At 40.3% G+C, this 121,250-nt stretch overlaps 5 protein-coding genes and 1 non-coding gene across 12 annotated transcripts; 5 read left to right on the forward strand and 1 right to left on the reverse strand.

Moving 5' to 3' along the window:
* Positions 1-23,627: 23,627 nt before the first annotated feature.
* abcc12 (ATP-binding cassette, sub-family C (CFTR/MRP), member 12) lies at positions 23,628-63,964 on the reverse strand. 4 transcript variants are annotated; one of them, XM_077228946.1, is made up of 33 exons: positions 63,763-63,964; positions 62,348-62,436; positions 44,923-45,134; positions 44,711-44,784; positions 44,354-44,520; positions 43,995-44,141; positions 43,609-43,756; positions 42,729-42,965; positions 42,374-42,547; positions 42,115-42,262; positions 41,859-42,007; positions 41,138-41,245; positions 40,586-40,792; positions 40,402-40,473; positions 40,194-40,318; positions 38,971-39,043; positions 37,820-38,023; positions 34,494-34,628; positions 34,255-34,351; positions 31,061-31,126; positions 30,859-30,948; positions 30,622-30,725; positions 30,245-30,433; positions 29,112-29,338; positions 28,873-29,010; positions 27,990-28,179; positions 27,822-27,911; positions 27,502-27,691; positions 25,952-26,111; positions 25,548-25,626; positions 24,835-24,948; positions 24,601-24,765; positions 23,628-24,234 (listed from the first exon to the last, which is right to left on the reverse strand). In XM_077228946.1, the coding sequence occupies exons 4-33, from the start codon at positions 44,762-44,764 to the stop codon at positions 24,142-24,144; spliced, it is 4,140 nt and encodes a 1,379-aa protein (XP_077085061.1). In that variant the 5' UTR covers positions 44,765-44,784; positions 44,923-45,134; positions 62,348-62,436; positions 63,763-63,964; the 3' UTR covers positions 23,628-24,141. The 4 variants fall into 4 exon arrangements, with proteins under 4 accessions (XP_077085061.1, XP_077085062.1, XP_077085063.1 ...); XM_077228947.1 differs by lacking the exon at positions 63,763-63,964 and adding an exon at positions 62,724-63,101; XM_077228948.1 differs by lacking the exons at positions 62,348-62,436; positions 63,763-63,964 and having other exon boundaries at positions 44,711-44,778; positions 44,923-44,985.
* Positions 63,965-65,101: 1,137 nt separating this feature from the next.
* cnep1r1 (CTD nuclear envelope phosphatase 1 regulatory subunit 1) lies at positions 65,102-79,953 on the forward strand. 2 transcript variants are annotated; one of them, XM_077228951.1, is made up of 7 exons: positions 65,102-65,215; positions 77,352-77,478; positions 78,460-78,531; positions 78,730-78,803; positions 78,890-78,999; positions 79,127-79,181; positions 79,285-79,953. In XM_077228951.1, the coding sequence occupies exons 2-7, from the start codon at positions 77,454-77,456 to the stop codon at positions 79,324-79,326; spliced, it is 378 nt and encodes a 125-aa protein (XP_077085066.1). In that variant the 5' UTR covers positions 65,102-65,215; positions 77,352-77,453; the 3' UTR covers positions 79,327-79,953. The 2 variants fall into 2 exon arrangements, with proteins under 2 accessions (XP_077085066.1, XP_077085067.1); XM_077228952.1 differs by lacking the exon at positions 65,102-65,215 and adding an exon at positions 65,667-65,782.
* On the forward strand, positions 65,667-67,519 carry LOC143737457 (arylamine N-acetyltransferase, pineal gland isozyme NAT-10-like). The gene is made up of 2 exons (XM_077228950.1): positions 65,667-65,782; positions 66,397-67,519. The coding sequence occupies exon 2, from the start codon at positions 66,404-66,406 to the stop codon at positions 67,268-67,270; it is 867 nt and encodes a 288-aa protein (XP_077085065.1). The 5' UTR covers positions 65,667-65,782; positions 66,397-66,403; the 3' UTR covers positions 67,271-67,519.
* Positions 79,954-80,531: 578 nt separating the features above from the next.
* Positions 80,532-89,024, forward strand: gpatch1 (G patch domain containing 1). Of its 2 annotated transcripts, none has more exons than XM_077228957.1 (19): positions 80,532-80,676; positions 80,839-80,973; positions 81,060-81,145; positions 81,263-81,426; positions 81,509-81,606; positions 81,749-81,804; positions 82,684-82,932; positions 83,041-83,191; positions 83,378-83,457; positions 83,548-83,752; positions 85,261-85,644; positions 85,736-85,914; positions 86,057-86,184; positions 86,540-86,849; positions 86,971-87,250; positions 87,347-87,478; positions 87,973-88,067; positions 88,147-88,283; positions 88,409-89,024. In XM_077228957.1, the coding sequence occupies exons 1-19, from the start codon at positions 80,607-80,609 to the stop codon at positions 88,434-88,436; spliced, it is 2,967 nt and encodes a 988-aa protein (XP_077085072.1). In that variant the 5' UTR covers positions 80,532-80,606; the 3' UTR covers positions 88,437-89,024. The 2 variants fall into 2 exon arrangements, with proteins under 2 accessions (XP_077085072.1, XP_077085073.1); XM_077228958.1 differs by having other exon boundaries at positions 88,150-88,283.
* Positions 89,025-97,961: 8,937 nt separating this feature from the next.
* On the forward strand, positions 97,962-98,035 carry trnat-agu (transfer RNA threonine (anticodon AGU)). Its single transcript has one exon. It is a non-coding gene; the product is annotated as a tRNA-Thr (tRNA).
* Positions 98,036-98,365: 330 nt separating this feature from the next.
* On the forward strand, positions 98,366-118,399 carry lrp3 (low density lipoprotein receptor-related protein 3). Of its 2 annotated transcripts, none has more exons than XM_077228971.1 (8): positions 98,366-99,152; positions 102,268-102,406; positions 105,034-105,239; positions 106,389-106,783; positions 107,293-107,514; positions 114,261-114,733; positions 116,076-116,208; positions 117,005-118,399. In XM_077228971.1, the coding sequence occupies exons 1-8, from the start codon at positions 99,068-99,070 to the stop codon at positions 117,842-117,844; spliced, it is 2,493 nt and encodes an 830-aa protein (XP_077085086.1). In that variant the 5' UTR covers positions 98,366-99,067; the 3' UTR covers positions 117,845-118,399. The 2 variants fall into 2 exon arrangements, with proteins under 2 accessions (XP_077085086.1, XP_077085087.1); XM_077228972.1 differs by having other exon boundaries at positions 98,369-99,152; positions 105,043-105,239.
* Positions 118,400-121,250: the final 2,851 nt, after the last annotated feature.

The raw sequence follows: 121,250 nt of genomic DNA on the forward strand, positions 1-121,250 counted from the left end.
AGTTACATCTATAATTACACTGTTGACCCTTCCCACACCCTTAACTCACCCTTAAACCTACCCACCAAACCTGTCCCTAACGTTACCTGTATCCCACCACAATAGCAGCACAAGTGTTTTGCAATAAAATATGAACACAATAAGTACATTGTACCTATTTTTTGATGTAAGTACATAGTAGTTAAGGGCAGGAGTTGAGAACGCCTCGGTTACGACTGTAACCTCGGTTCCCTTTGAGATTGACACTATGGGGACGCAATCATGTTCCCATATAGCGTCAATCTCGACGCAGCGCGAGTTACCCTGAAATGGAAACACTGTTCTAGAGGACAGTGACTAGCATGGATAAGGGGAATAATAGATGCAGCGCAGATCCCTAAGGGAAGTATGCAAGGCATTGCACAGTAGAGAGTAAGTGCGCCCAGGATTTACAGTGTCTGGCACTCAATCTGTAGCCTTTACAGCTGCCTTATCTGTTTCCAGCACTGAGAGGCTGCTGGGGTTAGTTCAGGACAGACACAAGCACTTGTGCACGCATATGACAGAACACACTTTCACGTCCGTACGTACGTATACGCACTTGGTATGATGACATGCTCTAACACATTCATTCAAAAAGTCTGGAACTTCTAATAATGACAATGCATCTGTTTTTCTTTTTTCTCATTTAATATATTTATTTTTATACCTACATGAACTTCAGAATGTCTTAGTGTTTGGTATTTCTCTTTAATGAGAGCAGCACACAAGCTGCATAAACCTAATGATCATGTGATTTGGAATGATCTGAGATCAGCGAAAGTGCAACTTGTGTCCTTCAGTGAAGGCAACTGACCTTTTGTACAAACAGTTAACACGGTCAATGACACAGATTTGCTTATTTGATTACTGTTCTAAAAATAGCATATTTTACGTCAAAAACGTTTCTGTTTTAAAAATGTCAAATCCTAAAATATTGGTATAATCATTTTTCTTGTTTATACTGTGAAAAGTATAGGCACTTGTGTAAAAATGCTGTAAAGTGAGGATGCTTTCAAAAATAATGTCATAACTAGATTTTATTTATCAATTAACTTCTATTAACTAAATCAAATCAATATTTGGTGTGACCACCCTTTGTGTTTAAAACAGCCTTTTTCCTGGTATACTTGCACATAGTTTTACAGGTAGCTTTGCAGGAAGGTTTCTTCAAGCGTCTTGGTGTCATGGCGGGGAACAGAACACAGGAAGCAATAGCAAGTAACTCAATTTATTAATGACCAAAACAATGACACGGGCGTGGAATGGTAGCGCAGGGACTTCGATGGCCAGAAGTGATGACAGGAACCGTGAAGTGGTGAAACACAGAAGACGGAATCCACACAACCCAAACGATAATCCACAACGAAACGACAATCCACGAAGAACACGAACACCGGACGAGCGGGATGACAGGACTGGAACACCGACACAGGAGACATCAAACAACGATCTGACAAAGAGGACAAAAACCGGTGAGTATAAATAGGGTGAGGAAATGGACTGCAGCTGGTGGTGATATGATGATCAGCTGGAGCGGATCAGGTAATGACATCACACTCACGCCCACAACGCACGTGCATTCATACCACAACATAAACACGAGACGAGAAGGAACCAGAGAATAGTATACCGTGACAGTACCCCTCCTCCTAAGAACGCCTCCTGGCGTTCTCAGACTCCCTTACCTGTCGATTGTAATCATCGATAAGGGAGTGATCCAGGATGTCTCTAGCAGGTACCCAACTTCTCTCCTCCGGACCGTAACCTTCCCAGTCCACCAAGTACTGGAATCCGCGTCCCCTCCGCCTAGAGTCCAGAATACGGTTGACCGAATAAGTGGTTTCCCCATCTACGAGTCGCGGCGGGGGGGGAACCGGGACTGGCGGATTAATGTGCGAATGAAACACGGGCTTAATTTTGGATACGTGGAAGACGGGATGAATCCTCCTGTACGCCGGAGGTAAATTGAGGCGGACTGCCACCGGACTAATGATCTTGGTGACAGTGAACGGGCCAATGAATTTGGGAGCAAGCTTATTGGAGACGGAGCGGAGAGGAATGTTTCTGGTAGAAAGCCACACTTTTTGACCGACGATGTATACGGGAGGCCTTGACCGGTGGCGATCGGCCTTGGCCTTGGTGCGCGCCCCCACCTGGAGTAGAGTCTCACGGGCTCTAGTCCAGGTACGGTGACACCTCTGGACGAAGGCGTGAGCAGAGGGGACCGCGACCTCGGATTCCAGACTGGGAAAAATAGGTGGCTGGTAACCTAAACTACACTCAAACGGAGAAAGGCCCGTGGACGACACCGGTAACGTGTTGTGGGCGTACTCCACCATGGATAGTTGTTGGCTCCATGAGGAAGGATTCTTGGAGACCAAGCACCGCAACATCCTTTCCAGATCTTGGTTGGCTCTCTCAGTTTGGCCATTGCTCTGGGGATGGAACCCTGAGGACAGACTAACCGTCGCACCCAGTAATCTACAAAATTCTCGCCAAAATTTGGACACAAACTGGGGTCCCCTGTCGGAGACCACGTCCATCGGGAGGCCATGTAAACGAAAGACGTGATCTACGACAGTCAACGCTGTCTCCTTAGCTGAGGGTAATTTGGGTAAGGGGATAAAGTGAGCCGCCTTCGAGAACCGGTCCACCACGGTCAAAACGACTGTGTTACCCTGGGAGGGCGGGAGGGCGGTAATAAAATCTAGCGCGATGTGGGACCAGGGTCTCGAAGGGACTGGCAGCGGTTGGAGTAACCCATCTGGAGGTCGATTAGAAGTCTTACCAGTGGCACAAACTGAGCAAGCCAAGACAAAACTGTGAATGTCACGAGCCATAAGTGGCCACCAAAATCGTTGCTTAACCAAGAAACTGGTTCGGTTGACTCCTGGATGACAAGCCACGTTGGAGCAATGACCCCACTGAATGACGTCGGACCGTAATTCCTCCGGCACAAATAAACGATTCGGTGGGCAACCGGGCGGAGGCGTTACCCCTTCTAAGGCCGACTTGACCTTCGATTCGACCTCCCATGTGAGTGTGGAAACAAATAGGGTTTCGGGTAAAATGCACTCGGGAGTAGACGGGCGTTCGGAAGGCTCAAAAATACGAGATAATGAATCGGGTTTGATGTTTTTAGAACCCGGGCGGTACGAGAGAGTAAAATCAAAACGGCCGAAAAAAAGTGCCCACCGAGCCTGCCTGGAGTTCAATCTTTTAGCCGTTCTAATGTATTCTAGATTCTTATGATCAGTCCAGACGATAAAAGGTACCCCTGACCCTTCTAACCAGTGACGCCACTCCTCCAACGCTACTTTGACTGCCAACAACTCCCTGTTACCGATGTCGTAATTACGTTCGGCTGGGGACAAGCGATGAGATAAAAACGCGCAGGGATGCATCTTGTCGTCTGTAGAAGAGCGTTGGGATAGCACTGCACCTACCCCCACCTCTGACGCATCAACCTCCACCACGAACTGACGTGAAGAATCAGGGGCAATAAGGATGGGGGCTGAAACAAAGCGGCCTTTCAGTTTGGCAAACACAGCTTCCGCTGTGTCTGTCCACCTGAACGCCGTTCTGGGGGAGGTCAAGGCAGTCAGAGGTGCGGCTAGTTGGCTGAAGTTGCGAATAAAACGCCGGTAGAAATTGGCGAAGCCCAGAAACCTCTGTAGGGCCTTACGGGAATCTGGGCTTGGCCACTCGACCACAGCCTTAACCTTTTCAGGATCCATACGCACTCCTTCAGACGAAATGATGTGCCCTAGGAAAGGAACAGACTGTGCATGAAATTCGCATTTCTCCGCCTTGACAAAAAGCCCATTCTCTAGCAACCTCTGAAGCACTCGTCGGACGTGCTGCACATGTTCCTGGAGAGAAGATGAAAAAATCAATATGTCATCCAGGTAGACATAAATGAACTGATCTATCATATCTCGCAGCACATCATTGACGAGTGCCTGGAAGACCGCAGGGGAGTTGGACAGCCCGAACGGCATGACCAAGTATTCAAAGTGCCCCCTGGGGGTGTTAAACGCAGTCTTCCACTCATCCCCCTTCCTAATGCGAACCAAATGATATGCGTTACGTAAGTCCAATTTCGTGAAGACGGAAGCTCCCTGTAACCTCTCGAAAGCTGAAGACATCAACGGCAAAGGATAAGTATTCTTTACCGTGATGTTGTTCAACCCCCGGTAATCGATACAAGGTCGCAGAGAACCATCCTTCTTCCCCACAAAAAAGAACCCCGCCCCCGCTGGAGAAGAGGAAGGGCGAATGAACTTGGTTGCTAGAGAATCAGAAATATATTTCTCCATGGCCTCCCTCTCAGGAACAGACAGTGAGTATAACTTGCCCTTGGGCGGAGACTTACCTGGCAGTAAATCTATGGCACAGTCATAGGGACGATGCGGAGGGAGAGAAGCAGCACGAGACTTACTAAACACTTCCTTCAGGTCCAGGTACTCCCTGGGCACGCTAGACAAATCCCCTGCTTCCTCCTGAAACATAAAAACAGGCACAGACGAACAAGCAGACACAAGACAGGACTTATGACATTCCTTGCTCCACTCCAGCACAGTTCTTTGCTGCCAGTCTATACGGGGGTTGTGGTGGATGAGCCAGGGGTGTCCAAGAACGATGGGTGCGAGGGGTGAATCCAGTATGTAAAAAAAAATAGTCTCAGTGTGGTTGCCAGATGTGATGAGGGTAATATCTTCAGTCGTGAGTGAAATAGTGGGAAGTTCTTGACCATTAAGTGCGTGTACTGCAATCCTGTGAGTGAGGGGCTTGAGGGGAATCTGAAACTTGAGTGCAAATGATTTGTCCATAAAATTACCTTCAGCCCCGGAGTCCAAAAGTGCTCTACAGTCGTGCTGGTGGACTGACCATCTTAGTCTTACCGGGAGGAGGGTAGATGTGGATGAGGTCTTCTTGGCGGAGATCCCACCCGATAGTAGCCTCATACTTACTATCGGGCTTGACCTTTTACCGGGCAGTTGTATGCGAAATGTCCCGTACCCCCGCAGTAGAGGCAAAGGCCCTGGGACCTCCGCCTTTCCCTCTCCTCCCGGGAAAGCCGAGCTCGCCCCACCTGCATGGGTTCGTGATCGTAGACGGGACTGACCGCGTCCCTGCCGCTGGACCTAGGACCCTCGGCTCCTTCCGGTGTGCGGGTGAACGACCCTCTTCGCTCGACTCGTGAGAGTCGAGCGTCCACCCGCAGTGCCAGCTCGATTAGTCCATTTAAAGATGTGGGGAGGTCCAGGGCGTAGATCTCCCTCTGGACGCGGTCAGCCAACCCATGCAGGAACATGTCCCACTGCGCCTCCTCGTTCCATCGACATTCGGCCGCCAGGGTCCGGAACTCGATGGAAAAGTCCGCAACCGACCTCTCTCCCTGATGCAGGTCGGCCAACACCCTGGCGGCCTCTCTCCCCGCGACGGCGCGGTCGAAAACTCGTCTGATTTCGGAGGAGAGTGTCTGGAACGAGGCGCAGCATGGGTCTTGGTTCTCCCACACCGCCGTTCCCCATAGCGCCGCCTTTCCCGTCAGAAGGGTCAGGACGAACGCTACCTTGGCCTGTTCAGTCTGAAAAGTTCTTGGTTGTAGCGCAAAATGCATCGAGCATCGTGTCAGAAAGGCTCTACAGTACCTGGACTCCCCGGAATAAGCCTCCGGAACCGGTAGGCGGGGCTCAGACTGGTGGTGGAACTCTGGTGGTGTGGGGGGAACGGCTGGTGCGGGTGGCGCAGTGGGAGCTCGCATTTGTTGGATCTGCTGGGTAAGCTCGGACACCTGCGCCACCAAAGATTGTACCGCACGACCCGTGTCATTCAAATTTCTCTCTTGGGAATCCATCCTACGTATGCTGTGCCGAATGAAGTCCTCCAACGAAGACGATGGTGCACTCGCTGCTTCCATGGTTTGGTCAGATCGTTCTGTCATGGCGGGGAACAGAACACAGGAAGCAATAGCAAGTAACTCAATTTATTAATGACCAAAACAATGACACGGGCGTGGAATGGTAGCGCAGGGACTTCGATGGCCAGAAGTGATGACAGGAACCGTGAAGTGGTGAAACACAGAAGACGGAATCCACACAACCCAAACGATAATCCACAACGAAACGACAATCCACGAAGAACACGAACACCGGACGAGCGGGATGACAGGACTGGAACACCGACACAGGAGACATCAAACAACGATCTGACAAAGAGGACAAAAACCGGTGAGTATAAATAGGGTGAGGAAATGGACTGCAGCTGGTGGTGATATGATGATCAGCTGGAGCGGATCAGGTAATGACATCACACTCACGCCCACAACGCACGTGCATTCATACCACAACATAAACACGAGACGAGAAGGAACCAGAGAATAGTATACCGTGACACTTGGAGACGTTGCCACAGTTCTTCTGAATTTAGTCTCAGGTTTTTCTGTTTCTTCATGCATCACAGACAGACTCGATGGTGGTGAGATCAGATCTCCATGTGGATTAAAATCTCACTGGATTATTGCAATTATTGGCAAAAGAGATGTTTGGAAATGTAAACTGATCTTTCCTATTGACACATACGGGGGGGACACTAACATAAGACTTTTGCACAATACTATATATATATATATATATATATATATATATATATATATATATATATATATGTCACATTCACCACCTAATGGTCATCGTCACTGTCACTGTCATTGTCTCTGTCACTGTCATGTGTTAGTCCCCGTCTGCATCCTCCTTGGCCCACACCTTCACCTCCTTCACCATTACGCGCACCTGCCAGCAATCATAATCACCACTCACTGTCTTCAACGGTTCTCCTCTTTATTCCTCTGTGTATTTAAGTTCCTCTCATGTCTGTGTTCAGTGTCGGTTATTGTTATTGTTTAAGTGAAGTTATTAAATGTAATTTCGGGAGGAGTATGCCCATCTAATCTTCTAATTAATATAAAAAGAGCCTTTACCACTTTTTTGCGGGTCTTCAGTGTGGTTACTGAGGTTTAACAGCTATGCCACATTTTTCAGCATAAGTAAAGGACAGAATCGCTTTACTAATCAACAAAAAATATATATTTCATTGTCTTTCACCTGTCACAGTGATCTACTGGTTTGAGTTTCCCTTGGTTTCATCTGCAGCCTCATGCTGCCCGCCCAACCATTGACAAATTGATGTTTTGATTAATTTTAGAGACGGGGGTCTTCAGTGAACCTTGTTGCAAAAAAGTGAAAGGCTATTACCTTTGGTCCAATTTGGTGTCAGTTTGTGAGTTTTTGCTTGTGCATGTACTGTGGTCATCATCAACAATGCAGACTGCATTAATAATTTCAACAAACATCATATGGAGGAATATTGTTAAATGTATTTTGAAACTGGAAACGTCTCGGTTACGTATGTAACCCTCCTTCCCTGAGTAGGGAACGGAGACGTTACGTCGGATGACGACGAATGGGGTTTCGCTTAGAACACCTATCGACTTCGAGTATTACAAAACGAGCCAATGGCAAAGAAATGCCATGGGTCTGCGGAATTTGCATAGCGTATCTCCGCCTAGCCTCGTGGGTATAAAAGGAGGACGCCGGCAACATGCAGATATGTTTCTTCGCTGAGGAGCCAAGACTGAGCTCAGGCGATCCCCGCGGTACAGCGGAAAGTGGCAGGAAGACGTAACGTCTCCGTTCCCTACTCAGGGAACGGGGGGTACATACGTAACCGAGACGTTCCCTTTCGTTGTCACTCCGAGTTACGTCGGATGACGACAAATGGGGTTACCAGTCTAATCACGCCACCTTCTCGGCTGCTTCCAGTGCCCAGCGTAAATCTGAGATCCCTGTCGTGAGACTGGCATGGACGAAGGACTCCTATTTAACACAGGAATACCAAGGTACACTGGGGGGCATATCCCAGGTTTAGGGAAAATGCAATTATTGCCAGCCCAGAGGGGGGGGGGGGGACTTAAAGAATACACATATGACCCGAAGGATGCATATGGAGAACACTGGGGTGTCCAGCCGCAGGTGGAATATTTCAACCCCAGGGGTGGCAAGGTGGCTTGCCAAGGGAAAGACACATGCTCAGAGAGGCTTACAGTGGAAATACACATGTGGGGGTCGCTCAGGGGAGGGACCATGCACACGGGAGGCACCTAGCCGACGCACAGGCAATAGACACTGGCGCCGACGTCAGGAGTGCTGGAGGAACTCAGGGCTTTCGGGGAAGCTCACCTGAGGCGAATATCGCACGTATCCAGTCCGTGGAGTGGAATGGCGAGCAAGCGAAGACACCTGAATGGGTCCAGTACTAGCTGGTTGAAGCGAGTAAATGAGAGGACACAGGCTCCACTCGGAGATTGTAGAATCTGGCGAATGTGTTCGGTGTCGCCCAGCCTGCAGCTCTGCAGATGTCTGTCAGCGAGGCACCATGCGCTAGAGCCCAAGAGGACGCCACACTCCGGGTGGAGTGGGCAGTCACACCAAGGGGGCACGGTCGACCTTGCTGCTGGTAAGCCAAAGCAATGGCGTCCACTATCCAGTGAGACAACCTCTGCTTTGAGAGAGCCTTTCCCTTCAGCTTCCCACCATAACAGACAAAGAGCTGGTCTGAGGTCCTGAACACTGTGTCCTGCTACATAGGCGCGGAGAGCGCATACTGGACAGAGCAGTGCCAAGGCTGGGTCTGCCTCCTCCAGGGGCAGCGCTTGCAGGTTCACCACCTGGCCCGGAAGGGAGTGGTAGGAACCTTGGGCACATATCCAGGCCGGGGTCTCAGGATCACGTGAGAGTAAGCCGGCCCGAATTCCAGGCACGCTTCGTCAACGGAGAATGCGTGCAGGTCCCCTATCCTCTTGATGGAGGCCAGTGCAACCAGGAGTGCTGTCTTCATTGACAGGAACTTAAGCTCTACTGATTGCAGAGGCTCAAATGGAGCACTCTGCAGGGCAGTTAACACAAATGAGAGGTCCCAAGAGGGAACGAGAGGAGGGCGAGGAGGATTCAGTCTCCTTGCCCCTCTCAGGAACCTGACGATCAGGTCGTGCCCTCCCAAAGACTTACCTTCAACAAAGTCATGCTGTGCGGCAATGGTGGCAACATAGACTTTTAGGGTGGAGGGAGACAGCCTTCGCTCCAACCCATCTTGTAGGAAGGAAAGCACAACGCTGATCGAACATCTCCGGGGGTCTTCTTGGCGAGAAGAGCACCAGTTGACAAAGAGGTTCCACTTCAACGCATAGAGATGTCTCGTGGAGGAAGCTCTAGCGGAAGTGATGGTAGCCACCACCGTAGGTGGTAGGGTACTCAAACCTGCCTCGTCCCATCCAGGAGCCACACGTGGAGGTTCCAAAGATCGGGACGAGGGTGCCATGGGGTATCCCGTCTCTGAGAAAGGTGGTCCTTCCTCGGAGGGATCGGCCAGAGAGGTGCTGTCGCGAGGAGTACTAGTTCGGAGAACCAGGTCCGGTTTGGCCAGTAAGGCGGAACCAGAATGGGGGGACAGTCTCGATTGCACCCTTCGCCAGCAGGGTGGCAATCTCTGCTCTCATGATGGGGGCATAGCCACCGACCAAAGTGGAGCGGACTCCCCAAGCGGGGAGGAGACCGAGCGAACTGAATCGCATAGCCGAGCCTGATGGTCCGCGCGACCCAGCGGGACAGACGGGGAAGCTCTAACCAGGCTCCCAGGAGCTGAACCAGCGGGATCATGCAAACCACAGGCGTCCCCCCGGAGGGGCAGCGAAGCGGAGTAACTGGCCCACACGTGGACGGCATAGCGGCCCGATGAGGGGGAACAGTTAGCAACCGCGCCCTGGCAGAGGGGGCCAGGGGAGGACCAGGCTGGTCGTCCCGCGGGGGCCTGCTCTGCCAGGGGTCTGGCGACAGAGGCGGACAGGGGCGAAACGCTCCGTGGACGGCACGCCGTGTCAACCACCTCTGGGACAGAGGGGGTCGAGGAGAGCACGGCTTGTGGGCGGCGCTCTGTGACATCCGAGAACTCTCTGTGCACAGAGACGGGAGAGTCAGTTCTTTGGAGAATTCTACCCCGGTCCTCCCCCGGGGAAGGAGTGGTCCTGCTACCAACTCCTGGAAAGAACTGAGTCCCATCTCTGAGGAGCCCATCTCAAGAGCGCTGCTTAACCCGGCGTGTAGCGGGGGGCGGGGCTGGAGAGGACTGTGGCGTCTGACCGCGGCCTCCAGAGCCGACCCGGGTGAACGGGCGGGGTGGGACCGCGGGGGGGCGCCCTCGGCGGTGGGCAGACCGAGGGATCTGAGAGGACGGCGGGGCCGTAGAGACACAATCAACCTCAGTCTGCTCCATCCCCGAGGAGCCCGTCTCAAGAGCGCCGCTTAACCCGGCGTGTAGCGGGGGGCGGGTCCGGAGAGGACTGTGGCGCCCGCCCGCGGCCCCCAGAGTCGGCCCGGGTGAACGGGCGGGGTGGAAGCCGTGGGAGGGCGCCTTCGGCGGTGGGCAGACCGAGAGATCGTCGTCCGGACAAAATCAACATCAGTCTGCTCATGGGCGGCTGAGAGCTGTTGGGCAAGCCCTCAACCGCACCGCCAAAGAGGCCGACCTGGGATATTGGAATGTCGGACAGACGGGTCCGCGCGACATCCAGCACATCAGACAGGTTGAGCCACAGAATGGTGAGCATCACCTGACCCAGGGAGCGTACCGCCACTTGCGTCGCTCGGAGAGCTCAGTGAAGAGCCCTGGTTCAGTCCTGCCCTCGTGCAGGTCCATGAGCATCTGGGTCAGGTGGACCAGCAGAATGACCATGGCATGCAGTGAGGCGGCTGCCAGTCCCGTGGCACTATAGGATCTCGCCACGAGCGTAGACGAAAAACTACAGGCCACGGGCGGGTGCTTAGGATTGCGCCGAGAAGAAGCACTCTGAGGACACATAGCATCGCAACAGAGCATTCAGCCGGGGGGACCCCAGTGTACCCGTGGGCAGCGGCCCCGTCGAGGGAAGGAAAGGTGGATGAGATCAGCGAGCGGTCCCGAGAAGACAAGGGGGTCTTCTAGGACTTCGAGACCTCATCATGCACGTCCGGGAAGAAAGGTATTGGGGTTTGCCGTGGACGAGGGTCGGCGGCCTTACCCAAAAACCAATCGTCCCAGGAAAGCATGGCCGTCATCTCCGGATCAGACTCAGGCACAGCCGTATGCACACCGGAAGGTGGCAGCTGTGACGAGCCCTCACTTCCAGAAGACTCAAACCCACCTAGTGATGCTGCAACAGACATGACATCTTCCTCTGTAGCTTCAACTGAAACACGCGGGCCACCAGAGGGTAGACTCGCGGGAATCAGCAGTTCACTAGCGGGCACCGTCATTGTAGAGGGGGGCTGGGGTCGCGAACACATAGTCGGCGCCTTGTTCCAGACCAACACCCTCAGGTCACCCTGGCCACCAGCCGAAGATTGGGGGGTGGATGAGGTGACTCTCATTCCTGCGAGTTCACCGAGTCTCGACCTATATATGACGCGATGACCACGTTCCCAGCGAGAACATGAGTCACCCACGAGCGCTGTTCAAGCATGATCAAAGCCCAAACACACTAGACAGCGCTCGTGCCCATCAGAGTCCGATACCAGTCCGCTGCAACCAGAAATGCACGGGCGAGCCGCCTTTAAAAAGACGTGCCGCGTGCAAGCTCTTTTATGAGAGGAGAAAAAAACTCTGCGATGTTGAAGCGCACAGGGAGACACACACACACACACTGGCAGATCACTGCACAGATCAGCAGGCACTGTGAGCTCGCTGCAGATCGCCGTCACACCAACATCGGAGAGAGAGGCTCGTCTCGTAGAGCGAAGTCAGAGATGACTGTGGAGTGAAGAAATATTCTTGGCTCCGAAGCGAAAACATATCTGCATGTTGCCCGTGTCCTCCTTTTATACCCACGAGTTAAGGCAGAGATACGCTATGCAAATTCCGCAGACCCATGGCATTTCTTTGCCATTGGCTCGTTTTGTAATAATCGAAGTCGATAGGTGTTCTAAGTGAAACTTCATTCGTCGTCATCCGACGTAACTCGGAGTGACAACGAAAGGGAACTTCTGTTATTCTTTATAAACTAAAGTTGTTATAGATAGAAGCATCTGTTAAGACAGCAAAATTATCCCATTTGAGTCCTGATCCAAATTCCTAAAGATTTAGGAACAGCAGGTAAACCCAAAACAGCACCAACAGTGCTGGCCTATTACTCTGGTCTATTACTTGAGTTAAAAAGAAAGTTAAATATTTACGCAATTACAATTATTTGATGAAAGAGATTGGGTCTGACATTTCTGTTTGACCTCTCGAAAATGGCATAAACCTCAAAACAAATTGTGACCAGGTTAGGGTTGGGGTTTCAAATGACCAGACAGCCATAGATCTGCAGCCTTGTGTGTGACGTAGACATGAACACGCCTCAGAGGAAGCGTTTTACATTGGTTAGTGTAAATATGTGTCATCTGGGTCGTCTGATTCTGAGTAAAGTCTTTATGCTGTCAGGATGAGATAAACACTATTACACCTTATTAAAGCAAGTTGATAAGCTAAGAGGCTTAGTTCCATTCACTTTATCTGAATTGCTTTATCTACATTATGGTGATTGAGGACTTTTATGAGTCTTAATAGCTAATCTGCCATCTGATGTCACCGACCGTTTCATACTATATTCCTTTCATTCACAAGGTTTCTTAGTGTCATTTCAGCTGGTCCAGAAAGCTTTGTGACATCTTGTCAACATTTTTTGCATCAACACCTTTCAGCATCACCACAGGCTTTGAAAAAGCCATTGAAACAACACAATGAGTTGATAAGCAGCAAATATAAAGTTGGGAGACGTTTTAAATGCAATACATAAATTGTTTCTATCTGGATTATTATTATTTTTTAAATATATAATAAAGTCACTCAATCTGGCTGTTTATGTATGCACACACGAAAAAGTTCAGGGTCAGTAAAATATTTTGATGTTATGCTCATTATGCTTATCTAAAATACATCAAAAAGAGTAAAATTTTGTAAATAGTAAAATGTAATTTATTCCTGTGAGGGCAAAGCTCAATTTTCAGAAGCCATTACTCCAGTCTTATACTTTATGAACTGTAGATCAAATTAAGTACAGTTTAAAGATACAATAATGACTAATTACTAAATTGTATCGCACAGAGAGGTTTGATGGACTGTCCTGTGCGGAAAAGTTATGAAAAACTTAACTTGAAAGATACCCACTCTTCTCCACTAAAAATAAAAAGTACACTATATGATCATGTGTGTAAAAAAAACTGATAAAGGCATCTTTCACATATTTTAACCATAATTACCTTGTATGCACTCTCAGACCTGTAAGAACAAGGTTACTAGAATGACTGCCATGACAATCTTTGATTAGTGTTGAACATTTCAAATTTCATGTGGAGCCTGCAGAGATTTTTACCAAAGTGACAGTTTTATGATGATTCAAACACACATACACACACACACACACACACACACACACACACACACACACACACACACACACACACACACACACACACACACACACACACACACACACACACACATTTATGTTCCTCGAAGGATGAATGAATTTCCGTGCTGGAAGCCGAGGTCCAATGTATTCTGTGGAGTGTTTAGGTTTAAGACTTAGCCAAACTTATCTTTGAATACTCCAAATTCAACATTAAGTATGGTATCCCAGTAGGTTTAATTTTATATTTCAAAACTAGTTCTACTGATAGACCTGCTGAACCCACTGAATAACTGCAACTCTTGCCCTACATAACTGTTAACCATGTGTGATGGTCATTTCTTACACTGTTACAGAACTGACCATTACTCATCAGACCTTTATCTCTAATGGGACTCGGCTTGGCAGTCAAGCCAGCAATTCTTAGAAGCCTGTGCCATGATGCCACCGCCTGTCCTATCTTGCCAAAGCCCCTCCCATGTCCCCCAGAGGCTTTTAGGGACTGACCTTAAGGTCATATGTACTCTGGCTCAACTGCTGAAACATCATGCAAAAAAAGCTACAGTATGCGTGTTTGTGTGCTTTTTTTATGTGCTCCTATAACGCAACAGAACCGATGTTGCATAACACACAAATAAGACCCCTGATAGTCATTATTCTAGACCTCACTCTCCTGATATGACCATTTTTAAATATCATTGGCAGTTCTTGTGGTTGGGTGCTGTTATTGTGCAATGACTCAGTCCCTTGATAGGGAACTGCTGATAGTGGGCTCAGAACATGGATATTGAGGCATAAAGAGAGGTGGGCTCCAAAAAAACCTGCATATTGTGTCCAGGTGCAGTACGTTGTCATGGTATTGAGTTTCATCAGAGTGAATGAAGATCAAAGTCCACACGGTTTGGTCAGCAAACAGCTTATCATAAACTCTACATTTTGTCTGAGGACAGACCACCAATTCAGTCTCACACAAAACATTTTTTTTAATTTAGTCTCTATAAAGATTCAGATATAGGACACGTTAACATTTTAGTCTGATCCATTTGCTTACGTCTTTGACATCTAAGGGTCCAGATATTTAATCTGCTAAATATCTTTTGGGCATGGCTCTGTCATGGTACAGAAGGGAACAGACAGGTGAATTAAAGTAAACAGGTTTTGTTTTATTATAGGCAGAGGGTATAACAACAGCGGGAACCAGACAATGGTGAGTGGATGGTGAATGGTGACTTAGCTGGCTGTAGACTGATGGTGGGTTTCTGTACAGATGGAGAGGGCTGGGATGACTGGCGAACAGGAACCGGACAGTAGACGATGAACAGACAGAAGACAGGATTCTGGCGAGATGATCACAGGTGAGTATCCAGGTAGGGAGTCTGTATGTCATTGTAGCATTGTTGAGACCAGACACTGAAGTGAAGGTGAAGTGTGTATAAGTAGTGAGCGGTTATGAGGGAGTGCAGGTGCAGCGAGTCAATAATCAGGTGATTGGGAACGAATGGGCGGACCATAGTGATTGGGTGATGATGGTTGTTGTGATGGTGTGGCTGACTCTGTGACAGGCTGATGCATAAAGGGGCATCATGCACTTAGTATTTTTGAGGGGACACCAGTGTGGTGGAAGAGACATGGCCAGTGATCGCCACTCATTTTTATAAATTTTTTCCATGGTGACGTCTGTTGCTTGTCACGTGACACAACGCAGTATGACGGATGTAGCCTATTGGTTTTATTTCATTTTCCTTTTCATTAGAAAGATTCCCAAACTTGTTAACTTTTTCATGAAATAGCCTATCTAATATTCCAATTCTCAAATACGTGTAAGCATATGTATTTTGTCCTTTAAAGACCTAGTTGATCTATAACGGGCGAATTCACAATCCGAGTTGTCGGATTTACAACACAAACATTCATCCATTCTCGTGAAAGACATGAAAGTGCCTGGTGAACTGGGATTATAGTTTATAATAATAATAATAACAACTTTATAATTTCATTCACTGTGTATCTAAAATATATAAAACACGTTGTCAAATTATTTTTTAAGGATTATTATTGCCGCTTCCTTAGTGTGTATTTTTCAAACTAGACTATAATATTTAGTTTTGCTAGTAGTACTATATCAAGTATGAGTTCTGGCAGGTCAAGTTAGTCAAGCTCGCATCAGCTGACTCTCAGCTGATCCACGTCCACCTATAGGAATACGACACCTATCACTGTATACATATATAAGCTCTTTCAGTATTATCAGCAGCTGTCACGTTTCTCAGGAGCTAATTACCCTCCTCCATCCCCAGCTCCTCCTCTCGCCCAGCCAGTATTTGGAATTCTGAGTGCCATTTGAATCAGAATAAATTCTCAAATTATGTTGTACTTTAAAATCTTGAATTAATGATGTCTGCATACATTCATGTTGGTTATGTTCTGTTAACCCTAAGGGGATTATTGCTGCTCTCCCTGCTCCTATCCAGGCGGGCGACTGCATGGATGCGCAGGGAGTTCTCGCCCAGAACGGAACCATACGGCCAATCCAAACTGTATGCTAATTGTCAATCGTATTTGAGGATAGTGGTCCTGACGAAAGTGCATTTAAATATCAAAAACATAAAATAAACATTATATGGTTAAAACAGTTAACAGTTGAGATATGGTTGTTGTAATAGGCCTACATGAGTGAGCGCATCCATCTCTGGTTCAGCGCCAGAACGCAAACGCAGATTTAAATTTAACAATTGATGACGTGCTGCTATGATCGTTCTAATCTAATCACACCTGTGTGATCGTATCTTAGGTATAAAAAAAAAAATTGGGTCAAACACTCGAGGTGTCAGTGCCCATGGGCACCAGTCTTAATCCGCCACTGATCATACGAATATCACGTAGTGAACAAGCACAGATTTGCCTCTTATTTTGGGCTTTTGTTGACAAGCTCCATTAAAGGGTTAGTTCACCCAAAAAAAAAAATTCTGTTATTATTTACTCATGTCGTTCCAAACCCGTAAGACATCCGACACAAATTAAGAATTTTTTTTTTACATAAAATCTGAGCGATTTCTGTCCCTCTGTTGACAGCTATGCAACTGAAACTCTTCAAAAAGTTCATAAAGGGATCGTTAAACTAATCCATGTGTAAAGCCTAAATTCAATCTGTTCATCAAAGCAATTGTGTCTCTTCAGAAAATTTGGACTAAACAACTTAAATCATATGGATTAGTTTTACAATCTCTGTATGAACTTTTTGAAGCGTTAAAGTGGTAATCGCGTTGCGTAGCTGTAAATGGAGGGACATAACTGGCTCAGATTTTATTAAAAAGATATTCCTTTGTGTTCCGAAGATGAACGAATGTCTTTCAAGTTTGGAAAAACACAAGGGGGAGTAAATGATGACAGTATTTCATTTTTTGGTGAACCATCCCTTTAACTGTCGGTGAGTGGAAATCGGTGAATGGAAAATCAGGGCTAAAATCATGTATTGTATGGCTGGAGTCAACATTTTCTTCCCTATTGCGATGCATATCTGAGAGAAAAGACTTCTGGAACAAAAACTTCTGGTTATTTTGATTAAAGATTATGAAGGCACATGGTTTTAAAAAAGAATAATGACATGCACAGATATCATTTATAAATAATACTGCAATATTCCATAAAATAATAATAATCATATCATTGATACTCTATTGAAATTAATAATCAATTTTGTATGTTTCTCTTCGGTCATCCTTTTTATATTGTGTAGAAATACATTCGGACACCAATGAACTTTTCAACTTACAAATAAGTTACATTTGCCAACACAATGTGCAAAATGTTAAATAAAAATACATTATAAATGGCACATAATACGATTTTTTTTTTTCGTATCTTCGTGTTAATCTATCCAAAAAAGTGCACAATTTTGTGAACTGGCACAAGAGATCAGATCTGGTTTCCAGGCAGAGAATATAATGGAGGTATAGCTCCACTTGAAGGGCCTTCACCTAACAGAAAGGTTGCCTGGGAGCTTGAGATGAGCATACATCTGCATTCACTCATGGGTGATTTACTCAGCTTATCTATTCTAATGGAGGGTCTCAGTAGGGAAAAGGTTATTGCATTGTAGCCAATCACTTCACACTGTTAATGGGACCAATATGTCATCAAATGTTGCAATGTAAAAGGCTCGAGTGAAAGGATCTCATCAGACTCTCGATTACAAATGCTATGTCCGAAATCTTTGCAGGGCATATTTTTTGCATAAAGGCGACTTGTAAGTAACTGTTTTCAGACAGACTTCCAAGGCACCATATCTTCATGTCTAATGGCCTAGCATAAATTTGAGTAAGCTTCAGACCAAACAAATACTGAAAATGATTACAATCCAAATTTCTTAGTTGAGTCAAAGTTAAGGAAAATTGACATTTATGAATAAAATGACTCTTTTAATTGCATCAAACATTAGATTTAGATGTGCTTCGATGCCTTTTTATTTCTGTATACTATGGTATGGATGACTTTAAAGTAAAAGACTTTATGATACTTTTATGGTGTTTTGCTTTCTTTTTGGGATCTATTAATCTTCAGCCCCCATTGTAATGGTATGGAAAAGATTGACCAATAGTCATCAGAATTTCTCCTTTCATGTTCTATCATATTTGGATGGTGATGAAATAATAGCAAAAATTTCATTTCTTTGGGTGAACTAATCCATTAAGGGAACCTGGGACCGCTTGTGCATAAGAACAGCCTCACAGAAGGCGAGATGCTGTGCTGGATTTATGGCACCAGTGACGGCATTAACTTCAGGTGCACTTCCACACTTGCTGCCAGCAAGATTGCGCTTTCAAATGGCGGTGGTGCAAAAATGCTTGTGTTTTTGTACCTTTGCCATTTAGATACTAAAAATCCAGCTAAATCCAGGAAGGCCAGTCTGTTTGACTGCAGAAGAATATCAGCGGGTTTGCTTTATCAGACACATACTCAGCATAATAGCTGGTGATATATTATCACTATCAAACTTTGAGTTTGAGACTCAGGAACGAGCCACAGGAAAGAAGAGATAAAGACGGGGTAAAAGAATGTCCTTTGTGTATAAAGTCCACAGAACAATCTCAGTCCCTGTTAGGTTCAATGGGTCAGTTTTACAGCTCACTGACTACCATATCTTATCCAGAGAGAGCAAAAATGAGAGCGAGGTTGGGTTTAAGTTAGGTGTTCTTGGAAACATTTGTGAGAATTAACAGGTGTAGATCATACATAGCTGAATGTGGTGGCAAGATCTCTTAAAAATGCTTCATTTGGTCACGGTCTTGAAACCTGTCAAAATGTTGGTATAAACAAATGGGGCATTTAAATCTGATATCCGTTTTTTAAATATGTCCCTGATGTAGCAGGTAAACAGCCAGGTTCCAGATATACCTGATTTAGCTGACTCAGATTGGGAATTTTTTCTATGTTCTTTCGAGGGTGAGACAGGAAATGCCGTGTTACCACAAGTGCATTCTGCTGCTGTAGAGTCATGACACTGAATTTGATTTGATACTTTTAATCCACCTTAATATGTTCCACACATACCACACCCAGTATAGCTCTGTGTATATTCAAATGGCTGAAAGGTAATGTAAACCAGGGCTGGTGATTTATGAGCATAAATCACAATGTGGGACTTTTTTCCTGTGAAACCACGTGTCATTATCGCCTACACAACTAGTTGACAGAGATGGGAGAGATGTGCCTTTTAGGCTGTTAGTGTGTCCATGTTAGAGTCACCATGAAATCATTCAAAATCAACCATTCCTATTTTTTTTTATTTTGCAGTATTTATTATGATTTAATTTGTTACTCATATAAAATAGCACACTGTGATCACAGTCACACAGCAATAGCAATCCACAACCATCCAAAGATCTGTTTCAGGCCGACTCTAATGTGCCTGTGCGAGGGAGTGAGTGTGAGAGAGAGAGAGAGAGAGAGAGAGAGAGAGAGAGAGAGAGAGTTCTTCTTGATGTGTGCTATTTGTCATTATCCTATTCTTTCACCCATTGTGAACAAATAAGTCTGGCCATGCGGATGTCTGTGTGTTTATTTGTGTATTCTTGTGCACTGCATTTGTCTGTGATGGTAACATCTAACTTGAATATTTTATTCTTTTATTTAGTCTATTTATAGTAACTTCAAAAAGAGTAATTTCTTAATTAAAGGAAGAAGTAAGAGATGACTGTACATTATCCAGTCTTTTACACAGCTATACTCACTCACTCACTAGTGGAATAAATAAATGAACACTTAAACATCAAATGTTAATTTGAGTTAAATTAATTTAGTAAGTTTACCTTTAGATTTTCTTAAAGGGGTACTTCACCGCTGACAAAATGGGCTTTCAATAAAACTTATACAGTAGAAAGTCAAGTCAAGTCACCTTTATTTATATAGCGCTTTATACAATGCATAATGTTTCAACGCAGCTTTACAGAGATAACAGGAAAATGATTAAGTGATGCAAACAGAGTTCTGAGTTTTGGCTGTACAGCAGCTCTAAAAGAAAATAGTGTCATTGTTCAGCTGAAGTCAGTTCAGTGTGGATTCAGTTCCGTGGTAAAGATCATCAGTTAAATTAGTTAATAGTAATTAAGACATTACCGTTTTACATGTTCCATAAGTAATAAACTAAACGCATGGAATGTGTTGGTGCAAAAACCAAACACATTCAGATGACTTGCCAATTCAAAGGCTGTATCATTCGAAGGCCACGACAGGGTGTTGTTTGATAAACCACTTTTATGATTTATTTTCACACAAAATATTTTGCTCCATAAATGCACAATACAGGCATATATCTTTTCTGCAATCATACACTATGGGAGTAATGAAAAAGTTTTTTTTCTTTAGGTGTGCCTTTAGCCCCGTTGTACCCAATAAACTAAATAAAATCGCATCTTGCTAAGATATATGTCAACATATAAACTGCTTTATATTTAGTTTTTACATTTGTATCATTTTTCAAGTAAGTAGAACCCAATACTTACATGAAAAATTGTAATCCGACAATTTCAAACAAAAAATCCTGTTGTCACCACTGGCCTTTCGAAGGATGCAGCCTCTGAATTGGGACGCAGCTATTTTGTTTTGACACATCTGAGATTTAAAAATGGCACCACTGGAAATAGTTCAGGACCAGACATGCACAGTAGTATTCCAACGCGTTTGTTATTGTTTATATCCTTGAAATGGTCTAAAGTGCAACAGTAGGCTAACTAAATAAATTAGCTGTTCAACAGATTTTAGTGCTTGCCTAAAAAACGGTCCTTTACAATCATCACTCTCAATTCTCTGGTTTAAAATACACTTGATTCCAGAGTTCAGCAAGCCCAAAATGTTTCATTACATTTAAGACAAATTACTATGATTATAATAATGATGATTACTATTATTATTTTTTGTTAGTATTATTTATAAGCAGAAAATTTTTTACATGCCAAAACTGACAGATCACAGTAGGACTTCACGAACAGACTGAGAGGTGCAATCATTCTTCTTCTTCTTTCCTATTGAGGAATAGCTTCACTGCTGAGTGATTGAAGACTTCCTTTACTAACATCGCATGGCCAAACTCTCCAAAAAGGAAAATACAATTATGATTGTTCTGCATGTGCACAGCTTTGGGGAATATTACAGGAACATCTGGTCTCACTGAGCATGCCTGCTTACTGTCTTTATCATCTTCAATTAACCCTTGGTCTGATCAGAAGATCCCTTTCATTGATCAGAAACAATGCATTCAGCTTTGTCCAACAGTGTTAGGAAAGAACTAGTTAGGGCCAACTGTAATACAAGGCTAAGAATAGAGTTCACATTTGTCAAAGATTTATTGTTCTTGTAAACTACAAACTGGATGAGAGAGAGAGAGAGAGAGAGAGAGAGAGAGAGAGAGAGAGAGAGAGAGAGAGAGAGAGAGAGAGAGAGAGAGAGAGAGAGAGAGAGAGAGAGAGAGAGAGAGAGAGAGAGATGGGGCCTTGATGAAACCTAAATTAGTTTTAGTTCAACAAACGTTTGTAAAACAACTACAGATCTTTACATCAAGTCTTGGCATTCAGTCTGATGATCATATTTCCACTCAGCTGGATCGCTTAACACCAAATAACCACTTCTCTGATGCAGATTAAGGTAGAGATTATATGATTCTCCCAGCTTGCTTGCACGTACAGTTTCTACCATGGATCTAAATGTATTGGAACACTGAGTCACAATTAAAATATCAAAATAAGCGGCATCTGCAAACTATTAACTATGGACATGTCCCAATAAGTTTGAAAACATGAAAGTGTTGAAATGCTTTTTCTTTTTTATACTGTAGCCTATATAAATTATTGTACAATTTAAAAGTTAACAAAAATGTATGTTTTGCTTGAAAAGTATCTTTCTTTAAAAGACAAATGGCGCTTTCCGTGTTTTCACTGTTATAGGGGGCGCTATGACACATCGCCAGAAAGAGTAACGTTACTGAATCTCCAAATCACAGCCGAAGAAGCTGAAACAAGCGATTGTACGTACTACGTAGGCTAATCATATGCGTAACATAATACGATCATCAATTTTAAACAACATATAAATCAAAACACCCTATGTTACTGAATGAAATGTCGACCCAGGACGAACTGAAACTGTGAAGACTGTGGGGTGATGGACTCGATCTAATCCATCTATGTTTTGATCATCGTTCTAAATCCGATCCAGGTGAAGTCTTTGAGAAAACGTGATAAATACTTCTGATTGGCCTTTGCGTTCAAGAAATCAACACATATGTCTGTGATTGGCTAAATCGCTCAACGCTGCAAACATGTTATAAAAAGAAACTCTGGCCTGTAAATCATTTCTATTTTGTAATGTACAAAAATGTATTAGTTTTTATATGTTTTATTCATAGATATTTCTAGTTTGCGGGAGTCCCGCGAATCGTTTTATTCTCCGCAACCCGCACACACAGATTGAGTACAGCTCGCACTCGGCAATCAAATCTAGTCCCGCGCCGCGCTCTATTGCGTTGGGAGTGCACGTCTCTAGATCAAGGAACCGGCCCGAGGATAGTGACGGGAAATATCGGGTCATGCCGGGTCAAGTTCGGGCTCGGGCAGATAATCTAAGCTCTAGTTCCTTTGCGACTGATGTATCGATCTAGCCGAACCAGGTTCTCAAAATGGCGGAAGACAAGTTTTAGAAGGGAGTGACGTCAGTGAGGAGACGTTGGTGACATCATCTGATATTCATGTATAGTAGGCTAGGCTAATAAGTTAAATAAACTAAAGCCTTGATTGAATATTTAAAGTTAAATATATCAATAGCCTGTGTAGCCTACGGTTGGATGGGTACTAGGTTTAAGGGATTGAGACTCCATCAGGTTGAGGAATATTTTTGATTTGATGACAAATAGGACAGACATGTATTGGTGTGCATGTTTCCGTGTTCTTAGAGTAGCTACAGTTTGTTCATTGGTGAGTAACCTGCGGCTAAAGTTTAAATCGTGACTAATGCTTGGTGTAGATGATCAGAATCTGCTATGACGGGAAAAGACTGTGACAGGAAGTCAAGGGGGTTGGTTCATTCTCGCACCTGATGACAGACTGACAGAACACGATGACATTACAATAAAAAAGAAGTGCCATGCGTGCGCGTTTTATAAGGTACTGGCCTAAATAAGTGTTTAGATAAGATGTTGCACCTCTTAAAATTATAAATACCAACAAAAAAAAATTTAAAATACAAGCGTCTTTGAAAGAAAGTCTCTGTATTTTCGAAATGATGCATCTTTTGGGTGAATGAGCGTCACTGTATAAGTTGAAGGACACAAGCAGTAAAAAAAAAAATCACTGATATCTGATTAATGTCTTTCACGCTGTCTCTTCACTGAGTTAAAATAATTCCCTCAATCCCTCATCAGTCTGAGATGCACGCTGATGCTGAAATTTCAACGCATTTCATCAGTTAGTGTCTCCACTGATGCAACCGTGGCCCAATAAGCTCTGGTATTGTAGGAGGAGAGAGACACCTAGCGTCCAAGATGAGAAACACACACTGACTCACCTAGAAAGTTCTTAGAAGCATCCTTTAAATGAAGGCTACTATATATATAAGTCTTATGCCACAAAGCGTACAAGACAGAAACGAGACTTTATTTGTAAATATATTGTACTTTGATATTATATCTGTTTCACACATATGAAAATCAAATAAATATTTTAAATACATATCTGATGAATCTATGAAAACTGAGCTTAGTCTGTAACTGCTGTGTCTAAATAACAAAATATGAATATATATATATAATGCATATGAACAAAAATGTGCAGAGCCCTCTGAATCTTTAAAAGAAAAATTACAATACCTATGTGCCTAAGTGCAAATAAAAAAAAATAAAAAAACAAGTTGACTGGAAGAAAAAAAGTGCAAATCCACGTGCTTTTACCTATAAATGTAATGTTGAAAAGAAGTGTGGCAACGTCCTATTGTGTATTCTTCATATTAGTGATAGCTTATGTAAAGATTGATGTACAAGGTCACACACATATTCTGCAAGAGTCATGTACATATGGAAGTGGTAAACCACTTCCTATATATATCTGTCAAATTCTGCAACAACATGCAGCGTGAGAATGTTTCAGAGCGCTTCACGAGTTCACTTGGTTAGCTGCTGCTAGAAGAGAGGCAAATAGAGAGTTCGGCCTCTGTATCAGGTCCTGCGGCGGATCAAACTCAACCACCTGGGAGAAAACATAAGAGAGGGCTTAAATTCACCTTACCCTTAATGTAATAGCGATTGTAACTTGATTGTGTCGAGGCTTCCGTTCTCATCCAAAAACAAAAACTGCCTGTTATGCTGCTTGATATTGCAAACTGATATTTGTTATCATATTTTAATTTATAATCATAATCATTTTACCATTTACACCATTCTGTTATTCTCGCCGTTATTTACCTATAGCGGCAAATTAATTGGAAGTCAAAGAAAATAGCTTATGCGTTGCTACATAAGGGAAATAGAGAATTTCAATAATGCTATCAGACAGTAATGCACTGTACTTAGTTGAGTGTAATGTCAATTTATATATTAAAAAGTAGTGGATTACCTTGCCCTGCTCCATGACGAGTATGCGGTCACTCTCCAACACAGTGTTAATCCTGTGGGCGATTGTGAGCATTGTGCAGTGCTGGAAACCATCTCTGATGGTGTGCTGGATCATGCTGTCAGTCTCGGAGTCTATAGACGCCGTCGCCTCATCCAGTAGAATGATCTATGAACACAACTTTATCAGACCCTGTTAAGAGCAAAGGGGATTCTGGTGTGTGTTTTGTATTCTTACTTTGGAATTACGGAGCAGTGCTCTGGCCATACACATGAGCTGCCGCTCTCCAACAGAGAAATTCTCTCCATTCTCCACTACTGGAGAGTGTAACTTCTCTGGTAGTTTAGCAATCTGCAAGAGAGGGAAAGAGAAGTGCGGATTACTTAACACTTGAGTGCTTCTTTTATATTCTATGACTATTATATTCGATTGCTGTTTCTCCTTTCTTTTTTATGTTACCGTGGACCAAAGTGTGAAAGGTACTGAGAGGAATTTAAGCAGATGTTACGTCTATGTTTCATCACTATAGTGCAGCTCACAGTAACATGCCCACTCTCAATTTTTTATTTTTTTTGCTCTCTAAAAAAATTATATCCTCACATAAAAGGCTAGATTAACTTAATGATGTTTGAGCTGCTCCTAGAAGAAACCATGACTGTTGAAATAACAATGAAATCATGGCACCCCACTGATCACCTGAAAAGCAAACTTTATCATATACAGTGAAAGAAGTAGAAGTGCATAAGCACAATGGCAGTTGGATCAAATATAGACTACTTAAACAGGTAATGTTTATCAAGTTTGAAACCAGTTGCTGAAAAAGTGTGAGCATTCAGGCTGTGTTCTACTGTTTGAAAATTGAGGAACATATTTGGAGAACCCCTCTGACACAAGATCGAGAAAACTATATCCAGTATTGCTTGCAGGCCTTGTATAGAGTAAGTGTTTACCGTGTCCTTCATGTAGGTCTTTTCTAATGCTAGCCAGAGCTCCTCATCTTTGTAGTTGTTAAATGGGTCCAGGTTATACCTACACACAGTAATCACACAAACAAACACATTAAAATCACCATTCCTCAATCTGCACATACAAGAATACAATACACAAAAATGTACACAGATTAAGGTTATCGAGGTTAAGTATCGAGGATAATTGCATTTTATTTTCCTGTATCTCACAATGAATGTTGCCTATTTCAGTTCAGGTAATTTTCTGACAAAATCAATTCAATGAATAAGACAAGGTGATTCACTGCTAGAATAAGTACTTATTATGAATAAAAAATGAGTAAAGTAAATTGAATCATCATGACATAATTAATAGAAGTGTAGAGTTGGTAGGTGAGAGAGGTCACCTGACAGTGCCGATGAAGAGTACAGGATCCTGTGGGATGACGGAGAGTTGGCTGCGAAGATCTTTCAGCCCCAGCTTGCAGATGTCCACATCATCTATCAAAATAGTGCCCTCAGTCGGCTCTGTCAAACGGAACAATGCCACACCCAGAGAGGACTTCCCTGAATCAGAAAGAGAGCGGCAATGAATGAAACCATGAAAAACCGAGACAGAAAATCCTCATTTATATTACATGACTTTATACTGAAATGCACTAGCTTCTTTATTTTGAGATGATTTAATGGTATTAATATTAATTTAAAATTTAAAATATTAATTTAATATTAATGCAATAATTATGGTTCATTTTTGCCATTGAAAGTAGTAAAGAAAATTAATTATTAAATATATATATATATTAATATATTTAAATATTTTTTCAATTAATGCAGTATTTCAGATTAATATAGATAGACTGGGCCTTTTAAATCCATATTTTTAAAGTCAGATTAGTGCCATCTGTTGATATAAAATAAAATAAAACATGTCGTTTCATGGTGTTACCACTAGATACCTGTATAGCCCTCTATGGAGAGACTTGTGAATTCTCTAGTTGTTTTTGGACAAAATTACTTACTTTTAAGATGTGGATTTGAATGTATTTTTTAGAAATTCTCAAGTAATGCTTTTTGTCAAGGTTTATAAAAGAATAAAAAAAATATTTTGATGTGAATGTACACGTTTTTGCATTATTATTACTACAGTCAAAACCTCAATACAGTAAAAGCATTTTGTTACAGGTAACATTAAAATTCAATAAAAAAAATTACAAAAGTAAACAGAAATGCTATATCAAAGTTTGTTATTATTTATATATTATTATAATTAACAATTATGTGGATTATTTCTATATTATTATAAATAACAATTATATGGATTATTATTTATATATTATTATTATAATTACAGCTTAATACATCTGGATCCGATCTCATTTCAACCTCTTATTTCTTCTGAAATATCTTCTCAAGATAGATCATAATCTTCTCAATTATGCTGTATGGTAATAGCCCAAACAGTTCATTTGTGTTTATAATTGTGTATGTGTGTGAGTGGTTGGGTCTGTTTTTCACTATTGATGTTTTAGAGTTTCATCCCTTCATTGCTGAGCACTTTTTTTTCTGCATCGTAGCCGATTTGTAGAGAATTTTTGTGTTTTTGTTGATTTCCCATTCATTTCGTATGGTCGGTCATTTTTTACCAAAGAGCAAAAGTGTGACTATTTTTTTACGACCACTTAGCCTTCTCGAATCATGCCCTCAATTTTTATGTGTTCACATTCCAAATGCCATAAAAGTCACCAAGTCCGAAACATTCCGATGAAGCTGTGATTTTAAAAAATTCAAAACAGAACATTTTCCAGTCAGAAATGATCGAAGAGCACCTGAGGGTTTTAATTTAACCCATTATGCACTACATCAATCTGAACTTATAACAATAAGAGGAAATTAATCTTAACATTTAAAAACATAAAATTAAGCTTTGAATAGAACATTATATGTTCTCTCTCACCAGAGCCAGTACGTCCCACAATGCCAAGTTTTTCCCCTGGATTAATATTTATGTGGAGATTACTGAGGACTATGGGCGTGTTGTCCCTGTATCTCATACTGTAGTTTTTGAAAGTTATGGCACCCTCCTGTGGCCAGCCGGCAGGGATGTGAGCACCCTTGACACTTCGTGGACCCTCTGATACACAACTCTGCAGTACACAATGAAGCAGTGATAAATTAAAACTATATTCAATCTGCTATATTCATGAATATCTGACCTGGCTAAACTGAATATGAATGCATGATAACCCGAAGGTTAACCTAATGTTTGTCTCTTACCGTAATATACTCCAGCAGTCTCTCTACACTGGTGAACTTCGCCTCCAGCTCAGTGGACAATCTCACCACAAATTGAAGGATTCCAGTCAACTGAAATGCCATAAACACAAAGTGCTCAGATATCTTTCAGTTGTTAACCTACTGTTTTAGTCTAGCCGTGAGAGTTACCTGTATCGTGTAAGATAAGGCCAGGCCCTTTAGAGAAGGGTTTATGGCCTCATTGGGGCTGAGCACTACGAACAGTGCCACTATTAGAGTAACAGTAGCAGACAGGAAGTCTAACCAAAATGACAGCCAGCGAGTCCCACAATTAAACAGCATGAAGTGGTTTGAGTTGATGTCACTCAGCATCTTAAACCTGTTATTGGAAACACAAACAATATGAGGCTTTGAATTCATTGGATGTTTGCTACATTTGTGGGGGCAACATAGGCTCTGAGCTATTAGTGTTGGCTTTGCGTGAAGAGAAAAATCTATTCGTTTTTGACTTTTAGTACTTTTAGTGAGTTCTTTTTAAAAGCCACAGTTCGTATGGCCTAAATTTAATTTAAAACGATACAACAGTTAGTTCTGATCCTTGATTGGCAGTATATGGTAAAACAGCACTGGGACTTTTTTTGCAGGTTACAACATTACACCAGTAGTGATTCAACTGATTCATTCAAAAACAGTTTCATTCAGGAACAAAATCCCTCACAACAGTTAGTTCTGTTTTGGCTTCATTGGTGGAGGAAAACAAAGAATTGTGTTTTATTGTGTTGCAATTCAATTTCAGTTTTAATATTAACTTCTTGTTTATTAGACTGTTGCATAGGAGCAATATCACACTCGAAATCGTATTGTTGGTCTAAAAATATTAACACTTTTGCATGTGTGTTATAGCTTAGGCATGCTGGATAATTACTGGGGGAATGATTCATGAGGGTCACTCATTTCAAGTAACACAGCATGTTGCCCTGCACTGTATGTCTTTCTTAAATATTTTCTAATATAAAATTATATATAAAATTATTTTGTCAAAGATCCAAATATATTGTCAGTAACATCTTACCGTTCAATGTACTGCTTTCTTTTGTCATAGGCATGGATGGTGCTGAGTCCCTGTATGGTAGAGGTGGTGAGAGAGATCCAGGGAGAACGACTCACATTCTCCATCCTCTTCATCTGACGAATGCTCCTTTGGAAAACACTAGGGCAAAAGATGGTTTGTACATTTCATGGCATTAACACATGACTACTACTAAATAAAAACACATCTTATGATATTAAGGTGCAATGTTTGTGTCTTACTATAGGATTGTGGCAAAGATGATTCCGAGAACTACCACGGCGATCAGGAGGTATGGGAATACTACGCAGATGATGAGAATGGTGAAAGTAACGATTAGACAGAACTGCAAAAAGTTCTCCATGTTGAACGGCAAAACTGCATCAACCTCATCTTGGTCTTTACTGAAGCGGTTCACCAGGCGGCCAGTTGGAGTTGTGTCAAAAAAACTCATTGGGCTGCCAAGGATCTGATGAAAAATATAGTCAAATGGTATCAAAATTCTTCTCAAATGGTTTTCATTTTACTGAACAAATAGTGGCACAATGCTTACATTCCATTACTAAACAAACTCTGTCCTATTAAACTTGATCACTTACATAAAAAAAAGGAGTTTGTGTGCTATGGGGAGGGTTTAGATCAACCAAGAGGCTGCAGGATGACTAAAAAGTATTTAAATTAATACATTATTATTGATATAGTAAAACAATCTATCTCTAATCTAAATTAAAATTCTAAAAAAAAAAACATAAAATTAAGATTAATTAAAAAAAAGTAATTGTTTTTATTAAAGAACAGTTACATTTTTGAAACTTCTGGAATCACAAAATGAATCATGGTTAATCTAATATATCACTAATATATTACCAATAATAATAATAATATTAATAATACACTCACTCCTAGTTTCTGTTAAAAAACAAGCAGCTTTGCCTTAATTACACCAGAAATACAGGAAAAAAGCTAAAATAAAATAAACATTAAAATTACAAATGTACATATCTGAATATATATATATGTCAATACGTCAAATGATTAAAAAAGATTATTTAATCACATTTTTCTGTAATTAATCGACATTAATCGTACCTGACATTATAGTTTTTAATATATTTTTATATTGTAATAATTTTTTACATTGAATCTCCAAAATAACGTAGAAAACATAAAGATTGTTTATTTTAATTATTTGTTTCAATGGCATCTTTTTACTATGCACTATAATGATTACTGATCAGAACTGATACTGATGTCAATTAAATTGATTTATTTTCTCTCTTATTTTAGACATTGCGAGGGGCCTTCGAGGAAAAAAGGTTGTGAATAATATGATCTAAAACCAAAAATTCAGGAAGTGTAAATCTGCTAATCTTACCCGTTTGAACATTGTGTCATGGAGTTTGGAAGAGGCTCGCAGAGTGACTTTAGTGAAGGTGTAGCCCTTGGCAATACTCAGCAATACCATGGCAACAATAATAATACCATAAATCATTTGGTAGAATGGCAGGTCTGGATTCTCTGAGATATTACCGCTGTTTGCTGTTAGATTAGAACTGGAACTGTTCTACAAGAAAACACAAATGAGTGAGTGAGTGAATGTGTGTGTGTGTGTGTGTGTGTGTGTGTGTGTGTGTGTGTGTGTGTGTGTGTGTGTGTGTGTGTGTGTGTGTGTGTGTGTGTGTGTGTGTGTGTGTGTGTGTGTGTGTGTGTGTGTGTGTGTGTGTGTGTGTGTGTGTGTGTGTGAGTGTTTACCCCTGATCCCTGTTCTAACCAGTAACTGAGCCACCAATTGCTGAAAGCAGTCGATCCCACAAGAAGAATGAAGACAAGTATAACAACTGCCAGCAGTATATACCCTACAAATATATAAATAATTAAAGAGAAAGACAGAATGTGAAACAGTGTTACAGCATTTATAATGTACAGACAGAGAGTGAAGAGAGAGAGATGGAGAGAGAAGAAAAAAAGTTTACAACAAAGAACAAAAACCTCCAGCAGCTTTGCAGTATTGGTGGTAAGTCCTCCGTGTAACTGAACCTTCAAGGGACACTTCCTGTGTTACCAACTGATCATTTTTCCCTGAATCACACATAGACACCATTCAATAAATTAGATTAAACTGAATATATTGTGCGAACATAATGGACTTATTCATAATAATAATATATTGTGAAGATGTTTATACATCTACCTTTTGTTTCTGTGGAGTCTTTGGGTAATTCATTTGTTACATGTTTCTCATCAGACATTTCAAAAGCTAGATAGATAAAAGAAAGAGAGATGTTTGTTTCACCAAAAGTGCACAATTAAGAGGATGACTTGCTTATGAATGCATTACATTAATATAATTAAAAATATTTAGAAGATGTAGGGATTGCATATTTAAACTGTAATTCCTCCAAAGGCTATCAAGTTATGTGAAAACAAATTTGGCTCACATTTGTAACACAAAAATCCTTAAAGGGTAACTAAACCCCTGGTCAGAGCCTGACTCCACCCACTGGCAATATTTGAAAAATGCTGGAAAAGTGGGCAGAGCCCAGCAGAGGGGGGCGTGCACCTGAGATGCATCTCTTTGTATGGAACCTGCCTACATAACCAACCACCCCTTACATCACGAATCACCCCAAACATCCAATAGGAAAATTCAACTGCAGTAGCCACCGTTCAACCTGAAGAGGGCAGCACTCAGACGTTTTTACACCATATATTGTGGAATTAAAGGTGCTCAAAGCGATGTCACGCGTTTTTTAGTCCCAAAAATTTTTTGTCACATACAACAAACATCTCCTCACTATCCGCTAGCTGCCTGTCCCCTGAACACACAGTAAAAAACACGGTCTCTGCAGACACCCCAGGCTCCACAAACGGCAACAAAAACAAACTGGGCTAACCGATAAGAAGGGTTTGGGGGGGCGGTTTGGGGGGTTAGTGCGCGGATGAGGAGGAGGAAGGGTCTAGCTAGCCTTCGTTTTGTTTGACAATACTTTAAGCGTCAACAAGAAGTGATGTCACCCGACATCGCTTAGAGCACCTTTAAAACACTTTATACACAAATGTCAAAAAAGTTACTCGAATCAATGAACAGTAATAATAAAGCCCCATTCTTACAGATCATTAACTAAAAAAAGTTGGTTTAGGGTTTAGTTACACTTTAATGACGTACTTAAAATATTAATGCTAAACGTAAAGGTGTTTATAGAACTGCTATGGAAGCCATCATGCTTTGTTAAACCTTTCTTTTATAATTCAATTATTATTAATTGTGTTCAGCTATTATTTAATTATATTAAATAATTGTGATATTTCTTAGGCAAGGCAAGTTTATTTATATAGCACATTTCATACACAATGGTAATTCAAAGTGCTTTACATAAAAGAAATTAAAATAATCAAAAGAAATAAGAATAATTAAAACAGTTTAGAATAAAAAAGAAAGTAAAATGCAGTACAAACAGTTGGACGAACAGTGGCACACTGCTGCTAGCTAAACAGATGTGTTCTGAGTCTGGATTTGAATGCGACTACTGTAGGAGTACATCTGATCTCTTCTGGTAGCTGGTTCCAGCTGCGGCTGGCATAGTAGCTAAAAGCAGACTCGCCATGCTTAGAGTGAACCCTTGGTATTTCTAGCCGATGTGATCCTAATGATCTGAGTGATCTGTTGGGTTTATATTCACTGAGCATATCTGCAATGTATTGAGGTCCTAGGCCATTGAATGATTTATATACCAGTAATAATACTTTAAAATCAATCCTGTATGTAACTGGCAGCCAGTGTAAAGACCTGAGGACTGGTGTGATGTGTTCATATTTTCTGGTTCTAGTCAGAATCCTAGCAGCAGCGTTCTGTATGAGCTGCAACTGTCTTATGGTCTTTTTGGGAAGGCCAGTGAGAAGTCCATTACAATAATCCGCCCTGCTGGTGATGAAAGCATGCACAAGTTTCTCTAAGTCTTGACTGGAAAAAAAGCATCTAATTCCTGCAATATTTTTCAGGTGATAGTATGCTGATTTAGTTATTGCTTTGACATGACTACTGAAACTGAGGTCTGACTCACACCGAGATTACTGACTTGATTTTTAGTTGTTTGACCCCTAGACTGAAGGTATGCGTTCACCTTGGGAACTTCATCTTTGTTTCCAAACGCAAACGCAGTTTTGTCTTTGTTTAACTGAAGAAAGCTTTGGCACATCCAACTGTTTACTTCATCAATGCATTGGCAGAGAGTTAATGGCGCTGTAGTCGTTAGGCAATAGGGCTAAGTAGAGCTGTGTATTGTCTGCATAGCTGTGGTAAGCGATTTGGTTCTTTCTCATTATTTGGCTCACTGGAAGCATGTACAGGTTGAATAGAATGGCGCAAGAAATTGAGCCTTTAAGTGATTCTGCATGTCATGGATGTCCATTCAGACTTATGATCTCTTATACTCACATAATAATCTCTCCCTCCTAAGAATGACCTGAACAATTTTAGGACTATCCCAGAAACCCCGACCCAGTTTTCCAGCTTGTCAAGAAGTATGTTGTGATCGACAGTGTCAAATACAGCACTGAGGTTGATTAGTACCAGCACTGATAATTTGCCTGTATCAGTATTTAAGCGAATATTGTTTATTGCTTAAGAATTTGTTCAGCTGATTGAAGACCACTTTTTCAATGATGTTGCCTATGAAAGGAAGATTTGAGATCGGTCTATAATTGCCTAAAATGGTCTTATCCAGATTGCTCGTTTTCAGTTGCTTGACAACCACAGTTTTCAGGGAGTTTGGAAAACTCACAGAGAGAAGTGAGGCATTTACCACAGTTTAACACATTTTTGAAAAAAGATTTGGGAAGTGCGTCAAGAGCGCAGATTGATGTTTTAAGGGGCTGTACGGTATCTTCCAAAATTTTGCCATAAGTTTCTTTGAAATCCGACATAGTAACTAATTTCTCAGGTTGTGGTCTGATCTTTCTGACCCCAGCACAACTCAAGGATGAGCTGATCACCTTTCTGATATTATTGATTTTCTCAGAGAAGGAAGCAAACTCACTGCACTTGCTGTCTGTTTTATTTATTTATACATTTCTTATATAAATAAATTACATATTTGCATAGCGAAGAATTGTTTCTTTTTTAATTTATTACAAAATAAAATAATTTCAGGAAAAGAAATAGTGAATAATAAAAACATTATATTTTTTAAATCATTTTTAAAAAATTACATTTGAATAATAATCATGTATTTAAAAGGACTGCTTGAAAATGTTTTCATTTGGTCAATGTTTTCCTTTTTTTTCGGGGGGGGGGGGTCTCCTAAAGAGATCCAAAATGAAAGAAAAGTAGATTCTAAAATTTCTAGAGGCTTGGTGCAAAATGAGATAAAATATTCATCCACTAACCTGGGTTGTCTATGCCGTTGACTTTGGGCTCGTCTGCATTGGTCTGTTTAGAGTCATTGTGTTCAGTATGTGTTTTGGAATCAGCTTCTATATTTTCCTATATGGTCCAAAAGTGAAAATTAAGAGGAAATGTTTGTTTCATTTAGTTTAGCATCGGAAGCCAATACATGTCAACAGACTGAATAAGTTGTAGTATTTTAATGGCTCATTTCATGTGTAAAGTAATTGAGAGTGGTTACGTTGCTCTGTTCCATCTGGACGTTGTTAATAAGATGAGCGTAGCGGCCTTTAGCTTTCATCAAATCACTGTGAGTGCCTGCCTCCTTTATCTCCCCATTATCCAACAACAACACCTCATCACAAAACTCCAAATACTGCAAAACACAACAGAGCGGAGCAGCTGAGGACATCAGTTGAGCTAAGCAAACACAAAAAAACTGAGAATCATTGGCGAAAAGCAACTATTTTAAGATCCTTATGTAGAGTTACGCATTAAAAGCAGCTGCTGTTCTGCTGAGTCAGACTGACTGGCACAGACGTGCTGAGTGACATAAGGTTTGTGTGTGGTTTCTCTGATGGAGAATTTTGTAAATGCACGTGATGTGCATTATTTGTTTCCTGCCATTACATAATAGTGAGGCAGGCTTAGATTACCCTTTTCCCAACCTAGGGAGGTTATTGATTAAATGCGTTACAAAAATACAAATGAATCATTACTGATACTTCATGAAACTGTCAACATTAGGTTTATGTGCATTTACATGCAAGTTTTATATCTTCCTCCAAGACATTGTTATATATTAACTTCACGTACACGTAAAAAAAAAAAAAAAAACGTTCCTTCTCCTTTAAATCCTCCCTTGTCTGTTTTTTCTTTTTTTGCTACTCTAAGCAATGCATGAACTTTGTATTTTGAGCACTTGTGTTGTTCTTGCCTTTTCACGATGACTCTCTTGCTTTAGTCCTCAGTTGTAAGTCGCTTTGGGTAAAAGCGTCTGCTAAATGACTAAATGTAAATTTAAATGTAAACGTACAACTGCGACCCCTTAATATTGGAGAGAAACATCTGTTGACAAAAAGCTTGTAAATCTTATAAATCAGCAATCCCTCCAGAGTTAAGCTATTTATCTTAAAGGGGTGGTAAAACACATTTTTTCAAAGTCTTGATTGTGTTTGTGGGGTGCACTGTAACATGTGTTCATGCTTCGTTTTTAAAAAATTGCATTAAATTTTTTCATATATTTTACCTTTATTCTACACTGCTCTGTCCCTCCTTGTACAAACGGTTGGATGGTTTCCGGGCTCTATGAAGCCAGTCCCTCAAAACTACGCAATGGGCTCAGATTGGTTAGCTGGCCCAGTGTGTTGTGATTCGCTAACCGCCTAGTGCACGTATTCCGGAAACGTCACGCCCCGTACCTTTACCGGTACTTTTTGCTTTGGTGTATTATAAATGATGGCGTCAATAAAACCATACCAATTTGAGCCCGAATCGGATCCAGATAATGTTAGTGAAGATGATCGAGCAGAACCTGTTCAAGAACGGCTGTAAAACGATGTTTCAGAAAGGTTTGTTTTTTTGTTGTCTAATTACTTTTTAGATACGCTGTTATTTAATTGTACTAATTATTATAATATTACAAAAAATAAGCTTCATAAACCAGAATTTCATATAATCGGTCTAACAAATTATACTACAGTCCTCAAAGGGATTTTTTTGAGTAAAGACTGCGGATCTATAGTGATCGTTACTGACTGTATGGAACCTTTTGTATTTTTAGAACGATTGTAGCTAAATATCTGTCACCAGAACTATTAACCCAAAACGAACACTAAACATTGGCTTTATCAGTCAAATCAAACACACAACCATAGCATGCCTGTAGATAAACAAGCATGTAGATAAACAATACATAAAAGCTCTAATCAAATAATAATTTACACTAATTCCAAGTTCGCTGTTTAGATTAAAAAAAAAGTTTGTAACGTTAGGTGTTTGTCGTATAACATTAAGTATGAATGAGCATTTAACAACCTGGTTTGCAGAGCCAAACAGCGTTGTCATTTGTTTACTTCCTTGCTACAACGTACAATTAACAATACGAACTATTGCAGGAAAACACATTGACGAAAAATAAATCATACTTATAGGTTGTGGCCCGTAAACAACAGCTTCTGTTCTTAAAGTTGGAACTGCTCCATCTTTCAGGACAAGCCGTTGTGTGAATCCTGCATTGAACTCGCGAAGATTGTGGAAGCTTTCCTCCGTAAAATGTGTAGCACAGAGAGCGAGATTTAGGTAATAATTAACCATTGATCCCTAACTCCCGCGACCCTAGGAAGGCTGAACAAATTGGACCTGCAATCCGGATGAAAATAACAGCGTTTCGACGGCATTGCAGCAACAACACTCCAGCCTACTATACCACAACAATTCTTCTCCAACGCAATATAAAATGGCCTCGTCCCCCTTATTTAGTATCCCCGAGGAGGGGTTTATTGGGGTTACTGACGTCAGCAACCCTGGAGGAATGTCGTGTAGTCCCTACCGGCCGTTTGCTGTAGTCCTTAGAAATTGATTTCTTTAAAAGCAAATATCTTCCATTAGTTTGAACTTTGAGCGCTGTAACTTTGCAGATGATGTTTATGCTCAAACAGCAACATTACACATTAGCTAAAGTTAGAAAAGTGAAATTGTGTTTTACCACCCCTTTAAAGGAATAGTTCACTTCAAAATGAAAATGCTGTCATCATTTACTCACCCTCAAGTTGTTTCAAGAGTTTTGTTCTTTTACTGAACACAAAGGACGATATTTTAAAGAATGTCGGAAACCAAACAGTTGATGTACTAAATTAATATGTACTTAATGTACTTACTTAGTTGACTTCCATAGTATTTTGTGTTCAGCAGAAGAAAGAAATTCATACAGGTTTGAAACAACTTAAGGTTGAGTAAATGATGAAAGAATTTTCCTTTTGAAGTGAACTATTCCTTTAAGTCATTCGAGCAGCTTTCACAAGAGCAATATCTTAGGTCAGAACAATAGTTTAAATCAGAGCTAGAATAATCTTTATCATTATAGAAACTGGCCTGACTTTTGCATTACTTTTTTTTATTGATGTCCATGACTTTTTGGACTTGATGTCCACAAAAACACCATTTCGGAGTAAAGAGTATGCGTATTTGGTATGTGTCTGGGGGGAAGGTTCCGAGCTCTGAATGTGGACCGAACCCAGAGTACACCTCCTGTATCCCTGGCTGGGATTGATAAGAGTGAGGAGTTGGGGTGGAGGAGGGATGCTGGAAAACTGTCATGGGACTGAGGTAAGTTGGCTATTTTTATATCGGCCTCCTTTTGCTGATTAGGGTAGATTATCCGAACTTTGTTATTAACATTGTTTTAAATTACCTGATATTTTTAGTTTTTCAGAAGCTATGGGAAACACATCTATAGATGTTATCTGGTATGAGCAAATATTTATTCCACTAACTAAAACAGAAAAGAATCTTGCAAAGCAAATGAACATAATTGACATTATGGATTATGTTGTTAGAGTGAATTACCTGCAGCTGATGAGTGACCAGAATGACTGATTTGCCCTTCAGCTCTTTCTTGATGCATTCCTCAAAAATGTGCTTCCCAACGTGTGCATCGACAGCAGACAGAGGATCATCCAAAAGGAAAATGTCTCTGTTAGAATACACTGCCCTGGCTAAACTGACTCTCTGCTTCTGACCACCTGAAAGATTAATACCTCGCTCTCCAATCTTGACACACACACACACACACACACACACACACACACACACACACACACACACACACAAGCAATATTATTATCCCCATACACTGTAAAAAATGATCTTGATTTTAACGGTAAAAGACAAAAATGCTAAAGTGCAAAACCGTTAATTGGTTAACAGAACGTTTCCTTACTATATACGGTAAATAACTGTGATAGATCTAATAGTACATTTAATGTAATTTATACTGTAAAATACCGTTAAATTTACAGTTTTTGAAAGTGAAAAGAAAACTCATTGTAAAATTTACAGTGAAAAAACGTAAATTGACATTCCCACAATTCCCTGCGTGACACACTCCTCAAGTATTTTTGTTGAAATAACTATGTTTCTTCATAGTTTTCTTAGTTTTTTTCTAATCAGTTATGTACATTAGGGTTTTATGTAACATTTAATGTTGTTAAATTAATGTTTATTGCATTTTTAAAATTTCATGTGTTACCATGATGCTGTTTAATGTTTGTGTGAATGACACTGTGCACCTTCTATATAATATTATTAACTCTCTTGTGGAAGATTATTTGTGATGAGTTTTGATTGATCATGTGACTCTCACCACGGCTGTGATAATTGTTGGTTGTCAGTGTATTACAATGTTACAAAACAGAAATTAATACTTCAATAGGTTCGTAAATTAATATTATATCAGATAATAATATACGGTTTATCACTGTAAATTTTAAGTTAAGTCTGTAAAACCAGTAACGTTGCTACCGTATTTTTAACGGTAAAGTTCTGACAACCGCAGTTGCTGGTTTTTTACCGTAAAAATTACGGTTTTATTTTTACAGTGTATGTTATATTTATTCCTTTCAACTGTACTCCTTAGTATTATTAACATTTAATGGTTCAATTAAAAAATATATATATCAGTATCGAATCCGAGTGTTGGTGAAAATGTGGAAACAGACCTCTGTCTGGTCTCCATATGGAAGTATTGCCAGATCAGGTTTCAGGCAGCAGGCACGAATAACACTGTCATATCTAAAACACAGCAAGCACATAACTGCTTTTTTTTTTAGGATGCAGCGGTTCATCTCAGTACAAAGGACCAATGTTCAACAACAATTTGGCAGATTATAAAGCAGCTGAGACTGTGTTCAGAGCCAGAAATGTACCCCATCCAATAAAAGCCATTACAAGCAATTAAAAAACACACCATAAAGCGGTTCATTGTCTTCATGGCTATAAACAGGATATGGTAGATTACATGTGGTTGAAAGGTGAGGGGCAGTTTCCGAGGAGCATGGTAGGACTGACACTGAGGTAAATTAAAACTTGCTATTTCAAGACGAATGGGTTAGTGGTGTCTTTTTTTTTCGTTGTTGTTGTCCTTGCTCACTCAATTCACACTTACCATGGGGAAATAATATCAAGTTTCATACAAAACTACTCTTTTACACTCTAATACGATATTGATCTGCTTAATATTTAGATAATATTTACATCTATCAGAGAGGCTAAAGGAGCGGTCACATATTTCAGATTTCGTCACATTGACCAACAAAAAGCTTGACTTCTGTATGAAGCACAGCTCACACATCACTACACTGTTGACAATAGACCATGGACCTTTTTTTTAATGTGACCACATTAACTGTGAGATACATTTATTCATCAGCTAAATTTGTGTTACACATATGAGATTTGATTATTTTTAAATCACTATATCTTTATGAAAGTTTTCCTTTGACCTTTTTACGTAGGTCAGGCTGTAGATTTATCAAGATCTATTGTAGCTAAAAAAAAAAACCTGTCATGTGTAATTTCATTGCTTTACGACATAACTGTACGTTTTCTTCTTCGTTCAGTTTAGTGCTGTTTATCACTCTAAATCATCCACTGTTCTCCATTAAGCTCTCCTCTTTTGGCCAATACAGATGGTAATATGATAGACTTTGTGTTGGCATTTGGCCTCCAGTAAAATGTCAAACTGTGACTTCAAATGTGGGTTTATACTGTAAGTAAAACTCCGCAAGCAGCAAGCAACCGCACAGCCTGTTTTTGATTGTACATTTTGGTAATCATTTTACTGTGCAGAAGTGAACTCTCCTGACACTTTTCAAAAAACAAATATGTAACTGTTGACACACATTCTTTGACCAGTTTTGTTTTTGGTGTTCTCTAGTTTTACCTGGTTTGGTCAAATGGTTCTCCCATGAGGATATTGTCCCTTACAGTCCCGTGGAATATCCAGGCTTGTTGGGAAACATATGCAAATGTTCCATTAGCTGATACAGACCCACTCACAAGATGCATCTGCAGGAATAAATGATTATACTGTCAGTCACATCTCAACACATCATGTGTCTTGGACATAGAAAAGACAGGTGGTGCCACACCTGCTCAAGAATGCTTGATATCAAAGAGGTTTTTCCACTTCCAACATTGCCACACACCCCAAGCAGACTTCCCTATAATTGAAAAGAGAGATTCATTAGTCTCTTGTAGTGTCAGAACACATCCTGTCTATATCGACTACTGGAATGTTATAGTGCCCCACATTATAATATATTCATATCTCACCTTTGAAAGAGTGAAGCTGATGCTTCTGATTGAAGATTGGGAGTCTGATTGGTGTGTGGCACTTTGAGATGGATCTTGTGGTTTTTCAGTGGCGTTTATGTCATCTGGCAGACCCCAAGAGAATGAGGCCTTTTCCATGACCAGTGCCAAATCCATATTTCTATCCTGGGTAACATAACCTTTGGGGTTCTGTACCAACATAAGCTTCTGTAGAGATGCAATCATTAAATATTCTGTTATTTGCATCGTACTGCAGAGGAAAATCAGGAATTCAATGTAAAAGACGTGACTGACGCATTTTAGAGTATCAAGTTACAGCATGTGTAAAATACAGCACGGGAAAATATATTTTCCACACACTTATCTTTATAAGTTACACATATGAACAATATTTACATCAATATGTCCTAAACCACTGCCTAATTAGAGTAGATAATGGGGCCAAATGTACAAATTCGTAGGGAAAAGGAGGAACTCTTTTTGACAATGAGGTATAAATGAGAGAAAATTATCTTTGATTTTGATTGAGAGAAACACGTGAATGAGTCCAACCTTGAGTCTCGCAAGAGCCACTTTAGCCTCAGCAATAGCTTTAACAGAGAATGGCAACAAGCCCATAGACATCCTCATGCAGTTAAATACAGCGATGATAGTGTACGCCTGTGGGGAAACAATCAGATGGTTAGAGAAAACTCATCTCTTTTAACAAAGTTTCAAGTACATCAGAGTCATTTGCCAGTTTACGTGATGTAGGGAATTACAACAGTTAAGCCAATTAGGACAGAACAGTGCTTTGACAGAATTATTCAAATACAAAATAAAATCAATCAATCAATCAATCAATGTATAAGTAATGAAGTTTTACACATTTACACTACCATTCAAATGTTTTGGGTTAGTAAGATTTTTAATGGTTTTGAAAGAAGTCACTTATGGTAACAAAGGCTACATTTATTTGATTTAAAATGTAATATTTTAAAATGTAATTTATTGCTGTGATGACAAAGCAGTTCCAGAAATCATTGTAATGTGCTGATTTGGTGCTCAAGAAACATTTCTTATTATCATCAGAGTTGAAAACATTTATACTGCTTAATATTTTTGTGGAAACTGTTTTTTTAGGATTCATTGATGAATAGATAGTTCCAAAGAAGAGCATTTATTTGAAAAAGTAATAAAAGTATTCATTCATTTTTGATCCCTAACTTTTGAATGGTAGTGTAAACTTGTCCATTTAGCAGAATATAAGCCTTTTTACTTTTACTGCACTCACAGTGGAAGGTTGAAGAGGCAGTTTCAGTGCAGTGTGGACAATGAAGGTCAGGATGGTTGCCAGTGTGGGGACTATTGTTGTTAAGGAAGAGTTTAAACTCTGAACATAACCAGCCTTTTGTAATAGCAACTTCTCATTTTTCCTAATATCTATATCCGAAGAAAATAAGGAAAGAAAGGGTGAGAGAAAGCAGAGAAAACACAGCATTTCAGAGTCATGAGTAAAATACAATAGGATGGATGGATGGATAGGCAACCTGTGATTGTTTTCTCAAAAGACTCCTCCCACGCATACATCTTAATGAGCTTGATACAGGTCAGAACCTCATTCATTGTGCGAACACGTCTGTCTGTCACAGATACAGCCCGCCTTCTGAACACACCAATCAGCCTGGCAATTGAGAACTATAGCACGCACATACAAACAGACAGGGAAAATACAAAATATTACTTACGGGTAAATATTAAATGTACATCTCGAAAATGTGTTACACAAAACAGAAAAGACCATCATACCTGTATTGGTAAGAACACCACGTAGACCAAAATTCCAATTAGTGCCGTGTATCCCAGAATAAAGCAGGCATAAATGATACATATGATCAGCAGTAAAGGAACACACAGCAGAAACGTTCCAAACAGGACCGCCTCAAACATCCGATAACCATCACTCGTCAACACGTTTATAGTCTACACCATAGAGAGAAAAAAGATAGAAATAATGCACACAACAATTTATGACAAACACTATTTGTATTATACATAATTTAAGTAATTAAAAGTAAATATATACAAATTCCTTATCAATTACCGATAAATAGATTCAACAGACAGTAAAGTGGCATTATTCACTGTCGAATCAATAGTTTACCTCTCCTACACTGATGCTGGTAAGATTCCTGAGAGAGATGATTTTCTTGAAAGCAAGCATGTTGAATGCTCCCTTCACTCTCACAGCGGTACGCAAATTCACAGCCCACATGAGCGATGCAAAAAATGCCTTGCTGAATTCAGATGTGAACAGCGCCACGCACACACCAACACCATGCAAAAGTGTAGATGTCTTAGGCTGTTCGACGTAATTCAGGATTTCATACACTAGAATTGACTAGAAGACAGACCAAATGTAAAAATAACATTCAAAACAGATCCATGAAAAAAGATAGATTTTAATTTCAAATTTAATTGGAACTATTTTATTCTACTTTACAGAAAATTTGGTTTTAGTACATTGACAATATAAATTATTTAATTAAGGAAATAACATGCCTTTATAATGGCATGCTTAATATTTTTCTCATACAGTATAAATGGGTATTTATTTATACATGTAAATAAACAGATGCTACTATATTTTTGCAAGTGGTTCACTCAAAATGGGATTGACTTCATAAACTATAAAGCACTTTAAAGTATTAGTTCACGCAAACTTTCTATTCATCAATTATTAACCCCCTGGAGCTGTATGGATTACTTTTATGATGGGTGGATGTGCTTTTTGGGGCTTTAAAATCTCAGTTACTATTCACTCCCATTATAAAGCTTGAAAGAGCCATGATATTTTTTAATATAACTCTGATTGCGTTTGCTGAAAGAACAAATTCATATACACCCATGATGGCTTGAGGGTGAGTAAATTATGGGATAATTTAAATTTTTGGGTGAACTAACCTTTCAAGGAACATAAAACATTATGCTTTATTGATTATTCAACTGAATGATACTTTGTACTGCTCAATCATTTTACATACCGGCCCAATAAATACAGCAAAAGTAAATAAGATTGAAGCCAAGAATGACACTATTAATCTTGTCTTCTGAAAACGAATGACCACAGCAGAAAGAGATGCCTTCTCTAGGCCCACACGGGCAACTTCCTCGTCCCACAGTCTCTGGAACCTGAACACAACAGAAATCCCAACCTGTTTTCATTTTTTGAAGATAGTTGTTTTGCCCACAAATACTGAACATTCTCCAAGAATCATCCTGGATTCAGAAAAACATTCTTAGACCTCAGACAACGAGTTAACGTGTGACTAGTGTTTTTTTGTTCGCCAAGTGCTACACTGCAGCTACTCATTCTGTCGAGACTTCTTGAACTAAGCTCAGATTTAAATGAAAAGATTATGAAGAATACCTCTCTCCATTGATGTGGGCTCCATCATGAGGGGAGAGAGAGGGAAAGCCCTCATTTAACCGATTCCTAAAGAGCCTCCACATCATGGGTGTCATCCATGCAAATGATGTGAAGGAGAAGAAACCAGCATCATCAACTGGGTGCGAGCTGTGCAAAGTTAGAAAATGTACATTTGACATTACATTATGAATTTATCAGACATTAAGAGATTCAGAAATGTCATGTGAATGACAGACTTAACAATTATGCAAACAAAGGTTCTTCTGGTTTTTCTCAGATCTCTTGATGAAATGGACAGATCACTTTCATTACTGAAATCAAAAATATGTGCTTATAATATGTTGAGAAAGCTGTCTTACTCTGAGCCAAAACGGAACGGAATGAGGGTTTTCAAGCTTTGCTGGTACTTGTGCTTCTTAGGAGGAGGTTCTGGTTCCCTGTAATCTAGAACTGGAGGACCTTCAGGAAAGGCACTCATGACTGAAGATAATGCTGGTGTCCCCATAGCACTGTCTCTTCTTTGTTTCTGCACAATAAGATAGATATGGAAAAACAAAGAGATAAATATAGACAATAGAAACAATAGAAATAGATTTTTCTAGAATAAATTGAATAGAATAAATTGAGACAATAGAAAATGAGTCATAAAATATCTCATAACAGGACAAATTTTGTGACAGAAGAAAAGTAAAATATGCAGTCAACATCTCACTTACGAAAGAAACTCCTTTCACATTTTGTTTTTCTGTGAAGGATGACAAGTTCCTCATTTTTTCAGCAGTTCCTATAACTTAATAATAAAGATATTCACATGAACATGAATAATCAAATATAACATTTAAAATAAATAAATGAATAAACAAATAAATAAAAATCAGTAGCCTTCAGGTTGTAAATGGTAACAATAGTGAGATGTTAAGTGCCTTACCGTTTACCAGTTGTCTTCGTCTCTGACTGTACTGGTCAATGTTGTTGTCAGGCTAACCATGAAAGCCTTAATACAGCAACTTAATAGCAGCAATGTGCTTCAAAGTCCTGACATTGAGTTACATCACTTTTTTACCAGGCTCAAAGGTTACCAAAAGCAGAGGTCTTTGAAACTCCTCCTCTGTCTCTCTCCCTTTCACCACCTGTTGGATGCTGCAAATAAAAAAAAATTTCAACCTGTGAAATAAACCAACTTTATAACAGCTGAGGAAACTAGTTCTGGGTGAGAAGGCAAAGGTGCAAATAGGTTCTTTCACCTCTGATACTACTACTGTTCATGTAGATGTTATGTTGTGCACTGAGTGTCAGTCACCATATCACATATAGTTCACATTTAAGTCAAAATGAGTTAGTTTCAACAAATGCAAATTTTAACATTAAGTTGCCAGAATTTTATTTATTTCAATAACAAAAAGATTACAAGGGCAAATGATTTTCCAGGGCAATCATTTAATAACAGAAAGAGCAGGCATTAGTTGCTGTAAAATATTTTTCTATAGCAACCTTTCCAACTTATTGAACTTTAAAGTTTTTTTTAATCAGTTAGAGATTTCTCAATGCTTTGAGGTCTGTCCTGTTTGTCTATATATTAACTATCATAAGTTCTCAGTAGGTGATGGGGCACCTGACCTCAGAATAGGTTAATGCTGCTTTAAAGCTCTTCTGACCTATGAACACATATTTCTGATGAGTCAGTTTTGTTGACATGACAGTTAGCAAAGTTTTTTTACTATCCTGTTAACTTGACCATACTCTATCTCGTTAAGTTACAGTTATGATTTACACATTGTAAATAAAATAGTATCATTTCATAATTATGTTGGCTTGCGAAAGCTAACATACTGTTAAACTATTTAAATGTATTATTAGTGGTGCTTGTGAAGCATTACTATAGATTAGGCTAGTACAAGTGATGACTTCAAAACCAGTAGGATTAATTCACCCCTGGTTCCCTTGAGATTTTCTCCGGGTTTTATAATTGTGTTTTTAGTTTATAAGTAAAATAAGCCTGTGGTAAACAAAACTTGACGTTTTGTTCTACAACATAAATGCCGAAATACAGAAAATATGAATTTGGAAGCAGTTAAGTTTATTTTTCAAATATGTTTCTGACAAGTAACTAGATGAGACAGTTTGAGGTGTGAGTGTGTGCAGTTTATGATGTAGAACAAAATGTCAAAGTATTATAATAATTCGTTACATTTATATAGCGCTTTTCTGGGTACTCAAAGCGGTTTTACATGGAAGGGGGAATCTCCTCAAACACCACGAATGTGCAGCATCCACCTGAATGATACGACGGCAGCCATATTGCGCCAGAACGCCCACCACACACCAGCTTACTGGTGGAGAGGAGACAGTGATGAAGCCAATCAGTATATGGGGATGATTAGGAGGCCATGATGGACTGAGGCAAAGGGGCAAATTTGTCCAGGATGCCGGGGTTAAACCCCTACCCTTTTTTGAAGGACATCCTGGGATTTTTAATGACCACGGAGAGTCAGGACCTCAGTTTAACGTCTCATCCGAAGGACAGTGCTCTGTGACTGTACAGTGTCAGAACCCACACAGACCATATGGCCTCACTAACACCTTTTCCAGCAGCAACCTGGTTTTCTCAGGAGGTTCCCATCCAGGTACAAGCCAGGCTCAGCCCTGCTTAGCTTCAGTGGGCAACCAGTCTTAGGCTACAGGGTGATATGGCTTCTGGCTGAATGAAGTAATAAAGTATTGTCTAATAAAGGATATGTTTACCGCAGGCTTTATTTTAGTCAGAAATTGAAAAACCCCATTATAAACCTCATAGGAAAATCTCCATGTAACCAGCAACTAATTAGTCTTCCGGGGTTTGAAGTCATCCCTACACCACTTTGTTCTCTTGTATACTTAGTGGTGCTTGCAAAACTCACATACTTATGCCGTACAACGAAAGAAGTTTACGCTCAGTGGGAGAAACACAATGCATTAAGAGCCAGGGGTGAAAACTTTTGAACAGGATGAAGAATAATGTCTAAATTATTTTCATAATTTTAAATATGATTTTTTTTTATTAGTACAGCCCCTCAGAAGCAACAGAAGTGTCACAGAACAGAAGGATTCAGACAGGTAAGAGTTCAAACGCAGTTTATTTGACAGATATACGGAACTGAACAGGAATGAGGCATCCTAGAGGCTGACGAGTTCGGGTGGCCAGGGCGGAGTCTGCAGTTTGGGTGGCCAGAGCGGATCAGCCATCGTGTCCTATCCACGGGACTCAGGTTTGGCCACTCTGGCCGGGGACTCATAGCCCCCCCCAAAAAAAATTTCTTGGGTGGATCTATGGGCTCGCACTCAGGCCCAGGAACAGATACAGGGACAGGTCTTGGAGCAGGGACAGGTCTTGAAGGAGGAACAGGTCGAGGAACAGGCTCCGACACGACGCCGGTCATCCTGGCAATGGGCTTAGGTGGTGAGGTGGCGGCCATCTTTGCCAAGGGTTTTGGGAGGCATGATGTGAACAGTCTCTGGGGTTTCTCTCACGAGAACAGGCTCAGGCGTGGCGGTGACTTCGATGGGACGAGAGACTCTTGACTTATGGGCTGAAGCGGGCTCAGGGACCTGCGGCGAATTCTCAGGCGCGGTGGCGGCCATCTTGGCTTTCTTGTCCGAAGACTAGTGTTTAGACACAAACATGTATAAACCTTGATAATCATTCACATTAAACCACTTAGATTGTTGTGTGACTTTGGGAGATCTCTGCCAGGATGAAGAATGGGGGAGAGAAATGTAGATTAGGATGAGGGAGGCGAGAACTTCGTCTCAATAGTGCATGAGGGGGAGTTCAAATGTTAATTTCCTTTGTTTTCTCAGAGAGTGGCCCTCTCTTAAAGTCCTTCCAGTTTTTCCAGTCTTACAGATTGGCCTCTTGACCACGTGCGTCAAATTCAGATGAACACTTACGTGGTCACAGTAAGACGGTTGTTGTAATCCTTGAGACGTAACTCAAAAATTGTCTTTGCAATGTTAGCATCTGTAAAAGCTTTCAGAGAGCTGTGTTCACCTACAGAACGCCTGGTCTCACCAGGTGTATGTAGCTTGAGTTCAGCAGGTGGATGAATGCGTTCAGGTTTTCTTCCTGCGTTTCAGCCTAGAATGTGACCAAAGTTCATAGAGTCAATCTGGACCTTTGTGACTTATTCAGTCGACGTGTCATTCCTTCATAGAGAAACTTCTGCTTCTCTGGCACCTTCCCCATGATGATAATCTGACCCTTCTTGACCAATCCTGTCACCTCCAGCAGGGCAGACCTCGATGGATAAAGGTGTTCTCCTTGGTTCCACACTGCTTTGTGTGAGACACCTGAAAATCGTCTTAAATGTCCACTTCACGATTGAGCACTTATGAATTTAAAAACGTGCGGAAATGCATACGAACACATAATGCAACAAAACAAAAACAAAACAATGGATGGGTTCATGTCAGCAAGTGCGATTGGTACATCTGGTCTCAAATGTTTCTAAAAGGTCCTGAATGTTAAGGTGGTCTCATTTTAAATATCCAATTCTCCATTACCACTGTGATGAAATTAAATGGTAGTGGAATTATAAATATTCTTGGTCTGAATCATTTAAAGGAAACGCAGAAAGAGGTCAGTGTAATCTAAACAATCAAATAGATTCTATGCATCAATAAATCATGTAATAATAATAATATTCAATCAAAAATTATGAAGTACACACATATACACATATATATCACTGTGTTTGTTCAGGAATCTTCTAATGCAAGTCACTTATGCAGACATAAGAAGTGACTTGGGACATGTTTAGTCATTAAATAATGTAGATAGTTCATTCCTTGCAACTGTGTGTGTGTGTGTGTGTGTGTGTGTGTGTGTGTGTGTGTGTGTGTGTGTGTGTGTGTGTGTGTGTGTGTGTGTGGGTGTGTGTGGGTGTGTGTGTGTGTGTGTGTGTGTGTGTGTGTGTGTGTGTGTGTGTGTGTGTGTGTGTGTGTGTTTGTGAGAGAAATAGAGAGAGAGTGTGTGATCTGGCTATGTCACTGACAGGGTTAAATTATAAATTTTGTGCGTGTTTACTGGCTAAGTCACAGTCGATGACAGGTTAAATTGTAAATTTTGTAATTGATTGAAGCGCTCACATTTCAGATCTATCCGTTTTTTATGATGTTTCTGTTATTAGTGGTATTTTGAGAAATCAGGGGCCCTCTGATTTTCCAACCACCCTAACAACAATCAGAAAATGTAAACATTCTGAAATTGAATAGCAGGTCTGTCTCTGCTTATAATTTGCATCATCGATTTGTGACACTGGCCATTCAAATGTATATTACAGTGTTTTCCCATGAGTTGGCGAATAGTGTATGCTATGTGTGTCTCTGTTAGACTGTCATCGTTGGATCAGATTTACCATCCCATGTGTGTGAAGCTATCTGGATCTGTTAGTGTGAAGATGTTCAATAGGTCTTTAGTGAAGTGACAATTTTGGACTCTATGTCATCTTTATCTTCTCATGATGTGTAGTGTTCAGCCTGGATAGACTTGATCTATTCCAGGTGATGATGATATGAGGGTGTAATGATGGAGGAGTGTGTTCAGTGTTCATGTCTAGGAGATGGGTGGAATCTAATCTATAACAATTGTGTTGTAAATTTAGTTCCAGTTCTATACTGGGAGGCCATGCTTATATAGTGTTGTGCTATTGTGAGATGTTAATGGCCTCTTGAAGTGTCTTTTCACCCATCTCCCGAGTCTCAGGTTATGTTCTAACAATCCCGCTGTCCTGGCTCTGATGCAGGTTGGGTCCGGCCCATCCTGGCATCCGTCCTTCAAGGAATTGCAGTAATACACCTGAGACAGAAACAAATGCAGAGAGAACCACAGTTAATTCTGATGTTTTCAACAGTTTCAAATTCAGACATGTGGAATTCTTCTCTTTTCTCCATTATCATGTCCATTCAGTGCAGTGTGTGACACCTAAAAGCTGCTCTTGCAGTGGAGCCTTTACAGTCTGCTGTGTCATGAGCATTGGAGCTCCCAGTTCTGCTGGGGAAATATTCTGGATTAACCAGAGGTTTTTATCACTCATATTTTTATAAAATCAAATGGGTCGATGCCCATGGCTTTATTTCAAAGTTGCTCTCTTTACAGTCAAATCTGTGGGCAGACATTTGTTCACCTGTTTCGGTGTTGCCTGCTCAGCATTTACTTTTTTGTGGTGTCATTCACACGTGTGCAGATCTCTTGTGACCTGCAAAAGGCTGTGATATTTCTGTTCACACCCTCCTTGTAAATTTATTTCTCTGATCAGATTCAATTTTAGTTGGTGCATCCCAGTTAAGGATGATTTGGTTTGCTATTACCTGTGCCACACTTCTGGTCGTGGTTTTGTAAATAAAAGCACATCCCCTCCCCTTTTGGCACAGGGTAGCAGGCCAATGAAATTGAATTGAAAGGATTAATGTCACACTTCTCCAATTAATGCCCTGCTTGGCGATTACAATATAATGACAGATTCAATAAATGTAGATGTTAAACTATTAAACTATTTGCTATTGGGCTGCTACCCGACTAGCAAATGACGCTAATAGCTGAAGGCCTTGAGTGACCAAAGTTGTTAGCTCAGTAAGAGTTTTAGATGTATTTGAGCTTTGGTTACTTGCAGAGCGCTTGTTTGTGTCATCAGAGTGTGATTGCCTGCGTTTTATGAAATAGGGTGGAGGTATGCCTGTATATATACATCCTCTGTATGGCCTGTTTTGTGACAGGAATTACAGAATCTGCTCAGTTTGCCACAGTGTGGCTTTCTGAATTTTCCTGCAAATGGAGGATTTTCATGACATTCTAACACAGCTACTTCACAATGTAGTTGTTTGCGTGACTCAATTCTTGTTGCCCAGCTAACAATACCTTTGAATGTATTTTGTGCTGGAGAAGCACCATACGTGAGCGATTGCTGTACACGCGGCCCTGCATTTGTAAGCAGTAATTCAAGGAGAGTTACATTGTTGTGGTTAACACCTTCAATTCCAGAATACTCCTCAAAAAGTTCAAACATATTTTCTGCATATGTCTCAAACGATTCTTCAGTACTCCGATTGAAAATCAATTCCCATCCAACAGGACTACAACCACGCAGATCACGAAGGCATTGTTTTATTCTTTTAAAGATTTCACTCTCAGGCTCATTTTGATACATTGACTGTACAATGGTGCCTGTCATCAAAACCTGTGGTATCTTATAGATCAGAACATCTGGAATTGAGCTGATAACAATTTGCCAAATATCTTTTGGTTCGAGCTGAAATGCATGTTTTAGACTAACAAAGGGAATGGCCCGATCTCTGCTTTAAACAAGTTACATTCAGTTACCGTTAAAGGACGCCAAATGCTTGACTCTGTGCCGTTTGGGTGCCGTATCACCATAAGGGCTGAAACCGGCACTCTTTTCAAAATTTTATCACATGCTTCCTCTGTCTGAAAAGATACATGATTGTTAGAGCAGGCTGCCTCCTCTAAGAAGTGCAAATTTTTTGTCCCATCGCTGTTGAGCGTTTTGGGAGACTTGGACTTTTTAGCATTTAGCTTAGCTTTAAGATCTGCAATGGTGTATTTGTGATTTTTACACTTTTCAGTCAGGGCTAATTGCTCAGCTAGTAATTTATCTAGCTGTGTTTGAAGATCTTGAATCTTTGCCTCAGACATTTGTACCTCTGCATTTTTAGAATGCGCTACTTCACATTTAATATCCATAAGCGAAGATAGAAATTTTGTTGACTTATCTAGCCGTTTACAACTTATAAATTATTTCACCATGTTTTGATTCCTTCTGCTTACTACCCACTGTTTTCCACCAAGTGAAAATTCTTTGTCAATAGCGTCCATGTTAAGACCCTTTTTATTGAGTTTGTACAGTGTAGGCTCAACCTTTTTGGCCCATAATGTAAACAGGACAGGATCATTATACATGTTCTAATTTATGTTTGGGGAAATTTCGTTCCCTAAAGCTTTGAATATGAAAAGGTTTTTTGTATCAGGATTAATGAGATGCGCGTTCACTGTTTCTGATTTTCAAATTCATTGTGAATCACATTGTAGCCACATGGCAATTCTATGTTTCCTTGCATGGTTTTACTGCAGCTATGGGAATAGCAGAGTTTTCCACCAAGGATACAAACAAATTCAGCATAGAAACACGTGCTTAATTCAGTTTACACAAGATACATGGCCTAGAATGCAATGCATCTACAGCCTTTACCTAATAATAGGGAGGTTAAGCCCAAAAAATAGGCCTTTGACTTCAAGTCATGATGCAAAGGTCGCCTTTGGTATGGAAGTACCTTAGGGTCATACAAATAAATTTATCCTAAGACACAAGTGAGATCACACTTTGTATCAGAAATAAACATGTTTTTTCAAAAATGGCCGCCAATGGGCCGAAAATTCTCTAGAGCCCATATCTTTGCTTCTGTTATCGCTATAATGACAAATTTGATGTCAAAGTGTACATTTTTGGGGTCAAGGAATCCAATAAAATTGGTTTCAAGTTTAAAAAAATAATAATTTTCCCCATACCATGACAATTGGGGTTAAATATGCACATTTCACATAAAAATTGTCATCAGAGTGACTTTACTTATCTTTTCGTTCAAAAACTTTAATTTTGTATTTAAGCAGTGCAGCTACTTCTGTACATTACATTTGTCCTAAGTAGCATGAGATTGACCAGTCAGGAGTAGCCTATAGCAAATCAGTTCCTGCAACAACACATCCCATCTGCACCAGGAGCTGTGACAGCTGTTAGCTAGTTGACAATGGAAAAAAAACCTTAGAGGGAAAACCTCTTTTCTCGAGAATACTAAAGCCAAAAATTATCCTTATAATTTGTATTAATTTAAAACGCACTTGCTGCAGCTAGCAGACCTAGGCAAGGCAGCTCACGTGCCTATTGGCTGCTCTGCGGCAACTGCTGCAACCTATCGAGGGACTGCTCGTGACGTAAGCAGCAATGAGGGCGCCGGCGCCCTCAGTCGTCACGTCCCATGCGAATGGGCGTGGCTTATGCCTATATAAGCCAGAGCTCGATAGGATGCTCCTTGGTTTTCATCGACTGAAGCAAAACCAGATGGTAGCACAAGCACGGCAGGGTTACGCAACACTTGTTCCCTCTTCTAGAGAGAACCGAGGTTACGTTAGTAACCGAGACGTTCTCTTACGAGAGTACTCTCGTGTTGCGTAAGCTAGCTTACGCTACGGGAACCCAATTTAAAACGCTGTGCGTGCTAAATCTACCACAACACTGACCCAAGGGTGAGCGCCCTGAGCTCATATGATATGGGGATATAAAAAGCCGACATTGGGTATGGGCTTAATAAGAATGATATAAGGCAAATGTGGTTACCTTAAATGCATAGAGGGTGCTTAACACTGTATAACAGTCAGGGGAGGCAATAGCCTGCCTGAACTGAAAACTTTGCAGTCCGCGGAAGCGAGTCCAGCAGAACTGAGCAGATAAACTAAACTGACAACAGTCTAGCTTGGAGCGCGGGAACTTCCAGGTTATAGAACCTTATAAATGTAGACGGAGAGGCCCAGCCTGCCGCCATACAGATATCGTGAAGGGAAATCCCACTGGACCAGGCCCACGAAGAGGCATGCCTCTAGTGAAATGAGCTCTGACGCCCAGAGGGCAACGAAGGCTCTTAGATGTATAAGTCAGTGAGATAGCTTCCACTATCCACCTGGAAAGGCTATGTTTCGAGGCAGCTAGACCTTTAGATCGGCCACCAAACGAAACAAAAAGCTGTCCTGACCGTCTGAAAGCAGCCGAACGTTCCACGTAAATTCTCAGGGCCCTAGCTGGGCAAAGGAGATTCACGTCAGACTTGCTGTCAGATCCGAAGAGGGCAGGGAGATGACTTGCGCTCTGAAAGGACGGGCAAGTACTTTGGGGACATAACCATGTCTTGGTTTGAGGATGACCTTGGAGCCATTAGGCCCAAACTCAAGGCACGACAAACACAGCAATAGCCGCCACATATACCTTGAGAGTGGATGGGGATCTACCCTTATCCAAGAGCTCCTGTAGGAAGGAGAGAACCTCTGACACCCCACAATCTTGTGGATCCAGGTTGCGAGCTGAGCACCAACCTGAGAACACTGACCACTTGGAAGCATAAAGCCGTCTAGTAGAGGGCGCTCTAGGGAACCGTTCTCCCTGTTTCGCTTGATTACCTGTGGTAACAGCGTGATCGGAGGGAAAGCATAGAAAGGGCGGCTGGGCCAGTGCGTCCTTTATTCTTTGTGAAGCATATTGGACACTGAGCGTTGTCTTGAGACGCAAAGAGGTCGACTTCCGCTGTGCCAAAGGTGTTCCACAACAGCTGAACTGTCTGAGGGTGGAGGGACCATTCCCCTGGGGGAACGTTGTCCCTGGACAGCCTGTCTGGACCCACATTCAGATGGCCTGGCACATGCGCCGCTCTCAGCGAGAGTAGGTTGCGCTGAACCCATACAAGGAGGCGTTCCGTGATCTCAGACCGCCCTGGCGATTTATGTAGGAAACCACCGACATGTTGGCTGTGCGGACAAGGACATGGTGGCCCTTTAGAAGGGGAAGGAAGAACCGCAAGGCGTTCTCGACCGCCTTCATCTCTAGACAGTTTATGTGCAAGATCTTTTCTTGGCTTGACCACAGGCCAAAAGTCGGTCTGCCCTCGTAGAGGGCGCCCCAGCCCGAATTGGAGGCATCTGTCGAAACCACTTTCAGTTTCGAGATTACTCCCAGGTTTACACCTGTCTGATACCAGTCGACCGCCTTCCAGGGCTCCAGAGCTGTGACACAGTTCTGAGTTACCTTGAGACGTAAACGACCGGATGCCCATGCTCGACGCGGGACCCGCGTCTTCAGCCAGTGCTCTAAAGGCCGCATACGAAGCAGACCTAAACGAAGAAATTATTAAGTTGTGAATGGACTGTGTGTTTGGCATGCGTTTTTTAATAAAAAATTGCATACTTCACCTCCAATTGTCATGGTAAGGACAACATTATTGTTTTTTTAGTCTTGGAACCTATTTCACTGGACTCCTTGACCACAAAAATGTACACGTTGATACCAAATTTTGTCATTATAGCTATAGCAGAAGCAAAGATATTGTCCTCTCAAGTATGGTCGGCGGGCATTTTAATAAAATGTGCGTATATAAGATACAAAATGTGATCTCACTTGTGTCTTAGGATAAATTTATTTCTATGGCCCTAAGGTACTTCCATACCAAAGGGGACCTTTGCATCATGACTTGAAGTCAAAAGTCACTTAACCTCCCTACTATAAGTGATACAAACACATTTACAGTAAAGCAATCCTGTGTTTAAAGAATAAACTTAAAATTAGCCTATTTGCACATTGTAGCACAAACAACTAAAGTGTGTTCTATGAGCACAATATGTTAAGCACAATTCCAAATTTGAAAATTAACAGAATTATTGCATGAGTTTTAATCCCATCAGTGTTAAAGTGTAAGCTTTCAAATGCAATATAGAGATATTAATGTTTTCAATGTGGCTTTGGGCCCACCGGTGGCACAAAGGGTTAAGCGTTTTGGATGCAGCATGGACATTAGCATTTAGCTTAGTCTTGAGATCAGATTTTTAGCCTGTAAATCATATTCTGTTTTTCCAAATTTTGCTTTTCATAAACATCGAGCTGTCTTTATTTATAAAATCACGTGTTTTCCGATCGTTTATAAACTTAGATTTTTCTTTCTGTTATTTACTCATTCTATTCACGTGTTGTTGGTTTGTTTCAACAGGCCCATAAGTTATAAGAATGGGGATAAACATACGGCTGATTTGAAAACTTTTAAGCTTTACTTTACAGCTCTTCATTGTGTACCAGAATACAATTTGAAAGATGTTATTCCAATTTTAGGTTTCGTTTCTTGTTGCTTAAGCAAACGATTATCTTTAAAATCTATTAACAAGGATTTTCATTCTTCATCTGCGCCACCACTATCACGTCCTCATGTGTTTCAGTTCTGGGCTAAGCAAAGGGCTTCCGACCCGTAATAATGCAGACAACATTTTCTCAACACTTCTAAAAAAAAGGCAGAAAAGTTGACTTACCACAGTGGCAGAAGAAAGAGAAGAAGTTCAGACCTCGTGTTGATTTTAAAATCCCCATATTTAGCTGGAAAGGTCGTTGCTCGCGAAATCCTGTTGCGACATCACGTCGAGGTCACCACTTTGTAAGGCTGTCTAACTCGATTCAATGGCGGTATTCGAATTAGCGGTGAAGGTCTCTGCGTGTTACAACTCTTTTCTCATGGCAAAGGGATTTTTGATTAAATACAATACATTTTCTCATATGTATTAACTCGTTATTTCATCTAACTCCATAAATGAAAAAAGGCTTTAATGATATCTGTGCATCATTAAATGTGAGCGAATGTTTTACTATTCCTCTTGAATGAAAATAATGTCAAAGTCAATTAGAATAATCAAATATCACAATTTAATATGTCAGGTAAATGTATCATTACAATTCCATAATCAATTCAAAGGTAATCAATGCAAAACATCAAATGCTCTCAGGGTATGGGGTTAGAATTCGGTCACAATTCTGCGCGCGCAAGATCACATTTTGAGCGCGCAAAAGGGCATTTCGCACGCGCGTGACCTGAGTTTTGAGGAGAAATTTTCGTCTCGCAGATAAGAAAATATTTTGAGCGAACTAAAATTAATTTTGCATTTAAAATAAGTGTTTGGATGAGCGCAGACATTCTCTTTTGCATGTGCAAAGTTTCACTTTCTTGTTCCTTTCTGATTGGCTGGCTTGAAAACCAATCACAAGACTCCCTGCATCACCGCCTGTGGAAGAGGAAAAGACATGGTGGAAGATGTTTATGTTTAATTTGTTTAATGGATTGAAAACTTCAATTTAAGTTCAAGTAAACAAAAACATTCACAGCAGAGAAGTTCTGTAAAAACAACTATCATACTAAAACATTTTTACTGTATTTTCTTATATACTATTTTAGGATGGATAGTGTTCACATTGGTATGCAGGCTTGTTCCTCTCACTGCAAAAAAAAAAAGAAAGAAAAAGATGTGGGTAACAATGCAAACATATGCAAATATAACTGTAAGTGAAAATCTTGGGTGTGTGACTCACACGACTTCTATATAATTACTCTCATAATTAGATTTTTATTTTTTTGCAGAGAGGGTAACAAGCCTGCATCCCAATGTGCACACTATCTATCCTAAAATAGTATATAAGAAAATAAAGTATATTTTTTAGTATGATAATTGTTTTACAGAACATCTCTGCTGTGAATGTTTTTGTTTAAATAATTCCAAGGATATCAAGTAGATTGATTATTATTTTAACGTTATTACATTGCATTTCTACGTTTATTTGATTGCTTTTTTATTCTAATGTGAGTGATGTACCGTTTTTACACACTTATTTCATTAAAAGGGGAAAAGTCTGTCCATCTTCATTTCTGAAAACGTGTACAATTTGAGACCCCAGCTCGGTCACATTCATATTTCACTAATGTTAATTACATAACTTGCAGTTCAGAAAGAAGTTAGAACTACCACTTGAGGGGCAGCAAACACTGGGATATGTCATTATGTACAGTAATAGTACGATTTGATTTCTATTAAAAATAAGCTAAAAAAAATAGCTTAAATTAAGCTAAAAAATAAACTGTGGTCGTCGAGTGGTAGACATTTGAACTTAAATCAAGCCATTAAACATAAATATCTTCCACCATGTATTTTTCCTCTTCCACAGTCGGTGATGCAGGGAGTCTTGTGATTGGTTGACAAGCTAGCCAATCAGAATTTAGCAGCTGGGTTGTGTTGAGCAAGCGAGCTGTCTGCGCTTAGAGAGCGCACAGCTGGTATGAAAGATGAAAGGAGCAAGAAAGTGAAACTTTGCACATGCGAAAGAGAACGTCTGCGCACATCCAAATACTTATTTTAAATGCAAAATTGATTTTCGTTCGCTCGAAATATTCTCTTATCTGCGAGATGAACATTTCTCCGCAAAACTCAGTTCACGCGCGTGCGAAATGCCCCTTTGCGCTCAAAATGTGATCTTGCGCGCGCAGAATTGTGATCGAAATCTAATCCCATGCTCTAGAACAAAGAGGAAAATACCCGACAAGAAATACGTGAGGCAGAGAGACTCAGCTCTCGACCTCACGGGCTGATCTGGATACAGAAAAAGAGCCCCGAGCTCTCGCTGCATTTCATTATATACCTAGACCTCATTTCAAATCTAAACATCATCCACGGTGGAATATACCTAAGTCACCATTTGCTAATGTAACGGGTCAAATATGTGTTTCCACTTGCTACATGTATTTTCATGTATGGCCCCTTTAAATCGCACTCTCCGCCCAGATCTGGTAGTAGGATGAACTGGTTCCAGTAGGGTCAATTAGAATAGTTCGTGCCACTGTTATATGTATTGTAATATCGAGTTTAATGTCCACCTCCAATATAGAATGTGCACGAGGGTGATTTCTGAAGCTGATCACCGCTGTTCTATGTTATTCAACAGGTACAGACCATAAGTTTAAAATTTTTTGATTTATAACTGTTTATGTAGTTTATGTAAAAGGGTCAATTAGATTCGCGCCAGCCAAGAGAGTGAATGGCTGCGAATGTGCACGAGGGTGATTTCTGAAGCTGATCACCGCTGTTCTATGTTATTCAACAGAATAAAAATCCATCATAAAGCTTGACTTGGTGTCCATCGTAAATGAAAAACAACACAACGCAGAAACTACACTGTTACAATGGTGCCGTGACCCGGATGGGAGTGAGGTTTAGGGGGGTGAGTGTAACCTCACTCCTCTGTTCTCAATAGGCGCTCTGGCGACAGATGCTAGAGGCTGTTATATGTATTGTAATATCGAGTTTAAAGCCTCCTTGTTAGAGCGCCTGACTCTCATGCCGGCGACCCGGGTTCGAGGCCCGCTCGGAGCGGGTCCCGGGTGAAGGGGGGTTACATTGGTGCCGTGACCCGGATGGGAGTGAGGTTTAGGGGGGTGAGTGTAACGGAGGCCAGCTAGTAGTTGCTGTGCGAGTAAACCTCACTCCTCTGTTCTCAATAGGCGCTCGGGCGACAGATGCTAGAGGCTGCAGTCTTTGGCCTCCCTGTTAGAGTGCCTGACTCTCATGCCGGAGACCCGGGTTCGAGGCCCGCTTGAAGCGGGCCGAGTGGGACCCGGGTGAAGGGGGGTTACACTAGCAGTGGAAAATTAGCATTCAGTCCAATGGTCAGAAGGTGTTAACTCAAAGACACACCCTCTAGTGTGGAAGATATTTCTAAACTTTCTAAGAACTTTATTACCTTTTGTTTTACTTCTTTGGGAATAAGACATTTGTACCAGTCGCACCAAGACATTTCAAATAATACCAAACATGTATATACCTTGATGATAATCATTCACATTAAACCATTTAGATTCTTGTGAGACTTTGGGAGATCTCTGCCAGGATGAAGAATGGGGGAGAGAAATGTAGATTAGTATGAGGGAGGTGAGACCTTCGTCTCAATAGTGCATGAGGGAGAGTTCAAATGTTAATTTCCTTTGTTTTCTCAGAGAGTGGCCCTCTCTTAAAGTCCTTCCAGTTTTTCCAGTCTTACACTGCCATGGACACGTTATTTGTTAATACATATAGCGGTAAGTTTCACAGAAAACAGCATAACATGGATAAGGAAAACAAAAAAGAAAACCAAATATGAAAGAGAAGGATTAGATGAGACAGAAACTCAAATTGATAGTTTATTCAAAATTAAAATTCTGTCATCATACTCACCCTCATGTCGGTCTAAACCAATAAAACTTTCATTCATCTTTAGAAACAAATAAAGATATTTTTTATATTCACTCATCATTTCTGTCTACTTATTGAAAGACATAAAAGTTATCCATATGATTCGGGCTGTTTCGTGCGCGTTTCAATAGTGCAATAACCAATGAGATTTGTTCTTGTGTGTGACGCACGCACGTTTGAGCTTCCGTTAACCATATACAATGTACTTTATGTGTTTATATGTGAAAAAACGGCAACATTTAAATTTGTTTATCATATAAAGCGGATGATTGCATCTCATTAGAAGACTTGGATTGAACCTGCTCGCTCCGTGTAACACTTATGGTGAAGTTTTCCAAACCTTTTGTTATGAAAAATACAGTTAAGGGGCTTTATGCAACACTTATCGTTTTTTTAAGAGATTACTTAAGGGAAATTCTTAGGGTGTATGACGTTTCACCTAAAGAAGCCGTTAAGAACGCCCTTAGTTTTCCCTTAAACTTAAGGGTGTTGCAAAAAATTACACTTAAGGTGCTTTATGCAACCAGGCACTAGAGTCTAGAGATCAATTCATATTACAGGTTTTACAATGGTTGTAGCTACACTTCGCTGGTAGCTTCCAGTGGTCATTTAGGATGAGCATGTAGTAGAACCTTCCCGGTTGTGGGTAAGGTCCTCCGCTCCCTGTAAAGAGCTCATTCTGACTTCAGCATCATTCCGCTATAGACAATGACATTGAGTGGTATGGTTCTCTGTGAGCCTCCTTGGTGGAACGGTCTTTAAGTAGGAGTGTTGTTAGGCCTACTCTAGACAGTCATCCTACTGAGGCCTCACTTTCCCAGAGTTCCACTTGGATAGCAGTATCAAGTTGTCACTGTCAGGCCTCTGTGAGAGTCCTTGATAAGCAGTCCTTAGCGTTGAGCGTAGTTAAGTTTCCTCTCGCTATAGAGGGTCGTTATGCTGAAGCCCCCTCTCTGAGAGCTTTGTGGAGGCAGTGGACTGGGCTGTAGGCTCTTTTTTTAGCCTCCCTGATTAACTGTCTTCAAGGTGGGCATTCCTAGGTCACCCCTCGCTTTAGAGAGTAGTTTTTAAATATCTTAGCACCAGAACATCACAGAAACCCAGAGTTTAGCTCTTTTGATCTGGTCAAACATTTAGTCTATTAGTATCACCATGGTAACTGTCTAGCTGCACATTAGCAACCATTTAGAGGGCCCTGGCAACCGTGTGGCTGCATGAATAAGCCATATTTCAGCACCAGAACATCGTAAATTGATGAGGGTTGGCTCTATTGATGAGGGCAGGCAACCAGTCTATAAGTTTAACCCTTATGAGTCCTTAGCTCACCATAGCAACCATCCATATAACCCTAGCAACCTTACAGGAACATGCAATGTCATTTCTTAGCACCAGAACATTGTAGTAACTTAGGGTTGGCCTCTATTGACTTTGGGCAGTGTACTGATACCATAGAAAATCCCCAGCAACTGCAGGGCTCTCAAGTGTCAGGCGTTGAGCTCTGTGAGAGTGTTAGTCACGCTCTCCCGCCACACATTGTATTTCTCACGCTGAAAAACTATTTGTAATATATTTAATATGCCGCAGCGCCCAAAACTCTGGCCGCGCCGCTCTCACTGTGGAACCGGTGTTCTGACGATTTGTGCTGCCTTGTCGAAAAATGCTACCGTAGCACGAATCGATAGCAGAGTCTGTCGATTTGTGCTGCCTTCGCAAAAAAATGCTACCCAAGCGCGAATCGATCGCAGAGAATGTTGATACATTCTCTATTGTTTCCATAATTGTGTAAATCTCACAATATTATGACATTGTTATTTCATTTAAATCAGGGTAGGTGTATGGGGAGCATATTTTGATGTTTTAAATGAACTATAGTTCATATAGCAATTATCACTTTTGATATAACAAGTAAAAATGACATTATGATATGAAATATAATTATAATAAAATTCGAAGTTAAGAGTACAGTTTACTGTACTGTTTTTATTTTTAAAACGGTGTGAAAAGTAACAATTATCATCAAATATTCATCTTTGACCTGTCAAAGTTTCCTACAAGTCTCCACAGCCAGGATGCATTAGATTTATGTGCGTGGTAAGCAGAAGAAAAATTAGTCTGCACATGCGCATAACCAGTAAGTAGCACATCTCGATGGGTAGCATGAATCGTCAGAACACCTGCAGGAATCAAGCGCGTCTCCTCTGGTATTGTCATTGTTCGTCGAGCTACACAATAGCCAATCAGAAAATAGCACTATTGTATGTGGGTGAGATTTAACACAACAACCAATGAAAAAAAAATTATCCCTTAGTAATTAGTAATCACCCAAAAAAACGTTCTACTTTCAATTCAAACTGTTTCAGCTTTTACAACTTTTTTTAAACTTTCAAGCTAGGCTTTCTCAAGCAAACATCAAAGATAGTCTAACTATTTTTTATCTAGTTTCTAAATGGATTTCATGGTGACGTTTAGGAACACATTCACAAGTTCTGGATAATTTTGTGTAGCTGATTACCTTCGTATTGAGCTGGAGCATAACAGGGAGCATCTCTGTCCAGACTATTTTTTTTTTTACAGTCTATGGTCCAGACTGAACATGGGAAACTGTGTAGCAGAAGTAAAATAAAAACAAATTCAGTTCAAGTATTCAGACCATCAAGCTCTGGCAAGTATAGTAGCCTACATAACTTGGTATCAATAATCACCAACATTCACTCATGTTAGCGGCATGGTTAATACGAATAGCCTTTCTAGCCTACATAAAGTAGCGTATCAATATTTTTTATAATTTTCTTATTTTAATTATTAATTATTGCTCAGTTTTTTTAATTAAACTTTCTGTTGTTTATTATTGCACTACAAAAACAAATTATGTTGTGCATCACTGATACCTTTTCTCTTATAACATTCGCCAACAAATCTTCCTACGCATGCGTTGTCGGCATCATCATGTCATTCGTTTTTGTCAGTTCAGTCGAGATCGGTAGAGTTTGATTCAGAGTGCTGTTAAGTATTTAATTTAACTCAACTAATTCTCCTTCAAACGGAAAATCTAAAGGTTGGTTAGGTTCCTTTTGCGAATACGTTCAAAAGATTAACTGAATAGCACCGATTTAAAACGACAGCATTCGCGAATCAGATAGGATTAAATGGCCGTGACCAAATGAAAGTTACTATTAAAAAAAAGTTGACTGAACCTTTAACTAAACCAAGAACCTACTGTGCAAATTGGAATGCATCTTTTCCAAAATGAGGAACTGTTTCAACTTGGCATGTACATAAATAGAGGGAGAGGGAGAGGGAGAGGGAGGGGGAGGGGAAAACAAAACAGCATAGGCTCCGGTAGACATCAAAGCATGTCCACAATAATCCCCTACAGTATTTGCGTAACATCCTGTCTCCTTAACATCCTGTATAAAATTTCTTTATCTTATCGTTTTGAGGCATCCTTCACTGCCTATTAAATTATTTCTATAAATCTCCAGGGGAAAAAAGCATGCTGACCAATATTTGCTTGTTTATGACAAGTCACAATTCGTTCTAAATCATAATAGACAACATTTTATTGGGTGCCTGTCTGAAACCCGTTTTCCTTATGAGGAGCCTTCATACAAAGATGCTGTTTGACTGGGCAGTCCATAGCATAGCATAGGTGTGTGTGTGTGTGTGTGTGTGTGTGTGTGTGTGTGTGTGTGTGTGTGTGTGATATATTCATATATTAATTTAAGGCTCAATATAAGTCTTCTGAATATTAAAATGTAAATATTAATATAGGGTACTACTTTAAACATCCAAAACAAAGTATTTAACTAATTATTAAACATTATTATTATTATTATAACATCGACAAATTGATATAAAGTTAAACAAAACAAAAATTAAGCCAAGAACAGACCATATTTCAAAGAGAAAAATGTAAACAGAAAATACCTTGCTTGACTTAAAACTTCTCATTTTGCTGTGCGAAGAACACAGGAAAAAGGAATTTCCTTCTTTTGTGGCTAACTCTTGATACAGTATGTTTGTCTCCTGATTCTTGAAGCAAGTGTTTCAGATACACAAGCTTTAGAGTTTGCTCAGTGATGCATACTTTTCCACAACAACAGCTCTGTGTCTATTGACCAAACCATGTGAAACTCTCACTCGCTCTTTCAGTTTTTGTTCAGCCAGGAGTCATATGACAGAACATGATAAATCAGTCCCAAAATAAAAACTGCCCTATGAGTTCTAGTGTCAAGAACTGTCCCGCACCTCCTTTCCCTTCCATACTTTGATTAGTGCTTGATTAGCATGTTTCAGACAGCCATTATCAATCCAAAGAAGAAGCCAAAATAATTAAAACTGCTGTACATGGTGTGTAAATATTTTTGTAGCCTACATCATATAAATATATTTAAGTTCAAGTAGTTTATTTGTCATTTGTGCAGGGTACGCTGGGCATTGAAATTCTTATGACAAGGCTGCAGGTCACAGAATGCAAAAATAGTGCAGGACAACATACAGACAGACAGACAACAATAAGGTACAGATGGGCCGGGCATATATGAAAGGCAGACAAAGCGATCTAGAAATAGAATAGAATATAGCCTACTCTTCAATATAATACTGTATTAACAAATGGATTCAGACTTATGTAGGCTAGCCTTAACAGTGAAATTAATTTATGATTAGAAAGATCATAAAATGTTATAAATCGACCAATAAAGATTGTGGCACCATTTAGGGGTGCATATGTATGAACCTTTTTATGGAAAAAAAATAAAGGTGCAAAGATGTCAAAATGGTGCTGCCCCACTCACAAGCTGTTGGACCCCTAAAGGTACAACTTTTTCACATTTTTTTCTCTGTGTGCACCCAGACAATCTGAAATAAACACATTATGTTGCACAATCAGTAGTCTGCATGTGATTAAATTGCAATGTCCCACATGCAGGAGTATCTCTCTGTTGGAAACAGAGACATTTAGATAAATAAAAGCAAAATAAAATTTAGCAAATAAAACTGATTCTGAATCTAAAACATTAGCTTGACTTGACCACTTGATGACGCTGTTAAACCATTTAAAAAAGGCTCCTGATTTGAGTCTTGTAATAATTGTCCTGTTTACACGACACCATTTTCAACTAAAAACATAAACGCGTTTCAAAATGCAAGTTTTTAAAAAACGGTCTCCGTGTAAACAAAAACGCAAATCTCTGAAGACGATGACGTCATACACATGCCTATTACGTGTTCAGTCCATAGGGTTTCATCGCCATCTAACGGCTTTGCAGGAGAACAGCGTTTTTAGTCGTTTACAAGGATCTGTGTAAAAATATTGGGTAAATGGGTATCGTTTTGGACAATGTCTGTATGCGGAAAACTCAAAGGAAAAGCTTCTGCCGTAAGTGCCTTAAATAAGTTTATAATTTAGGTATCATGAGTTTGCATGTTGTTTCACAATAATAGCCTACGACAAAATTTGAAAAACCATAACCTCACAGATTGTTGTGTGGAACATTATGGCATATAAGCCTGTAAAGAGAGCAGTAGAAACACGTTTACGATGTATTCAGTCAGTTCTAGCAGAGACATTACACAGTAGGGGTCAAACTGTATCTGTCTACTAATTTTAGCAACAGTCATAAGACAAGTAGCATGTTGTATGGTCAGCAACTGAAACAAACAAGCATTTGTTTCGATTTCCATCATCAGTAGTGTTATTCTGTGAAACACTAGTTTTGTGATCTGTCACACATGATAGTTTGAAATGCAGTAGTAATGCTGTGTTGAGTCTTTCAGAAACGTTAGCTTTGTGGATTTTGACCTGTGTTTATCATTCATAGTTAATTTATTACTGACACAACTCTGTGGTTCAAGGGTTCTTGTGTTATTCAATCACCAATCCTGCATTTTGCACACATTCTCTGAGCCTACTTATCTGTCTACTCTCACTGGATTCATCTTAATGGTAGGATTTATTTATAATATGAAAATAATAACTTTTACAGTTCTTTCCTGATTGTTGTAAATTAGAGGAAATTGTAATCATGTTCTATTATGTATGTTATGTCTTAACAGAGAACCTGAAACAAAATCTCCCTTTACCCATGTGGCAAAAACAAATATTTTCATATTTATTTTTTAATGTATTTAAAAATATGCAAAAATGTCAAAACTGATCTTATAATTTTTTAAAATATATTTTCAATACATTGGCAATTATGCAGTTTTCATTCATGTATTTATAAATATATTCTATTGCTCCTTGAAGTAGGCACTTGAAAGATATGCACACAAATAATGTCCTACTTTTTTTGCCATTTGGGTATCTTCCTCTGTGCGTTTCATCTTCTCCCACATTCTGATTTTCCTAAATCTTTCTTTTTTGTTCTCCATTGCTGCAATTTTGATATATACTTTAGTGATTCTAAATCATTTTTGAGTTCCATATAATGATAAAATGGTTAATATGCTTTATCACATGAAATTTGAAGTCCTGAAATTATTTATTCTTATGCATTATAACAATGTAAACTGGCTACACAAATTCTGTTAAAATTGTTTGTGCATTGTTTCTCGTAGTGATATAATGGATCTGAGAGAGTATTTAAACAGGATTGGATTTACTGGCCAATATGACAAAGCCAGCCTGGAGAGTTTGTTCGCCATCCACAAGCTGCATGTCATGAATATTCCATTTGAGAATCTCAGCGTCCACAGTGGGGAGAAGAACACTATGGATCTGCACATCATCTATGATAAAATAGTGAAGAGCAATCGGGGAGGCTGGTGTTGTGAAAACAACCTCTTGTTCTCGTGGGTTCTGAGGGAGATGGGATACAAATTCACCATACTGGGTGCCAAAGTTTTTAACTCGCTCGATAAGGAGTTCTTCCCCAAGGACTGTCATCTCATCAATCTGGTAGAGATTGATGGGAAGCCATACATTGCTGATGTGAGCTTTGGAGTGTCGTACCAAATGTGGCATCCCTTAGAGTTGATCTCACTTAAAGACCAGCCACAGCCTCCAGGTGTGTTCCGCCTCATAAATGACGGGGTGAAGTGGGTTCTCGAGAAGACCGGAAGGAAGCAAGTGGTCCAAGATAAGGCTTTTGCTAATTCTAACCTCATTGACAAAAGGCTCACCAAAACAATGTACTCCTTTACATTAACACCCCGTGATGCAGATCATTTCCTGGAGACATCAGAGTTCCTGCAGACTAATCCAGAATCTCTGTTCATGCTCAAATCCATTTGCTCCCTTCAGACGCCAACAGGCTTCAGAGCTCTGATTGGTTGGACGTACAGTGAAGTCACATTCAAAGAGGACGCAGACTCTGTGGACATGAAAGAAATCCCAGATAGTGAGATAGTGGCTTTACTAAAGGAAAAGTTTAACCTGGTGTTAGTTAATAAATTCAAACCTAAAAACAACAAAGCTGATTATTGCATCTAGTACTCAGCAACTACTCCTCTAATACTTAAGTACCCAGTGTGTTTTATTTCAATATTAAGATGAAAATTGTACCTTGTAATCTTTTTCTCTCTTCCATTACTTTGTCACAAGACGATTTGAAGCAATCATTTTCCATTGTATTTTCTTGGCATAATAATAGTTAATGGATTTTTACTGGTCAGATGAAGTCAGACTTAGCTTTGAGAAGGACATGATTATTCAATAAACTCTGCAAATTTTTTACCATTACTTTGTCTCCTGCTTTCTGCTCTTTTCCCCCTGTTTTCATCTGCCTTTCTATTGGGCTGGTAAAAGAGTTTTAATACTTGACAAAATGTTAACTGTCACGGGGCGGACTGGGACAAAATTTCAGGCCGGAAAATCTCATACTCATCCAGGCAATCCCATACACCCACAACAAATTTTGAAACCACGGAAAACCCAATTGTTTGTATGGCAATCACCATCACATAAAAAAGGTTTAAATCCTTAGGCTGGGGCGTACAAAATAATTAAAGGTTTTTGACCTTCATTTTCATTTTCCTTTTCATTCTCTTTATTTTCCCTGATATCTCTCTGTCACTCACTTGTGTGTGTGTGTGTGTGTGTGTGTGTGTGTGTGTGTGTGTGTGTGTGTGTGTGTGTGTGTGTGTGTGTGTGTGTGTGTGTGTGTGTGTGTGTGTGTGTGTGTTTGCACATAATATAGGCCTACATTTAGTTAGATTTAAAGTACTAGTGCAAAGCCCTTGCAAAATCTGTTTTTGTATGTTTTTAGTAATTGTTGGTTTGGTATGTTTGAGTTGCTAAATAGCCTAGGCTACTATTACACAGGAGCCTAAACTCTGAGAAAACTATAACGTTAAGCGCATCAGAATAAAATATAATATTCAAAATTAAGCAGTGTAGCTGACTTACAGATTCAGTTAACATCCACAAATGAATAAGCGCGACGATTCAGGGAGGTTCAGACCTTGGCTGGAGCAGCTACACTGTGAACTCCGAGAAAAAGTTATGCTTCAGCAAACAGTTTTATGAATAGGCTACTACAATGATGGCCGTTAAAAAAAATATAATATTCAGACATTTTTAAACCACAACCCTCTAATGTCAGAATGTTTATTTTTAAACCACAACCTTCTAAACATCATCTAAACATCTTCAATGTGTGCTTCTTTTACCGAGATATGCGAATAACAGACACACAGACAGACATTTCTGTAATTTATAGATAGATGTATGTGTCTGTGTATAGGCTATATTATATTTATACTCAATATTATGCGTGTATGTGTACTGTATATTTTTTTAATATTATTTTTTTGTTTATCATTGTAGTTGACTTAATGTTTAGCTGACAGAATGTTTATTTTTAAACCACAACCCTCTCTAATGTCAGAATGTTTATTTTTAAACCACAACTTCAATGTGTGCTTCTTTTACCGATATATTTACCGATATATTTTGCATTTCTAATCCAAACAACGTCAAACTTGGCACTGCACTTACTTACGTGCCCGTAGCAAGACACCTGTCAAGTTTAAAATCCATCGGAGAGATATGTGATTAACAGACAGACATACAGACAGACAAACATACAGACAGATGTTCCTGTAATTTATAGATAGATAGATAGATAGATAGATAGATAGATAGATAGATAGATAGATAGATAGATAGATATGTCATTAAATTATCCATATTGTATGTCATTATGACAGTATCAGTATTTGCTTTCAACCATGCACAAATAAAAATGTCTCTGAACTTTTGCTTTGTAATTGTAACAATGAGCACTCAAACACACCAAACCAACAACTAAAAACACGCACAAAAACTGATTTTGAACGGGCATATCTGTAATTCGCATATCCCGAACCGTTAGTCCGATGGATTTCAAACTTGACACATGTCTTGCTATGGGCACAAGTAAGTGCGGTGCCAAGATTGACGTTGTTTGGATTAGAAATGCAAAAGATATCGGTAAATATATCGGTAAAAGAAGCACACATTGGCTTTTGCCGCTCTAGCCGCTGGCCACTCCCCCTCTCACACTGCACACTGAGTGGCCACTCCCCAAAATAAACATTCTGACATTAGAGGGTTGTGGTTTAAAAATATCTGAATATTATATTTTTTTCACGGCCATCATTTGTAGTAGCCTATTCACAAACTGTTTGCTCAAGCGTAGCGTTTTCTCGGAGTTCACTGTGTAGCTGCTCCAGCCAAGGTCTGAACCTCACCTGAATCGTAGCGTTTATTCATTTGTGGATGTTAAAGGGTTAGTTCACCCAAAAATGAAAAGTATGTCAGTATTTACTCACCCTCATGTTGTTTCAACCCCGTAAGACCTTCGTTCATCTTCGGAACACGAATTAAGATATTTTTGATGAAATCTGAGACCTGGATCACTCCTCCATACTCCTCCATAGGCTTCTTGAGGGATTGAACTTGCAGGCCCCGAAAAGTTATTACAGACATCGTTAAAATAGTCCAAGTGACTACAGTGGCTCAATCTTAAGTTTATCAAACGACGAGAATACTTTTTGTGCGCAAAAAAACAAAAATAACGACTTTATTTAAACTATTCATGTCCTTCTCTGTGGGCCTCGAGTCAGTTCACTAGTGTAAAAGCGTAGAGCTTCTGTTGTTGTACGTCACACGCATCACCCACATGACCAGCGTCGGCCAATAGTGAGCCTACGTGTGACGTAGCCCTACGCTATTACACTAAGTTAACTGACTAGAGGCCAACAGAGAAGGAAATATATAGTTGAAATAAAGTCGTTATTTTAGTTTGTTTTTGCGCACAAAAAGTATTCTCGTCGCTTGATAAACTTAAGATTGAGCCACTGTAGTCACTTGGACTATTTTAACGTTGTCTAAAATTACTTTTCGAGGCCGGCAGGTTTCAATCCTTTTGAAGCCTATGGAGGAGTGATCCAGCTCTCAGATTTCATCAAAAATATCTTAATTCATGTTCCGAAGATGAACAAAGGTCTTACGGGGTTGGAACAACATGAGGGTGAGTAAATACTGACAGAATTTTCATTTTGGGGTGAACTATCCCTTTAACTAAATCTGTAAGACAGCTACACTGTTTAATTCTGAATATTATATTTTATTCTGGTGTGCTTAAAGTTATCTTTTCTCAGAGTTTAGGCTCCTGTGTAATAGTAGCCTATTCAGAAACTCAAACACACCAAACCAACAATTACAGACAGACAGACAGACGTTCCTGTAATTTATAGATAGATAGGCCTACATTACGACCATGTGTTATTGTTTTGTCTTAAAATTACTTAAATACTCAAGAAGATTTACCAACGCTGTGTTTTCTAAATTGCCTAAATGTCCAAATTAGTACAATAATATCTACATCATGAAAATATCTTTATAGAAAAATCCTAATATTTTAACATGTTCTTGGCATTATCATGAGTCAGGTTTATTTCGCTTAAGAAAATTAACCATGATTCCCTTCTCGAGTCGGTTCGTCGACATTACGTATGAGGAAAACCATTTTCCTAGAAAACAGCCACACTATATAGGTGACGTTGGGTGCCAAATACACCAGAATCTTTCTTCTTCACCTGAAGCCTGGTTTTGCTGTTGATCTACGCGAATAGAGTGGACAATGTGGATTGCGATCCCCTCTTGCATTCCGGTGAATGGAAGCTTTTCATCTGGCGCTACAGAGTTTTCTTCCGTTCATGAAAGACCATGTTCTTATCCGGTCGGACAACAGGGCGGTGGTAGTGTACATCAATCGCCAGGGAGGAATGCGCTCGTGCTCTCTGCAAGCTTAGCGAGGCACCTGCTCTTGTGGGCGGATCGGGTACTCTTTTCGATCCGGGCAGTACATGTACCGGGCAGTTTGAATTGTGGCGCGGACATGCTGTCCAATAAGGGCTTTGTGCACAGAGAGTGGAGATTACACCCTCAGACAATAAAGATGATCTGGAATCTTTATGGCGAATTGAATCAACCTCTTTACATCAGAAGAGAACGCCCACTGCCTGCTGTACTTCTCACTGACACCGGCTCCTCAGAAAGGGGACATGCTGTTGAGCCACTGGCCCAGAGGTCGGAAGTATGCATTTCCCCGGTCAAAATAATGGCACTAGTGCTGCAAAAGATAAGGGAAGAGAGGAATGCTCTGCTTCTAGTAGCGCCGAAATGGCCCAACCAGCCGTGGTTTCCGGAATTGGTGAACCTGTCGTCATTCCCCCCGTGGCGGATCCCGCTGAGAAGGGACCTTTTGTCCCAGGCGAGGGGCACCATATGGCACCCCAGTCCGGAATTGTGGGACCTGCATGTGTGGCAGGTCAATATGGAGTGAACCAGCGGATCGTGTCGCAGAGAGTATTACAAATGATAGCGGTGGCCAGAGCCCCTTTGACGGGGTGCTTATACACATTGAAATGGAGAGTGTTTGCAAACTGGTGTGCTAGCAGACATGAAGACCCGAGGGGTTGTGATATCCCCACTATTTTGACCTTCCTGCAGGAACGTCTAGAAGCTGGCAGCTCCCCCTCTACATTGAAAGTCTACGTGGCCGCAATCGCCGCCTCTCGTGACATGCTATATAATAACAAGCTTTCTTCGGGGGACGAGGAGGCTGAATCCTCCCCGCCTTCGTCAGATGCCAGTATGGGACCTATCTTTAGTGCTCCGAACCTTACACTTTCCGATGACACGACTGCCCAATAGGAGTGTGTGTCCACTCTACTAGGAGTTTGGCATCGTCATGGGCTTGGGCTAAAGGTATGTCTATTCAGGACATTTGCCTCGCGGCAGGCTGGTCATCTCACAACACTTTTGCGAGATTTTAAAACTTGGACAGGTGCACCTGTGTCCGGCATCTGCTGCCTTTTGGACGGAGGATCCTCCCTAAGGCTTGTGAGTTCTCTTCCGTTCCAACGGGCAGAGCTTACAAAGACTGTGGGTCTATCAGGTCAGGGTACTCATAAACATGCATGAGGATAGCCCAGACCCCTTTTCGCTGATTCCCTGATTCCTTTTTGCTCGGCTTCCGCCCAAGCTCAGTGATATTCATCACACCTAGGTGTTGAGCAAATATGCTCCTAAAATTATTGACTAAAGTCACACCTAAGTGTTGAGCAGTATTCTCGTGCACGCACTTTTCAGTCTACTGGCGAACGACACGATGCAGCCGCTCCCTCCAGCCGATTTAAAGGACGGCTTCTATAAGCCCGTACTTCATTGTACCCTAGAGAGGTGGGTCACGACCATCTTGGTCCTTTGTTTATTGAGACGGGCCCTTTTTCGAATGCCTCTGTTCAATTTGTTACACAGAGATGCATTTCCAAATGCTCCGTCCCCAAGATTGGTCTGCAGCGTTCGACCTGAGAGACATGTACTTCAGATCTCTATCCTTCCGCACCACAGACCATCCTGTGTACGTGCGTTCGAAAGGTGTGAAATATCAGTACAAAGTCCATGGATTCTGTCCACCGCATCTCTGAAAAAGAGTGTGTGGGTAGTTAGTGCAGTGTAGAAGTGAGAAAGGGTCCCACTGAAACTCTTCAGAGGCTCCTGGAGCATATGGTAGATGCAGCCGCTTGGCTTCCTCCATATGAAGACTGCTTCAGCACTGACTTTACGGACGAATCCCGAGGTGGCCATGGCAGAGCGGCACACTCCGTGAGAAAGCATCGTGGTCTAACGCCAAACCCTCAGTCCGTAACAGACCTTTTGTTTCTCCGAGCCAACGGTCCCTAGAACGTGTGTCTATCAATACTGGCTGAGGGGCCACGTACAAAGGGCATGCAGTAACGGAGGTATGGGCAGCCCTCCGACTGCATTGGCATCCATTGCCTCGAGTTTCTTGCAGATCACCTTGCTTTGAGACACCGCTGCTCAGCGAGCATGTACTGGTCTGAAAAGACAACATGGCGACCGTTGAGCTACGCTCCTCTTGCAACTCGCCCACCACCTCCTCCTTGGAGTCAGAAGCTTCTGAGGTCGCTTCATTCCACTTATTACTTCTGGAATGCTCAATCGTGCCTTTGACAATCCTCACGACAGCCTGTGGTCCAGAGAGAGTGGAGACTCTCGACACAGAAAGACTCTGGCCACAGCTGGCCCAAGGGCCCCTGCAGAAATGCGTCACCCGGTAAGCCTTCTTGCACACAACTGTGCTCAAGTCAGCGAAGAGTTACTAGTTGCCCCTTATTGGCCCAACCAGACCTCTCCTCTGAACAACCTTCCTGATTCCTTCCTCTGAGTACATTCTCAGGGATAGGGCATCATTGCACCCGCATTTAGACCTTGGAGAGTTCCAGGTCTGGTTCTAAAAAGAACAGGACGCGGAGGTTCTGCTTACTACCGCAAGAATTTTTTTGCCGTAGATACCATCAATTCTGTGAGAGCACCCTCTCAAAAAATGAGGCTTGCTCCCCCTTAGAAGTGGAACCTATTCATTAAATTGAGTCTTCTCTCTGTGAGGAGATCCCAAAGGTGTTCTATCACTTCTGTGCTTGCTTTTCTGCTAATGGGTTGGAGTGAGGCCTGTCTCATCCACCTCAAAATGTTGTCGCCTCTGTTTTGACGCACATCAGGATGCAGTGGATACAAATCCGTGGGAAGCACGACTTGATCGTCAGGTTCCTGAGGGGAGCAAGTAGTCTGAATCTTCCTTGTGCCCCCTCTTTACCCTCTTGGGACTTATCTCTGGTGCTACTGCACTGCAGAGACCTCCCTTGAGTTAAAATCCTGTTTTTAGAGAAACAGTTCTCCTGCTTGCTTGGTCTCTATCTAGAGGGTAGAGACTTGCACGCATTTTCGGTCAACGAATCGTGCCTGGAATTCGGGCCGGCTAACTTTCAAGATATCTGAGATCGCAGCCATGATATGTGCCCAAGGTTCCTACCTCTCCTACGGGACCAGGTGGTGAGACTGCAAGCGCTGCCCTGGAGGAGGCAGACCCAGCCCTGGCTTTTCTCTGTCCATCCGCTCCATTACGGCTATACGTGCTCCGAATGCAAAGCCTGGACCTCAGACCAGCTCTTGTCTGTTACGGAGACTAGCAGAAGGGGAGGCTGTTTCCAAGCAGAGGTTGGCCCACTACATGTGGTTGCCTTCATCTTGGTGATTTCCCAAGATCCACGTGCTCACCTGGGTGGTGAGCTCCTCCCAATTGAGAGTATTGCTCCCTCTTAGTCGTTGACACAGAGTGCTTCGCTGAACAGATGTTAATTGAGTTGGGGGCTGGGCGACACCCATCATGTGTAGAACCACTGCTTCCTGTGGGCTCCCTTCACCTGAAGCTAGTTTCACTATAAGCCCGGTTTGAAGTGTCGGCTTGCTGCGCCATTCCCCTCCTATGGACTGGATGCGTGCGCAATTCTTGCTCCAGTGAGTTCCCCTTATTAGCCGAACCCTGTCGAGTTCCTCCATACCCTTCGGCAACGGACATGGTGGGACGTCAGAAGCCAGGCCTATCACTCGTATGCACTGGTGAAACCTGTGTTAGGCTGGGTCCATATGTTGTGATCCCTATGGTGATCCCCTATGTGTATTCTTCCATGGTACTGCTCCCTGCGACGAGCCCGTGTCTTCCCTCGGCAGAGCCTGCCGCTGTCACTGTCCGGTTGAGTCTCCCCCGTCATAGGATGGAGCCACCCCAGTGACATTCCATATGTTGCACTGCCCGGTCATCTGCCCAGTCCATATGTGTATTCTCCACATGTTACCTCCCTTCGGGGCACGATGTGGCTTCCACAGCGTATTCCTTTCCAACGAAAGAGAACGCTTTCACAGTGGTCTTGTGGAACAGCATTGACTTCCCTGGCCTAAGCCCTGTCCCTTCTCCACCTCAAATAATGCGGGGGGATCAGAGGGATTTTGTCTAGGCACTGGAAGGTGGCAGCACTAGTGGCGTTTTAATTGGGTTCCCAATCAGTTGACACGTCGACTACGTCGAACGTGAGGGACTGAAAGGGAACGTCTCGGTTACGTATGTAACCCTCGTTCCCTGAAGGAGGGAACGGAGATGTAGTCCCGTTGTCACTATAACTGGACAACCGCTGACTCCGGGCTCCACTCGACTCCTCAGCAAAAAACAACTGGTGCGTGCATCCACTTACGTATTTATACCCTCACTGTGGGGCGGAGTGTGAGATCTCGCACGCCAATGTGCATTGGCTCATTTTAACAGTACTCGAAGATGACAGGCTCCCTAAGCGTGATCCCAATCAGTTGACACTTCGACTAGGTCTCCGTTCCCTCCTATTTGTCACAAGTTTCAAATCGGAATTGATTTTTTGACATGCGCACACTGCTCGAATACTGCCGCTTTTTGCGCATAACTATTCTCCTCTATTGGTTCTTTATTTGTTTTAAACGGCAGACTTAATATTTATCTGTACCTGGCCATGATTTGGAGACAATAAGCATATGAATCGTTTTGCCGTGCTGCTTATTTATCACGGAGTAAAACCCCGCGCCCTAAACCAGTCGTCTGTGGATGAGTGTCTGAAACAAGGACTGGTGGGACGTTGTCCTGCTCCACTTCACAGATGAATAACGAATTTTAGAATTTCATTTTAGAATAACGGGACACTCATTTAGATGACACTTAATTCAACAGGCAGAACAGCTCGTTCCATACATCATACGTCATTACGCTATTTCAACGTCTTTGCACATGCACAATCCTTTCAGTTTTGGTTTTCAATCCAAACAAGTTTTTACATGTTCTCTCGATCGGATTACAAAAGCAATAAGTCACCCCTTTCAATCCGATCGAAATTCCAATCCGATCTAGTTTAATCAGATCGATTAAGGTGTTTACATGAAGGTTTTTTAGTCCGATTGAGCTTTAAAACACTTTAAAATAAGGTTCCATTAATTAACATCAGTTATGAACTAATAATGAACTCGACTTCTACAGCATTAATCTTTGTTACTGTTAATTTCACCATTTACTAATACATTATTAAAATCAAAAGTTGTATTTGTTCGTAAATGCACTATGAAGTTACAGAAATAAACAATGAACAGCTGTTTTTTTATTAGCTAACATTAACAAAGATTAATAAATACAGTAACAAATGTATTGCTAATGGTTAGTTCGTGTTAGTTAGCCTAATACATTAACTAATATTAACAAATCAAACCTTATTGTACAGTAAAGTGTTACCAAAAAATTATTTCCTCAGAACACCTCTGAAATGAGAACGAAAGTTTGAAAGAACCCCATTTAGCTAGAGTGGTTACCAAGATTTAGCCATAATCTACTATATTTTCAGGTTATTTGACAATGTGTAGATGCGGGAGACTCAAATGTCAATATGCGGGAGACTCCTGGAACTTCCGGGAGACTTGGGATGTCTGATCTTTACACAAAGCACACATACACTTCATATCAAATATGCCGGCTTTTCAAACAGTAAAGTATTTTCCGCTGTCGCAAACCTCAACTGTGCGCATGCGTCAGTGGAACCAGACGATAGGCTTAAATGTTTCCCGGCTTGACTGTTAAAAGCAGACCATTGGCTTTCCAGCGGGAGGGACGGGACGTGCATACAACCGCCATCTTTGACCACAAAGATGACCACATCTCAGACCACATCTGGTTAATGATGGAGAGAGGTCTAGTAAAAAGACTGGATAACAGTATATGTGAAGTATCGTGAGCAAAGATAGCCATCAATTTTGTTGTTTGAGGACAATATAATTTGTATTCTGTATTCAGGGACATCAAAATAATTAAATGAGAAAAGAAAAGAAGAAACAATTATATAAAAAAATAATGGATGATTAAATAAATAAACACTGTAAAAAAATTGTTTCTTAAACATAATTTCAGTTGCTGCCCTTACATTTTATGTGTAATTAAAATGGCTGTCATTTCAACTCATTGACATTTTTGATGAGCTAAAATTATAAATGTAAGCTTTAAAAGTCTTGACGGATTTGGAATTTGATGTTTGTTTTTGTTTTCAAAAAAGGGCTTGAGGCTTTTTGTATACATTTATTTCGGGGAAAATTAAAGTAATAACATCTAAGCATTTAAATCTAACATATTTCTTTAAGATGACGCACTCTTTTCTTCTAGCCAATGAGAAGAGAGCTTCCGCCATTGGCTGCTGCCCGCTGACGGTAGTTGCGTGTGTCTGCAGGCCTGAACTGAGCGTCCACAGCACTGGGGGGAAAAGCAATGAATTCATTAGAACAAGCCGAAGGTACTTTTCAGTAGAATATCAGTTTAGTGCACTCATCTCTGAGTGTCATATTCATATATTAGCAAAGTGTCCACGTGTTTGTTATGGCATGTTAGATGTATTATGTTAACACTGGGCTGCTAGCATCTAAGCTAAGACTCTTAAGACCTTCCAGCAGTTACCACCGAGATCTCGGAAAAACTGATGCCTCAACAGCTCTTCTGGGTCTTGGCTTTAAACATTGTGTTGGCCTGTCATAACTCCACTATACCAGACACTGACGTATAATACATGCCAATTAACATTTTCCACTAAATTTCAGTAAATTTTGAAACCCTTTAAAGCTGTCAATGCCTTGATATACTTGGTACAGCTGATATTTCTCTACCTATAAACAATGTAATTTAGTCCATTCATACCACTGTATTTGCCTATCTTTATGTTTATTTCTTGTTTATAATGCATTTTTCAGAGTGATGTGTGAAACTGCAGTATAGTGACTTAAAGGAGTAATTCGCATCTGGCAATATGCGCTTTAAAATAAATAAAAAAATACTGTCTATGCAGTAGAAAGGTAAAATGTTTTTGAAAGTGGTGTTATATGACTATAAAGATCTGTGTTGTTGAGTTTTGCCAGAAAGGAATGGAAACTCCAACACCCATAATGCTCAGGGCTCGATCCACTGTCTGCGGGTGAGAATGCAAAAATGCGAAAGTAAGATATGTAGTTTTAATAAACACTGGCGCTGTCAAAATAAAAGCCCTTTATATCTGACTAATTGTATACACACTACCGACATTGTAACAACACAAAGCTGGTTGAAAGCAAGCGAACTTGTCCTGTAAATGGCGGTTGAATACTTTGGAAATAAAAAACTGTAAACTTTTACTGTTTGGGTTTCTGCCTCAGTATTTTAAAAAGAGAGAGATTGGAAAATAGATGTAAAATAGATTACCTCACTGTCGGCACTGTGCTGATACAATTGTTTTCCTTATCCGTAGACCTGAAGGCATTTGAGAGGAGACTGACAGAGTATGTGTCTTGTTTGCAGCCGGCTACAGGTCGTTGGCGCAGTAAGTCAGTCCAGCTTGTCTGGTGTAATCTTTACTGAATCGGTCTCAAGCATTTTAAAACCTGGACTGTGCTCTGAGCCACGAAGTGTACACACTTACTGGGTGTTCATAACTCTTATATATCCACAAGGATATAAAATTGAGCTTATTGTGCAGTACACTGTCTCATTTTAATTCCTGTCTTCTGTCTTTTTGCAGTGATTTTGATCGTGGTGTCTGTGTGCACAGCCACAGGAGCGTGGAACTGGCTTATAGATCCAGACACTCAGAAAGTATGTGAAATTAAGAGATGTTACAAATGAGGTCATATTAGCATCTGAAGTCACATTCCCCTTTCTTATGTCATCTCTTTCCACAGGTTTCTTTCTTCTCATCTTTATGGAATCATCCGTTTTTTACTATCAGCTGTGTGACTCTCATTGGCCTTTTCTTTGCTGGAATACATAAACGGGTTGTGGCGCCATCTATGTATCCTTCTCAGTGCTGGAAATTTGCAGTGGTGTTCGGTGTGCTCAGCCATTCTATTGAGTATTAACAATCCCAAAACTGCAGATTGTCAGTGACTACCAGATCTCTCCTTAACCACTTCTTGCAGTATTGCAGCACGCTGCCGGACAGTACTAGCAGAATATAACATGTCCTGTGATGATGTGAGTACTTGTGTCCTTTGTGATCTATCAATTTCACTGATTTAAAAATCCAAAGCAACTTTTCTTGTGCATTTATTTGTATTTTTCCCCCCTTGTTTGCTAGACGGGGAAACTTATCCTGAAACCGCGGCCTCATATCCAATAGCACCTTGAAGAGATAGGAGTGGAGAGCATTTCATATCAACATAAATCATCAACATTAATCATCAAGATTGCACATAGGCCTCAGTGCCAGGAGATAATCCAAAGTGTGTGGGGGTCAACCTGCCAAATAGGACTCTAACTTCTCTCTGCAATTTATGAAGAAGCAATGTGAGCTCAAAAGGAAATGGCCATTTTGAAGAAAAGCATTGTTTCTGCTATTTTTAAATAACCCTTAATTTTCTGTTGGAAAATTTGAGTTTTATTTGATTGTGGATTTTGATATCCTCATTTGTAATGCCGTGATCTTATTTTAGATGCATACGGTGTATGTATTTTTAAGTAAATTGCTTAACACATAATGAATATTAAAGTGTTGATATTTGTTCACCTTAAGCTGACTTTTACATATATAATAGGAAACATTTATGAAATGTTTATGCCTATGACATGATGCACTGCTTTGTTGTTTTTAAAAGTTCTTTTATGCGACTAAAGGCTGCACTAGTTTAACATAAAAGGGTCACAGGCTAATGTGTCATGGTTGGCTGAGATTTTATTTACTTTCACTCCAGAGTTCAAATCTACAAGAATATGTGTTTGCAATAATAAAAGTTGTTTGTTATACAGAGTTTTTTTTTGCTATTTGTTATTATTAATGTCATTGAAACAGAACTAGTTAACACGAAAACCAAGGCGCCTGTGAGTTGACAAAGCATGCTTAGTGGTTCGAAATCTGAGGGAATTATTTCACGGATTTTGGTGATCATCACGTCTTCCAAACATCACGCATGGAATAGGTTATTACAAAGTCTTTGCTATTACATAATTCAAAGCGTTCCGATAATTCTAGATTGTTTTTATTGAGTTTTGTAATAATTTTTTCCCAGTTCTGTTTGTTCTAACCATTATACACTTGAATACATGTATAAAACGGTTTATTTAGAACCTCTGTATAATTTGTGGGTACATTGAAAAATACAACGTTTTAAAAAAGTGTTATTTCGCACCATCTGTCGAACATTTTATCACTCCAAATACCCTTACTATGAATTAATGAATCCGACAATCAGAACAATTATGAATCATTTATGTTGTTGAGTTGATTCGAGAACCAATCGGGACGATTCATGGGCCCAGTCCCAAATGGCACTTCATATGCACTTTCGGTCTTGTGGATGATCCCGCTGAATTGATTCGTTGGAAAGGTCCGAGGCAAAAGAACGATTGGTTTACGAATCGGAAGTAACAAGAGTTCACGCGGCCACCGTACTTATTGTAAACATGGCGTCCGACGAAGATAGCGATGAGGATTTCGTATCTTATGGAACTCCTTTAGAGCCACTGGAAGAAGGTACTAACGTTACCTGTACATTGTAACTGTTATTTCTTTAAATGTGCAGGTTTTTGATGCATAAGAGCTGTGAATATTTAATGAAAACAGCTGGCTCAGAAATTTCACACGTTCCTGGTTATGAATTCTACGTTGTTCGTAACTGTTATATGTGTATTTCAGATGAACCCAGCAGAAAGCCAGTCCCCGTGCACGAGCAGACGGTTAAAGATGAGAAGGGCCGCTACAAGAGATTTCATGGAGCTTTCACTGGTGGCTTCTCCGCTGGTTACTTTAACACAGTGGGCACTAAAGAAGGTCAATGCCAACCTCGCTCAGTGCAGTAATGCTTTTGATTCTGTTAACCGGGTCTTGTTGTTTAACTAATCTGCTATGTCCGTTAGGCTGGGCACCATCAACATTTCTATCAACTCGACAGCAAAAGGCAGAGAGACCGAATGCTAGACCAGAGGACTTTATGGATGAGGAGGTTAGTGTGTGAATTCTCGGTTCTCCCACGTCAACACTACTGTGCCTAGATACCTGTAACGTTCTTGGCGTGTATTTTTTTTCTTCTTCTAATAATACATAATATATTTTGTATAAGGATTTTGGTGAGCATGGTATTGCCCCAAGAGAGATTGTCACTACAGATGATTTTGCATCGGAGAGGAAGGATCAGTTAAAAGACAAAGCACGAGCCGTCAGCTCTATTGCTGCTCTGATACCTGGAGACACTGGACTGCTGGAGGAGCTTATCACCCCTGCAAGGTAAGCATCAGTTTAATTATTATGGGCTAACTCTAATGTAACTGAAAGCTAAACTTATTACATGGCGTTGTGTGATTGCTAGGTCATCTATTGGTGTGGAGCTGCTGAGAAAAATGGGCTGGAAAGATGGCCAGGGAGTCGGACCAAGACTGAAGAGAAAGCAACCCAAGCAAAACATTGGTGATGAGAGTAGATATCACAGACGTTTTGTTTTAGCTGAAGTGACATTTTTAGGTTTTAGGGCTGGAAAAGATGATAATGATGTGCTGAGCACAATGTTAACATTTCAAGAAGCTTAGCTTTGCTCTTTCTTGTCTTTCAGATGCGGTTAGAGTTTATGGCTGTGTTTTGCCGCCCAATGGATCTGAGGAGTCCGAGGTGGATATTGTTTAATGTTTGGGCTTCTGATCAGATTAATTTGAAATGTATAAGTGGCTACATCCGAAATTGCATACTCTCTGAGTAGGTACTCCTTTTGAATAAGTACTTACTTTGCGACCAGTAAACAGGATGTTATAGTATGATTGTAGTCTGGAACACATTCATCATGTTGTCATATGGCGCTTTTCCATTACCAGTACCAGCTCACCTCGACTCGGCTCGCTTTTCGCTCCGTTTCCCATTACAGATAGTACCTACACAATAGTACCTGGTCGTCATAGCGATGCCACAGGAAACTGCTGTGACGTAATCTTCTACGCAACACACACTCACTACCCACACACACACAGGACAATGGAGGAAATCGAGTGTATGCTGTTTTTGATCCTCGGGATGTGGCTGTTTCTCACAGCAAGAAGACAAACATTGTTTCAGGAGAGACTGAGGGCAGCAAAATGAAACACTGCTGAAAAAACCGCTCCGTCTGGCGCATGCAATGATGATGCAGTGAATAGTGACGATTCTCTCTGACCAATCAGCAGTGTGCAGTGTTTTCACGTCACATTTTAGTATCGCCTCAGCTCGCTCAGAACCTCGCCGGAGGTGATACAAAAAAAAGTACCGGAAAGCAGGTAGAGGTACAACTTTTACACAGTGGAAAACCAAACAAAGGCGAGGCGAGTCGAGTCGGAATGGTACTGTGTAGTGGAAAAGCACCAATAGTCATGTGACCTACCAGGGTCTGTTGCTTTGCTTCACTGCTATTCACAATTTTCTCCAGTGGATTCAGATTCAGACATATTGCAACCTATGTGATTACTATGTGAAGAATGGACAGATTTTAATCATACTGAAAAACCTTTTAATTTTGTTCAGGAGGACGATGATGAATTTGCTCCAGAGAATGTGACCTTTGCCCCCAAAGATGTGATCCCAGTGGACTTCACCCCTAAAGTGGACTCCCATGGTCTGGGTTACCGAGGGCTGAACCCTCTACAGGCCTTGGAGGGCGGATCAGGATCAGGACATATAAACCTCTTCACGCTTCACTCTGATAGAGCGACCAGCTTATTTGGAGACAAAAAAAAGTCAGGACAGCAACGCAGGGGCGGGATTGGAGGACAGGTAACGCCACTGTGCTGATCAGTAATGGCCTAGAAAACTAAATTTGCTACTAAAACTAAAGCACCCCCATTAGAAGAAACATGCTGACATCATTGTATATGTGAGTAGGCTTTTGGAGTTGGTGCAATGGAGGAGGAAGATACCGATATTTATCATAAGGACTCCATGTCCAACTATGATGCTGTGCTGGGCGGAGAAGAGCCAGGGGATGGGCTCTATGGATGGACTGCTCCCCAGCAGTATACCAGGAAGAAGAAGGGTTGGTGACATGAAGTCCTTGGCTGTGTCCTCATAATGTCATGATGCGTTTATGTTGCATCAGGATGTCAGAACTGGATGCTATTTGAGTGTCTTTTGTAATGTGACCATACTGTTTCATGTGAAATTGTAGGCTTAGCAGGAAATATGGCTCCTCTATGACAAATGTATACGTTTTTTGTTACAGACTCAAAAAGAGACGTGGCGTATTCGGGCAGGATTCTAGAGGGGTTTACATGGGCCTCCCAAGCCGCAGAAATGAAAACTGTAATGTACAGCACTAGGCAGTTCCTTTATTACTTTATTTGGTGTGAAAAAGTTGCGCTGTTAAATTAGGCTCACTGGTTTTGTTTCTAGGTCTATCCTCCCCCTGATCTGCCCCGTGATTATCGGCCTGTACATTACTTCCGTCCTGTGGTTGATCCATCCTCCGTCAGTCCTATTGTTGCCCAGGCACTGCAGGCTTCACGTGGACACCTATCACAGGATGAACCACAGCAGGGTCGTCACAATCTAGACTCTGCTCAGAGACGTGACATGCTGGGAGAAACGCCTCTAGAGGGTAAGGATGTCTCTGTGTATGTGTTTGTTTTAAGAGTGATTTGAATTATAGATTTGTGATTGCAGGTCGATTCAGATCAGAGCTGTCACATTTTCATTACACGATTGAACAAAAACAATTCACAATAATAATATGATCACAATACCTATAGAAACTTTGTAAAAAAAATAATTCTATCAGTCAAATTTATCTTTAAATTTATTTTGTTTCCCTTTTTTTTTGGCCAAAGAATCACTCAAAATCTTAGTGTAGGGAGGTGGAGAGAGAGTTTGTAAGCGTAACTGTACAAATACATACCAAAAAAAGAACCTACTGATAGTCAGTAGAACCTACTGTTAGTTCTTGCTTTCATCTGTCATCTCTTATGACATAATTTTGTGTGGCAGTATCTGCTACACACTGCATAGTCACCTTTTTTTCCATTGTATGACGAGTGGCAATATCACTACCTACTTTGTGTCAACCATATACGTAGTTTCTGTCACTGGATTAATAATTACATTTTTCTTGTATATGTAACTTTAATATCCTGTACGTCTCGGATCCTATAACTTCCTTGTTAGTCCAAAAACAGAGTTTATTGAAACCAAGCTCCCAAACCAACTTGTTTTGGATTTAGTCTCAGTATGACGTCATAGTGCAAAAAACACGCCACTGCAGAAGATCAACGCCTACTTTTACATCATTGCTTCTTAGCCCCGCCCACCAATTCACTCATGCTCCAGATCGCTTCAGTAAGACACTATTCGATTGTTCGCTTTATTTTACTGCAGATTCGTTTTTTTAACAAGACAGTTTGACAGGCTTTTCAAAGAGACTAAAAATAAAAGATGATGCAGTGCTGACTATATTTTGGATCCAACAGTAATGTCACTCACAACACAAGTGTGAGTAAAAGTGTTTTTACCATACCTTTGTCTGTTACAGATTATTTTATATGTACTCCCTTTACTGAAAATGATTAACAATGAATATAAGAATGACAGTGCGACAAACGATGATACATTCATTCATAATTCATTTACACAAAACAGTCATCCTTTGTCAACTATAAATGTGATAATTCCAAGTAGTTAAACTTTATTTGCCACAACCAAGACTTACAAAGAATAACTCCTTTAACTAGCGTCTTTGTTTCAACACAAATTTAATGTAATGAAATACAAAACAATACCTCACAAATACATAAGGAATAAATATAGATGATTAATTACCATGCTGGACTATCCTTCGTATTTGAGGTGTAGGTTTAATCATAAGTTTTCAAAAATAAAATCCTCCTGGTAATAGGGGGGATGTTGAAAATTATTTTAAAATGCAAAACTATTGTGCAAAAACATGATAGAAAATAGCCTATTACTTCTAAATTAGGGTGTTTTTTGATGTAAAAAACTTGCTGACATTATAAGTGGACCTCATAGAACATAAGATTAAGATTTTTAAAAAAATGAAGTTTACTACTCCTTTTAATACAATTTATAACCCCAACTTTTGTTTATGTTCTATAGGCCCTAGTTCTGTGTTTGAGTTGCTTGACAGTAAGGACAGAGAGCGTCTGAATGAGTTCCGCAGAGCAGCCGAGGGACGGAATAGGCCAGCGGGAAACCTTTCCTCAGCTGCGGATCGAGCTGCCGTGGTGGCTTCGGCTAAAGCCGCCGCTCTGCAGGCCCTGTCCAGCCGTTTCAAGTCAAACGCCCCACATCCTGATTCCCACACTCAGAGCATGACCTCTCCAATCCAACCTCAGGCATCCTCTGAGACCCAGATGGCTTTGAATGCCTGGTCTGCTCCCACTGCAGATGCTAGCAAAACCTTTAAACCATTTTCAAACAATCCTCAGAAGCAGGCCCGCTACGATCTGTACATTAACAAACTCAAACAGGGCAATAAAGGTGAATTTGAAGAATTTATGTTTGGTCTAATTTAGCCTGGATTTTCCAAATCTGTGCTTAGCTAAATACCTGATTTCCGCACTATTTGTAGATGCCCTGGACTCGAGTCTGGACTCCTCCATGACGGAGTGGGAGAGAGGGAGAGAAAGGGACGAATTTGTACGAGCTGCGTTACTCTATAAGCCCAGCAACTCTTCTCTCTCCTCACGCTTCACACGTAGCAAACAAGAGGATGACACAGACAATGTGGAGGTCACACGGGATCAAGAGGTTAGGAGCTTCACCTTTGACATAAGTTCAGGAAATTCGTTTGGTTAAAATGTAACTAAAAAGGTGCTTATATTTCCAGTATTGTCCACTGTTAAGCAACTTGTTTTTGTTACAATGGTACTTTAATATTCACTCTCTTTAGAATGATGTGGATGACAAGCAGGCCGCTGTGAAGATGAAGATGTTTGGGAAATTGACCAGAGAAACATTTGAGTGGCACCCTGATAAACTATTGTGTAAAAGATTCAATGTGCCAAACCCTTATCCAGGGTAAGACGCAGACTTGTGGATCAAATCATATGCTGTATCTAAAGACAGTCCTTTACTATTGGAGTAAATTAAGGACAAGGTCTTTAATACAAAAAAAAACCTGTTGAATTGCCCTAATTGAAAATTGTTTTTGTTTTTCACTGTTCAATTACTGTTAATGCATTGTCTGTTTATTTTTTTCTATTAGTGCAATTCAACTTTTTTTTTGTAAGGTGTTTTCCTCCAACCTTTAAATTAATGGAAAGATACAAATGTAATTAAATGATTACATATTATTATTATTATTATTATTGCTTTAGAATTAGGAAAGGTTTGTAACAAATTTCTCTTTCATTTATCTTGTCTGTTTTCACAGGTCTAGTGTAGTGGGAATGCCTAAAATAAAGAGAGATAAGTACTCAGTCTTTAACTTCCTGACCATAACGGACAGCAGGGAGACCCAGAGTGCTCCCAAAACACCCAGCCCCAGCACAACCCTTCCCTGTTTGACTCCAGAAGTCTCAAATAAGAAATCCAGGTGGGATGTACCAGGGCAGGTATCTGAAACTAAAGACCCACTCAGTGCATTCCTCAGTGAAACTCGCAGTGAGGTTTCAGCGGCCCAGCAAAATGAAGCTGGGGTCAAGACCCATACAGAATCTCCACATGCTTCAGTCACTCCAGAGGTATTCTTCACCCCTGAAGAATAAATTCAGAAAGTTTTCACCTAACTTGAAGCTAAAGTATTTTTTTAAATTAGTACTATATACAGCAAAACCTCAATGTAATGATCACATTTCTGTGCAGGTAAAAGTGGAACTGTCCGATGGGCAGCAGATTGAACAAAAGACTGAAGAGGAGGAGAAGGAAGAGGATGAAGAAGAGGTAAGGCCTCCAATGGATCTCTTTAAAGCCATCTTTGCCAGCTCGTCAGATGAGAAGAGCTCATCGTCATCTGACGATTGTAGCGAGGAAGAGGACGAGGTGGCTCTTCCAACATCTGAACCTGTCCAAAGCGGTGCAGGGACAGTGAACCCTCTTATCTCGGCTCCGATCACTCCTGTTACTGGCATCAGCCATGTGACAGGTATGCTTTATATGAGAAGTTCCATAAAAACCTCTTTCAATGATTCAGGTGTCATTGTCATAATCATTTATTGAATTTATTTTCTCTCCCCCTCAGATTTGAAGCATCTTACAGTCCAGAGCATGCCATCTGCTGAAACTGCAGCACAAAATACTCAGTCCTACGATAATGCTCCTGCTAAATTTGGCCTGGATGAAGAGGAGTTTGGCCCCAGACTGCCACCCCCTGGTCAGTCACTGTAACCACTACCGTTACCACCACCCTCAATTGATCATGTAAACCAGGGATGTCCAAACTCAGTCCTGGTGGGCCACTGTCCTGCAGAGTTTTGCTCCAACCCTAATTAAATACACCTGGACCCCCAGCTAATCAAGGTCTTATAGGCTAGAAACGTCCGGGCAGGTGTGTTGAGTCTGGCTAGAGCTAAACTCTGCAGGACGGTGGCCCTACAGGACTGAGTTTGGACACCCCTGATGTAAAAACACTGTGAAACTACGTGTAGAAGCAATAATACTAACTTATTTCATTAAATAATAATGATTTCAGCTCAATCTCACAAGACATAGTTTCTTTACAACAATATATATATTATACTTGGTAATATATGGTAATATACAGGTGCAGTAATTTTTGCTTTATTACATTTTCTCTTTCATCTAGAATTTTTCACTGCCTGTCTTTAATACTAACATCAAGCTTTACATTGTTCCTCTCTTCATCAGGGCTTGTGCCACCTGCACACTCACCGCAGCTGAAGAAACAGAAGAAAAAAGATAAAGAGAAACACAGAGTCAAGAAACACAAAAAAGAGAAAAAGGTACCTTTTTTTCTGGAACAGATTTATTCAGTCTGAGTGACAAAACTAGAAATGACATTGTTTCTCTATCTTTTCTCAGAAGAAAAAGAACAAAAAACATAAGCATAAAGGGAAACAGAAGAAGAGGGTGGAGTCGTCCAATAGCAGCTCAGACGACACTGACTCCAACAGTGAAGATGAAAATAGAGTTGTGTCTACTAGTGAACTGCTTCAGAGGTCAGAGCTCATATTTCCAATCATATAGGATTTTATAATGCATCTTTTAAATGGTAGTGTATCTTTGTATACATTATTTTTAATTTAACGGCTTGAAAGATGATTTCTCTCTCTCTCTGGCTTAGGTTAAAAAACATCAAGAACAAGAGATAGAAGAATTGAGAGTGAGGAAGTTGTCTTACGGAAACGTCAAGATGATTGTGTGCGTGTGTTTGTGCGCGCACGTGTGTGTGTGTGTGTGTGTGTGTGCGTACATTTATTTACATAAGTGTACCTAATGTAATGATTGCAGATATTTTTAATAAAAATGTTTAAAAAAGAAATGTAATTATTGTAATGAAATTTCAACAAACACAATGTGATCAAACTACATTAACCTCGTTGTAATGCAACAGTAATGTGACCATATTCTGTTAAGATTCATTTTACTATAAAAGCAATTACGATTAATGAATGAACCAAAGGAGGAAAGCTCAGATGGGAAGACTCAGGTGAAATTTAAAACCTGCAATCAAGTGTGGAGCAGACCTGTACCTACTTTTTGAGACATGAGTTCACATGAAATGTTTTGTGCCTTGAACTTTAAGAATTGTTCTTGTCTCTTTTTTTCTCACTGTTATCCATCCATTTATGAGTGCATGTGATGGCAGGTTTTTCTCTGTCACATTGGCTTGTTTACTCATAATGGTCCCTTTTACCTTGTAAATAAAATTGCTAGTCTGCTGTACATTTAATTAGTTTCATATTCTGTGTAGGCTAATTTGTTCTTTTAGTTAATATATTAACGAGGGATTTGACTAATGTTGAAAATGTGGGTTTGTCTGATGTTTCACCCAACTGAAATCATAGTTTCAATGTTAGATAAATCAGTTTGATTCTTTATACCATGGTACATGTCCAAACATGTTTAACATTGTGATACTTTTTTGTGTTGTATGTGTGTATGTGAGTCTATCTTTGGAAACACAGTAAAAAAATAAAAATAATAGTGGTTACATTTTAGGGGTGGCTCCAGCCAAATAAGGGTGGATTTTCAGCGGTGACGTGTAACGCAGTCACTCTTACTAGACACTTTGGCAGGTTTGAATTTTATACAGGCCAACATTTTTTATAGTAGTTTTTTAAAAAGGCATCTGAAATAATATACTAAGTACAATGTAGGGTTGTCCAAATTATAGGTTTTTCGAGATACTGACATATTTGAAATCCTTCCAATACTAATTTTCCGCAGAATAGATACACAATACCGGCTGCGCTTTCTCGATCTCTCCGAAAGCGAATTGATACAAACCCAACCACCTACCCTCACGCACTTGTTACATTTTCTCTGGATGAATATTGTTGGTGTAACAGGGTTTAAATTTAAGCTTGGGATTGTGCGTATTGCGCATAATTTTACTAATTCCCGTAGTTGTAAATCCTTGTTTTTCACTGCTTATAGTGCTTAAACAGCCCAATACATACAAAATAATGTCAAATTGCCGGCCTTGTTGAGTATTTATGTAAACACAGTTATGTTTTACGTGTAATGGATGCATGCATCAGGTCTTAAAGTGATAGCAGCCTAATATACCGTCTGCCAAATTATGAGATAATATTAAAAATATCTAAATGGGACTTTTCCCCCCATGGTATCGATGTCAAAATTGTGGCCAGTGAAAATGCTGAGTGGATGGTAACTTTGGAAAACCACTAGCCACAGTGGCCTGTGAGTGAAAATGTAAAAATGGACTTTCTGCTGTTTGCAAATCAAACAAAAGTAATTGGAATAGCTTAATACAATGTTTCAAGTGGTTTCCCCAAATTCAACTGAAAATGCAACTTTTAATGACTTCTGAAGTCTCAAAATTATTAAACCTCTTATTGGCAAGCATTTTTATTACTATTACCACATTTCCACCGAAATTACCTGGAACAATTTGTCCCAGAAACCGCGGTCTAAAGTACCGTGAAGATAAGGCAAATTAGACTCCACACACTGCAACAGATTTTTAAATGGTGGTTGAAATTAAATGCTACATGGAGTCAACCAATCAAAATACGGCATGAACTCAACCAATCATGTCCAGCGCCATGGACGCGGGAAGTAGGGGTGCTGCAGCACCCCCTGTTGGCAAACTGTGATGAAAATAAAATGATAGCTTATAAAATATATCTCTAGTTGTTGTTTCTTTTCCACAACATGTTGTATGTCATGTTTGTGGTGTGGGATGAAGAGAGGGATATTTTTAGTAATTATTTAACTAAAAAATATTTAATTTATCTTCAGTGTGTAGTATCAGCCAATCAGGTGTCTTGACGCGAATCACGCGATTACGATTCATTCTACGCAGCACAAAAAACAAAACAAAAAAACACCTAAAAGCTGCTATTGATAGCCTAACGTTAGTCTATATCAATATCAGCGATATAGCAAGATAATTAGTTAGCAATGTCTCAAAAGAGAATTTTGGATTTTTTTCAATCCAACCCCAAAAACACGAGGCCGAGGACTAGCGAGAATAATTCTCCAACTGACTCATCCAGAGGTAACGTTACAGCCCCTACGCCCGAGAAGGACCAGCTAGCCTCTGTCGTTCCCGGTGCTAGCCAATAAGATGTTATGATGTTATACGAGGGCGAGGCTATGTTTGGACCTTGTGAGGCTGTGGCAAGAAGTTTGCAGAAGGCTGATAAGTGTTTCTGGTGCACTTGAGTGCATTAAAGTTCTCAAAGAGCACATAAGCTTTATTCTTTGCTTTTGTTACCTGTAATTGCTATTTGTGTGGACGATTTGCATGTCAATGTCTTTTGCGCGAGTTGGTGTGATCAAATTAAAACTCTAATTTTACGCGCGTTGGCGTGGTCAAAAAAAAAGTTCAGAGGGAGAGGAAGAAAGCGCACCCTGTTTATTTTCTTTATTCAAAAGCATAATGTTTTGATTTGATTGTAAGGGGACACATAGCCTAAATAAGTAGAAATATCACACATTTTTTTTCATAATTATTTCCTTTTTTTTTACGAGCATAAATGACGAAGTAATTTAAGTTTATTGTGCTACAGTGGGAAGAAAATCCAGCAAAACGCGCCGGCGACCTCAGAGGGTTAAACGTAAATAATAACATGTATTATTATTATTATTATAGGTGCACTGAGGGGAGAATGAGTTGTGGACACTATTTTGTTGAAAGCAAAAGCGTCTGCATCAGCTCTCAGCTCAGCCTGAAGTGGCCAAAAGATTCCATTTTTTTTGTGTGTGTATTTGTTTTCTGATTTTAACTATAAAGATCGTTGCCGTGCTTGCATCACTCCTTTACTCCTCCTATGGACTATGGCCATTTGGCCTGCGTGAATGCAAATGGAACAAAGGTTTTGAGGGAGAGTAGTAATAATTCGTTACATTTCAGTGTTTCCCCTACCATTGTTTTGGGGGGGCGCCCCGCCCCCCCCAAAACGACCCCCCGCCCCCCCAAAATGCTGACGAAATCCAGTCATAAAAAAGGAATTTAGTGTATAACGCGGAATTTCACGGAATTTGTAAATTTGAGGAAAAAATAGAAAGCAGTTCAGTACACTTGAAATCAAATCGCGATGTAGACTAGTGTGTGTGAATATTAAAACACAAAGACTATTTAAATACGAATCCTGCATGTTCTGTGTGAATGAATGGTGCCGCCGACGCGCAGTTTCATTTACCACACACACACACACACACTGAAGCACGTGTGACGCTTGCGCTATTTTTTGGCCTATATGAAGACACAAACGCATGAACTTCCTCTCCAGGCTCTAGATCCACTCTGAAAGTCACTTCGTAATAGGGTTGGGAACCGAGAACCGGTTCTTATGCAGAACCGGTAGTGTTTTTGGTTCTGATGCGATGTGTGGACGAAGTGCTGGGAGCTTATCCTTTAATAGCGACGTCTCACCACATAAATATTAAAATTGTAATGAATGCACTGTCCCTCGCGCTATTCGTATAACAAGTTAAAAAAAATTGCGTCAGATATCAACGCAGAGAGAGAGAATAAGACAGTAGAGCTGCACCATTAATCTTTAAACGATCTCGATTCAAACACCCACGCGATCTTATTCCTAAATGACAAAAACTTCACACCGGGACATTCAAATCTGTTTGCGCTGTCGCTGACATGAAACATCTAGCTGCTAACGTTAGCTTTACTTTCTGTCTTTTCAACAACACAGTATCGATATTTCTGTGTTAAAAATATTCAAATGATCACAGAAGTACTGAGATAAAAGTTTATAGTTCGAGAATAAACACTGATGTTAAAACAGTTAATCACCTTTTGAAAGTCGCTTCAAATAACGAAAATTCGCTTCAGAATTTACAAAATGTATATAATGAGCGATTACATCATGAATGCCTTTTTTCAAAACGTGTTTTTGTCTTATCCTGAATCACTACGGTAAGGCTGTAATAAGCGTTTAGACTCAGACTACTTTACACTGGTCGGTTCGGCACAGCTGCGGAGTAGCCCAGTGCCTGCGTGACTCACTCGCGTCATTGACATAAACATAGAGAAGTAGCTCCGGCTACAATGTTCTTCCGCAAGACGCATGCATTTCTGTTTATTAACTGCTAGAGCACTTTAATCCAGTAAGGAAACAAGTGAAGTTTCACAGAAATCAATCATTCAAACCGATTTAAAAAATATTATGTTTCACCTGTCTGGATCTTACATGTGTGTTCAAGCATATTCTACCCCTTCTGAGAGGGTATTCCACTGCTGGATATACAATAAGATATAGGAGAGGTCCCAAATTATCCTTGAGAATGCAACATTTTTTATTTTCCTTCAGAAAAAAATATTGCTAAATAATATGTTGCATTTGTTGACATTGCCAGTCTGTTAAACTCATTTGACAAGTAGGGCCTATCAGAAATAAAACACAAAAAGGATTGTGTATTTTCCCCGTACTACTATTTGTATTAGTTTTAATAATTTTTATTGAATGGGAACCGGAACCGGAATCGTTTGGCGGAACCGGAATCGGAACCGAAAAATTTCTTACGATTCCCAACCATAGACAGTATGTTCCCAACCCTACTTCGTGATCATTTAACCGCTTCATTTGAGAACAACTATCATCATGACATAAACACACAGAAACTCAAAAGGTCTTCACGGCAACCCGTCAAAATAAAAGTTCGGTTTAACTTGACAGAAATATATTACTGTTGTACATTAGAATTTAGATATGTCCCAATGTAATAATACACTAACACTAATCCAAATAAATTATCATCAAAACTGAAATTTTTAAGGAATAATCCATGTTTTAATTTTAACAGTAAAGCTCATTGTGCAGCAAGTTATTTGACAAAAAGTTTATTTAATTTCACATGATTAAAATTGATGATAAATGATACAATTTTTGTTTTATGTCTTCATTTTATAACCAGAAAAAACACAACACAGAATTAGTGTTAGTGTGAATTAGCGCAGAATTATTTAGTGTGACATTTTTTTTCATATATTTTAAAAAAAAGTATTGTTTAATGATTCATAATACATGATTTCAATTAATTAGACATGCTTTTTGATTGCAAAAAAATTACACCACGTATCCGTAACACGCCCGCTCCGCAACACTAGCAGTACACCCCCCCCCCTAAAAAAGAATCCTAGGGGAAACACTGCATTTATATAGCGATTTTCTAGTTGGTAGTAATTAATAGATCTGTTTTGAAGGGGGTGGATCGGAATCCACTGCTGCTTCAATGTATATGTAATGATTGATTATAATTAAGGTATTAATCAATATTTTTCCTTCTAAATATCAAATGAATTGAATGAGTTCTCTGGAGATTTTACTTTATTTATATAAGTTACCAGTGTGATTACTGAAATGTTCTTTTCATGTATTCTTTAATGTCTGTATTTGATATCTGAATGCAGTGCTTGCTTATTTAACACAGCTTCCAGAAATGAAATAGGGACTTGTTTTGTGTTTGAGAAAGGTCTTCAATGTATTAAAACATATAGGTGTCATTGAAGCCAATCGTTTAAGGGGCCATTTCTTTGTTAAAGCCTTTCTTTCCAGTTTGACTAAAGTTTAGCTATCCTTGAGAGAAAGAACGCATTATCTTGATGTTTTGAGAGGACTCTCCTGTTTATAGTGAGAGCCTGGCCAAATCCAACCTTGGAAAAGCTGTGTGTCGGTGTGTGTGTTAGTCTTCTTGGTTACAGATTAAGGAACCACTGGCATTATTGGAGATTGACTGAGTTGTTGTTCTGGACATGCTGGCGCCCAGCAACCCAAATCTGTGACCTGGAAGGTCATGACGTGCCTAACTTCAGCTGCATAATCGATGGAGATATGCTTCAGTCTATCTGTATATGTGTGGAAAATTACTGTGTTGTTTATCTATTTCATAGCCAATGAGAATCATTCATCCTGTAAGCAATGACGTAGCTTAGACCTTGGAAATCGTATAACTGCTGTGATCTTTGTAACTGTAAGCGGGGCGGCCTACGAACTCCTGTGCGCGTATTGAAGCTGACTTCTGCTGATGAAACTGCAAACTATCTTCAATAAATATTTTCTCAAATTTTTTATAATTCTGACTCTGGGTCTTCATTCTTCATATCTGGTTCTGGGTCTTTAACTGTATACCCCTTACAGTTTAGAAGTGGACTTTTTCCTATAACCACGTTCCTGTAATTGCTTGGTCGGAACACCCCCCCAGCACCCCCGCACCCCCTGTCGAAAATGACTTCCCGCGTCTCTGTCCAGCGCCCAAGTCTCACCCCCGAAAGTTCCTGAACTTTGAAAAAGTACTACCTCGCAAGCAGTGACTTTCTGAGGGGGAAATTATTACCCAGAACTTCATTTAGACCCAGGTTCCTGCGGGCGAAACACACCAAGTACCACCCCAAAGTTCCAAGGCTCGATTGGTCTTCGCCAGAGGAACCCAAGCGAAGCAGACTGGACGAATGCTTCCAGCAAGGGCGCCGACAGGCCCCTCAGCAGAGACCCGCCCCTTTCTTTCCAGAGCTAATGAAGTCGTGGAAAGCACCGCATTCAGCTCGTCTCAAACCCTCCACCTCCTCAACGCTCTCGACTGTCAACGGCGCTGTGGAGAAAGGATATGAGAAGTTTCCCCCCTCTAAGAGACAGTGGCCGCGCACCTTTGCCCGCCCACAGCTATGGGATGGAAAGCTAAAGCGGCTCACCCGTCTAAGCCTTGCCGTACTACTTCAGCTCTCACTGGCCGAGCTTACGCCTCCGCTGGTCAAGCTGCTTCGGCGCTTCACACCAAAGCTGTCCACCAGGTTTTTCAGGCCAAACTTCTTCGCTCTATGGACGAGTCTGGACCTGACTCGGAAGCTTTCAGGGACCTGCGCAGAGCCACAGACCTGGCTCTGTGCGCCACTTAATCTACCCCCCAGATGATTGGTAGAAACATGGTGAACTTGACGGTGCTAGAGCGACATCTCTGGTTGACATTAACGGAGATGAAGGATGCAGACAGGGCCGCCTTCCTGGACTCCCCCAGCTCCACCACCGACCTGTTCGGCCCAGGTTTTGCGAAGCGTTTCATCGAGGCACAGAAAGCGTTGCAAGCAATGTGCCACTTCCTCCCTAAACGCTCCCTAAACTGCCACAAGAAAGCGCCGCTCTCTCAGCCAGCAAAGCCAGAATGGCAGAATGGCAGGCAGTCAGAACAGCTCTTCGTATGCTTCGGTGGCCGCACCAGAGGTTTCGTGGTCATGAAGCAGAGACTGTCACGTTGGATAGTTGACTCTATCTTGCTGGCTTATGAGTCTAAGGCCGTATGTCCACCAAAGCAGTTTTTTACACGGCTGGCGCATTTTTTCAAATTGTTTTCAATGGGAGTGCCACGTTTTTAGAATGCCATGAGCATAATGAGGCGCTGAGCATTTTTTTCATGCTGAAGCGCTGAACGCTCTGCCTTTTTTACAGGTCGCCGAGAGTTGAAGACTGTTCAACTTTGGGTAAAACGTAGTGCTCATCACTGTCACTTTTTACCCAGCCGCCCATTGACAGTGGAGGAGGTGCGGGACAAATACCACACCGACCAACTGTCACAACATTCTTTCTGTACAACGACGTCAACCAGCAGAGCTAACCGAACAAAATGGATGAAAAATAAATTTTTTGTATGAAACAAATTATCTGCGAAATCAGTTAACAGTAAACTGTGCTGCGGATATTCTGTATCATAGCAACGAATCGCCTCAACTGAAAAAACGCTGCGCTGCCAAAACGCTTTGGTGGACACATGGCCTAAGGGCCTCCGTTGTCCCACTCCCATAAGCATCAGAGCTCATTCCACGAGAGGCATTGCCTCGTCATGGGCATGGTCGAGTGGAATACCAATTGAAGATATTTGTGTGGCGGCTGGCTGGGCCTCACCATCCACATTTATGAGGTTTTTTAACCTGGAAGTTACCGCTTTGCAAGCAAGGGTTCTTTCCGTATATAAATACAGTGTCCAAGCACAATTTCCACAACTATAAGGCCCGATGTCTGTCTGGTCCTGGGTGAACCTGAACTACAGTTTTATATACCATATAAAGAAGGAGCTTTCCTATATTTCCCTATATGAGGCTCATTAATGATCTGGCCTCTATTAGGACTCATAATTGTACTCTTCTATGAGCCTCGGGCGCTTGGCCCTAGGCTATAGTATGGGGCGAAGTCTTTTAGTCTGCATCATTCAGCGCAGCGCCAACGTCAGCGGCAGAGGACATTTATTGTGAGTGGATTTATTGAGTGATAGGCTTAACGTTACCTGTTTCCTCCCGCGAAAATGGAGCACTTTACGTGCCTGAACTGAAGCCACACTGTAGAAAGCGATAATGATGCTATTTTTTTTAAAAAAAATTATCATTTTTTACATTAAACATTAAAAAATCAAGCCCTTATTTTTTAATAGATTTTTTAAATTGTCCCTTTTATCTAAATGGCATGAGACTTTCCTACACTTGTTATTCTTCATACTTAATTACAATATATTAAGTATAATTATATATAAAATAAATATTATACACACACACACACATATATATATATATATATATATATATATATATTTGTTATTTTAGTAATTTATAATAAAACCAAAACACCTGAAAAGAAAGGGGTGTGGAAATGGCTAATTAATAAGCTAATAAGTGGTTATCTGCTGTCATCTACTGGTTATAGTGGTAGTTTCATGTCATTTTCATGTTAGTTCTACTAAATCAGCAGCTGACTTTGACACATTTATTAGCCTTAGGGTATACGCATTTGTAGTTTTTTGGTGTCGCTTTGAAAATTGATAGATTGATGTGTCGTTATTTTTTAATAAATAGAAAGACAAAAAAAGGAATGATTAATAGATTAAAAATTGCCAACCTTGACCAGATGAATCTAGACTTAATGAATCGTAAATGGCTCGTTAGTTAATGATTTGAGATGACATCAGTATTCAGGGATTGACTTGTTGGGTGGCGTATACGCCTACTAAATTGTTCATGCGCATTTACCCTAGTATACGAAAATATTAAATATCAATCCCTCACTGGGGACTGAGGCCCCTAATATAGAAATCCTAGAATCGCCGCGGCATCCATGCTCGCACGTTGAATTATCCTCTCGTAATTTATAAACACGCAGTGTGTATACCGCAGTATAGATCCTTCAAGTAACGACCAATCACACAGCGGCGCCGTGGCTTAGTTGGTTAAAGCGCCTGTCTAGTAAACAGGAGATCCTGGGTTCGAATCCCAGCGGTGCCTTTTGTACTGTACAAGTGTAACGCTACATTCAGTTACAAACCACTGTATAAAACAATACCAGATGCTTTAAAAAATAAATTTATAATGGACTAAAGAACCTGTAAATATATGGCAAAACATTCAAGTCGTATGTATGTACGTTGCAGAAGCAGAGCAAAATATTTTGTATTTTGAAAACAATCTGTGCAGAAATATTTAAAATGGCTCTCATGTGATATGGTATTGTTCAGCAGCATGTAAATAATAAAATGGTGCGCACGCCATGCTTTGCAAATGCAACGATTCATCCCTCCGTCCACGAGAGTGCAGGCTGTCACTGTCACAGACCTTACAGCTGGCGAGTGAGTTTCCCCCAGACAACCAAGGCAAATTTCAGGAAAAATGTCAGTGTACATGATTCGCCTACACCGGAATATCTTACAAGAGAGCCCTCAGTCGATTCTTAAGACGTTACATTTCAGTTGAACATTTTGGCGTTTAACTTTAGATCAGCAGCATTTTATCTCGGTGTTGTAATATTGATCTCAGACAGTGTTGTTTCGCATGAGATGCGCTCACTCAGTTAGTCTGTGACAGACAGAAGTCCACTGAGCTGCATTGCCGCGATTACTTCACCCTACATCAAGGCTTATTAACGTTAACTTACATAGGCTAAACAATTTGGCATTAAGTACCAAATTGAATAGTGGAAGTGTGGAACGATATTATTACTCGTATATGATTCAAAGATAAGATAGTGATAAGTAAATGTCAAAGATGTAGTATTCGCCTCAAGAATCAGTGCGTGTCCTATCCTATGTTGTCCCCACTGAACCTCCAATCCCGTCTCTCCCCTGAAGGTCTCTCTGCCGTTCCCCTCCATACAGCGCAATGAGGAGCCGCTCGAAAACAGGGAGAGACGTCGTTTTTGATGCTCGCGCAAGAAGTTAAATCGACCGTAAGCGTGAAACCGACATGAGATACGTGGGAAAAAATATATCTGGATTTGGATTATGAGGAAATTACGTTACTTGAGCTGTGAACAATAAGAAGATGACGACGATGATGGAGAGAATCGGTTCGATTCGGCTTTACCTTATGAAATGGATTTGTCTGCGTTGGGCTTGGGTTTGTGTAGGTAAGTACCGGTAGACTTTTTAGGGATTGTGATACAATAGCATAGCACACACACATATATATATATAATTGTTATATAATGTATAGAACAGTGAGGTATGCGGTATATTTACATCAGAAGATGTAATCACTTTTAATTACATTTGATCTTTTTCACCCACGTGCAGATTGATATTAAATATTATTACAGTCCTAAGACCTGACGCAGGTGAGGTTGAAGTATGGGAATGGGAATGGCACCGATGACAAAGAAAGGTTAAGCGGCGCGCGCAGGTGTTGCAGCATTCATACAGGGAAAATCCAGGAGGACAGAACCGAGTTTGGCTTGTTGCCATGACAGTTATAAACACGGCGGCATCAGTCTGATCTCCTCGAAGACCGACTGGCAGATTGTGAATAGTTTTGACTAATGTGTGTTATTGTGCAGTCTTTCATGGATAAAAAGCAAATTAAGTTGTTTACGTTTAGTTCCACACCCCTTGTTGTAATTGACACCACATATCGGTTACCGCTTAATTGAGGGAGAAAAAAACAGTTTCAACTCTTTTAAAATGGTTTGCTGCTCTCCCAGTCTGGTCTGTTTGTTAGTTTTAAAGTGGTTTGGGACACTTTTCAAACAAGTCAAAACCATCATCGGCTAGCATGTTGTAGAGAAAAAAATATATTTTTGAATACTATTATAATCAGATAATCTGATAACATATTGATGACTAGTGCACAGTGATTTTTTCTTCTTCCTCAGCGTTCTGAGCATCAGTTTTGAGGATAAATGTCCACAATTAGACTAAAGCTAAAGCAACTGTTTCAGTCCCAAGTATTTTAGGATTCGATCTCACCTTTAATCTATTCCTAGACAGCACTCTAGGCTTGCTTAAGAAACTCATGATCTGTTGATGTCAGCTAAAGTCTTAACAAACAATCACAGCTAGAAGAGGGGTAATATGTGAGAAAGAGACATCTGCTTTTCCAGATCTTCTCATATCAGAGACAGAAGCACAGAAAGAGGACGAATGTCTGTGTTTTGTTGGAGGTGGTGGTATCGAGTGAAGGGGTGGTGACAAAAGAGGGTTTGGTTGGGGGTGGGGGTGTGTTAATAGCACCAGTGACACCTAGAGCTCCTCATCTCACACACAGACAGACAAAGGGACATTCTTCTCTCTTTCTTTATCATTCTCATCCATGTACATACAATCTGTTCTCTTTGACTACAGATATTCCATGTCCAGGCATCTTATTCCTACTAAATGTGTGTATCACTGATATAGACACATTTTCCTTTTAGAGGATGTTCTGTCTGGTAAATACAGACAATAAGGATGTTAATATATTGTAATAGTTTGCAATAGTAAAAAAAAAAAAAAAAAAAAACTAAACAAAAACCGTTGCCAGTCATCACAGTAACAACTAAATGTTCTCATTTATGTGTAGAGGTGATTTGCTAGAATGTCATTTTGGAGGAGAGAAACAAAGCAGAAAAGTCAATTTTCAGCAGCCAAAAGATAAAAAAAGAATATAGGTAAGACTGATCTGAGTTCAGGTTATGTGTGCAATTTGTATCTGGGGATGTAAAAGTATGTCAGTGAGGTGATCATGAGCCTTGAGACTCAACATCTAAAAGTACTCAGAAATGATTTGTGCGTATGTTGCAGGGATTCCCCCTGATATCTTTCCTGTTCTCTCACACAAACAACAGAGTGTTAGCTTCTGCTCTTCCAGCTTTGCCGAAGGCATTCAACTGCCCCTAGACATCATCATATTAAATGTAGTGTAAAAACTGTCGTTGGGTGTATGAGAGATGGCCGTTTACCCTGCAAGGTAATGAACAAGTGTTGGGGATGTGATGAGAGAGTTATATATCACGTCATGCGCATGCTGCCGTTTATATTCAGGGATCTTACTGCACACCAAACGAGGAAATATAAGGAAATTTCAATATTGTGATTTCTATTACTGATAAAAGGTCATGGAAATGTTGTTGTTTTTATGTTCAGCCCTAAATAAATTAGTATTATTAATAATAATTTATATATATATATATATATATATATATATATATATATATATCGCATATATTATATATATATATAATCGTATCCAAAATAAAAGTTTGTTTACATAATATATGTGTGTGTACTGTGTATAATTATTTGTATATATAAATTCATACATAATGCATCTATATTTGTAAGAAATATTTGCATGTATATACTGTATATATACTTGTACATAATTATACAGAAATATAAATATTTTATTTCTAAAATAACACATTTTTGTGTGTGTATTTATATATACAAAATAATTACACACAGCACACATATATTTTGTAAACACAAACTTATATTTTGGATGCGATTAATCATTGCCCAGCTCTAATATGTGTGTGTGTGTGTGTGTGTGTGTGTGTGTGTGTGTGTGTGTGTGTGTGTGTGTGTGTGTGTGTGTGTGTGTGTGTGTGTGTGTGTGTGTGTGTGTGTGTGTGTGTGTGTGTGTGTGTGTGTGTGTGGGCTAATAAATAAATGCAAACATTAAAATGGTTATATAGTAAAAATCTAGTAATCACAAATATTTATTAAGGTGTGTTGAAGACACACAGCTTTCTTGAACCTGCCTTTGATAAGCATTTACTTCCTAAATCTTCTTTCTTTACAGATGTTAAATGTAAACACACATAAATAGACACAGTTCTGTACTATCCTTTTTTATTTAAAGAGACTTTTACAGTGATTTAGCATAGATAAAAGGAGAAAAAGATGTGTGAGGGGAAAAAACGGTGTATGGTTATACACTCATTTGCACTTTCTGTTTCTTCCTGCACTATTTCTGTTCCTTCCTGGACTATTTCTTCCTTGTCTTAATGTGTTTCTGTCCAAATGCGTAATCATTAGCACACACTCTCACACACTTCCACACTAAATTGAGTATTGTGTGTCTCTCTCTGATCCTTCTTGAGTGAGTGGATCAAATTCTCTATATATAAATCATATATACAGGTACCTACCATGCACTCAGGAATCCATAAAGGCTGACGTGATGTGTTGATGCCATCTCAATCACAGTGTGACAGCTGTGGTCACACACAAACAATGGCCATGTCGTCTGTGTGTGTTCCTCAGCTGCCTGTGGCGGTAAGGTGGAGTTACACACAGAGAGGAGAGGAGTGATCTACAGCCCATCATGGCCCCTCAACTACCCGGCAGGAGTGAATTGCAGCTGGAATATACAGGGAAGCCGTGGAGATGTGATCACAATAAGGTAGACGCACACAAGCAGACTCTCGCTGTGGTGATTATATGAGCAGTGTCTTGTTATTCCTATAACATGATACATTACAAGATTATAGTGTCTGTTCAGCAGCTGATACCAGTTCATGGTATCTTGATATTGGAAATGTTTTGCAAATTATCATTTCTCCTTTCTGCAAGAAGTGTTGTTGTTCATTAACAACAATTTGTCCTGACAACTTTCACACTGTTAGGGCCGTTAATAGAATGTATGATATTTCCAGACCAAAAACAATGTAAGGTTTCTTTCAAACTAATTAACTGTTTTGTGCATTTCAATGTTTATGAGCCTGTTTGCAAGTGCGCAGCATGTATATTAGTCTATGCAATCTTCCGTTTGAAAGCATCTATACTGCTGTATTGCTTGAGCTGACTGCAGGGATTTTATAATGTACTTTTTCTCTGCCTCTCATACCACTGCTGTGAGTGTGTGTGTGTTTGGGCTTTGACTGCTTTAATGTAATGATTTTATCTAAAAGCATGACATCATCCCCCAATTCTCCTCAGAGATCTGTTCTTGGAGGAAACCCTAAGGTGGAAAAGGATAATAGTTCTGATAATTTATTTTAATCCATTCTGGCTAATTACTCATTGTCTAAAAGATGAGTAGAGGTATTTATACTACAAAACAGATTTCTCACATTGCTTCAGACAGACTGGCATATAGAAAATCTGAACCCACTCATATAACTAAGATGAGATGGAGAATTGAAATTAAGGATTTCTTTCACTGATGTAGTTGACTTTTGACCGTTGGCTGCTGACATTTTCTCTAGTCCCAGCATAAAAATAAGTTAGAAAGCAACAAAAAAAAAGTTTTTTTTAAAGCATCTAATAATTTACTCATATTTTAATATACATTTAATTATTGCTGGAAAGGAAACTGATGGTATTCAGAGATTTGTTTATAATTTTCAACTATTTCTGAGTCTATCATTAGTCATTGCTGCAAATTCAACAAAGCCTCATCTGTGTCAGCCAGACAAACATCAGCAGTTTTCACAACAATTGTTAATATATCACAGAAAAATAAACATTTAAGTTTGTGGGGGATAAAAACACTTGTTTATGATCACCAAATATAAGACACTGCAGCACTAGAGAAGTGATGGTTCAGCCAACTGTCTAGCACTTGCCCCAGGTCATCAGGTCATCCTTACTGTTGAGTCCTGTCTGAAATATTCAGAGGCTTTGCATACTGTGTATGTGTGTGTGTGCTTTTTATTGTCAGCCAGAGGAGGTTTGAATGTCTGTATTTTAATGACTATACAGACTAATGCTTGGACATCAGAACATTAGAGCAGGCTGAGATTTGTTTTCCCCTTCCATGTAAAGCGCTTTGAGTACCCAGTGCTCTCTCTTTTGCTTATTATCTCTCACTCTTTGGTATCTGACATAATATTAGGGTCATTTCTGTAATGCGGAAAACAAATATGAGTGTGTAATCAAAATGCAGTCACAACAAAAACTACAATTTCCAATTTAAAAAAAATGTCAAGCATGTTTAAAGTATATTGATTGAACTTTTTTTATTTTAGATGTTTACATAAATCCGATATGATTTTTAAATGTAATCAAATCATGATTTTTCATAAATAATTTGATCTTTAAAAATAGTTTATTATCTTATACAATATATAAAACAAATGTGATGGGGACATGCTGCAAAGTAAGATTGGCCCATTTATTGTGAAAAAGGTTAAAAAATATATATATTATTCAAAGAGAAGAAGACAAATCACTGTTGCATTGTTACTGTAAAAGCAGTTTTGTATTTTTAGAACATTAATTTGACATTTTCTGTAAATATTTTTAGCAACTCATTTATTGTGGCTCTCATACTACTTTTGATGATATCGTTCTGGAAGTGTTCTTGTACATTATTGTACAGTGGAAGTGCTAGTGAAGCAGTAGAGATTCCACCACACATTAAAGGATTAGTTCACTTTTTAAAAAACTTTTGCTTATAATTTACTCACCCCCATGTCATCCAAGATGCCCATGTCTTTCTTTCTTCAGTCGAAAATAAATTAAGGTTTTTAATGAAAACATTCTAGGATTTTTCTCCATATAATGGACTTCATTGGGTACCAAACGGTCCAAGGTCCAAATGAAAGTTTCAGTGCAGCTTCAAATGGCTTTAAACGATACCAGACAATGCATAGGGGTCTTATCTTGCGAAACGATCGGTCATTTCAAAAATAAATAAAAAAGTTTAAGTTTTATAAGCACAAATGCTCGCCTTGCTCTTTTCTGTGAACGAAATGACTCGAAAAAAGATTCGTTCATTTTGATGAACGAGTTCGAACAGGAGAGTCACGAACGTGCATCACAGAACAGAGCAAGGCGAGCATTTGTGCTTATAAAACTTAAACTTTTTTATTTATTTTTGAAATGACCGATCGTTTCGCAAGATAAGACCCTTATGCATCGTCTGGTATCGTTTAAAGCCATTTGAAGCTGCACTGAAACTTTCATTTGGACCTTGGACCGTTTGGACATGGACATCTTGGATGGCATGGGGGTGAGTAAATTATCAGCAAAAGTTTTTTAAAAAGTGAACTACTCCTTTAAGCACCATGTGTTTACTGTGTCCAGTTTTCACAGCTTTGATGTGGAGGACACGGGGGACTGCAGAGGGGACTGGCTGCTGCTCGGCCCAACATGGAAAGCTGAGTATCGGTTCTGTGGCTCAGTTCTTCCTCCTCCCTTCATCTCCTCCAGAGGACGAGTCTGGGTCTATTTCCACTCTCAGGCCAACAGCTCCGGACAGGCACAAGGCTTCAGACTGTCTTATATACGAGGTGAGTGAGCTTCCTAATTATGTTCCAAACCTATATAACAGTTTTTCTTCTATGAAACATAAACATAGCATGAAGTATGTTTTGTATAAAGGTGTGTTATACAATAAAAGTAGTTAATGCAACTCGGGCCCTATATTTCATGTTTTTACAACTGTTAAAATTTTATTTTCTATAATTTTCTCTACTGCCAGCCCACACAAATTTAATTTATTCTCATGCACATTCAAATCTGGTGTCATATTATTGGTTATTGTGTCTTGTGACCAATTGACATTTAGCAAGTTTTGAATCCACACTTGCATGTCTGCATTCAAAACTTCCCAAATGTCAACAGTTTCGGGTCGCTACGTTTTTTTTCATGCAACTTATCAAAAAAACAGTAAAAACAGTAATAATGTGAAATTGCAGAATAAATAACTCCTTTATATTGTAATATATTTTAAAATGTAATTTATTCCTTTGATGACAAAGCTCAATTTTCAGCATCATTACTCCAGTCTCCTTTGCTGCTCAAGAACTGCTTAATATTTTTGTGAAAACCATGATATTTCTTTTTCTTTGTTGAATTGAATACAAGTTTCTTTTGAGTTTGAAATATTTCATCATATTTAGTTCTGTTCCTGCATTAGAAAGCAGCTAAATAACGAAGACTCTTTCCGCACTCTTTCCGCGGCATATGCAGGCTTAGCAGATCAATAGCGTATGGCCATAGAGCCGTGATGAATCGCTAATGTTACATAATGTACTATAAAAATTGATGTGCATATTTGGATAGCACTACTTTCAGTGTGTTTTAGATAGATCTCCACTGTTGATTAGATCTAATATGTAGCTAATGAAGATGAAAGAGATAATGGGCTGTCATTACTCAACTCCACGGGGCATGTGTGCATGTCATTGAGAGTGAGTGTGTGTGTGTGTGTGTGTGTTGGGGGGGGGGGGGGGGTGAAATGCTGTGTTTGTGCATTTTCCTTAGAGGTGCAGTTCAATCAATATTACTGAACGGCTGTGTTTGTTAAGCTGTCACCAGGCAAACACCATCTGCAGAGTGGGTAGATTTGATTGGCTTTTTCGACAGTGTCAGTGTTTACGTTTGCAAAAGACTCAAATCTCTTCTTTTCTCTTGTCTGTTTTTTTCTCTCTCGTTAGGTCGACTGGGTCAGAGTAGTTGTGAGAACGATGAATATTTATGTGGAAACGGTAAGTGCGTTCCACGTTCCTGGCGCTGTAATGGATTGGATGAGTGCGGAGACAATACAGATGAAAGGATCTGTGCCGCCCCACCCACATCCGCCCGGGTGAGTCTGTGTCCGCTAGGCACCTTGCAGTGCTCTGATATCCAATCTACCCGCTGTCTGCCGGTGTCTCTGCGCTGTAATGGAGCCCGGGACTGCCCTGACGGATCTGACGAGTCCCACTGCCCCGACACGTCCTGTGGAAAACGCTTAGTTAACTTCTACGGGACGTTTGCCTCACCTGATTTTTTCCGTCCAAACAGGAGCAGTGGCACAGATCTTCACTGCACGTGGTTCCTGGACACACAAGTATGATAAGAATCTCAGTCATTCTTTTTTGAGGTGCCTTTATGACAATGAATGATTGCAATTATGAAGTTTCTATTATTTGTGGAGGGGTTATATGAATGTTTTTCTTTGTGTACATGGGTAACTTATGTATTTCTGCTTTTCCATAAGCACCACCTACTGTGAGAGAGTGATTTTGAAATTTCATTCAGGGCGTTTTTTTTTTAAAGACCAGTAGGATACATAATCATGCGGTTTATCATTTTATAAAACTTTGTACTTTGTCAAAACATTATTTGAACTGTAAAGTTGTTAAAATCATAGTTTTTAAGGTCATTTTACATTTAAGGAAAGTATACAAAGGCATTGGTGTTGTTTCAAAACAATGTTGATACCCAAACAACATGTGGTTATTTCAAGAAATTTATGTAAGAAAAGTTCCCCCAGTCACTTTTTTTTCCAGTCTGCAATTTGCAAGTATTATATTATCAAATCACTTACGGGGTTCCTCGTGACTGTTTTTGCTTCAGGACCCAAAGCCGCTGGTGCTACAGGTGGACCTACAGCTGGGTGTGGGAGACTCTGTGCGTGTTTACGATGGTTTGGGAGAGCGTGCAGAACGCCTTCTGCAGAGTCTCTCTCACCATAATAACCACAGACGAGCTCTGCTGGAATCTTCCCAGGGACAGATGAGCATCTTCTACCACGCTAAACCACACAGCCCTGGACATGGATTCAATGCTACCTACCAGGTCTCTTATTCCCTGTGATGCTAAGGACCATTTGTATGCTTCCTGTTGATAAATAATGCTATCCATTTTACATTGACATTGTCTGTGTTATTGGAATACTTTGCATCAGTACAGAGTAGAATTGTCTGGTCTTTCTGTGCTTGCATGCATCTGTATGGTCATGCATCTGTATTGTCTTAGCCTCACACCACAGTCTATTCACTGACAGCACACAAATTCACAAAACTAGAAAACACTTCCTCCATATGACAAGCTCTAATCTTATTGTTGTTTGGCTAAATGCAACTTCTGGTTGTGAGGGCACACAGATGTTTTTTAATCACTCCACCTAGAAACAAAGTAGTTTTTACAGTTTTTGATAGAACAAGTGCTTTTTAGGATGACATAATCACTAGAATTGCCCAAGTTTGCCAAGTTAATGGCAACAAGTCTTTGAATGATGTTTAGTGTTTGTTTGAGGCACAGAAGTGAATACTTTTATTTCAGCAAAGAGTCAAGTAAAGACATTGACAATGTTACAAAAGATTTCGATTTCAAAATAGATTGTAAAAAAGTCAAGACAAACATGCAGTAGTTTAGAAATGTTGAAGTTTGAAATAGTTATGTTTGAAGTAGTCATAAAAGCTTGATGTTTGAATAGTTGGGGCCTTAAGCGCATTTTCACGCAAATTCATCTAAAAGCGCCAAATTTGGCACAGATGTAGCTCAGGTCATACCGAAATGATTTTGCTAGGGCGCCGGAGCCAGCGACCCTCGGGGCCAAGATGGCGGCCAAATCCAATATGGCGGCCAAATCCAATATGGCCGCTGCCCGAAAAGGGTTCCGGCTATAACTTTTGAACCACGTGAGTTACAAATATAAACTTGATATGGTTTTCAGCTTAATTGATCATGGGAAACACATTGGAATGTTTATATTTATGACCCAGTATATCTGGACCCCTTGATCCTCCAATTCCAATATGGCCAATATCCAAAAAAGTAGTTTGGGCTGTAGTATGGGGCCTTACACCCCATTGTTCGTGCAAATTCATCTACAAGCACCAAATTTGGCACAGATGTAGCTGAGGGCATACTGAAATGATTTAGCCAGGGCGCCCGAGCCAATGGTCCCTGAGACCAAGATGGCGGCCAAATCCAATATTGCCGCTGCCTTAAAGGGATTCGGCTATAGCTTTTGAGCCAGATGAGATACAAATACAAACTTGATGTCTATTTTACCTATTTTGACCATGGGAAACCCGTAGGAATACTTGCATGTATGATTGGGTATATCAGCACCCCCCAAATTCCCTAATATGGCCGCTGTCCAAAAAAGTGTTTTGGCTACAAATTTTGAACCAAATGCGCTACAAATGAGGATGTGGTGTCTATTTTATGTTTATTGACCACAGGAAGTCAGTTGGCATATTTATATTTATGCTTGTGTAAGTCTGGAACCTGTATTCTTTTGAAGGCTGTGGTTGAAAATCCTTTTTTTACCACAAATTTGAAGGTTATTCTCAATGTTGATTCATTTCCTTATAAAAGTGAAATGCTTTTCATTGTACCACAGGTACACACATTTCAAAGTGTAATCATATAAGAAAGAATAAGACACAATTATTATTGCAAGGCAATATTTGTATTATGTCAAATTGTTAAAAGAATAATATAGTCTATTTGTCCAAAACTCTTAAAGGTTTGCTTGGCAAAACAAAAAAACAGCAATAACATAAAAAAAAAAACAAAGTGAATTCTCATGGTCTCTCACATGAATTATCATTACCACTCACAATCACTGGATCTCTTATCATCTCCACCATCATTGTTTGTACAGGCACCCTCACATGCACATATAGAAGTGCAATGAACTCCGGCTTTACAGCACTTACAGTGCCCTCTACATGCTGTCTTGCAGGCACATTGGAGGAGAATGGTGCAGGCTTTACTGGGGTCTCCGAGATTAGTCCAGTAAGGTTCCCAAGTCTTGCTTGTAGAGTCCCGATACCATCCCGATGCATTGAACTCTGGGATATCTTGCTGCACAGCGGTTGCCTGATTACAGTAGAAGCTGGCCGGCAGCAGTGCTCTTTTGATGTACTGAATCAATGCAGCTTGGGTGGGAGGCAGGTTCTTGAGAGACTTGGTACTATTCGAGAAAAGGTGATGTCTAGCTTCATCCATACGGCTGGAACCACAGCTCTTGCTGTACATGATGACGAGCATACGCTCCAGTCTTTGGACATGGACGTTATTGTTGATCTGTTCAGGCTCAAAGGTGAGGGTAACCAGGGATTCTATGAGATCTGGTGTTGCCTCCCAAGCTGCCCATGCACTCTTTTCCCCATGGCCCAGAAAGGCTGAGATTGTGTCACAGCCTGTTAAAGAGTGGCCAGTGACTTCTGGGGACCAAGATCCTTGCTGATTTCATGAGCAGGAATGTCCCTATAGTTTTTTCCACCTGCAAAGCCGATCCAGAGCTCATCTTATGATGGGGAAGCTGCTCCATGATTCAGGTTGGACCACCATCCTTTCACAGGCACAGGTCCTGACTACAGGACATGCTCAGTCTGTCCTCAATGAGCACCATATCAAACGAACACGGTACTCCCACCAGGGCACTCTCATGTCTCTTTATATTCTCAAGCAGAAAGCATACACTATCTACTGTGCAAATCTTCTAGGCCCTCCGGAAAAATTCAAAATGTGGGACCAACGATCTCAAGCTGAGTTCCCACAGTTCAAGTACTGGTCTACCATCATGCAGGTGGAGTTCCTACTCTGTCGATTCATTCGGTCACTTCGGGAAGGAAACTTTCAACTTTATGGTCAAGTTTGTGATGAATTGTGTGCTTGGTTTCATGTGATGGATCACACAAACTATGCCCATTGGTTACCCATCCATGTGCGAGACATGGTTGAGCTGCCTGAAAAACATCCTTTCATGAAGAGTTTATGAAGGGGAACTTCGAAGTGCAGCGGTCAGAGCGCAAGTTCAGCTTGATTGCAAAAGATCAGTCCCATGAGCAGTCAAACAAAATCCTGCAATCCTGTGGTGGTGCAGCTAGACTCTATGAAAACCCTGAAGCCCTTTCTTCATGCTGGCAGGGCTTGACTGTGCCAGATTAGTACAAGAGTTTCAAGCTGTGTATGATAGCAGCACATCATCATCATCAACATCTTATCAAGAAGAGGCACACAGCTTACATGTCATTTTCAGGAAGGATGTCAAATCCTTTACCGAGGTTATGGAAACCCATGGAAATCCCTTCTTATCAGCGAATCATGACCTCATAGCACTCGACACCCAAGATATTATGGAAAAAGAAGTGGCTGATTCACTCACTACTGCTCACGAACTTGGTATAGCCCTACATGCTGCCTATGTAGAGCAGCGACTTGACAAGGTCACCAAGCCTTTATCAGATATGATCCCTCGGGCAAATATACTGACATTTGCCAATCAACCTGACACAAAAGCCAAGCACAAAACAAAAAATGGGATTCACAAGCAAGACATGACACTTGTCACACAACTGTTCCTTTCCCTTCGGTCCAGGACTGATGCAGACATGGCATAATTATTCAGGTTCAAAAATCAAAGGGAGCCACCCAGCATTTCCAACCTGGGGCGTTTATGTACAGTAGTGGCACAAAGTCAGACATTCTCGAATGCATGAAGGTGAAAAAAACCCATGTAGCAGCAGCTAGAGATGCAACTTTAGTTGTGCTTGATGGTGCTGTAATGGTCCAAATGGTCCGGCTAACTACTGAAAAAACATTCCATGATTTCGTTAACACCAATATTGCTGGGTTTGTGAGGTCAAACATGAGCTATGAATCTGTCAAGCGATTGGATATTGTGTTTGATGCATATCCAGAGGAGAACCTCAAAACACAAACTCACCAACGCAAAGGAACCGGATCAAGAACTTAAGTAGATGGGAGAACTCCAATTTCAAAACGTAACTGGAACAGTGACTTCCTGAAAAATGAGGACAACAAGGATGAACTATTTGGATATATCAGTGAAGAGATAACCAAGGATGGCATGTCAGGTAAACTTCTCCGTTCCACCAAGAAATATGCTGTACTCTCCAACAGACCAGGGTATGACATGTCTACCCTTCAGCCTTGTAATCATCCAGAAGCAGATAGAAGAATAATCCTACATCTTGCACATGCTGGGGCCAATGGCCATAAAAAGGCATTTGTCCGGACTGTCGACAGCGATGTTGTCATCCTTGCCATCCGCTTTCTCAACACACTCGGCCTCACAGAGCTCTGGATCGGCTTTGCAGGTGTAAAAAAACTATAGGGACATTCTTGCTCAGGAAATCAACAAGGATCTTGGTCCCCAGAAGTCACTGGCCTTACCACTATTCCAAGCTTTAACAGGCTGTGACACAACCTCAGCCTTCCTGTGCCATGGGGGAAAGAGTGCATGGGCAGCTTGTGAGGCAACACCAGATCTCATAGAATCCCTGGTTACCCTCACCTTGGAGCCTGAACAGATCAACAATGACACCCATGTCCAAAGACTGGAGCGTATGCTCATCATCATGTACAGCAAGAGCTGTGGTTCCAGCCGCGTAGTTGAAGCTAGACATCACCTTTTCTCGAATGGTACCAAGTCTCTCGAGAACCTACCTCCCACCCAAGCTGCATTGATTCAGCACATCAAAAGAGCACTGCTGCAGGCCAGCTTCTACTGGAATCAGGCAACCGCTGTCCAGCTAGATATCCCAGAGTTCAATGCATTGGGATGGTATCGCGACTCTACAAGCAAGACTTGGGAACCTTACTGGACTATTTTCGGAGACGTTAGTAAAGCCTGCACCATTCTTCTCCACTATGCCTGCAAGACAGCATGTAGAGGGCACTGTAAGTGCTGTAAAGCCGGAGTTCATTGCACTTCTATATGTGCATGTGAGGGTGCCTGTACAAACAATGATGGTGGAGACAATGAGAGATCCGGTGCTTGTGAGTCATAATGATAATTCATGTGAGAGACCATGAGAATTCACTTTTGTTTTTTTTATGTTATTGCTGTTTTTTTGTTATGCTAAGCAAACCTTTTAGAGTTTTGGACAAATTGACTATATTATTCTTTTAACAATTTGATTGACAAATATTGCCTTGCAATAATAATTGTGTCTTATTCTTTCTTATATGATTACACTTTGAAATGTATTCACCTGTGGTACACTCAAAAGCATTTCACGTTTATAAGGAAATGAATCAACATTGTGAATAACCTTCAAAGTTGTGGTAAAAAAAAAGGATTTTCAACCACAGTCTTGAAAAGAATACTGGTTCCAGACTTACACAAGCATAAATATAAATATGCCAACTGACTTCCTGTGATCAATGAACATAAAAAAGACACCACATCCTCATTTGTAGCGCATTTGGTTCAAAATTTGTAGCCAAAACCCTTTTTTGGACAGCGGCCATATTGAATTTAGGGAATAATTTGGGAGGTGCTGATATACCCAATCATAAATGTAAGTATTCCTATGGGTTTCCCATGGTCAAAAAAGGTAAAATAGACATCAAGTTTGTATTTGTATCTCATCTGGCTCAAAAGCTATAGCCGAATCGCTTTCAACGGCCATATTGGATTTGGCCACCATCTTGGTCTCAGGGACCATTGGCTCGGGCAACCTGGCTAAATTATTTCAGTATGCCCTCAGCTACATCTGTGCCAAATGTGGTGCTTGTAGATGATTTTGCACGAACGATGGGGTGTAAGGCCCCATACTACAGCCCAAACTGCTTTTTTGGACAGCGGCCATATTGGAATTGGAGGATCAAGGGGTCCAGATATACTGGGTCATAAATATAAACATTCCTATGTGTTTCCCATGATCAATAAAGCTGAAAAACATATCAAGTTTGTATTTGTAATTCATGTGGTTCAAAAGTTATAGCCGGAACCCTTTTTGGGCAGCGGCCATATTGGATTTGGCCGCCATCTTGGCCCCGAGGGTCGTTGGCTCCGGCGCCCTAGCTAAATCATTTCGGTATGACCTGAGCTACATCTGTGCCAAATTTGGCGCTTTTCGATAAATTTGCGCGAAATGACCTATCTATGTGCTTAAGGCCCCCAGCTAGAAACAGTTTTAAGTTTTGTTCTTTTGAACTTTCTATTAATCAAAAATCCTGTAAAATTGTATTCTGATTTCCTCAATTTTAAGGAGCACAACTGTTTAACTGTAGAGCAGCAAATCAGCATATTAGAATGATTTCTGAAGTATCATGTGACACTGAAAACTGGAATTAATGACCAAAAACCATTACTGGAACAAATTACATGTTAAAATATATTTTAACAGTTATTTTAAATTGTAATATTTTAAAATATTAATGTTTTGATCTAATGAATGCAGCCTTGGTGAGCATAAGAGACTTTTTTCAAAAACGTTTTTTAAAAAGTCTATCAACCCCAAATATAATCAGTTGAAAATAAGTTATGTATTTTAAGTGGTTGGGTGAAATAATATGGCAGGAAATTTGAGGTTAACATGATTAGTTCTTGTATTTCAGAAACAAAACTGACAAAAAAAACAATAACTCCACAAGTAACCTACAGTTAAATGTTTTAACCACAAATGCCAATAGAGAGGCCAACATTCCACAATGCAGCTTTAACTAGATAACTAGATAGTTTTTCCATAAGCAAAACTGAAATAATTTGTGCTTTCTACAGTTTATGACACTGTGACACTAATGGTGTTTAACCTCCACCCCTCTCTCTGCAGGTTAAGGGATACTGCTTTCCAGGTGAGCGTCCATGTGGCACAGACGAGGGATGTTACTCTGAGCTGCAGCGCTGTGATGGCTACTGGCATTGTCCTGGGGGGCGAGATGAGGAGGACTGCCCCTTGTGCCAGCCAGGAGAGTATCCCTGCGAGGGTGGCAGTGGGGCATGTTACTCGGCTTCTGAGAGGTGTAACAACCAGAAGAAATGCCCCGACGGCTCGGATGAGAAAAACTGTTTTGACTGCCAGCCTGGAAACTTCCACTGCGGAACCAACCTGTGCATCTTTGAGACGTGGCGGTGCGACGGGCAAGAGGACTGTCTCGACGGCAGTGATGAAAGAGACTGTCTGGCGTCTGTGCCCAGGAAGGTGATCACAGCGGCTCTGATTGGCAGCTTGGTCTGCGGGCTGCTGCTGGTCATTGCACTGGGTTGTGCCTTTAAACTCTATTCGCTCAGGACAAGAGAGTACAGGTGAGGTTGTTTCCATCTGTTTCCTGTCTGCATTTAAACATTTAATAGCAAAATAAGTCAGGAAATGTATGGATTCCTGGATTCTTTGTTATTTTATTATTTTATTGTTTATTTTATCTGTATTTTTGTCATAATAAAACAAGATCTATCTAGCTATTTGATAATCAAAATGATGTAAGTTAATACTTTCTATTTTTATTTATTTTTCTTAACCCATTTGCAATTTTCTTTTTTCTGAGTAGATTTAGTTTTTGCTTAAAAATTTAAATATATGTTTTTGAAAGAACTCACATAGGCTGCATTTATTTGATTTAAATACAGTAAAAACAGTTATATTGTGAAATATTATTACAATTCAAAATATTTCTATTTTAAAATGTTATTTGTTTCTGTGATGGCAAAGCTGAATTTTCAGCATCATTACTCATTACACACATGATCCTTCAGAAATCATTCTAAAATGCTGATTTTTTGATCAAGAAACATTTCTTATTATTATCAGTGTTGAAAACAGTTGTGCTGCTTAATATTTATGTGGAAATGGAGATATACATTTTTAAAATTCTTTGATGAATAGAAAGAACACCATTTATTTGAAACAAAGTAGTTGTAAAAGTATGACAATTTAAAAGACTTTACTGTCACTTTTCATTTTACTGTCTCCTTGCTGAGTAAAAGTATTCTTATTTATAAATATTACTTTATTTAAAAAACCTTACCTCAAACTTTTAAATGGCTGTGTATATAAAAAAAATATACTAACTTTTTTGTAATGATGTTTTTGAAATGAAAAAAAACATTGGAAAACATTAAGAACGTCAATCTTTAGCCTATTCTTTTTTTTCTTTTAATTGGTAACATTCCTTATTTTGTGCTAAATGGATTCACATTGTAGTTCAGTTCATTTTCAAAGTTCAGTTCAAAGCGCTTTGAGTACCTAGAAAAGTAAGTACCTGTCTCCTACTTAGACACACACACATAATCAGTGAGAAACAGAAAGTCCTTAATCTTAAAACCTATTGCTGAAAGTTAGAAAAGTACAAGTTGGTCCCAATAAGAGAAAGATAGAAAACATGAAGTGAAGGATGACTCTCTTGTTGCACTTTCAAAATTGCATCTCCTGTAACAGCCCATTTGTTGGTTTGGGGGGTGAGGCGTTGTTTTTCTCTAGTTAGCCTTGTAAAGACACAGCAGCACCCAAAATACCTGCACTTCATCAAACTGTCAAAGTACCGCTGGTTAACAGCGCCTTGAGATTCTAGAGATAAATACCCTGCCTGCATGTGTTCAGTAGCTTCCCTTTTGAAAAAGCCTTTGTTTGTATGTTCCTCTTTCTCATTAGAGCTTTTGAAACCCAGATGACCCGACTAGAGGCAGAGTTTGTTCAGAGGGAGGCTCCGCCCTCCTATGGTCAACTGATAGCTCAAGGTCTCATACCTCCCGTGGATGACTTTCCAGTCTACAACCCAACACAGGTGTGTGAATATGACATTGAATTTGAATTGAAGTAGTATACAGGATTTCAATTCAAATTTTAGTTTAAATGAGTTGAAGTGGTGTCATTTTTAACTAGAAAAGGGTGACAAAGTTTGAATAATGGCTTGACAATGTCTTGTGTGAAAGTTTAAAAAGATTTGCTGATTGATTTATTTGACAAACAAATTTGTATTTAATTTATTTCCTCTTTATATTGAATACGATTTTAGACCTAAAATGAAAAAAATGCTTAATTTCTCAGAATGACTTTACCTCTGAGTTGTAATTCAGTGAATTATACTTCATTTGTGCCAGTTCGGTTAAGATTCAACAAAACCCACAAAGACACTAAGCAAACAAATATGGCAAACAATATGATAAAAATGATAAAAAACAATTTCCTTGTTTTTCCCAATAAATAAATTTTTATCTATTGTCTGAATTTTTTTCTGATAAAATAGTTCTCAACTGAAAAACTGACATTTTTTAATGGACTGCATATTTTTAGCTCTACAAATTAGCAACAGAGGCTTAAGATAAGATACGTAAGAAATGAGTTCTACTCACACGAGTATTTAAGAACATTAAACAAATGTCTTGAAATAAAACATCTGAACAATGTCTTGAGCTGTGGTAAGCGTTATTTTTCAATTATTCAACGGCCTGTTGGCAAGTACGGGAGTTTGCGTCGTGATTAAAAGGCGAACGCTGTCTCCTTAGTAACTAGAGAGTCCAACTGACTGACTGACAGTTATTTGACAGAGTCTGTTTCTCTATTTTCTGTGTCTCTCTCAGGCGTCTGTCCTGCAGAATCTCCGTTCAGCTATGCGGAGGCAGATTCGCCGTCACTCCTCTCGTCGTTCCTCCTCACGGCGGCGTCTTGGTCGTCTGTGGAATCGCCTGTTCCATCGTGGCTCTCGGTTACGGGGTCAGATCCCTCTCCTCACGCCTCCGGGTCACACGCACACAAACGTACACCCCGATCTGAGCCTCCACAGCTACAACACAGCAGACGTTGGTGGCGAGGAGTCGCGAGAGAGTGTGGGACAGACTCCGCCGTCCTGTTCGACGGTGGCGCTGGGATTGGCGCTGCAGGCTCACACTGAGGCCCTCTGCCAACCTGACAGAGAGTCTCCGGCCTCTCCTCTCTCTCTGCCCTCTCCCCGCTCGCCCTGCTCCACCTCTGACACCCTGGAGGACGAAGATGATGAAGATGACAGAAGTCCTGAGGGGATGAGAGCGAGATCCAAACAGGGCATTTCCCCAAAACAAAAAGATGCCGATAGTCCCCCTGGACCCCCCGATAGCCCCAAACGCAGAACGAGCCGATCGAGATCCTCCAGACGGCTGGTGCAGGAACTGGCTGCAGAGCTCAGAGGAGTCTCTCTCCTACGCTACACCTCTGTGGGCATCTCACCTCTTTCTTCCCCTGAGTCACCCACGTCCTCCAGCGGTCAGTCTGAGGAGCAGAGGAGCTTTCCTACATTCAGAAAACCACACACAGACTCGCTCACAGATGCTCATGGACACTCCAGGAAATCATCAGGAACGGAAGATGTTCCTGGTGACCGTGTCAGGCTTTGCAGACTCACAACTAGTGAGGAAGAAGATGATGAGATTCTGTTAGTGCACTGAGAAGCCTTTATCAACCTCCCTATTCTGATTTTGTGCCAACACAGTGAGCCTTACCAGGTTCAACCAACAGCCTTCCATCCAGAGTCATAAAGTACGTTTACATGCACAGTAATAATGACGCTTTTTGCATAGTCGAGCTACAGACTTCATCTGACTGTATATATAACACAAATGGAATGCAAATATTTGAAGGATTAAATACATGTTGAGCATCACCTCTGTTTTTTGGAAAATGTCACAAGGCCAATTGTAGTCGTAGTGTGTATACATGCTGGACGAAACCGAAGTACAGTCACGCCTGGGTCTGTTAGTCTGACTTTGCAAAAAACAGACTGGTATTATTTCAGTCAGGCTAAAGCTTTTACATGATATTTGAAAAAGAAAAAATAATTACTTTAGATGGATTGAAATTGAAGTGCATGTAATCATACAGTATCGTTCAAAAGTTTGGGGTTGGTTTGAATTAGTTTGTTTTTTAAAGAAATTGATGTTTTATTTAGCAAGGATGCATTACATTGACCAAAAGTGACAATAAAGACTTACATTGTTACAAAAGAATTCTAGAATTTAATGAAAAAAAACTAAAATATTAGGCAGCACAACTGTTTTCAACATTGATAATATGGTAATAAGTGTTTCTTGAGCAGCAAATCAGCATATATGAATGATTTCTGAAGGATCATGTGACACTGAAGACTGCAGTAATGATGCTGAAAATACAGCTTTGCCATCACAGGAATATATATATTTTTTAGATATATTATCATTATAAAAAATTGTGATGATATTTCACTATTCTATTTCACAATATTACTGATTTACTGTATTTTTGCAGCCTTGGTGAGCAGAAGAGACTTCTTTCAAAATTTTTTAAAAGATCTTAGCAAGCCCAAACTTTTGAATGGTAGTGTACTTACAGATTTAGAGCCTTGTAGTTGCAGAATGCTTGCCCTGTCAGAGTAGAACACCGGTGAGTTGACCTTAGCTCAGACATTGCGGTTTTTTTCTTTGGTCATGCTTGATCAGATGATCTCACAGTTCAGCTCCAGCATTCAGTATGATTGTTCACATGCTAGAAATCACCAAAAACCTAATTAATGTGGCTACAACACTAAAGCACACATATGTGCATAAATACTATCCCTCATGGAATATCATGTCAATAACACAGAACTTCATATGCCTGAATCTCTACTTCTCATCAATAACATTGTACTTTGACCTTCAGAAAGTCTAAAAAGACTTCAGAGAACTCCTCTTACCTCCCCAACGCCTTATAAGAGATTCACCGTGTCGCCTACAGAGGGTCACAATCCAGCACTATCCGCCCATATATATATATATATATATATATATATATATATATATATATATATATATACAGGTGCTGGTCATATAATTCGAATATCATCAAAAAGTTGACTTATTTCAGTAGTTCCATTCAAAAAGTGAAATTTGGATATTATATTCATTCATTACACAAAGACTGACGTATTTCAAGTGTTAATTTCATTTAATTGTGATGATTGAAACTGACAATTAATGAAAATCCCAAAATCAGTATCTCCGAAAATTAGAATATTACTTAAGACCAATACAAAAAAGGATTTTTTAGAAATGTTGGCCAACTGAAAAGTGTGAGCATGTACAGCACTCAATACTTAGTTGGGGCTCCTTTTGCCTGAATTACTGCAGCAATGCGGCGTGGCATGGAGTCGATCAGTCTGTGGCACTGCTGAGGTGTTATGAGAGCCCAGGTTGCTCTGATAGTGGCCTTCAGCTCTTCTGCATTGTTGGGTCTGGCATCTTCCTCTTCACAATACCCCATAGATTTTCTATAGGGTTAACGTCAGGCGAGTTTGCTGGCCAATTAAGAACAGGGATACCATGGTCCTTAAACCAGGTACTGGTAGCTTTGGCACTGTGTGCAGGTGCATTGGAAAATGAAATCTGCATCTCCATAAAGTTGGTCAGCAGCAGGAAGCATGAAGTGCTCTAAAACTTCCCGGTAGATGGCTGCGTTGACTTTGGACCTCAGAAAACACATTGGACCAACACCAGCAGATGACATGGCACCCTAAACCATCACTGACTGTGGAAACTTTACACTGGACTTCAAGCAACGTGGATTCTGTGCCTCTCCTCTAGTCCTCCAGACTCTGGGACCTTGATTTCCAAAGGGAATGCAAAATTTACTTTCATCAGAGAACATAACATGGACCACTCCGCAGCAGTCCAGTTCTTTTTGTCTTTAGCCCAGGCGAGACGCTTCTGACGCTGTGTCTTGTTCAAGAGCGTCTTGACACAAGGAATGCGACAGCTGAAACCCATGTCTTGCATACTTCTGAGCGTGGTGGTTCTTGAAGCACTGACTCTAGCTGCAGTCCACTCTTTGTGAATCTCCCCCACAATTTTGAATGGGTTTTTTTTCTCAATCTTCTCCAGGGTGCGGTTATCTGTATTGCTTGTACACTTTTTTCTACCACATCTTTTCCTTCCCTTCGCCTCTCTATTAATGTGCTTGGACACAGAGCTCTGTGACACCTTTTGTGTCTTGCCCTCCTTGTGCAAGATGTCACTGGTCATCTTTTGGACAGCTGTCAAGTCAGCAGTCTTCCCCATGATTGTGTAGCCTACATAACTAGACTGAGAGACCATTTAAAGGCCTTTGCAGGTGTTTTGAGTTAATAAGCTGATTAGAGTGTGGCACCAGGTGTCTTTTAATATTGAACCTTTTCACAATATTCTAATTATCTAAGATACTGATTTTGGGGTTTTCATTAGTTGTCAGTTATAATCATCAAAATTAAAAGGAATGAACACTTGACATATATCAGTGTGTGTGTAATGAATGAATATAATTTCCAAATTTCACTTTTTGAATGGAATTACTGAAATAAATCATATGACCAGCACATCTGTATATATATATATATATATATATATATATATATATATATATATACACAATACCACTCAAAAGTTTATTGTCAGTGAGTTTTTTTTAATGATTTTGAAAGATATATTTTATGCTCACCAAGGCTGCTGTAAATACTGTAATTATAGTAATGTTTTTTATGCATCCTTGTTAAATAGAAGTATTCATTTTTAAAGTCATACTGACCCCAAACTTTTGAACGGTAGTGTAAGATTTTATACACCAAGACTACTGGAGCTTTGTGCTGATTTAGTGATGATATGTCATCTTTTTGTATTTAAGGTTTGTTTGTTTTGTTATGTAATGGCAGGTCCAGCAATGACATGAGTTAATGTTAAGAAGCTTCCCCCTCGTCCCTCCCCATGTCTTTTCTTAAGGGAAGCAGAACTCAGGGATTGAATAATGGTTAATGAGAGAGAGATGCAGTTAACATGGATATCTTTGTTAAGCTGTAGTCTGAAGCCATCA

This window comes from Siphateles boraxobius, unplaced genomic scaffold (genome assembly GCF_051911475.1).
Source record: "Siphateles boraxobius isolate OS27281-9 unplaced genomic scaffold, OSU_SipBor_1 130, whole genome shotgun sequence".
NCBI lineage: Eukaryota > Metazoa > Chordata > Actinopteri > Cypriniformes > Leuciscidae > Siphateles > Siphateles boraxobius.

Bases quoted from the DNA above. Each gene is read 5' to 3' on its own strand.
- lrp3 (XM_077228971.1), top strand. From the start codon at position 99,068: ATGACGACGATGATGGAGAGAATCGGTTCGATTCGGCTTTACCTTATG. The intron at 99,153-102,267 runs GTAAGTACCGGT...TGTGTTCCTCAG, and splicing joins TTGGGCTTGGGTTTGTGTAG to CTGCCTGTGGCGGTAAGGTG. The intron at 116,209-117,004 runs GTGTGTGAATAT...TGTCTCTCTCAG, and splicing joins CAGTCTACAACCCAACACAG to GCGTCTGTCCTGCAGAATCT.
- gpatch1 (XM_077228957.1), top strand. From the start codon at position 80,607: ATGGCGTCCGACGAAGATAGCGATGAGGATTTCGTATCTTATGGAACT. The intron at 83,458-83,547 runs GTAATGTACAGC...TTTTGTTTCTAG, and splicing joins AAGCCGCAGAAATGAAAACT to GTCTATCCTCCCCCTGATCT. The intron at 85,645-85,735 runs GTGAATTTGAAG...CACTATTTGTAG, and splicing joins ACTCAAACAGGGCAATAAAG to ATGCCCTGGACTCGAGTCTG.
- LOC143737457 (XM_077228950.1), top strand. From the start codon at position 66,404: ATGGATCTGAGAGAGTATTTAAACAGGATTGGATTTACTGGCCAATAT.
- cnep1r1 (XM_077228951.1), top strand. From the start codon at position 77,454: ATGAATTCATTAGAACAAGCCGAAG. The intron at 78,532-78,729 runs GTAAGTCAGTCC...GTCTTTTTGCAG, and splicing joins GGCTACAGGTCGTTGGCGCA to TGATTTTGATCGTGGTGTCT. The intron at 79,000-79,126 runs GTATCCTTCTCA...CACTTCTTGCAG, and splicing joins CGGGTTGTGGCGCCATCTAT to TATTGCAGCACGCTGCCGGA.
- abcc12 (XM_077228946.1), bottom strand. From the start codon at position 44,764: ATGAGGAACTTGTCATCCTTCACAGAAAAACAAAATGTGAAAGGAGTT. The intron at 30,434-30,621 runs GTAAACACTCAC...GTTTTCTTGTAG, and splicing joins GGTTAGAACAGGGATCAGGG to AACAGTTCCAGTTCTAATCT. The intron at 27,692-27,821 runs GTAAGAGACAAA...TGTGTACTGCAG, and splicing joins GACTGCTGGAGTATATTACG to AGTTGTGTATCAGAGGGTCC.